Genomic DNA, 144,179 nt, shown 5'->3' with positions numbered 1-144,179 from the left:
ACCTGGCCAAGATCTTCGCTTGGAGAGACCGAGTGTGAAACTGAGCAAAGGGTATCGCCTCAAAGGCCGATACCATCAACCCTAGGGACCGCATGCAGGTCCTGAGAGACGAGGACGGCTGGTCCCTGAGGGACCTGATCTCGTCCTGTAAGGTCCGGAGCTTGTCCGCGGGCAAGAACACCCTTGCCTGAGCAGAGTCCAGAATCATTCCCAGATAGGGAAGTCGAACCGAAGGAGACAAGGTCGACTTCTTTACGTTGATGGTCCATCCGAACTCCTGGAGCGTCTGTACTGTGGTGGTCAGATTGCGCAGGAGGTTCTGGCTGGCACTCGATCTTAGGAGATCGTCCAGATATCCCAAGACCGCAATGCCCTGTGCCCTTAGCAGGCCCAGCACAGGCGCCAGCACTTTGGTAAAGACCCTTGGAGCCGAAGCGAGACCGAAAGGTAACGCCACAAACTGATAGTGGTCCTCCGCTATTGCGAACCGAAGGTATCTCTGATGACCCTCGAAAATGGGGATGTGTAGGTACACATCCTTCAGGTCTATAGAGGCCAGGAATTCCCCTGGGCTCAGGGAGGCCACCACCGAGCGGAGAGATTCCATATGGAACTTCCGAACACAAATACATTAATCTTTGGTGAATTTGATCCACCATAGCCAGCATGGCAGGTGGGGCAGAATCAGACGCAAGGTTGCGTCTAAGCACCTTAGTCCAATCCGCCACCACCTGGGCCACCAAAACGCGAAAATAGGTTTGAGCAAGGAACCCGCCACCGTGTAGGAATGGCGGGCAAGAGACTCCAACCTCCTGTCCGTGGGATCCCGGAACACCGGGGTGTCCTCAGTGGGAATCAAGGTAGCCTTGTTTAAGACGGCCACAATGTGATCCACCTGCAGAGGCACACACCAGCGCGAGTCTGTAGCTGGCGCAAAAGGATAAAGCAGTTTAAACGGATAGGGTACCGTGAAAGGACGTTTTAAATTGCGCCACAGTTCATTCACAGTGTAATGAAATTCAGCGGGGCAGGGAAAAACCTGCACCGACTTGCGGGTCCTGTGTGTACCAAATGAAGACACAATGCCCAGAGGAGTGGGCTCATCCTACAAATGTAGTGTTTCTTTCACAGAAGACATCAACTCATCCATAGTCGCGCGTTCTTCAGGCGACCCCGGGGGTAGAATCATCAACCCCCTCAACCTCAGACCCCAGTGGGTCCAGCAATGAGCGAGACCCTGAAAAGGGCATGCCCGCCACATCACCATCTGAATCAGAGGAGATAGATAATCTAGGTAGTTTCCTAGCAGCTCGTTCAGCCATCAGCACCTCCATTTTGGACACTAAAGACGCCAGTACGGCAGCCAAATCAGGTATAACAGGGGGTACAGTAGGACTGGGGTCCCCCACCAGGGCTGTAGGGAATTTGCAGTCCTGAGACTCCATTGCCCAAGTTATATAAAAAAAAATGCAATAAAAAAGGTACTTGCCCTTTAAGATCGCTGCGGAGTGAGCAGCCCACCGCTATATGTACAGTGAACACAGACCCCCACAAGGAGACAAACTGAGCCAGGAAAGACAAAACAGAGAGTTATGGAAGAGACAGTCTGCAGAGCCCCCACAGAGTGTTACCACACCGATCGCTGCTTCAGAGGAAAAGGAAGTGAGGTCATCAGAGGCTGAATAAGCTGCAAGACCCAGGGAAAATGGCTGCCCATAGAACTGAATGGGAGGCTTCAGCAAGATGGCCGCCGAACATGTGCTCGGAATGATCGTTCTGCCACACACAAGATGGCGCCAGATGGCGCCAAAACAGCATGCAGTTAAGCCCACAGTGAAGCCAGACATGATTGCCCATACTTAAAAATGGCGGACCGTGCGTTTTTTTCCCACTGCGGCCGCCGCACAACACAGTCTGTACCCCCAAAACACCGCAGTGACACAGGGGGAAGGGGCCCCAAACCCACACAGCACTGCAGCACATGTAAAAGGAGACCCCCACAGTGATCGCATCAGGGAGCCCCACACAGGCACAGACATGGGGAACACACAGCACACAGGACTGCCACCCCAGACAGAGGCCCCACACAGAAAGTAATTACCTGTACCGGACAGCGTGGGGTGCCTCCATGAATGGAAAGCCGCTGTCCTTATCTGACAGGGAATGCCGTTAGCCAAGGACAGGACACTGCAGCACCGCAGATGTGTCCAGTGAGGTAGCCACCTCACAGGCTGCATCCCTGCTGCGAGCAGGGATGGGTCGTTCATAAAGCCAGGACAAACACATGGCTGAACGCTCGATGGCGGGCTGGGGGTCCCTCTGATCCTCTGCCCTGGAGAACCAGGGCGGTCAGTCCGATTCCCGGCTCCGCAAGAATCCATCTTCATCCGAAGATCCGACTAAAAACTAAAGCTGACAAAATAAAAAGCTAGTAAATCAAAGAAAAAACTGACATTTTTCAAAGAAAATCAAAGGAAAAAAGATTAGAAAGGCTGAGACCGTAGCCCCAGCACAGGGAAGCCTAACTACTCCTGACGCTAGGCAGAAACAAACGGAGTTGGGCGGGATCACTGCAGGGGGGTATTGACCAGCAGGACAGCTCCCTGGGTGTGTCTATGCTAAATGCTTTTGTTCTTTTGACTAAGTCTTATGCCTAGCTACTCCTGCGGAGCGGAAGTCAATACCCAATAGTGATGACTTAGAGGAGGCGGCGACTGTCGGAGGACGCAAGAGAAACTGGATTTTTGACTTACCATAAAATCCTTTTCTCTGAAGTTCTTGGACAGACGCCGCTCCATATTCTTCTTAACCATTGGGTTAGCTGCTCCCTACAGGAGTAGGACACTAGGCAGAAAAAATCTTTACCACGCCTATGGGCCAGTCCCTGGGGGTATACACCCTCTCACTCTGCTATAGGGATTCAGTTTTGTTGCAAGCAGTGTCAGAAGAAAATAACCCCAATCCACCTCATATATAGCAGGGGCAGGTGCTGCGTCTGCCAATGAACTTCAGAGAAAAGGACTTTACGGTAATCATTCATTGACAGACAGCTCCATATTCTTCTTAAACATTGGGACATCCCAAGCAGTATTAACATGAGGAGTAGGAAAACAACGCAGAAAAGAACATAATTCCCAAAGGCTAAACTTAGCCAACCAGGTAACATGGAGCTCAACCAGGAACCACTGGAGCTCACTTAGAAACAATATACACCCTCAAAGAGAATAAATTCTCTTTTAACCAGCAGCCTGCAAAACCTTAAGGCCAAAAGAAGCATTCGAAGATGCCAACACATCTGCTTTGTAGTATTTTGTGAATGTGTGCACAGACGACCAAGTTGCCACCTTGCAAACTTGTATCACTGACCTCTGATGGTGAAAAGCCCAAGAGGCACTCAGCGCCCTAGTAGAATGCGCCTTCACAGGTAAAAGGTGGAACCTAACCCTTAATTGAATAAGCCTGTACCACTGCCTGCCTGATCCATCTGGATATGGTCGCAGCAGATGCAGCCAATCCTTTCCGAGGTCCGTCCGTGAGGAAAAAAGCGAGTCTGATTTTACGAAGGGCTCAATAGCCGCCAGGTAAACCCCGATTACCCTAACCACATCCAAGGAATGCAAGGGAAATTCTTTAGGATGCTTGGGCTTAGAACATAATGAAGGCAGCACAATGTCTTCATTTAAATGGAAATCCAAGACCGCCTTAGGAAGAACTGACTGATTAGGGCGAAGTACCACCTTGTCTCTATGAACCATCAGATAAGGTGAGCGGCAGGATAGCGCCGTCAATCCCAACATTCTGCGCACAGAGGTAATAGCCACTAAAAAGGATACCTTCTGTAACAGTGTAAGCAGAGGAATCTCCCTAATGTTTTCAAAAGGAAGTTTCTGAAGCACTGACAGTACCAGGTTAAGATCCCACAGAGGTAATGGGGACCGTATCGGGGGAGGCATGTGGTGAACACCCTGAATAAAAGTGTGAATCAAAGAATACGTAGCTAAAGAGCGTTGAAAAAACACCACTAGAGCAGACACCTGGCCTTTGATAGTATTCAAGCCCAAGTGCTGCTCAACCCCTCTTTGGAGGAAAGTCAATATCCGAGCCACTGAAATAAGCGCTGGTGCACCTTAATGAATTCACACCATGCAATGTAAAATTTCCATGTATGATAATAAATCTTCAAGAGGTAGATTTTCTGGCCTTTCTGGCCTTCAATCACAGAGCCAGAAAGACCCTTTTGGCGATGTTCACTGTCACTGGGAGTGAAAGACAGATAATTAATGAATTGCTTTAGATGGGACGGTAATATTTGTCAGCAATATCTTCTTATAGAATAACCCCCTATCCTTCAATACCTGGCTTTCAACAGCCACGCCGTTAAGGCCAGCGACTAAAGCAGCGTGGAAGATTGGCCCTTGAGGCAGCAGATCTTCCCTGAGAGTAAAGGCCCGTACACACGTACCGATCGTCGGCATACAAACGTCGGCGGACGAAAGATCTGCCGATTGTACGCGTGTTAGTATGGTGCCTCCGACAGATGTCTGCGCACAATCCGCGGACAAAAGTCTTTCTTGCAAACATGAAAATTTTTGTCTGCGGACACCAGAACGGACGATTGTTCGCCTGTCAGTACAGAATTCGGCCGACAGACCGCAGATTTGCAAGACTGGGCATGCTCAGAAAATTAAAAACACAGGGAAAGTTAACCATTACATGACATCACTTCTGCAGTCAGCTGAAGTCTGCAGACAAAATTCTTGTGCTGTCCTTGTGCTGTCTTTGCACTTTTCAACAGACACCAACATCCCGGGGAGAAAAGACGAACATTTGTATGACGACGATCTGCGTGTGTGTATGGGGCTTAAGTCTCCAAGGAGAAGATCACTAGATCAGCGTAACAAGACCGGCGAGGCCAGTCTATAGCCACCTCTATTCTGCGCAGAAGCCTCAGCTTTAGTGGGGGAAATGAATAGATCAGCCGATACAGTCCCCAAGGAGCCAATAGTACATCTGTGGTATCAGCCAGAGGATCCCAAGAACGAGCTACAAACCTCTTGGCGCAACAGGAAGGTAAACAGATCCACATCGGGAGTCCCCAAAGCAGACACACAGCTAGTGAAACACCTTCGGATGAAGGAACCATTACCCCTGATCCAACAACTGACGACTCAGGTAATCCACCTGCCAATTCTCCACTCCGGGGATATGCACGGCAGATAGGGCTGGAACAAAGTTTTCTGCCCATATTAGGATCTCGGCCACTTCTCTTGAGTTCCATATATTGATCAGTTGTCTGGACTCCTTTAGAGTCCAGGTCCCCTGGACATACATCTTTACATCTTTCCAGGTATTTCCCCCCTGCCCCCAACCGGACAAGCTGGCATCTGTGGTAACCACAGTCCAATACAGGGGAAGGAATGACTTGCCCTGCCTTAGAGCCATTAAGCGGAGCCACCACAGCAGAACTCTTCTTGTGTTTTTGGCTCAGCAGGGTCAGATAGTCCAAAGATTTTGGATCCTTGTTTCACTTGACAAGAAATTCTATTTGCAGAGGTCTCGTGTGGAACTGTGCAAACTGAACCGCCTCGAAGGTAGACAAAATCAGGTCCAGCCCTCGCATGCAAGTCCGTAGAAAGGACAGTTTGCCGGATAACAGCAGATGAATCGCCCTCTGCTTTTTTGCAGTTTGTCCAGAGAAAGAAACATTCTCGCTAAAGAGGAGTTCATAGTCAGTCCTAGATAATCTAGTTTGGAGGATGGGACTGGAGATTTCTGGAAATTGATGTTCTAACCGAACTCTTGCAGAGTCCGTACAGTGATGGTTAAGTTAGCGAGCAGGGCTGAATGGGAGTCTGCTACTAAGAGGAGATCATCCAGGTACCCCAGTACCACAATCCCCCACTATCGCAGTAATGTCAATACCAGAGCCAACACTTTGGTGAAGACCCTGGGAGCGGAGGTGAGACCAAAGGGTAACGCCACAAATTGATGATGCTCTTTGCCGACAGCAAAGGGAAGGAAGCGCTAGTGTCCAGCATAAATAGGGATGTGAAGGTAGGCATCCTTGATAACGATAGAGGCCAAAAAGGTCTCCTTGGTGTAGGGACACCACTGCAAATGGACTCCATTCAAAACTTCTGTACCTGCACAAAGCGGTACAGAGCCTTGAGGTCCAAGATAGGACACACTTGCCTTCTTTCCTGGGCACAGTGAACCGATTTAAGTAAAACCCTTGAAAGCGTTCCCGAGAGGAAACTGGTCCCAATCACCTCTGCAACAGCAAATCTTGTACAGCTTCTCGTAGACTTCTTAACCGGTCTGGAGATAGGCGCAGATTGGGTGTGAAGAATGTGTCCAACGGTAGAGACCTGAATCAGTTTGTGGACCCATTTGTCTTGAACCAAGAAGGTCCATGATTCCGGAAAGAAACAAAGATGTCCCTCCACCCCATTTACGGGTGAGGGCGCACCTCCGTGCATAAGAGGGCTTAATTGCAGAACTAGAGGGGCCTGCTCTCGGAGGCATGAAAGGGCTGCTTTTATGCTGAAAAAGAGGGACCCCGTCGTGACGAGGTGCCTTGCGCAGATTGATGAAGAAAAACTGAATTTTTGTAAAATCTTACCTGTAAAATTCCTTTCTCTGAGTCCTCCGACAGTCGCCGCCCACTTCATATTCATCACCAATGGGGTTATGTCCTCTATTCCGTAGGAGTAGCTAGGCAATAGAATATGTTAGTACAAAGACTTTTAACATATCCCACCCCCAGGGGGTGGTCCCCTCAGTACATAACCCTCCACTTCCTGTATCCAACTCAGTTTCAGTGGAATAGCAGTAGAGAGTACATCAAAACCCCAAAAGAGGGGCGGGGGCGGCGACTGTCGGAGGACTCAGAGAAAGGAATTTTACAGGTAAGATTTTACAAAAATTCCGTTTTCTCTTACGTCCTCCGACAGTCGCCGCCCACTTCATATTCATCACCAATGGGGATGTCCCAAAGCAGTGTAAACATGAGGGGTGGGAAGAACGCAGCCGCGCCCAAGGCAACGCCGTCTCCCCATCAGAGAAAGGAACCTTACCAAAGGAAGGAAACCAGTTGGGCATAAGAACAAAACACTCGCTCAACAGGAGCAAGAAAACCCAGGGAAAAAACAAATATCCCAAAAAGCCAAAGAACCCGTAACAAGGGCTCTAGGGAACTGCCGCACTAAGAACCTTGCGGCCAAAGGAAGCATCAGCCGATGCCTGAACATCTACTCTGTAGAATATCGTGAAAGTGTGTACGGTCGACCAAGTCGCCGCCTTACACACCTGGGCCACAGAGGCCCCATGACGACAGGCCCAAGACGTACTCAGAGATCTGGTAGAGTGCGCCTTCACAGGTACAGGGGGAACTTTCCCCATCAAAGCATAGGCCTGATCAATGGTCTGTCTGATCCATTTGGCGATTGTAGAAGCCGACGCCGCCATGCCCTTCCGAGGACCTTCCGGAAGGACAAACAAGGCATCCGACTTGCGAAAAGACTCAGTCGATTTGAGATAGACTCTAATCGCCCGGACAACATCCAAGGAGTGAAGCAACACCTCCGTCGGATGCTTCGGCTTCGCGCAAAGCGAAGGTAGGACAAAGTCCTCATTGAGATGAAAGTCCGAAACCCTTTTTGGAAGAAAAGAAGGGTTAGGTCGCAAGACCACCTTGTCCAAATGCACAACCAGATACGGAGACTTGCAGGACAAGGCTGCCAGCCCCGACACTCGACGAGCCGAGGTGATAGCCACCAAAAAGGCGACCTTCTTGGATAACAAAGACAGCGAGATCTCCCTGATCCTTTCAAAAGGAGCACGCTGCAATACTGATAGAACTAGATTCAAGTCCCAAGGGGGAAGAGGGTCCCTCCTAGGAGGGATCAGATGACGTACCCCCTGCACAAAAGTGCCAACCAAAGAATCAGATGCCACAGGCCGTTGAAAAAGAACGGCCAAAGCAGACACCTGACCCATGATCGTGGCCAGCGCCAGACGCTGGTCAACACCCGTCTGAAGGAAGGGCAACACCCTAGACACCGAATAAGTGTCAGGAGAGAAACCCCTGGATTCGCACCAGGCAAAATACGCCTTCCAAGCACGGTAAGAAACCTTCCCCGAGGAAGACTTCCTCGCATTTATTAAGGTGTGAATGACCTCAGGGGAAAGACCCCTGTTCTTCAGGACCTCAGTTTCAACAGCCAGGCCGTCAAAGCCAGCGACTAAAGCAGGATGGAAGATCGGTCCTTGCGACAGAAGATCTTCTCGAAGAGGCAGACGCCACGGGGCGTCGATTGCCAGATTTACGAGGTCTGCGTACCAGGACCGGCGAGACCAGTCCGGTGCCACAAGAATCACCGTGGTCGGTTCCGCGAAGGAACCTGGACAGCAATTGAATCGGTGGGAACGCATACATCAGTTGGTACTGATGCCACGGGGCAACCAACGCGTCCGACGCGTCTGCCCGAGGATCGCGCGTCCTTGCCACGAACCGTGGTACTTTGTTGTTCAGACGAGACGCGAACAGGTCTACCTCCGGAAGACCCCACCTCGCGCACAACATCTGGAAGACAGCCGGGTGAAGGGACCATTCCCCCTGGTCCAGGGTCTGGCGGCTCAGATAATCCGCCTGCCAAATTTCCACCCCCGGAATGTGAACTGCCGATATTGCCGGGACATGCGTCTCGGCCCAAGACAGAATCGCGGCCACTGCTCGAGCCGCCCGGACACTCCTGGTGCCCCCTTGGTGATTGATGTAAGCCACCGCCGTGGCATTGTCCGTCTGCACCCGAACCGGGTAGCCGTGAAGATTGTCCGTCCAACGACGAAGACAGAGGAGTATCGCTCGCAGTTCCAGAACGTTGATCGGAAGGGAGGATTCCTCCGTCGACCAAACACCCTGGGCGGACAGAACGCCCAGAACACCACCCCAGCCCGACAGGCTGGCGTCCGTGGTGATCACCGTCCACGAAAGGGGACGAAAAGACTTGCCCCCCGATACTGAGGGGGATTGAAGCCACCACAGAAGATCCCTTCTGGTCTGAGAACTCAATGACATCTGGAGATCCAGAGACTGCGGACGCCCGTCCCACTTGGACAATATCTCCGCTTGGAGATCCCGTGTGTGAAACTGGGCGAAGGGAATCACCTCGAAAGCCGAGACCATCAATCCCAGACACCGCATGCACGTCCGAATGGACGAAGATGGAACGTCCCTGAGGGACCTGACTGCCTCCTGAAGAGCTGCGAGTTTTTCTTCCGGCAGGAAGACCTTCGCCTGGACAGAGTCCCGAATCATACCCAGGTAAGAAATCCGAACCGATGGGCACAATGTCGACTTTGGAAAATTGATCGTCCAACCAAACTCCTGCAGAGTCTGCAACGTGACGGACAGATCCTTCTCCAGACTCTGGCTGGTCGCAGACCGAACCAGAATATCGTCCAGATACCCCAGAACCGAAATGCCCTGGGCCCTCAACAAAGCCAGAACCGGTGCCAGCACTTTGGTGAACACCCTCGGAGCCGAGGCGAGACCAAAAGGCAACGCCACAAATTGGTAATGATCTTCCGCTATGGCGAATCGAAGGTACCTCTGGTGACCCTCGAAAATCGGGATGTGAAGATACGCATCCTTCAAGTCGATGGAAGCCATGAACTCCCCCGGAGCCAGGGCAGCCACCACCGACCGCAGGGATTCCATGCGGAACTTGCGCACCCGGACAAAGCGGTTCAGCGCCTCCAAGTCCAGAATCGGACGCACCTTGCCCTCCTTCCTGGGCACGGTGAGCAGATTGGAATAGAACCCTCGAAATCTGTCCCGATGAGGCACCGGGACCACCACTCCCTGAGCCCTCAGGTCTTGCACCGCTAGATGCAGGTCCCGCAAACGCTCCGGGGATAACAGAAGACTTGAGGGAAAAAATCTGCTCTCCGGCCGGGAGAGAAACTCGATCTAGTAGCCAGATCGAACGATTTCCTGTGAATTGGGTGAGGGCGCCCCTTCAGGCCGCACTGTTGTGGGCCGCAGAACCGGATTGGCCGGACTTTGCTTACCTGCCCACGGCTTCTTGCGGGAGCCTTGATCCTTGGACGGCTTGCCCCAAAGTGTGACCGAAAGGCACGAAGGACCCCTGAGGGGGCCGAAAGAAAGCATTCTGTTTTCCAGGAGCCGTCTTAGTCTTGTGGGATTGAGGTAAGAGCGTGCTCTTACCCCCCGTGACCCCTTTAATTAGGGCATCCAGGGATTCGCCAAAAAGGCGAGAACCATCAAAAGGCAGATTGGCCAAGGTCTTACGTGAAGATTGATCCACAGACCAACACTTCAACCAAACCAGGCGGCGAGATAACACCGCCACACTGTGTACACGTGCAGCCAACGGAACCATATCCAGGTCCGCATCACACAAATACATGACACCCTGGTGGATTTGATCCACCATATCCAAAGTCGCCTGGGGGGCAGAATCAGCCACCAGGACACGCCTAAGCACCTGCGTCCAGCTCGCGACCGCCTGGGCCGCCATAAGTGAAGCAAATAAAGCTTTCAACATAGAACCCATAATAGAATAGGTACGACGGGCAAGGGACTCCATCCTCTTGTCCGTGGCATCCCGGAACACCGGGGTGTCTTCAGCAGGAATCGCAGTGGACTTGTTCAAAACTGCTAACGCATGGTCCACCGGAGGTGGGACACACCAACGCCCATCAGTAGCGGGCGTAAAAGGATAGCGCAGCTTAAACCTACTTGGTACAGCAAAAGGTTTGCGTATATTACGCCATCGTTCTTTCACAGCGCGCTGAAAATCATCAGTGCATGGAAACATCTGCGATGATTTGCGCCTTTTCTGCGTCCCATAAGCCTCCAAGGCAGCTGGAGGACATGTTTCCTCCTCCAAACGCAGAGTTTGCTTGATAGAAGCAACCAATTCATCCATGAGTGCAAGCTCTTCAGACGAGCCAGGGGGAGAATTATCAACCCCCTCTACCTCAGCCTCCATTTCTGACCCTATAAGGTCCAGGGAGGAACGAGACCCCGATAAGGAGATCTCTGCCACAGCAGCCCCAGTACCATCACCCTCTGAATCAGAGGAAATTGAAACTCTGGGCCTTTTAGAGGATTGAGCAGCCACCAGCATTTGCACCTGAGTCGCAAGGCTAGCCACAATCGCAGCCAAATCCCCCCCGGGGGGGAAACCGCAGTCCCCTGGCTTCCCACTAAATTGGCAGGAAACTAGCATTCCTGAGAATCCATGCCCCTGTAGTAGCAAAAATAAATGGGTGACCGCCCCTTTAAGAGAGCGCTGCGATCGTAGCCCACTCACACTAAGCACCCCACACAAGGGACCCCCACAGGGACAAGTATACCAAGGCAGGATACAGGGAATAGAGAGAAATGAACCTGGAGAGATCGGTGCTGCTGCTGCTGCCTGCGGCGCTCCTCAAGGAAAGGAAGTGCTGGCATACAGGGCGCTCTATTAAAGCCTATGGAGGCTACAAGAAAATGGCCGCCATGCATGTAAAACATGCGGCCGGAGCGATCGCAGCCAAAATGGCGCCGTTTTGGCGCCGAAACCGCCGCTCCCACACCCCATGAGGGTGAAGTAAAACACACCATCTGCCCAAAAAAGGAACATGGTAAACCGCCGCAGCGGCGCTGCAATGTGCCCCAAGCATGAGAAACTCAAGCCCCACAGCACACAGCCGTTCACACAGACAGAAAACTGACACAGAGTGCAGCCAGCCCCCCCTCCTGCAGCCCACAGCATGCAATGTGAGAGATAGGGAAAACGTAATAGTGTGAACACAGGGAAAGGTACACAGTCCCAGACTGACACCCCCCAGACAGACAGGTCCCCACATAAATGCACTTACCTCTTACATGGCGTGGGGGACCCGCACAGGCGAACAAACCGCTGCACATGAGGCAGGGAGAGTCGCATCCAGGACGCATCAGAAGGTGGGTTGAGAAACCGCACAGCGTCCGGTGAGGTAGCCACCTCACCTAGCATCCCTGCACGGAACAGGGATGGGTCGTTCAGATAACTCAGGAGCGATACCTGACTGAACGCTCGATGGCGGGCTGAGAAAACCACTGACCCACAGCCTGCTACCAGGGGGGTCAGCCCGAGACGCAGCCCGCATGATCCTCTTCTTCCGAAGAACTAACTAACGCTGGTAAAATAACAGCTAACAAGAAAGAGAGGAAAAACTCAAATAAAATCCAAAGAAAGGAAAGAGAGCTGAGACAAGGTGCCCCAGCACAGAAACTTCCAGCTACTCCTGACAGCTAGACAAATGAAACTGAGTTGGATACAGGAAGTGGAGGGTTATGTACTGAGGGGACCACCCCCTGAGGGTGGGATATGTTAAAAGTCTTTGTACTAACATATTCTATTGCCTAGCTACTCCTACGGAATAGAGGACATAACCCCATTGGTGATGAATATGAAGTGGGCGGCGACTGTCGGAGGACGTAAGAGAAAGTACTCTTCCCACAAGTAAGACCCTTAATAAGTTTATCCAAAGAAGAACCATGTAAGCAATCCTCTAAAGGGCAGGTCTGACAGAGCCTTTTTGTAAGCCTGGTCTGCAGACCAGCTTTTTAGCCACACCATGTATCTAATGGTTACCCCTACCGCAGATACTCTAGTTGCAAGGGGGCCGCATCTAAAGATGCATCACATATAAATTTTATATCTTGGACCATTTCGTCCGCCAGTTCTGCAAACTCAGATGGAAGCTGTCTTGCTTCCAAATCACTCTTCAAGTGCTTTGCCCATTCTGTAATGGTCTGGGACACTAGAGCAATCATGAAGACCGGTCTAAGTATTGAGCCCACTATTACATGTAAGTGGCAGGACAGAGTTTCATCCTTCTATCAACAGGGTTTTTAAAGACCGGAGGCTCCTCCACCAGAATCACAGTGAATTAGTTCAGTCTAGAGACTGGATGGTCCACCTTCGGTAGAACGGTCCATTTTTTGATCACAGCGTCCGCAAAGGGATAGCGTCTCCTGGAACCGGCACCACTAACGTGTTTAAGGCGCCCCCACTGTTCAGGGACAAGTTTCTCAAAAAGTTCCAGAGAAGGGAAAACCTTGACCGACTCTGGGTTTTGCAGGTGCCTAAAGACACCTGCGTCCCTGACACTGGATCCTCCTCCACGGCTCTGAAGTAAACAGACAGGAGGAGGAGCCAGGGAGGAGGGACATTAACTGCAAGAGCTGCACTGATTATCTGAGGTATGTACATAGTTTATGGATAGGGGAGGGGGACAGATGACAAGGATGCACATATGGAGAAGTGATGGGGGGTAGGAGGACATGTACTAGGGGGGGGGGGGTGGTGTGGGGGGGCATTCAAATCCGACCCCCCCCCATACACTAGCAGAAGTCCTCTCCCCTCCAAATGCACCCCCCAGCACGTGTCTTCCTACCCCCCCCACATTCTCCTTAAATCAAGTAGATGTAGATTGCCACTCATCCCAGGGCCCCCTCTCTCCTCATTCTAGAGCCCCCCCTCCCTGCTGTCATTCCAGGGCCCCTTCTCCGCCCTCATCCCAGGACCCCCTCTCTGCCCTCATCCCAGGATCCCCTCCCTGCTGGCATTCCAGGAACCCCTCTCTGCCCTCATCCCAGGACCCCCTTCTCTGGCCTCTCTCCAAGGCCCCCTCTCGGCTTTCATCCCAGGGCCCCTTCTCTGCTCTCATCTCAGGGCCCCCTCTCTGCTCTCATCCCAGGGGCCACACTCTGTCTTTATCTCAGAAGTCCCTCTCTTTCCTCATCCAAGAGGTCCCCTAAACACCACCTGTGATAGGGGGCTCAGGACTAGAGGGCTGCATTGGGTTAGGGCTCCCGCAGGACCCATTGCAAATCTTGCGGGAGCGGGCGGTTTTACCTCTGCTGCGGGCGGGAGTGGGTGGTCACAAAATTTTGCCGGATACCCGCAGGCAACGGTGCGATTTGGTGCACTGTATTTTCCGGCGTATAAGATGACTTCTTATAATAAAAAAGATACCCTTGGCGTCTTATACGCCAGGTTCTGTAGATTCAGCTTGTTACAGAACGTCCTTATTAAATATTTTAGCCCACTGGATGTGTATACAGTACCTTCGGCAACTTACAGAACATCCCTGTGCTGTAATACTCTAGGTACCATGCTGAGCAAATCACAGCAAGCGGTGTATTCTATTAATGCATACAAAGCCTGCTCGGATTGGCTGAGGCAGGCTGTTACAACCTTTGCCAATCTGAGAAAGCTTTGTATGCATTAATAGAATACACGACTTGCCATGATTGGCTCAGCGCGGTACATAGAGTATTACAGCACAGGGACGTTCTGTAAGTAGCTGAAGCTTACTGTATACACATCCGGCGGGCTAAAATATTAATATAGAAGTTCTGTATGTAGCAGAAGCTACAGTACATACTAGGGCACATTCAGCAAGCTAAAATATTTAATAGGGACGTGATGGAGTTGTGATAAATGTACAAAAGTGTGCGGGTGTGGGGGCGGGAGTGGAACACAAACATTGCGGGTGCGGGCGGGAGTGGAACACAAACAGTACGGGTGCGGGCGGGAGTGGAACACAAACATTGCGGGTGCGGGCGGGAGTGGAACACAAACATTGCGGGTACGGGCGGGAGTGGAACACAAACATTGCGGGTGCGGGCGGGAGTGGAACACAAACATTGCGGGTGCGGGCGGGAGTGGAACACAAACATTGCGGGTGCGGGCGGGAGTGGAACACAAACATTGCGGGTGCGGGCGGTTCTGGTCATACATTTAGCGGGTGCGGGTTTAATTAGACAGTCCCGCGCAGGGCTCTACTGAGGACAGCAGCGGCTTGTTTACATTCACAGTTTGGGGACAGTAAAACCTCATAATTGAGCCCTGTTTCTACTCACCCCCAACTACACCCCCTTTAACTGCAGTGGCCAGGAGTGTACACATGTTGCAGAAATTATATGCCCTGTCACGCTTGGCAGGTGTAGCCCATTCAAGTGAATAGGGCTGCTCTGCAAAGGCTGTGCAACCTTGTGCAGTACAGCGAAAAAAAGGGTTAAAAGTAGGCAATGAGGAGGCGTTGTATTGCCTCCTCGTCACCTGCTTCAACTCCTTGGATCACACACTAGCATGCTGCAACTGTGTGCATTGCATATGGTTGCAGGCTGTTTGCAGAGTGGGCCCCATTCACTTGAATGGGTCACGATCACTCACTGAAAGCAACAGGGGGGTTTAATTCCTGCCGCAGCATGTGTACATCCTCAGCTACTGCCACTGCAGCTAAAGGGGGTAGGGACAGATGTATGTAATGTGGGCAGTGCAATAAGTAGGTGGTGTTTTGTGTGGGTGTGGCTTGAATGTGGACAGGGACACAGGGGGGCCCCATGATCTCATATTGCCCGGGGGCCCCATGGGTTTTCAGTCCGCCCCTGGGCAGCCATCTCAACCTCAGAATGCGAGGATACAGATGAGGCAACTGAAGGCAGTGGGTGCTTTTTTTTCTAGTCTTTATTTTTTTTTTTTTAGGACCATAACTTTTGACACCAGGGTCAAAAAAAAAAAAAAAAAAAAACACGTCTAAGGCAGACCAGGGTTGCGACCTGGACCGGAGGTCCCCGCAACACCAAAGAGGGGGGATCAGTAGGTGATACTTGCTGCTGGGACTCCATGTTAACCCGGGGACAGCGTGGTGTAACTAAGAATACTGCAAAAAAAACGGCCCCACACTGCTGCAACCAGCGGTACAATTCCCAGCACACTAAGCTGCAATATAGCAGTGAGGGAGCGACCTATAGGGACCCCAATGGACTCACCACCGCCCAAAATTAGGGAGAGCAGAGCCTGTTCGAAGTGTTTAAAAAAGATCCTCACAGGAAGAGGAAGTACCTTGGTCAGCAGCAGAGGGAAAGCCTTGCCACTCACTGCTGTACAGCATTCTCGGACTCTGAGAAAATGGCCACCCAATGCATTTCAATGGGGAGACCACAACAAAATGGCCGCCCAATGCATTCCCATGGGAAACTACTAAAAAAATGGCTGCAGAGCCTAATACAGCTTATCTACAAGAAAATGGCAGCGTCCATGGCACGCCATACGGTCTACAGGATCCCTTGAGGGGTCCAGCGAACAATCAGGCATAGGGGGGCCCTGGAAGGGACCCGCACCAGGATTAACCTCCACCCAGCGGATCGCACGATCAGCGGCATTGGCACGCCGCCCCCAGAGGGCCCCCATCGCCTGCTACAGCCCCTGCACTGTGCCTGACTAAGGTAGGGACCCCCCTATCAAATAGTGGGCAGGATGGCCTGTGGGGGGGGGGGGGGAAGCCTTGGATGGTCGTTGGGGAATGGTTCCCTAGGTACCCCACATAGGGGGGGACATTGGGGATGGGGGTAACCCGAGGGTCCGACCGTCCCAGGGAGGGGGGTCCACATCCACCCCGAGAACACAAGAGATATGGCGGGACACCACTCACACCAACGATATTCGGGTGAGCGCCACTCCGGACAGAACACCTCTCCACCCACGGTGGGGGTGCGAACAGCCAAGGGATACGCGGCGGCTCAAGCAAAATCAGGTCGTGTGCATCCCGGCGAGGTGTTTTACTCGCGGGCCAGCCCCCGTCCAATGGGGCTATGTTGTGGCGAGGCCTAAAGCGGAGCTGTGACCTGCACACCCTCACTGGCCAGATTGGCGGACTATAAGGATCTAGAATATCCAGTCCGACACCCAGTCCGGCTGTTGATTGTAGTTCTCTCTGGAACATAACAAGCTAAAAAAAAATTACAATTTTTGACAAAAGGTTCCCTTTTTACATATTAAGAAACTGTTTTTTTCAAGTTAATATAATAGTTCTCATTGATGCAAGAAATAGATAATTCAAAATAAAGCTTAGATACAATGAATTGTAAACAAAAAATTGTATTTGCATGACTGTATTTATAAATCTAACAAGTCTTATGTATCTCTAGATTGCTAAGATTGATTCTCTAAATACATCTTTGCTGGACCCTGAGGAAGTGCATAATGCGAAACGCATAGCTCCAGCATTATCCATATATTTTGTAAATGTTGTACAATATATCGATGCTTCTATTCTAATCTATGTAGATAGAATGATGTACTTACTGTTTTTATCGTATGTATAAAGATTTATTATTTTTTTCAAATACATGTGCGTTGTTGACGACTTGTATAAACATATGCATATTTTGGTGACTCAGAGGCACATTTAAACCCCCCCCCCCCCTCTCTAGGACATAGCTTGACGTACTTGTTGGGTCGGTCTGTGCCCTTTCTTCGTTCTTTCCATATTGCATATGGGGGAAGGTGCCATTATATTCTCTATTTAAATAGGCCCTAATCTCTCCTTCTACATAAATTTTTCTTTGATGTGAAGGAAATCACTACATATATTGATGGCATTTTCAAAATACCTGAAACAGATAAACTACCTTTACATGCAAAGATCGGGCCAATTGTTTAGAACACAGGTTCACCCACATGAGTTCATCACACAGACAAATCCCAAACCATGTGGGAAAAAAAAAAAAAAAAAATACCATAGCATACATAAAAAAAAAGCTAATATTGCCATCTAAGTTTAAAATGTCCTTTTCTGTTAAGGATAAGTTTAGATTTAAAAAAACAAAAAAAAAAAAAAAAAAAACTATTAAATGCACTTTTTTTTGCAGGTAAAAAAAAAAAAATTTGGATTTTTGTCTTACCGTAAAATCCTTTTCTCTAAAAATAATTGACGGACGCAGTCTGTTTTTCTTAACAGTAGGGTTATACTGCCCCTTACAGGAGTAGTGTCAGAGAAAACAATACCAACCCAACTCAAAATGAAGGGGCAGCTACTGCGTCCCTTAATGAATTTCAGAGAAAAGGATTTTACGGTAAGACAAAAATCAAATTTTCTCTATCGTTCATTGACAGACCGTCTCTGTTCTTAACAGTAGGGTTGTCCCAAAGCAGTGCCATAAAACATGAGGGGTGGAAACAGCAGAAAAAAATTCCCGAAGGCTTAACCATAGCCAACCAGGCAACATAGAGCTCATCAGAACATCAAGATAAGACCCACCTGAAAAAAAAAAAAAAAAAAAAAAAACCATTAAACACTCTCAAGGGAGACTAAAAACACCCTTAAATCGCAGTTTACAAAACTTTGAGGCCAAAGGAGGCATCTGCCGATGCCAGCACAGCCACCTTATAAAACTTTGTGAAGGTATGAACAGACGACCAGGTAGCCGCCTTGCAAAACTGAACCACAGATGCCTGATGGCGAAAGGTCCAGGAAGCACTAAGCGCCTGATTAGAATGCTCCCTAACAGGGAAAGGTGGAATCTGACCCTTAATTGAACAAGCCTGCACAACTGTCTGTCTGATCCAACTGGAAATAGTCGGAGCAGACACAGGCAGCCCTTTCTTTGGTCCATCCGTGAGTAGAAAGAGCGAATCTGACTTTCGAAAAAAGACTCAGTCGCCAAGTACACCCTGATTGCCAGAGCCACATCCAAAGTAAGCAGTGCAAATTCATTGGGATGTTTAGGCTTGGGACACAAGGAGAGTAGCACAATGTCCTCATTTAAGTGGAAACTGGAAACCACCTTGGGAAGGAAGGACGGATCCGGACGAAGCACCACTTTATCCCTGTGAACCACCAGATAGGGAGAATGACAGGACAACACTGCCAGTTCCAAAACCCTGCGCACAGAAGTAATAGCCACTAAGAAGGCCACCTTATGGGATAAGGTAAGCAGGGGAATCCCCCAAATTTTTTCAAAGGGAGGTTTCTGGAAAACCGACAGCACCAAATTAAGATCCCAAGGTGGAAACGAAGGTCGCACCAGAGGTGCCAAGTGTCGCACCCCCTGGATAAAGTTACGCACCAGGGAATGGGTGGCTAGTGGCTTTTGGAAGAAAACTGCCATGGCAAAACCTGACCCTTGATAGTACTCAAGGCCAATTTTTGATCAACTCCCCGTTGAAGGAAGGCCAAGATCCAAGCCACCGAGGGGGAACCCCAAGAGACTCACACCACGCAATATATGACTTCCACGTACGATGATAGAGCTTTCTAGCAGTCTTATAAAATGTGAAAAGGTGCGCTGTTTTGGTGGTACACCAAAAAAAAAAAACTAAAAAAACGAAAAGCAGCTGCCACCAATTCAAGTCCTCGTGCTTGTATAATATTATATATATATATTGATAATCAAAGTATAAAATGGTATATAAATAAAAATATATGGATATGCTGTGCAAATTTAGCCAATAATGTGCAAACGGTGAACATATATATATATATATATATATATATATATATAAAATCAATTGATCTCTAAATTGGTTCTTTCTTCAATAAAATTCAATCAGTGATAAAATCCTATCTCAACCTTGTGCAAAATAGCAACTCTTGTGCAAATGAGAGGAAAAATACATTAAATCCAGAATAAAATATCAGTTCATATAAAGAAGTCCTTAAATAGTACCATTCCATCAAAAAACTATATAGTCAGAAAATAGTGTAGAACCCACCCTGAGGAAGTCATATGTCTGATGTAAAGCTAAATTTGCACAGCATATCCACATTTATATTAATGTATATACCATTTATACTTCCTAGAATTCGCTTTTCTCGCTTTAAGCAGAGTGGGAATCACTGCAGCAGACAATCCCCTGTCCTTCAGCACCTGGCTTTCAACAGTCAAGAGGAAAAGCATACATCAGCTGATACTGACTCCACAGAGCCACCATCGCATCTGTGGCGTCTGCAAGAGGGTCCTGAGAACGGGCCACAAACCTCTGCACTTTCCTGTTGTAGAAAAAAAAAAAATTTTTGCCAGGACCAGAGACTCCAGCAAGGAACTAGGTCCTTACTCCTAACTAGGCAGAAAAAAAACTGACATCCTATAGCAGAGAGGGAGAGTATACCTCCTGTGAATGCTCCTAAGCGTAGCCAGAACTTTGTTTCTGCCTAGTGTCCTCCTCCTGTAGGGGGCAGTATGTCCTCCTGTAGGGAGCAGTATAACCATACTCTTAACAAAAGACTGCATCTGTCAATGAACGATAGAGAAAATAGTGCATTTTTTTTCCTGGAGCCTGCAGCGTCCATTGCACCTGCGATTAGCAGATCGCGGGTGCAATCTCAGTTTCTTGCAGGCTCTCAGCATAGCTGGCTGCCAGTTCTATGGACAGGCAGTTACCTGAGAGCAGAAAGAATCATAATGGACTACCATAGCACTCACCAGCCACCTGGTAGCTCATTGAGAACTACAGGCTGTCAGCTGCAATAGCTGATGGAACTTGTAGGCATTAATTTACAGGAAACTGAATGAATGATGCAGCCGTGTGGGTGGAGCCCTGCACAGACACGCTCTTCAAATTGTGACAGTGGGCACGAGGAGAAGAACCACCAATCGCTGTCACAGGGGTGTTGTTCCAGCTCCTGCAGCTCTCATGTTTTGAAATTGAACTTATCCTTTAAATTTGCATCTAGACAGCTTAGTTGGTGCCCAAATGCCAGAACCTGGAAATAAACATAGTTACTGAAGGTTTATAGAACCATTGTAATTTAACGGAGCTATAAAAAACAAAAAGTAAACCAGAAAAAAATGCATTACAAAGGAGTGTTTTCGAACGGTTTTATCATTTATGTAGAAAAGGTCAGTAAGAAATGAAGATGTTTCACAAAATAGCAATTGTGCAAAAAACAAAGAAAATTAAAAAAGGCAACAATCTCAACATATAGGTTATAAATAAAAGCAAAAGGCAATGAAAACAAATACTTTCCACAATGAAAATGACATTTGGCAACATGCCTGTATCATTATGAGAAATAAAATACTGAATCCAAGCATTGGCTTCTAAAAATAATCTCATTTGCGGGAAACAGGCAGAATGTACATGGAGCACAATATAAGAACACAGACTATACAAGTGTTGATCCAAGAGTGAAAGAACCCCCCCCCCCCACCTGAAAAAAAAAAAAAACAAAAAAAAAAAAAACCCCACTGTAAACATATTTACAAATGAAAGGTAGGCTATGATCACACAGGCATCTTATCTGTTCTTTCGTCACGCTAGATGATCATAAAGCAAAATAAAACCGATAATGAACTACGGCTTTCTGTGTAAGGCTGGGCCCTGTAGGGCAGTGGCCCTCAGAGCCCACCAACAGGCCAGGTTTGCAAGATAACTGAAATACATCCCAGGTGATATAATTTGCTGCTCAGTGATTGCAGTACTCTAGTCTGCATCTCCCCAAGGTAATACTTAAAATCTGGCCTGTTAGTGGGCCCTGAAGACCGGAGTTGAGGACCACTGCTGTAGGGCATACAACTGAACTGGACGTAAAATCATTGTAATGTGGGGCATGAATCATTCTCTACCTCCCACATACACACAACCAGTCTTGGCCAGGAAAGATTGTGTTCAAGTGGAGACAATTTTCCTCAATCCCCAAAGGGTTCCTATGTATTCCTAGATATTTCATTATAGGCAGCAACATGGATGCAGTAAAAGCATGCTGTAGCATATCGTGCAACCAGTAATGTATGGGGAATGCACTTTAGAGGAAAACATGGAGAGCCCCAGCATTCAACGTGGTCCAAGGATTAGATGACAATAGTAAACACCTAGTGGACTGAAATAAACCTCACACTTAATGTAAAATGTAAAAGAGAAATAAAATTTGGGTAGAATTCTGCTTTTCATTAAACTTTCCTGCACTGCTCTTGAAACCAGAAATGGCATGAACACATGAAATGGCTTTTCTACCTTGATATTTGTATACTGAACTGAGGAAAGTTACAAACATCAAAAGTATATGGCTACCTGCATCACAACCATTTTAATCAATCATTTGCTATTAATGAAGTGTTGACTATCAGAACCTTGAGCGGCAATACAGTGTATACCAGAACTACATATATTGTGAGTGTGGATAAAAGGCAGAAGCATTAGGTGTTCCTTTAAAAGGGTTTCTATGCTTTTGGGATTTCAGGACATAGATCTGTTGGAATGCAGGTATCCACAGTGGATTACCGAGACCATTGCAGGCTTCTAGTTGGGACTGACATCGCCTATACGTGAACTATGCAAGAGCGCGCACCTCATGCATTTGTTATGTGCAGAGTGCTGGTCTAAGGTAGTCAAAAAAGCAGAATTATCCTTGCAGTCAAATTAAATTTTATCGTTAAGCCCTTTATTTTTTTGGCGCTCACTGAGGGACACCGGCAGGCTTTCACCTTGAGCATATACTGTTACCTACAGAAGGAATGGACATTGGCAAACCAAAAAAAAAAAAAACCTGTAGACCAGCCAAGCATAACTACAAGCATGCCTTTGTTTTTTTAGTGAAACAGTACAGAGAGCATGATCATAAACACAGATGGGTTGAGGATTGTCCCTCAATGGGTTTTAAGAAAAGGATTTTATGGTGAACACAACACATTTTCTTTCTCATCTATAGGGGCACACAAAAGTATTTCACGTTTGGGACATCCAAAAGCGGTCTAAATGGAGGGATGGGCAACACAGCAAATGCTAATCAGGCCCAAGAAACAGAGAAAACTGGACACTTCCTGCAGCTTAAAAAGCCTCCTTAAGAACCTTATGTCCAAAGCTGGCATCTGATGAATATACAAACAGCAAAGCGAATCAGTCTCTTTCTAAAAAAAAAAAAAAAAAAAAAGCAGTGGCTTTTTTTTATACTTGCAGCCTGAGCCACATCTAGACAAGTGAGGGAAATGTACTTTTGGTAAACTACAGCCAGAGAGAGAAAAGTAAGAAGAATGTCCTCGTTGAGGCGAAAGGCATAAACTACCTTGCTGGATAAGGCCACCAATTCAGACACTTGCAACAGCCATGCCGTTAAAGCCAGTGAATGTGAGAGTAAGATTGTAACTTGGTCTTTAAGACTGAAGATCTGAATGATCTTGTAAAGCACATGGAGCTTTTGTTCGAGAGCTGAACAGGATGGGGTAAAACCGCTGAAAATGCTCTTCTACAGGAACTGGGGCAATGACACCTTGATCCAGAAGACCCAATGGTGATCTGCTAATATGTGCAGTGACAAGGAAGTTTACAGGCAAGAAGCGGACAGGGAGTGAAATACCAGCTTGTAGCCTTTGGAGACCACCTCCAGCACCTGGGTGTCTGAGGTGCAAACTGTGTGAAGTGTCTGCAAAGATAAACAAATGTCTCCCACTATGGAAAGTGGGGGGGGGGCACACCATGCTGAGCAAGGTTTGTCTGAGGATGCTACAGATTTTACGCCCCAGAACTTGTAGACTAGGAATCGATTTTCAGAGTCTGAATGTGGGTGGCATGGGAAGGGAGAAACTTTAACCAATAGTGAGGGTGAGGATTTTGCAATAGTTTTCTTATGTTGAGGAAGATTGGTGTTCTTACTGCCAGTAAGATTCTTGATAATGGCATTCAGGAGTAGATCAGAAGGGACATCCTTTGAAGATCACGTGACTTGGACGGTTCCTAGATGCCCGTTCCGCAGTCCAGCACTTTTAACTAAAAAGTCTCCTTCGCATGTGTGATAGGAGACCTATGCGTGAGGTGAGATAGAGAACCTCACAGCAGCCCATCACAGCTGTAGTCAAGACTATAGCCATTTGCTCTAAATGTTCTACAACAAGGGGATCTACAACAGCATTAGAAACATTTTCTTTTCTTTTTTCAAGGACCAGTTAGTTATGGTTTGGCAAAGAAAGATTACAGCCAGATGGAAGGGGGAGCAGGGCCTGTCAGGAAGAAAAGTGTTTTAAAAAAAAGTTTTAAACAGTTTACTGGTTGGGTCCCTATAGACAGGTCCATCCTCCACTGGAATAGTGGTCCCTTTGCGAAGGACGGACAGTGCAGCACACCACTTTTTTTACAGGAACAAAGCCTATAAGCTATAAGTGTAAACATTCAATCAGGATATATCCAATCTTTTTAGAGGAGGATTTGGAACAGCAGACACACTAGGAAAGTCTCTACAGTCCCCTAGCAGCTTATGGCTCAGAGGTCACAAGCAAATTAATTTTCAGAACTTGCAGAGGAAGGAGCAGGAGCACACTTGTCGCCTCTGGTCAGTGTAAGCAAATAACTGGGCGACTTGGACTATAAAACCTTTCATGTCTGCAGAAAAAAAAAAAAAAAAACATTAACTGGAGAGGGCAGATAAGCCAACCACAGCAAACAGAGCAAGGAAAACTCCACTGACGGGATACAAAACACTAGGAGCAGGGGGCAACAGCATTCCATAATACAGACATTGGCCTCATCAGTAGGAGTGCACCAGAACTGTTAAGAGTGTAAACTGGGGGTACCTGATACAGCAGGACAGGCCCTCTTCCCATCTAGAATCAGACATGTTATGACCAGGAGACAGTCAATGTAAAAGCTTAGGGTACGAGGGAAGAGGCATTCCCGAAACCATCCGAAGCAGGTGAAGTTCGGATAGCTGGAAGTGTCCAAAGTGACTGAAGGCATGCAGCAAAACAGATCAAAAGTATCTTGTGGTACAGGCTCGCGACACTCTATCCAATTAATGGAGTGCATGCTCAGTCCTACAGCAGTGATCCCTACCACAGTTGAAACTGTCATTAAAACTTGACGTAACTTCTGGCCCTTGGCACAACTGACCCACTCACAAAGGGTGATAGGGCAAACACAGAGGCAATACCAGCGGCATTGGACCTGGAAAGTGCTTTGTGACTAACTTCACCAGAATGGAGTCTTGAAAGCAGCGGATGTGGAACTCACTGCCTGAAGGTCACTTCCAAGCTCACCCTGCAACGATGAGTCCAGTGGAGTTTGAACCTCTCCAAAGGCCAGGCTGAGGACAGTCATGCTAGACAACTGCAATTGGAGAGGCCCGCTCTAAGAACAGCAGTGAAAAGAGCCTTGTTGAAAAAAAAAAAAAAAAAAATATGTATAAAATGTAAGGAAAAGATAGGGCTCTTCTGAGACTAGCAAAAAAAAATGAGGCATGCTGGTAGTAGGAAGGATTATCCTGGGCTGGCCTATATTTATTTTTTGCCAGCGTGCATAATTAATCCACTTGTAGGCAGCAGTAGAACCTGAAGAGAACACACCTCCTGAAGTCTGATGGTAACTTCCTGTCTCTTTTTTGCTCTATGGTGCATTTTTCATTTTCTCCAAGATACATGTGTGAACAAACCCTACAAGGAAAGTACATACAACTTTTCAGTAGAAATAGACCATATTTCCTTGGTGGCTTCAGAAACAAAAAAAAAAAAAAAAACAGAACAGCCAACACAAAAACAAATACAACTTCTTGAACAATGTATACTTACAGTGTTTTATAGTTAAAGGACATGAACATTACAGCAAATTGTGAAAATAAATAAATGTCTGCCATCTATATACAGTGGTGGCTTGGATTTTGCTTTATAATCAGCACTATAAGAAAAGAGTCTATCGATTCTACAAGAGCGATAGACATGTCTAGAGTAAGACAAAAAAAAAAAAAATTAAAATTTAACAAGAAATGAATAAGCCAATTTCTTGAAAAGGCAAGATGTCAAGGCTAATTTCATAAGACAATGTTAAAATGTCTTAAGTCCTAGCAACCAGTCAGGTTATCAACTTGTTCACACTGTAGTGGAACACCTGTGGCAGGTGTACTGTATAGCAAAAATCCATGAAGGTAAAGTCATCTACACACCAGATCCATGTTTAAATCATATTTGTTTTGATTGCATTATATTCACATACTTTTATTTTTAAAAGCAAGTATGATTTAAACTGTATTCTGATGTACAGAAGACACATCTTCACAGCTTATCATTTTGCTCTGTCGGCCGTAATTTGAGGAAAAGTATAAATTTGATGGCCTGGTGGTAAACACAGCACACTAGTACGCTTTTCCCTGCCCTTTTAAATCAAAGGCTAGGAGCAAACTGCTATTTTCTCAGCTAAATCAAACACTAAAGGGGAATCTGACACATGGTAAGACAGACCTCCGATGGAAATAGATTTTCTCTGGTTCCAAGGCTTGCTTGCATGCTAATTGTAGGATAGTGATATTCACAATAAATACTTCAGTTCAACTGAACTGCTCGAGGCCTGGAATGTGGACCAGGAGTCCAAAAAAATGTAGCTTCATCTGAAGCTTCTCACACAGTTATTTTCCCCATTTAACAAAGATAATGAAACTTGCTGTGCCCACATTCTATAAGCGATGGCTATGTCATGAAAGCTTCCACAAGATATACATTCTTGTCAATGAAACATGTAAAAAAAAAAAAAAAAATGGGGTTTCAGGAGTGGGAAGAAGGGAGTCTGGTTTGTATCCATCCTTCACCTCTGCAATCGTTTTAAATCCCAGCCTGGGCACCTCCAGGACAAAAGAAAATAGACTAGGCATCAGAGATTTTCTTTGAAGATACCTTTGAAAAACACAGGGTGTCTAATAAAATAATAATAATAATTTGAAGTGAACATCTAGCATCAACTCACTTGCATTTGAGTGCATTTTGAGTCACTGGTAAGTCCGACTGTACACCCAACTCCTATCCTTAACATGAAGGCACTTCGCTTACTTCAATGCCATCTTTTCTTCCAAAACCAGTCTTTCTACAGCTACTTCAAGCTATATTTAAAGAGTTAGCTCCCATTCAGCATAGAGTGATGGTGCCTCCGGATTTCTCCCTCCCAGTGAGGTATTCCCACAGAATGCATATTCCCTTGTCACCTCCCAACTGCAGAGGTGCACACTGGGTAAACCCCGGTGTCCGAGCATACCTAGGTGGATATGGTCATGGCCGCCTCCACATGACAGTGTTCCAGCCTAGGGACTGGCCACTCAGGAACCAGGGGCTCCAACAGAATGCGGGTGGGAATTTGTAAGTATACCTTGCTGAGGGATGGAAGAAGCCAGCAGGAAGCCCTGTCACTATACCCTGAAAAGACAACATGGCAGTGCCTTGAAGCAGACCATGGAGGCTTCTAGATATATGGAAGTCTTTGGCATTTCTGACACTCTGGCAGAAGTGGCTGGAGGAAGATCGGGTATAATATGCACAGTACAGAGTCACAGAGATGAATGACATTTAAACACCACACCTACTTTTTCACCAACCTCTGAAACCCCTTCAGTAAGTGTTACCTTTAAAATTTTACGCATTCCTTGAATACATGTACTATTGATTATGATGGTCCATGAAAAAGACAGGAAAAATGAGAATTTATGAACCCAAAAGGTTTAGAAATACTGTCCAATGACTTCTGTTTAGAACTCTTCAAACTATATCTTACATATTTATACATATATATTGCACCTACACTACAGACCTCAGAAAAACTAGTGGAAAGGAATTAAGTGGTTGTTAAGTATAGCAACCAGGTGCTTCACTTTCTAACTTGCATGAGAAAAATCACAGATGGGAACTGATTGGCTGCTACAGGCTATGACTTTTCTTTGCTGCTCTTCAGTTTTTATATCTGAGACCTAAGTGAATCTTCTGTACATTTAATAAATTCAGGGTTACAATGAAGTGGGGGAGGGGAGGGGCTCCTGCATACAACTAAACAAAATAAGAAACATTTCCCCCATAGAATGGCATTAATATTGTATATTAATTTACATTCCTAAGCACCTTTTTTGACGCCCAATTTTTTACAGTGTATTAAATTAGAATACAATACTACAAAAAAGATCTATGAAATTTATACAATCATTGGCGCTTCATTTTTTTTCCTGCCGTTTCTCCTGAGGTGTGCCGTCCTCTAGTCCTTTGTGTTGGTGGGCTGGCTTCTCTCCTCCTCTTTGCTCCATTTGCTTGCGGTGTCGGCTGTGGGCTTGACCTGAACAGAGATCAATAATTACAAGACTAGGAAACCTAATATTTATATGATCACCGTTATAGAATGTGTGAATTCTAAAGTTCTTTTTGTCATGTAAGTACATGGAGAGCGTACCCAAAATACCCAAATATTTAAAGCTTTATTAATTGAACATCATTCCTTTTCTGTATTCTGCAAATCTGTCCATGTACCCATTGCAGTGGAGGATTTTGCAGAGCAGCCGTTGCCAGCTAGTGCAAATGCCCAGTTTTCAATGTGCCTCTATGCTGAGAATTTCCTCCTTGATTACATCTGAGCAGCCCATGTGACTATAGAGTCACTAACAGTACATACAGTTTTTTGGTGCAAAGCACCCGTGACCTGCGCTCGGAGTGGTGTGAACTTTAGTCCACCTTATTAAGGTATAAAGAGTATTTCTGTAGCTGTGGACACGTCAACCCAGGAAAAATGCTACGGCCTTGCTGCCCCTTACACGACCAGGGAAGTCTAGAAACACGGTAACAAACAAACACAAGGGCGCACCAGCCTAGTGCATTATCATTTAGATGATTTATTTAAAAAATAGGAGCCTACTAGGCTCTGAGGAAGAGGCTAGGCCTCAAACGCGTTAGCCTTCGAGAATCTAGGGGCCTACTCATCCTCGGATACCTCTACTGAGGACTTCGTTCCTTTTGTGACATGCTTTTAACAAGAACTCGTTTGTGAGTATTTTTAATCCTATTTTTTAAATAAACCATCTAAATGATAATGCACTAGGCCGGTGCGCCCTTGTGTTTGTTTGTTGTTAGACTATAGAGTCACACTGTACAATGGAAAATGACAGCCCACCCCCTTCCTTCTCCATGCCCACTAACCAGCTATACACAAAAGGGGGTGGGATATTACATGTTGAATGATGGAGTCTTAACCTCCCGCTTATTCAAAGCACATACAATAGACACAGGCTGGAGGGCTGTGACACAGCCTGTCATTCACAGAAATCCACTTGCATCAAGTTATTGCCCAAAAAAAAAAAAAAAAAAAAAAGAGGATTTGAAATATATGTTTGTATATTTAAAACAGGATAGAGATAAAGATGATAGCTATATATAATTTATTTACATTTACTCTGTTATTCCAAGGGCTGTTTTTTTTTTTTTATAACATGTGACCAGCGGCAGAGGATTAGAAACTCCTCCTGCTACTGTTTCCCTGCAGACAGGCTGGGTCATGTGACTGCAGTAGATCGCTTAAGGAAGAAGGTAAATAGATTTTTTTATTAGATTAATTACAGGATCACCATCCATTTACAGAAATAAAAGTGATCACAAACTAACCACTTGAAGACCACCCCATAGCAGACATACTGCTGGAGGATGGTCCTCCTGTGCAGAATCACATATACAGCGCCTTGAAATTTTCCACACTTTGTGATGTTGCAACCAAAAACAAAATGTATTTTATTAGGATTTTGTGTGATAGAACAACACAAAATGGCACATAATTGTGAAGTGGAAGGAAAATGATTTTTAGAATATTTTACAAATAAATATCTGAAAAAAGTGAGGCGTGCATTGTATTCAGCCCCCCTGAGCCAATACTTTGTAGAACCACTTTTTGCTGCAATTACAGCTGCAAGTCTTTTGGGCGTGTCTCTACCAGCTTTCCCCTTCTGAAGTGTGAAAGTTTTGCCCATTCTTTTTTGGAAAAAAGCTCAAGCTCTGTCAGATTGGATGAGAGCATCTGTGAACAGCAATTTTCAAGTCTTGCCACCGATTTTCAATGCGTTTTGGGCATCCTAGAACCTCCAGAACACATTGACCATTTATTGAATGCAAACAATTACAATTGTACAGAAAATAAATGGTTTACCTGGTAATCTCCTCCTCAAAACCTTAAAGTGATTGTAAAAGTTAAAAGAAAAATAAATAATAAAATATCAAACGTGTTATACTTACCTCCTCTGTGTAGTTGGGTTTGCACAGGGCCGCCAGGATCCGCCTCTTCTCGGGTCCCCCTTTGCCGCTACTGGCCTCTCCTGCCTGTTGAGTAGCCCCACAGCAAGCATCTTGATATTGGGGCACCCAAGCTGAGCTGCAGCTCTGGATTAACTGGCTTTCATGGACAGCAGCGGGAGCCAATAGCGCTGCGGCTGTGTCTCAGACAATCAGGAGAGAGAGTCCCGGACAGCCGAGGGACTCATGGACATCGCTGGACAGAGATGGGCTCAGGTAAGTTTTAGGGGGTGCTGGGGAGGCTGCTGCACACAGGCTTTTTTTTATCTTATTGCATTAAGATAAAAAAAACTCCTGACTTTACAACTCCTTTAACCACTTCCAGCCCAAGGACGTCATATGACATCCTGGACCTTGAGTGGATATATCCAAATGATGCCTGCAACTCGTTCTAATGGCCAGTCCAGTGCATCTACTGGCTCATCCATGCAATCGGAGAGCTGGAGAAGGAATACACTGAAGGCAGAAGTTCACCATAGAGAATACAGAGGACCAGATGGTCCCCGGAAGTCTCTAGGACTCGGAGGCCTGGGGTTATAATGTCATGTCCAGTCTGGCAGCTGTAAATACTGCCGTGAACTCAGCTGGAAAGGCTGAGATTGTTTTTTTTCTGTTTTTTTTTTTTTTTAAGCTCAGTCTTTCCAGCCTAAAGGAGAGATGTGGGATCTTATAGACCCCACATCTCTGCATAAAGAGGACCTGTCATGCCCTATTTTTATTACAAGGGATGTTTACATTCCATGTAATAGGAATAAAAGCGATCAAAAAATAAAAAAATAAACTAGAAGGGAAAGTGTAAAAATAGAATACATTTCTTTTAAAGTGCCCCCTGTTCCCGCACACAGAATTGAATGCATACGTTCGTTGCGCCCACATATGTAAGCAGCGTTCAAACCACACGTGAGGTATCGCAGTGAACATTCGAGCAAGAGCAATAATTCTAGCCCAAGACCTCCTCTAACTCTAAAACAGATAACCTGTAAGAAAATATTAAAGCGTCACCTATGGAGATTTAAGCACCAAAGTTTGGCTCTGATGACTGACATGACTGCGCAATTTTAAAGCGTGACATGTTAGGTATCTATTTACTCGGAATAACATCATCTTTCACATTATGCAAAAAAAAATTGAGCTACCTTTAATGTTTTGTTTTTTTATATTCATGAATCAGTTTTTTTTTTATAAATACTGTGTGACATAAAAAGTTGCAACAACCGCCATTGCTAAAAAAAAAAAACACTTTTGGGGGTTCTGATTAATTTTCTAGCAAAAAAAATGATGATTTTTACATGTAGGAGAGGAGTGCCAGAATAGGCCTGGTGTGGAAGTGGTTAATTGATGCGGATGAGTCATTGTGCTGATTAAAAGAACAGGTTTCTTTCATCACAGACTTTAAGGCTCCATTCACACCTGGGCGTTTTTCAGCACCAAAAACGCTAAAAAAAAACGTTCCAAAACGTACGACAAGTAAAACCCCATTCATTTAAATGGCCCCTGTTCCCATCTGAGCGTTTTGCAAAAGGCCTGTAGCTGAAAAAAGTACATGAGCTTCTTTTTGGGCTGATTACCAGCGTTTTTGATAGATGTCAATGCCGGTCTCCAAAAATGCCTAAAAATCGCGGGGAAAAAAAAAAAAAAAAAAAAAAAAAAAAAAAATCGCAGTAAAAATTGCGGTAAAAACGCTACGCCCAAGTGTGAATGCAGCCTAAATCATAAAAAAAAGGCACGTAAAGTGCCACCTGCTGGCTCAAAAGCAGAAAACTGTAAACCTGGTATAATTCATATTTAGCTGCCAAAAAGGAAACATTTTTAAAAAGGCAACATGAAACCCTCACATTTTCAAAAACTAGGTAAGAGATTGTCTCTTCTACTGAAGGTAAAAAAAAAATAAAAAACTCACCGCTTTGCTGTTTTTCCAGTCTTTGACTCAGGAGACTTAATTTTACGCCGTCTACCAGCTAACGAAGATGGTTCAGGGCTGTTTAATTTTGCAGCTGCTCGGGTTGTTGGCTTGTGTGGCAGTTTACTAAAAGTGACACAGATATTACAATCAGTTACAGATACTATACATAGTAGGCAGATGGATGTTTATTAGTCCCAACCATCTAAACTACCCAAATGTAGCATCACATGTCCTGAATGATAAATACACAAATTTAATGACACACCGGGCAATGCAGGTAGAAAGCTGAACCATATGTGAACAAGCTTTGTTCATACTTGTTTTATTTTGCGTGGACTTGGAATTAAAAGTGAACAATATGGTCCATGAAGATACGTTTTTTAAAAAAAACACTCAAAGATGCAATGCTAGCAAACAAATAGAGCTACATTTCAAAGGCTTTTCCAGCTAATTTTCGTTTGGTTTTGGATTGAGTCAGAAGGGTCGGCACCTCTGCCATTTTTTACTGCTCTGTGTGGGGCATTGAGTTGCTCACCTGACTGCCCTAATTGCTAAATCATTATTGGCTACCAGCATCATTTTAGGAGTTGCCAGGCACCTGGTTGTTTTGGCTAAAGGCGCTATACAGTGGGGATCAAAAGTTTGGGCACCCCAGGTAAAAAATTTTATTAATGTGCATAAAGAAGCCAAGGAAAGATGGAAAAATATCCAAAAGGCATCAAATTACAGATTAGACATTCTTATAATAGGTCAACAAAAGTTCGATTTTATTTCCATCACTGACACTTTCAAAATTACAAAAAAATGGCGTCTGCACCCTGCAGGATTTATAGCATCCACTGCCTCCTTTGCAAGGCTGAGACCTGCCAGTGTCATGGATTGTTCTCAATCATCGTCTGGGAAGACCAGGTGATGTCAATCTCAAAGGTTTTAAATGCCCAGACTCATCTGACCTTGCCCCAACAATCAGCACCATGGGATCTTCTAAGCAGTGGTCTAGAAAACTGAAACTGAAAATAGTTGACGCTCACAAAGCTGGAGAAGGCTATAAGAAGATAGCAAAGCGTTTTAAGATGTCAATATCCTCTGTTTGGAATGCAATTAATAAATGGCAGTCATCAGGAACAGTGCAAGTTAAAGCAAGATCTGGAAGACCAAGAAAAATATCAGACAGAACAGCTTGCAGGATTGTGAGAAAAACAATTCAAAACCCAAGTTTGACTGCAGGATCCCTCCAGAAAGATCTGGCAGACACTGAAGTTGTGGTACACTTTTCCACTATAAAGAGACACTTGTACAAATATGGTCTTCATGGAAGAGTCATCAGAAGAAAACCTCTTCTACGCCCTCACCACAAAAAGCAGCGTTTGAACTTTGCAAATGAACATATAGACAAGCCTGATGCATTTTGGAAACAAGTTTTGTGGACCGATGAGGTTAAAATTGAACTTTTTGGCCGGAATGAGCAAAGGTACGTTTGGAGAAGAAAGGGCACAGAATTTAATGAAAAGAACCTCTGTCCAACTGTTAAGCATGGGGGTGGATCAATCATGCTTTGGGGTTGTATTGCAGCCCGTGGCACAGGGAACGTCTCACGAGTAGAAGGAAAAATGGATTCAATAAAATTTCAGCAAATTTTGGATGGTAACTTGATGCCATCTGTGAAAAAGCTGAAGTTAAAGAGAGAATGGCTTCTACAAATGGATAATGATCCTAAACACACCTCAAAATCCACGGGGGATTACATCAAGAGGCGTAATCTGAAAGTTTTGCCATGGCCTTCACAATCTCCTGACCTCAACATAATTGAAAATCTATGGATAGACCTTAAAAGAGCAGTGCGTGACAGACAGCCCAGAAATCTCAAAGAACTGGAAAACTTTTGTAAGGAAGAATGGGCAAAGATACCTCAAACAAGAATTGAAAGACTCTTGGCTGGCTACAAAAAGCGTTTACAAGCTGTGATACTTGCCAAAGGGGGCAGTACAAGATATTAACTCTGCAGGGTGCCCAAACTTTTGCAGACGCCATTTTGTGTTTTCTGTTATTTTGAAAGTGTAAATGATGGAAATAAAATCTAACTTTTGTTGACATATTATAAGAATGTCTAATCTGTAATTTGATGCCTTTTGGAGATTTCTCCATCTTTCCTTGGCTTCTTTATGCACATTAATACACATTTTTACCTGGGGTGCCCAAACTTTCGATCCCCACTGTAGGTTGTATAAGGCAAAACTAACTTATACAGCAAATTCTTTAACAAATAGGGGTACAAATTAATAGGGTATGATAAATAAAATTGTTCAGATGGTTTTATGTGAAATTAGAGGTCAAATGTAAAATCACCCTAGAAATTTTCAGCGAGCACAGTAAATACATAAAGAAAATGTTGTATTACTTAGTTATATGTTAAGCCAGAAAGTCAGCTGCTCTGCCAACAATTATCAACGTACCACATATTAAAACCTTTGTTCATATGCTAGTCAGTCATTCTGCCAATAAACACATCCTGCTAGATATTCTGGCACTAAACCAATACACAAACTATTTGCGGCATCCCTCAATGTATAGAAGCCGGTCATTGTGCCATGACTGTTAATGCTCAAATTTTAGTCATTATAATGACGCACCCGACACTGTGCCAAGGCTGCTCTTACATTTTTATATGCTTGTAGTCCGACCATTTCTTCCCCACTGAAACCAACTTGCTAAAGCCACCACCATATAAGCTGTATGGCCCAGAGCTGAACACTTGGCAGAGAGGAAGGATGACCAGTTTCACACATTAGGCGGTCGATGCTGTACACATGAAAGCATATCTAATCTAAAGACATGAAATCTGCACCTGCTGAATCATAGCAAATGTTACATGCATAGCCATCATGGTTAACCTCTGACAAGTTTGCGGATAAAGACTATTTTGATTTTGCTGTACACTTGTGCCTGGTCAGCGACTCACTGAATTGAAGGGTCAGTATAACCAAGCTATTTTCAGAAGGAGGTCCCCAATGGCAATTTATCTGAGGTTTGGTTTATTTTAAGTGAAGTGGTATGGGAAACGAAAAGGACAAAACTCTACAGAAAAATGCTCTATGCCATCTTCCACTTGTTCTGTACCTCTGGGCTTCCAGGCGGGAGGCAGCTCTTGTTGTTGCCCCTCTAGGCGTTTCTTCTTCTTCGCTATCACTATTTTCCTGATCTTCATCCTCTTCCTCCTCATCCTCTTCAGTACTTTCTGTCTTCTTGCGCTTTTTTTCTGGCTCTGAGCCTTCTGTCATGGCAAATCAGACAAAGGTATATTATATATATTGCTCTGTGTGAGAAGTTAAACAGTAACGCTGAGTGACTCAACTAATAAGTCAGGTCAAATGACATGCTGCAATTTTTTTTTTTTTGCAGCCTGATTTGGAGGAGAATTTTACAATTTGTGAATCATAAGGAATCCTTCACATGGCTTTTTAGCAATCCAGTGGACCCAGCTAAACGGCGGTGTGAAATAGGCCTAATACCCTGGATTCCAGAGTGGTGTGATTTTTTGCAGATCAGATAAGAGCGTTATGAAAATATTTCATGCCCCTATGTGCAAGTGTACATGCAGCACACCTGGCATACAGCACTGACCATCCTTTTGGGTTCTACTATAAAGAAAATTACAAGAGGCTGATGCCAAATCAAATTCAGCTTTTATTTTTGGTGAGAATTACAACAGCAGAGTCTTGACGCGTTTTTCTGGAGTGGTTTCCAGAAAACGCACTTCATATATGAATGAATAAGGCAGCGTGTAAAGTGTACCATTTATGCATTTACAGTTGTGCTCATAAATTTACATACCCTGGCAGATTTTATGGTTTCTTGGCCATTTTTCCGAGAATACGAATGATAAAACACAAAAACTTTTCTTTCACTCATGGTTAGTGTTTGGCTGAAGCCATTTATTATCAATCAATTGCGTTTACCCTGTTTAAATCAGAAAGACAACAGAAACTACCCAAATGACCCTGATCAAAAGTTTACATACCCTGGTGATTTTGGCCCGATGACATGCACACAAGTTGACACAAAGGGGTTTGAATGGCTAAAAAAGGTAACCATCCTCACCTGTGATCTGTTTTCTTGTAATTAGTGTGTGTGTGCGCGTGTATAAAAGGTCAATGAGTTTCTGGACTCCTGACAGGCCCTTGCATCTTTCATCCAGTGTTGCACTAACGTTTCTGGATTCTGAGTCATGGGGAAAGCAAAAGCATTGTCAAAGGATCTGCGGGAAAAGGTGAAAAGGTAGTTGAACTGTATAAAACAGGAAAGGGATATATAAAGATATCCAAGGAATTGGGAATGCCAATCTGCAGTTCAAAATTTAATCAAGAAGTGGAAAATGAGGGGTTCTGTTTAAACCAAACCACAGTCAGGTAGACCAACAAAAATTTCAGCCACAACTGCCAGGAAAATTGTTCGGGATGCAAAGAAAAACCCACAAATAACTTCAGGTGAAATACAGGACTCTGAAAACATGTGTTGTGGCTGTTTCAAGATGTACAAGAAGGAGGCACTTGAAGAAAGATGGGCTGCATGGTCGAGTCGCTAAAAGAAAGCCATTACTACGCAAATGCCCCAAAGTATCCCTCTTACAATACACCAAACAGCACAGAGACAAGCCTCAAACCTTCTGGCACAAAGTAATTTGGAGTGATGAGACCAAAATTGAGCTTTTTGGCCACAACCATAAACGCTACATTTGGAGAGGAATCAACAAGGCCTATGATGAAAGGTACACCATTCATACTGTGAAACACGGAGGTGGATCGCTGATGTTATGGGGATGTGTGAGCTACAAAGGCACAGGAAATTTGGTCAGAATTGATGGCAAGATGAATGCAGTATGTTACCAAAAAATACTGGAGGAAAATTTGCATTTATCAGCTGCGCATGGGACGTACTTGAACATTTCAACATGACAATGATCCTACACACAGGACCAAGTCGACCTGTCATTGGCTACAGCAGAATAAAGTGAAGGTTCTGGAGTGGCCATCTGTCTCCTGACCTCAATATCATTGAGCCACTCTGGTGAGATCTCAAACATGCAGTTCATGCAAGACATCCCAAGAATTTACAGGAACTGGAGGCTTTTTGCCAGGAAGAATGGACAGCTTTACCATCTGAGAAGATAGAGAGCTTCATCCACAAATACCACAAAATACTTCAAGCTGTCAGTGACGTTAAGGGGGGCAATACACAGTATTAAGAACTGGGGTATGTAAACTTTTGATCAGAGTAAGCACAGTTGATTGATAATAAATGGCTTCAGCCAAACACTAACCATGAGTAAAAGAAAAAAGTTTGTGTTGTCATTCATATTCTCTGAAAAATGGTCAGGAAATCATAAATTCTGCCAGGGTATGTAAACTTAGGGGTACAACTGTATGTGCATCTTGATGTCCAGAGGATATGAAAATGAATTCTCCCTGAAAAAAAAAAAAATTATTAGAATGCATGTTGGGAAATGCACCAAAAACAAACTTCAGTGGATTATAAATTTTAAAATGGTTTTATAAAAATACATATGGTTTTAAGAGCAGACTTTGGAAACGGCCCATTTGCCATAAAGCAAAAATTGCCAGTGTGTAAAGCCCCAAATAGAAGCATTTTCTATTTCTCGGGCTATATAGTGGTTTTAGAGGACTAATACAAAAAAACATTTGGCTTTATTGACAGAACATTGTTCCAGAGCTAGTATCCAAGAGTCAAAAATACCTCTTCCATCTGAGGTATCTCAGGCAGGTGTTTTGCTTAAAAATTTAGCAGTGGAGAGTGCTTGTGTTTAAATATTAGGTAATGAATACCATTCTCATTCTCAGAAGAACTTTGCGAACGTCTCTTTTTTCTTCCTCTTCGTGGTACAGTTCCAGGACTTCTTTCTGACTCTGTAACCTAGAAAATGTCAAGACGGTTTCATTGTTTGACTGTCTCCAAAACTTGGTTTTTAGAACAATTTTTTTACTAAACAATTTTTCTAAACTGGACCCCTGAATCAGTCCTCACCATTTAGCAAAAATCTTTTGTGGTGAGATGTTCTGCAGCATAACCATTCTTACTGTAAAGAGACCCTTCTATATAATGGTAAAATCTAATACCCTTCTTACAGGACTACACCCAAAGCCGTATTTTCACACCCCAGATACATCCAAAAATAAAATTACTACATATCCCAAGATTGTACCTGCTTTTGCATCTATCATTTTGCAGTGGTGCTGCCAACATACTGTTAAAGAGTACTTCAAACTTACTTTAATTAAGGAAACACAGAGACATCTAGGACATTGCAAGTGTAGCCTTAAAAGCTATATACAGTATATCCAACAGCTGAGGTAGCTCATATCTGCAATAAGTAACCATTAAAAAAAAAAATGGTTTGGAAATCTTTAAATTGCTGTGAATATTGTACACAAGCCAGACTGACCAAACAACTAAACAATACAAAATGCACAGTGGTATCTTGGTCAGCAGCCACCAAATGTTCTATAAGCAATATATAATGAAGTATTAAAGTTCTTCTACAGGTTTTTTCCCCCAGCAGTATTCTATTTAATGTACAGGAGCAATTCCATATGTGTTTAATCTTACACACCTACCAGTGTTGAATGTTTTCAGTCATTTAAAGCTGAACTCCAAAGATGTGACAAAAACAACCCTTGTATTTGGGCTATCTGCACTGCAAGAGTTAAATGCTCATAGTCAAAGGGTAAACGGATGAGAGAAATACTTCTTTTACTTCTGGCTTCAGCAGAATCCCTCAATGGAGCTGCAATCACGTGCGTACACCCAACACCAACAATGCAGGGTTTACGAGCCCCGCATTCCACATGGCGGGGCAGAGCACCAGAGCATGGAGCCAGGTTAGTAGTAGTTAAGACCAGGGATTCCCAAACTACGGCCCTCCAGTTGTTCAGGAACTACAATTCTCATCATCAAAGAAAATGGCCTCTGCCCCCACCTATTACTGGCCTTCATAGCAAAGAACACATGGAAGGGCAACGCACATGAAACAAACAAAAGTAAAATTCCCAGTTCAATTTGCTAGCCAGTCTGCTTACCAACCAAATTAACCTGTCTAACAGTTCACGTCAAAACAGGGGTTTAGTTAGCACACATTTGCAAACGCATGTGAAAGCTGCAGGGCCACTCCACGGCTCCCTGTGTTACCTGCAGTCCTAACTCTAATGAATTTATAAGAGTCTTCACAGTGGAAGCACATGCAAGCTGATGGATAGATAGGGGGCAGGTGAGCCTGGAGGTGGCCCATCCCTCCTCTGAAAGGTAATTGGGGGCATAATGGAAGCCCAGCTGATGGTATTACAGCAAAGGCATCCAGTATGTCCACTCACCAATTCTCATCATGCCTAGTCATGTATGTGAATGTCAGAGTTTTACAATGCCTCATGGGATGTGTAATTCTGCAACAGCTGCAGGACCGTAGTTTGGGAATCCCTGATTTAGACTATAAAAGCATTTAAACCTTGCAGGACAGGGGCCCCATTGTCACATTGCCAGAGGCAATGATCACTACCCAGGTCATCGCTTGAAGATCCTTCTGAAATAATAATCACTACTTTAAGTTTTAATAAAAATGCAATAAAATAAATCAGTGTAATCAGTAAAAATGATCATACAGTCTATTCCAGCCACCATTACATTAATAAAAACAAAAAAAATCTGACCCAATACTGATCATTGCGGAGCACCACCATTTATTAGACTCTCTCAAGTTGACTGCTGGCGATTACATGGATACAGTTTCTGTAAAACCATCTAATATTGGGTCTAATGTCATTGTATTCAAACTATCCCACTGGTTTTCTTTGTATGATACAAAAGTGGTTTACCATTATCTTCTTTTGAGAAATTTTAGGGAATATCTTTTCCATTGTCACTTTTTTGATCATCCACCATTGACAATGTCCTATAATGCTACTGCTCAACAAAGACAAAAAGATTTTAGTCTGCCAACTCTACTCAAACTGGTCTGCCTTGGGTTACCCTAACAAGGATTTCAAATTCCAGATAGCATAGGTTTTAGCTTCCCTTTGCGCCTCAGGCATTTTTTTTTTGAATGAGTACAAGGCTTTCTGTGATAGGTTCTTGTTCAAAAGCTGCTTCTAAAAACAGGTTGTGAGAGGGGGGTCAAAACAAAATGTTCATTATACCATGTACAGGGTATTACCCCCTATTACACAATATACAATTTGTATAAGGGACCTACCTCAGATTTTTTGGATTCACCATCTTTCTTATCTTGATCAGAAGCACCTGTGGATATAAAGTGAAATGTTAATTCACCACTGTAGAATTTGATACAGATATATTTGTATACTGGTTCTTATTTAAACACAATGCAAAGCTAAAAGATGAATGCAAATATCAAAAAGTATTGCAGAAACATAACTTTTAATAAACAAAACCATATTTTTGTACTACACAGAAGGAAATAAATCCATATGTGCAATAGTCAATGAACATCAGAGATAAGGATTTTACGGCAAGACGAAAATCCAGTTTTTGCTTTCTTTCATTGACAGACACAGCTCCATATCTTCTTTGACCCTTGGGACATCCCAAAGCAGTGTCAACGTGAGGGGTGGGAAAAAACACAGCAATAAACCTATTTCCCAAAGGGGCTAACTTAGTCAACCAGGAGCTCAACAGGAACAACTGGAGCTCACCTACCAGGAAAAAAAATACACCCTCAAGAGGCAGGAGCCTCTGCAACAGCAGCCTGCAAAACTTTGCGGCCAAACGCAGAATCCGCAGATACTAGTACATCCACTTTGTAAAACTTTGTGAATGTATGCACAGAGGATCACCAAGATGGTGCGGTGGACTGCCCGGAGTGGTGCCCGCTGGTTCCAAGGTGCAGTTGAGTAGTGTCCCCTCGCTCTCCTCCATCCACCCCCGATAATTTCCCAGAGGAGAGAGGGGGGACACTACTCACCGCACCATGGAACTGAGCGGGCGGGCACCACTCCAGGTAGTCCACAGCAACATCGGGCACCACTCCGGGCAGTCCACAGCATCTTGGAATGGGGGTGCTGCAAGCCAGAGGTACGCTGGGACTCAGGTCATGACCAGGGCTTTGCATCCTCGCGAGACATTTAACTCGCCGGCCAGCCCCTGTTCAGTGGGGCTACGTCGTGGCCAACCTAGCACAGAGCTAAAGTTGGATTGTGCTCGCTGGCCAGACTGGCAAGACTGGAAGGATCTAGAATATCCAGTGCGTCGTCCAGTCCGGCTGTTCATTGTAGTTCTCTCAGGAACAGACAAGAAAAGAAAAAAATTCAGCTTAAGTCCCCATGCACACAGGGCTTTAGAAAAAACGAGCTGCAGAGCCACTTCTAACGCCAGGAAAAAGTAGCTGTAAAAACGTGCTTTCAGTAGCTTATTCTATTGGCGTTATTTCACGTTTGGCCACGTTGGCTTTTTGCAACGTTTTTCTGCCTCCATTCAAAATCAATGGTTGCCTAGGAGCCATCTTTCATACGGCTTTCAGCCCTTTGATTTGAATGGAAGTCACATCACAGTCGAATCAGGATGATCAGACTTGTGGTGCGACTTGCGCTCTGAGGATCTTGAGGGAACTCCACGCCAAAAATGGGGAAAAAAAAAAACAAAAGACAGCGTGGGCGCCCCCCCCCCCCCCCAAAATCCATACCAGAGTCTTATCCAAGCATGCAGCCCGGCAGGTCTGGAAAGGGGGACAAACGAGTGCCCCCCCACCGGACCATACCAGGCCACACGCCCTCAACATGGAACAACATGGCTCTGCACCCCCCACCCCAAAGCACCTTGTCCCCATGCTGAGGCGGTGGTTGTGGGGGGTCTGAGGGCAGGGGGCTTGTCGGAATATAGACGCCCCCTGTAACAAGGGGGCCCCCCAGATGGCGGATCCCATCCCTATGTGAATGTAGTGGCAGTGTATGTAAGTAATGACAGGAGACGTTTTGAGAAGTCCTTTATTAAAAACCTTATGCCCCATACACACGTGCAGATTATCTGCAGACTTTTGTCTGCAGACTTACCAAAACCATATAATATGAGGTCAAACCTAAACACTTTCAATTTGTATGCAATCCAGCAGGCCCTTGCACTACATAGAAAAGGTAAGTCTGCAGACAAAAGTCTGCAGATAATCTGCACGTGTGTACGGGGCATTACTCTGGTCTTCTCCACGATGTCTCCGGTCTATGCAGCTTGTTATATAGCCATTAGGGGCATGGCCTCCCAGTGACATTACCACGGAGACCCTGTCCCGTTATGTCATCACAGATGACAAAGGGACGGGGTCTCCGGGTGATGCCACACCCCTAATGGCTATATAACAAGCTGCATAGACCGGGGCCGGCAAAATCACCGGAGAAATCGTCGGAGGAGGGCCGGAGGAAGGAGACGACCAGAGGAAGATTTTTAATAAAGGACTTCTCAAACCGTCTGTCATTATTTACATACACTGCCTTTTATGGGGTGAATGGGTAGGGGTACAATGTACCCCATACCCATTCACATAGGTAGGGAGTCCGGGATCTTGGGGGCCCCCTTGTTACAGGGGCGTCCAGATTCCGATAAGCCCCCTGCCCGCAGACCCCCACAACCACCGCCCAGGGTTGTCGGGAAGAGGCCCTGTCCTCAAAATGGGGACAAGGTGCTTTGGGGTGGGGGTAGTGCAGAGCTCACTCGTCCCCTCCCCTTTCCAGACCTGCCGGGCTGCATGCTTGGATAAGGGTCTGGTATGAATTTTGGGGGGGGACCCCACGCTTTTTTTTTTTCGGCGAGTGGCTCCCCTCAAAATCCATACCAGACCCGAAGGGCCTGGTTTGGAACCTGGGGGGGACCCCCATGCTGTTTTTTCGTATTTTGGGGTGAAGTTCCCCCTCAAGATCCTCAGAGCGCAAGTTGCACTACAAGTCGGATCATCCTGATCTGACTTGTGACGCGACTTCCATTCAAATCAATAGGCTCCCATAGGGAACCATTGATTTTCACATTACAAGAAAAAAAACAAAAAAAAAAAAAAACATACAACATGGCTTAATGCTGTATAAGCAATGTTAATCAGCCTTTAGCAGCGTCAGATGTTTTTACAGCTCTGATGCTGGTCATCAGAACGCACAGGCCCTGGGTTTTTTTTTCAGCTTAAAAACGCCTATGCCACTTGGAGCTCGTAAAAGCCTGTGTGAGCATGAGGCCATAGAATAACATGGAGCTGCGACCCCAAAAAAAAAAAAAAGCCTGACACTCCTAAAAGCAGCTGCAAAAAAAGCCCTATGTGCATGGGGCCTAAAAAGGAAAAAATGCCAGGACCAGAGATCCAAGCAAGGAACCAGGTTACTCCTGACTAGGCAGAAAAAAACTGAAGTCCTATAGCAGGAAGTGGGAGTATATCCCTGGGACTGCCCTATAGGCGTAGTCTATTCCTTTATTACCTAGTCCTACTCCTATGGAGAGCAGCCATTCCGTCAATGAAGGAAAGAGAAATCCAGCTTTTTTTAATCATACATCAAGGAACACAGAGCCACCATATTATTGTTTTCTTATAGGGATGTCCTAGAGCGCTGCTAATAAGTAGAGAGAGACACAGTCACCACAGACAGGCCAAAAAAGAACTACACAGCAACCTGTAACAAACTGCAACCAAAGGATGCCTCCTCAGCAGCTCTTCCATCCATCTGAAAATCTTGTACAAGGTGTAAAACAAAGACCAGGTTGTGGCCTTGCAAACCTGAGCCACCGAAGGCTGGTGATTGACAGCCCAGGAGGCCCCAACACTCCTGGTAGAATCTAGAGTCATCACCTGATATGGCGGAGCCTTTCCTTTGAAATCATAGGCTTGATAAATAAGCTGACAGATGCACCAGAAATTGTCGACTTGGTAGCTGCCTGACCCTTCTTCGGCCACAATGCCAAAATGCCATGTTCTCCTTGGCCAAGCTGATGCGAGCAGAATCACTAGTGTCGCCAAGTTGGAAATATAGACCTACAGTGGGTATGGAAAAGAATCACTCCCCTTTAAAATAATCACATTTTGTTGCTTGACTGACAAATCTTGTGTTATTCATTTTTAAGGGGGGGGGTGATCCTTTTTCAAACTCATTGATTCAGTTTTTGTTTTTTTTCCTGACATGTTCGTGTTCTATCTTTCACTTGGATGTTATAAATTGCACTGAGTAAATGCAGCTGGATAAAAAAGGTTTTGGTGGTTTTCCTAAACATGTTCACTGTTTTCAACACACACAGGGTTAATTTGCCTCATCATGGATCTCCAAATCTCAAATCTTTACATTTAGGTGTAAAAATTCTAGCGGGCATAAACCAGATGTGGTGTTGTCTCCCTTCACCAGGGAGATTTTCTGGCTTCTGTGGATATAAACGATGCAAACTTTCATACAGTGGGTATAGAAAAGAATGACCCCCCCCCCCCTTTCAAATCACATTTTATTGCTTTGCAGCCTGAAATGAAGATCGTTTGTTTTACAACACCGATTGGTGCTATGACATTTTGATTTAAAAAGGCATGAGAGGGCCTGACTGCCAATTTTTTAATGGATGCATGTAAAAGCCAGGCCAAAATTGTTAGAATATGTTTTATGGCTATGGGATTAGCAGCCATAATTCCTGTTAATACCAAATATATGCAAACTAGTACTTGTAGGGTTCTAAATAAAAAAACTCACTGTATTTGTTAAGCATGGCCTATAACAATGCATGGATATTTCTTTACATACCTTCACTAAAACTGGCTTCATTCTCAGCTTGTCTTTTTTGCTGGATTTAGAAAACAAAAATAAAATAATAAAACATGGTCTAAAAAAAGATACCACTAAAAAAATGTTAATCAAGCAAATGACTAATCAAACTATACATTTTAAAGATTACCAAAAATTAGCACTCAGTAATTTTACGTAGAATATCTGAATTCAAGAAATCTAAGATTTTAGACGGTTTTCCTAAAATACTTACACAGACAGCATGTTCTTCTTCAGAACTTCCTTTTTTCACTTCTACAAGAAAGAAATTAAATGCATTAATGAATGAATGCGGTCTTTTGGCTTAAGAATACAATAATGTTTATAATGTGATCAGCTTAAAAGGCACACCTACTCTACTTTCTGCATGTAGCTCACCCTTCCAGGCATGCAGGGCCGGGACAAGGTCAGCAGAAGGGACGGCTGCCCTTGGCGCAGCGTGTATTGTAGGGAAGGGGCAAAATCCTTCTACTAAGGCTGACAGGAGTAGTGACAGTAGCATCACTTCTGTCAGCCTAGCGCTGGAAGTGGCAGGGAGAGGAATAGAGATGGGAGGAAGTGTGGGCTGTGCTATCACCTGTACTCTTCCGGCGATATTTGGCATCTTTGCCCTGAACACTGGATGATCTTGTCCCAGTACTGCAACCATGTACACTTAACCAGCCATACTCCCTTGCCACCTTCGAACTGAAGCATCCCCACACTTCTAAGCTCTATTATGGATTGGTGCTGAAGCTTAGACATGGAAATTATTAAACCTTGAAAATAATTTAACCTGTGTACTCTTAGAAAATAAACTATAGTTTTTTTTTTTTTTTCCCCACACACCATTGTAAACATGTAAGAGTTTTCATGTAAAATTCAAGAACCTTACCAGCATCTGTGTTTGTAGATAAAGACAGGGTACGGTTCTTTGGAGGTCGTCCTCGTTTTCTCTTAGGCGGTTCCTAAAAACAGGAAAAGCGTAAGTGACTAAGCGTGAACACAGCTGTTGGCCTTTGGATATTAAAAAAACATACAAACTAAACAATATTCAGAATAATGCTGAAGAGTAGTCATGGCACTAATAAGATTTCTGAAAGTAAAATTTGAAATCTTCCAAAATGGTTCTGGTTTGCCCATTGTGCTCATCGATCCAGGGCACACTATCCCCCCTTAACTACCTCAAGACAGGACACTTTCACCCCCTTCCTTCCTAGGCCAGTTTTCAGTGCTCACACTTTAAATGACAAATTATTCAGGCATGCAACTCTGTACCCAAATAAATGTCTATCATTTTTTTCCCAGACAGATAGAGCTTTCTTTTAGTGCTATTTATTCACAAGGTTTTTTTTATTTTTTGCCACTTTGCCACAAAAATGAAAAGATAACTGAACATTTTGAAAAAAAAAAAAAAAAAAAAAAAAAAAAAAAACCACAAAAACGTTATTCTAAGTTTTGGTTATAAAATGTTGTCAACCTTTCATTAATTTAAGCAAAATGTATTCGGATACATTTCCTCGGTAAAAATAAATAAATATGGTAAAAAAAAAACCCCGCAAATAAACGTATATTGAGAGCCGGTTCACACTACCAAGACCAGAAAGTCGCCCTGTGACTTGGAGACTTGGAAGAGACTTGGAAGAGACTTGTGCACTACTTTGAAGAGACAGGCGACTTTGTCTGTGGGGAATGCCTGGCTAATCTCTTTCTTCTTCCTGGAAAGTCTGATAACAAGTCGCTTCAATTAAGATAAGGAGGCGACTCCCATTGAAGTATATGGGACAGTCGGATCAGAGGTCGCCTCAAAGTAGTACAGGTCCCTTTTCTGAAGTCGGAGCGACTTCAGTAGTGCCAATTAAGACAGCACTGATTGATTAACATTGCTTTTGTTATGTCAAGTGACCTGGGGCTACACAAGTCGCCTCACAAGTCGTGCTAGTGTGAATGGGCTCTTAGTCTGTAGGAAAGTTAGAGTTTACAAACTATGGTATACAGTATACACAGCAAGTCCTCTACTTAAAAATATAAGCTCCTGGAATGGAACCTCTTCTTAAAGTGATGGTAAAGTCTAGTTATACTTACCTTCTCTGTGCAGTTTGTTTGGCACAGGGCAGCCTGAATCCTCCTCTTTTCGAGTCCCTTGTTGCTGCTCTTGGTCCCTCCCGCCTATCAAGTACCTCCACAGAAAGCAGCTTGCTACGGGTGTCGAGCTGCAGCTCCGTGTATCCATTCAGACATGGAGCTGTGGTTCAGCCATGCCCCTCTCCTCTCTCTCTCCCAATGGGCCACCGCGGGTGCCAATGGCGCCGTGGCTCTGTCTCAGCCAATTAGGAGGGAGAGTCCCGGATGGCCAAGGGACTCGTGGATATCGCTGGGCAGAGATGGGTTCAGGTACGCATTAGGGGGTGCTGAGGAGGCTGCTGCACACAGTCATTTTATCCTAATGTATAGAAAGCATTACGATAAAAAACCTTCTGCCTTTACAACTCTTAAGTTCAGAAAAGATCAGCGCTTGCAGATAAAGGCTGCGAGTGCTGAGCAGTGTGTTCTGGCAGGGGGAGCTCCCTGTCAGAACACAAAGACACTGCATGGAAGAACTTTGCATCAACATTGCTTGTGTTGGTGCAGCGATCTGTCAGGTCCCCCCCCCCCCCTTTTTAATTATTAAAAAAAGGACAGACTGAGCTTAGGGTTCCACTGAATTTTCATCAGACGCACAATAATGGCATAAAGTGCTTAGTTTTAGCAACTGAAGCGATCCCCAGGGGCTCACTTACTGATGATAGATTTTCCCTCCATTGCCTCCATTGCAGGAGGGAAACTTTTTGGATCTATAGGTTTGGATTGCTTTTGTCCAACAAATAAGAAATGCATAGCATAATTTAACCTTATGCTCCTAGAGTGGATTCTTTATACAACAATAATATATATGTATGGGTCCTGTTTATTTAATCCTTTCATTTACAAATTCCATCATATTGTCATCAGTGTTATTATATTATATTATATATATATATATATATATATTTTTTTTTTTTTTCTCTTTTTGTTCCCTTTGCATTTATTTAGACTCCCCATGCACGATATTAGTGTTTTTTTTTTTTTTTTTTTTTTAATTATCTAACCATATTATTTAGTATTTTTTTTACATACCCTAACTTCCCCAGTCACTATAAATTTATAAGTATTACTTATCGTTAGTGTTTTTTTGGATTTTAAATAGGATTTAGGCTTGTTTTCACAAAGTATTACCATATGGGCAGTGAGGGGTTAATAAGCATTCTCAGGCTCCCAAATAGCTCTGCCCACTCCCTGCTCCCCGATCTGTAAGCCGTCTACCCATGACTTTGACAAAAGACAAAAAACGCTTAGTCACTGCTACAGATGAGCCTGCATTCCACGCTGGTACACGGGCTTCCATCATTTCTCCACACATCCCGTTTGGCACTGCACATCACCATGGTGTGCCCATCAATAAGCTTGGCTCCCCTGGTCTCTGCGTTTGCTCCCAGGTTGTCTCTTTCCCACCAATCACACAGCCTCAGGCAGTGACACTGGATCTCTCGGTTGGGCTTTCCGGTTTGCCACATGCCACCCTGCATTTTACGGCAGTGCAACCCTCCGACCAGCCTTTGCCCTCGACTCCAGACATCAGATGGTACCCTCCTGGACCAGGTTTCCACCTCCCTAGCATGGTTACTGGCACACCTCCATGCTCTACCAGCTGGCCCTTCGGATGGTGTTAATCCCCTCAATGCCCTGATGTTTCACAGTGGTATCACTGGCTCTTTTTACATTTTTTTATCTTCGTGTTATTGCTCAGTTATGACTGTGTTCATTGATGGAATAAAACATTGCTTTTTCTCATGGATTATTTACTTTTTCACCAGCTTGATATCCAGCCCTAGGAGTGCTGTCTAATCGCTCTTGTTCATGCTACATTCTTCCAAATGTTTTTTGTCAGCTGCACTGGCTCTGGAAAAATCCTTATTGTTTTTGGTTGCCACACATCACTGCATGACCCACAGTTTTCAGCGCTTAAGGAACTATGCTTTTACTACTCCCCAAACAACCCCTTTTTGGTAAGTGAACAGTCCAAAGCATTTAGTAAGAGGCATGGTGAGTTTTGTAATCGTTTTGTCCCCATTTATTTGAAAATAAAGAAATTAAATAAAAAATGTGTTTTTTCTTCACATTTGTCATTTACCAAGTTATTTCTGACACACAGCATAGGCATACTTAGAATTAAACCTCAAAACACATTCTACTACTCCTACCGAGTATGGTGATTCTACATGTGTGAGACTTTTTCACAGCCTAGATGCATGGAGGGACACAAAATCCAAGGAGCACCTTTGAGCTTTCAAGGCACATAAATTACACAAATTACGCATCTAGTTTTCAGACTTCCCATCATGTTTTTGGAGAACCTTGAGCACTTGGACAGTACCCACAAAACGAGCACAAGTGTTTTCTAAAAGGTATAGTGAGTTGTTTGAAAATGTTTTTTTTCCCCCTAAAAGTTTTTAGAAAATGCAGGAAAGAAAATAATTTTAACACACCACAAGGTTAATTTAGAAGATATTTCCAACACGCATCACAGGCATACTTATAGATCACTTTACTGAGTCTAGATACTAAGACCTTAGCCAGAATCTTAACGTCCGTATTCAGTAATGAAATTGGGCAGTAAGACTTTGGATGCAATACATCTTTTCCTGGCTTGGGAATCACTATAATACATGCATCCCTCATTGACTCTGGAAGTTCCATTGAATACAGAGCTTGATTGAAAACTTTCAAAAGTTCTGGAAGCAATATACCTCCATATTGTTTATAGATTTCCACTGGTAAGCCATCCAAATTGAGTGTCTTACCCCCCGGGAAGTGTGCAACTGGCCCTTTTAGCTCAACCAAAGTCAAAGGGGCGTTTAGTTAGCTCACATCTTGCAGCATCAGAAACAGAAGGGAGCCTCAATGTTCCCAAAAAGGTTCTAAGACTGTCCATAGGATAATCTACCTTACTCCTATATAAATCATCATAAAAGGTCTGAAAGGTCTCTATAATGTCCTGTTGATTATCAGAACAAACTCCCTCTGCCGTATTAATAGCTGTAATAAAATTTGACTGGGTTTGAGCGTTTGCAATAACCACCAACATTCGCCCTGTTTTCTCACCTTCCTTCAAGCTCCTACATGTATTGAGAAATCCTGAATGCTTAGCCCTATCCAGGATAATCCTCCTATAGAGTTGCTGAATGTCCCTCCAAGCGGACCTATTAGAAGAGGTGGGATTATTATTGTATAGGGCTTCTTTTTTTTGGACTTCCTCTATCAGAGTGTTTTAGCTTTCACTGGCAAATTTGTTATAATTACTAATGGTTTTAAGTAGCACCCCTCTGAGGAAAGCTTTCATTGTGTCCCACACAATGTGCGGGGAGGTAGACTCAGTATTATGCTGGAAAAATTCTGTCAAGGATGTATTGATTATATCATCCCCAGCTATAGCCTCCAACCAAAAAGCCTGAACCCTCCCAGGTGGGCATAATATGTGGCTTGATCTTATCAAGAGTAATTAAAACAGGAGAATGGTCTGAGAGCCCCCTAGTCAGATATTGAACTTCCGAGACCTATGATAACGTCCTATCTGTACCCAAAATCATATCTATCCTGGATAGAGTGTGAAAGGTACTACAGCAACATGAATATACATGTGCTGTCGGATTATGTAGATGCCAAATATCATGCATTCCCAACTCTCTATCGTGTCTATAAAACGGGGTTTCCATTTGTGTAACACCAGGGTGTCTGTCCATACTAGGGTTACTGACATTAAAGTCCCCAATCAGTAGCAGGGGATAGTCTGAATATTCTGCTTTTAAAGTATCTTCTATTCGTAGCACCTCACCTGTATATGGAGGAGGGATATATATAGATCCTAGAATACATCGCGTGGACAAAACCTCACATACCAACAACATATCTCCCCTGGGGATCTATAGATGCATTTCTGCAGGAGAATTGTAATTTGAAAGATAGCAATATGCTTGTACCCCTGGCATATGCCGAGTACACCAAATGATATGGACTTAAAAATAGCTTATGTTTCAAGATGGATGTAGTGTCCTTAGTCAAATGTGTCTCCTGCAGACATACTATTGACAGATCATACTGGGACAAAACCTTAAACATAGCACGCCTCAGTGTAGGATCTTTAATTCCCCAAGGTATTTTTAAGAGGTACAGCGAGTCTTTTGAAGACTTTATGCCACAAGTTTTTGGAAAATACTAAAATTAAAATATTTTTTTTTAACACAAAGTTGTCAATTTAATAAGATATTTCTCACAGATAGCATTGGCACACTTAGAATTACACCTCAAAACACATTCTGCTACTCCTCCAAAGCATGGCGATGCCACATGCGTGAGACTTTTTCACTTTTTGGACTGATTATATATCTGACATTATATCTGAAATTGTATCTTGCGTTTTAGACAAATCAGCCAATTGTTTCAAAACCATGTAATGGCTGCCTCTGAAACGAGTGGTTAGGTAATATGGCTTAGTGTAGCATCACCTATAGCTGTCCCAGTTCCTACAAGTCAAGAAAGCCTAGCCTACTGGTAGGTCATGTTCACAGGCCAAAAGATTTTCTGTGGTTCTAGGAGTGCAGTTGTCCGCAGGAGATGGCTAGAACTGGGGTCACACAGGCGCATAGTTATCAGAATGTGCATATGGGTCAGTTCAGACGCAGGCAGACGCATAGTCGTCAAACAGGCAAAGGATCAGCCCAGGAAGCAGGCAGAAAAATGGTCAACAGGCCAGGTTAGTACAGGTGGCAGGAAGAGGCAATACTTTACTGGTGTGGCGCTGATCAGGAACACTATTGCTGGCTGCACTGCTCTGGTGACAAGGAAACTTGTGTTGCAAAGATTAGGAACACTGTTGCTAGCTTACACTGGTCTGGTGACACTGGTAACTAAAGGGACAGCAATCAGGAATAGTGCTGCTGACTTAGGTGTCTGATGATACTGGGGCTGGTGTGGCAATAATCAGACACGGTTGTTTACACTGGTGTGACAGTGATAAGGAACACTGTTGCTGGCATACATCGATATGAGGACACTGGGACAGGGGTGACAATTTAGGGACCCTGGAACTGGTGCGGCAGTGATCTGGGACACTGCAATTGGTGTGGTGGTAGCATTTAGAAAAACTGACTGAGATGCAGCAATTAGGCGTACTGACCGTCAGCACTGGTCTTGTGACATTGTACTGCTGTGGCGGTAATCAGAGACAATGCTGGCACCACTGACATACAGTGATATCAGAGTAGCCGGCCACTGAACATGATCACCACCATAGCAACACAATGTCACTATAGGGACACTACACTTGCTCTGGTGACCACATGTAAAAAAAAAAATAAAAAATTAAATTTTAATAAATTTACATAATGTCAAAAGAGTGGAGGGTGGGGTGATAATATGGGGATTCCCAGATGACAGGTAAATGTAAACAAAGAAATATTTGTAATATTGGGGAAATGCCGAGACCTTAGTGAAGCACATTTTTTTTTATACATACTCTTCAGCCATATGCTTACTTTTTTTTTAAAAAAGGTGTGTGTGGTTTCACATATTTAATACAAGCAACTTACCTCTTCAGACCTTGTAGCAGGCTGGGATTCTATTTTTTTCTCCTCTTCCTTTACACTTTTCTCCTCTTCCTTTACACTTTTCTCCTCTTCCTTCACACTTTTCTCCTCTTCCTTCACACTTTTCTCCTCTTCCTTCACACTTTTCTCCTCTTCCTTCACACTTTTCTCCTCTTCCTTCACACTTTTCTCCTCTTCCTTCACACTTCTCTCCTCTTCCATATGTTGTTTAGACCCTTTACAAAAAGAAAAAAAATTCAAATCACAACCTTATTAGCGCAAACAGACATTACACATTTCCATTGCAGAGAAAATTCTGTAAAAATGCAAACAATGCTTACTGAATATTGTGTGTAAAAAAAAAATAAAAAAATAGCTGGACCTTAATTTTATTTCCTGGTAGACATAATTTAACTACTTGGTTTTCAGGAGCCATTTTAAAACTCAATTCAAGTCCAAAGACCCCTTGTGTTTATATGTTTGGTCTGTTGGCCTGAGCAATAAGGGTGACAATACCATGCTTGTTTAGATTTGTAGATTAGTATTAGCCCGAATGTTATTAGGTCTTGGGATTCTTTCAATTTAAATGGGGAATGAAAGAGGGGATGATAAATTTGCTGCAGAAAAAAAGAATATAAATTACATTGACCTAGTGAATTTAAAGTATGAACAATGAAACTGCTCTGGATAGAAGGAGCACACCTATATACAGTATTGAATACATTTCAGTTAGCGTGTTTAATACCTTTTCCCTGTGTGATTCAATTTTATTACATATAACAATTTCTGAATGCATTTGTTATGTTTTTTGGTTGTATGTATAGATTGCATGGGTTGTTACCAACGTGGTGAAAATTTCATGTCAATAGCACCTTTAGAAATATATATACCTAGAAAAATAGTGATGCATTTAATACTTATTTTACCTGCCGTAAATAATAATCATTTTTTGTAATCAAGATGCCTACCTCTTCCTTCTCTTATCTGCTTCACTGAACACTTTGTTCCTAAAGTTCTAGGAAAGAATTGGGACCAGAATAGCATCCCATTCGATACGGACAAAGATGTCAAAATTATTGAGACCTATATTGTTTTTGCTAACCTTATATATCTGTTTTTTTTTATAAAGAGATTGGAGAAAATTGCATTTATGCAATTCCAAGGTATCACAAATATATAATGGGGGTCCATATCGTACGAGAAGCAGACTTGCTTTCTGATTACCATCAGCATACTCATTAAGATGTACTGCTGGCATACAGATAATAAAGTTGAAAACGACATCTCTCCAATTTAAATATCTTTAGCAAAACACCAAAATGCCGGTTACATGATGGATGCCTGGACCAGGAGGATCAGTGTACAGTCACTGATTTGCTGCCACTATCAGAATTTAGGTGAAACAAGCTTGTTTGGTCAATCACAGTGCAGAGGAAGAAAAGAGTGGATGTTACAGGGTTGTTTTTTGTGTAAATGGTGTATGGGCAATGTCACCAAAATTATGGAAGGGGTGGGATTCTCCTGTGGATAGAAAATGTACACAACTTTACAATTCTTCTAGGATGTACATTTGTCTATCAGAAGAGAAGGCAGCATGGTTTACGTCGACAAAAAAAAAAAAAAGGAAACAGGACTGGCTGCATATCCATGCAACAGAACACCACACAGCGAGATGCAAAGTAGTCAGCAGGAATACGTTTTTCACAGCACTTTCTTTTTCTACCCGCTGTTTTATCATCATTTTGCATCTCTGTGAGCAGTGTTGTATAACTGTTGCTGGTTTATTGGAGTGCTTCGATGGAGACGATCCAAGCCAGCACCCGAGATCAAAATATAGACTGAGTGCAATATCACCTGGAGCAGCATGTTAAGTGTTTAGCAGTTTATCACTGCATATCCAGTTTCATTATGGGAAAGTGATATACTTGCTTTTGTACCAACCTTCATGTTCCTCAAGATTTTCACTCTTGTTTGGCCTTTCCACCTCACTGTTTTCTGCATCTTCCAAAACCTGTACCTGAGCATTCATAATAAACTACAATTAAAAAATGTAATGCAAGTGGATCAACTGAAAAATTATAAAATCAAATAAGTCCTTTTAATTAAAATCATTGGCTTTAAAGTGGTTCTAAAGGCTCAAGGTTTTTAGCACAGAATGCATGAAAAGTTAAAAACCTTCCCTGTGCAGTAGTACCCTCCAGCCCCCCTAAAAACTTACCTGAGCCCCATCCCGATCCAGCGATGTGTACAAGAACCTAGGCTCTCCGGGGACTCGCCCTCCTCACTGGCTAAGACAGCAGTGGGAGCCACAGAGCCAAAAAAAAAAAAAAAAAAAAATGGGGCATTGTGTGTGAAAAGACAGGCATGCACTTGAATGTAATAAAGCAACATATGCATACAATCCACAGTAACGGATTGGAAATCCTATTTCAACTCTCTAAAAAAACATCTTAAAATGGAATTCGCTATAGTAATCCTCATGAACAAACCATACAACTAATAGCAACTTGTATAACACATCACTTCATTAAAAATTCTTGAAAAGTAAAGTCCAAGTCAAGTATAGGCAAAACTTTACCCCCCCCCCCCCACATTTTGGTTAGAGCAAGGGAGGGTGTAAACCCCCGTCATTTGTTTTTTCTCTGTGTCCCATTGCAGAAATTTTGCTTCATTTTTCCCACAGCCAAACAGGAAGTGAGACGATATTCCTGCAAAGGGAATTTCTTGAGAACCTCCAGGTTACAGGAAATAGCGTCCCCATTAGAAGATTTCCCCTCTAACTTTTCAGGAGACAACCCAAAATTTGGGATTTACTTTTACTTCATAGTAAAAAAGGACAACTAGAGGATGAATAAAACGGTGCTCAGATGGCAATACAAATTGACAGGTGTTCCAATCTAAAAATACACTCTATCCAGAACTAAAAGTTTTGCCTTGAACCATACTTTAACTGACAGCTACACAGTATTTCAAATAGAGACAAAAAGTATTAAAGCAATCACGAGACAAAGCTAATTTTTCCTATTGGTTTTGTGTTAGGGCTTCCAATTCTTTTGGTCTAAAGCAGCTTGAGTTTTATCATGCAACAGAAAGACTTGCTGTCTTGGAACTAAAACACACACACATATATACATACACACACACATATATATATATATATATATATATATATATATATATATATATATACATACACACACATACATACATATATACACATACATATATATTACATACATACTTTTCCAATGCTACAAATGTGCAGATAGTGAAATCAAAATGACAAATTTCTATGTCATTTTGATTTCACTATCTGCACATTTGTAGCATTTCATTTGTGAAAGCATATTGATTGGAAATGTGCATAATAATATATACAGTGGGGAAAAAAATATATAAATTTGATCCCCTGCAGATTTTGTAAAATTGCACACTTACACAAGAAGTGAAGGGTCTATTATTTTTATTACAGGTGTATTTTAAATGATAGAGACAGAATATCAACCAAACATTGTGAAAAAAACCACATAATTCAAATTTTATTAACTGCGTTGCAGTTCAGTGAGTGAAATAACTATTTGATCCTCTTCCAACCAACAATATTTCTGGCTCCCACAGACGGACTACAGTATGTGCTCATGTGGTACACAGACAAGTCCTGTCAATTTAAAAAAGGTGCTCCTAATGACAATTCGTTCTGTGTATAAAAGACACACAGAATCTTTCTTCCATTCAAACCCACCATCATGGGCGAGGCCAAAGCGCTGTCAAAGGACATCAGGGACAAGATTGTAGACCTGCACAAGGCTAAGGTGGCCTACAAGACCATCAGCAAGAAGCTTGGTGAGAAGGAGACAACTGTTGGGAGAATTTTGGCAAATGGAAGAAATACAAAATAACCAACAATCACCCTCGGACTGGAGCTCCATACAAGATTTCATCTCATGGGGGTAAGGATGATCATGAAAAAAGTAGGAGATCAGCCCAGAGCTACATGGGAGGAGCTTGTGAATGATCTCAAGGCAGTTGGGACCACAGTCACCAAACAAACCATTGGTAACACAATACGTCACCATGGATTGAAATCCTGCAGTGCCCACAAGGTCCCCCTCAAGAAGGCACATGTACAGGCCGGTCTGAAGTTTGCCAATGAACATCTAATTGATTCAGAGAAGGACTGGGAGAAAGTGCTGTGGTCAGATGAGACAAAAATTAAGCTGTTTGGCATTACCGCAGCTTGCGGTGTTTGAAGGAAGAAAAATACTGACTATGACCCTAAGAACACCATCCCTACAGTCAAGCACGGAGGTGGAAACATTAGGCTTTGGGGCTGCTTTTCTTTTAAAAAAGGTACAGACCGAGTTTGTCACATTGAGGGGGGTCAATGGATGTGTTCCTCAAAATCTTGGATGAAAACCTTCTTCTCTCAGCCAGAACACTGAAAATGAGTCGTGGATGGGTCTCCCAGCATGGCAATGACCCAAAATAAACCGCCAAGGCAACAAAGGAGTGGCTTAAGAAGAAGTACATTAAGGTCATGAAGTGGATTTGCCAGTCTCCAGACCTTAATCCTATAGAAAATTTATGGGAGGAAGCTGAAACTTTGAGTTGCCAAATAAAAGCCAAGAAACCTTAAGGATTTAGGGAAGGTCTGTAAAGAAGAATAGACCAAAATCCCTCCTGAGATGTGTGCAAACCTGGTAACCAACTACAATAAACGTCTTACCTCTGTGCTTGCCAACAAGGGTTTCTCCACCAAGTACTAAGTCATATTTTGCATGGGGATCAAATACTTATTTTACTCACTGAACTGCAAATCAAGTTATAACATTTGTATTGTGTTTTCTTACTGGATTTTGGGTTGATATTCTGACTATCATTTAAAATACACCTATAAATTAAAAACTTTTAGACCCTTAATTTCTTTGTCAGTGGGCAAACCTACAAAATCTGCAGGGGATCAAATAATTTTTCCCCACTGTATATAACAGAATTTTTGTAAAATCTTACCTGTAAAATTCCTTTCTCTGAGTCCTCCGACAGTCGCCGCCCACTTCATATTCATCACCAATGGGGTTATGTCCTCTATTCCGTAGGAGTAGCTAGGCAATAGAATATGTTAGTACAAAGACTTTTAACATATCCCACCCCCAGGGGGTGGTCCCCTCAGTACATAACCCTCCACTTCCTGTATCCAACTCAGTTTCAGTGGAATAGCAGTAGAGAGTACATCAAAACCCCAAAAGAGGGGCGGGGGCGGCGACTGTCGGAGGACTCAGAGAAAGGAATTTTACAGGTAAGATTTTACAAAAATTCCGTTTTCTCTTACGTCCTCCGACAGTCGCCGCCCACTTCATATTCATCACCAATGGGGATGTCCCAAAGCAGTGTAAACATGAGGGGTGGGAAGAACGCAGCCGCGCCCAAGGCAACGCCGTCTCCCCAGCAGAGAAAGGAACCTTACCAAAGGAAGGAAACCAGTTGGGCATAAGAACAAAACACTCGCTCAACAGGAGCAAGAAAACCCAGGGAAAAAACAAATATCGCAAAAAGCCAAAGAACCCGTAACAAGGGCTCTAGGGAACTGCCGCACTAAGAACCTTGCGGCCAAAGGAAGCATCAGCCGATGCCTGAACATCTACTCTGTAGAATATCGTGAAAGTGTGTACGGTCGACCAAGTCGCCGCCTTACACACCTGGGCCACAGAGGCCCCATGACGACAGGCCCAAGACGTACTCAGAGATCTGGTAGAGTGCGCCTTCACAGGTACAGGGGGAACTTTCCCCTCCAAAGCATAGGCCTGATCAATGGTCTGCCTGATCCATTTGGCGATTGTAGAAGCCGACGCCGCCATGCCCTTCCGAAGACCTTCCGGAAGGACAAACAAGGCATCCGACTTGCGAAAAGACTCAGTCGATTTGAGATAGACTCTAACCGCCCGGACAACATCCAAGGAGTGAAGCAACACCTCTGTCGGATGCTTCGGCTTCGCGCAAAGCGAAGGTAGGACAACGTCCTCATTGAGATGAAAGTCCGAAACCCTTTTTTGGAAGAAAAGAAGGGTTAGGTCGCAAGACCACCTTGTCCAAATGCACAACCAGATACGGAGACTTGCAGGACAAGGCTGCCAGCCCCGACACTCGACGAGCCGAGGTGATAGCCACCAAAAAGGCGACCTTCTTGGATAACAAAGACAGCGAGATCTCCCTGATCCTTTCAAAAGGAGCACGCTGCAATACTGATAGAACCAGATTCAAGTCCCAAGGGGGAAGAGGGTCCCTCCTAGGAGGGATCAGATGACGTACCCCCTGCACAAAAGTGCTAACCAAAGAATCAGATGCCACAGGCCGTTGAAAAAGAACGGCCAAAGCAGACACCTGACCCTTGATCGTGGCCAGCGCCAGACGCTGGTCAACACCCGTCTGAAGGAAGGGCAACACCCTAGACACCGAATAAGTGTCAGGAGAGAAACCCCTGGATTCGCACCAGGCAAAATACGCCTTCCAAGTACGGTAATAAACCTTCCCCGAGGAAGACTTCCTCGCATTTATTAAGGTGTGAATGACCTCAGGGGAAAGACCCCTGTTCTTCAGGACCTCGGTTTCAACAGCCAGGCCGTCAAAGCCAGCGACTGTAAGGCAGGATGGAAGATCGGTCCTTGCGACAGAAGATCTTCTCGAAGAGGCAGACGCCACGGGGCGTCGATTGCCAGATTTACGAGGTCTGCGTACCAGGACCGGCGAGGCCAGTCCGGTGCCACAAGAATCACCGTGGTCGGTTCCGCGAAGGAACCTGGACAGCAATTGAATCGGTGGGAATGCATACATCAGTTGGTACTGATGCCACGGGGCAACCAACGCGTCCGACGCGTCTGCCCAAGGATCGCGCGTCCTTGCCACGAACCTTGGTACTTTGTTGTTCAGACGAGACGCGAACAGGTCTACCTCCGGAAGACCCCAGCTCGCGCACAACATCTGGAAGACAGCCGGGTGAAGGGACCATTCCCCCTGGTCCAGGGTCTGGCGGCTCAGATAATCCGCCTGCCAAATTTCCACCCCCGGAATGTGAACTGCCGATATTGCCGGGACATGCGTCTCGGCCCAAGACAGAATCGCGGCCACTTCTCGAGCCGCCCGGGCACTCCTGGTGCCCCCTTGGTGATTGATGTAAGCCACCGCCGTGGCATTGTCCGTCTGCACCCGAACCGGGTAGCCGTGAAGATTGTCCATCCAACGACGAAGACAGAGGAGTATCGCTCGCAGTTCCAGAACGTTGATCGGAAGGGAGGATTCCTCCGTCGACCAAACACCCTGGGCGGACAGAACGCCCAGAACACCACCCCAGCCCGACAGGCTGGCGTCCGTGGTGATCACCGTCCACGAAAGGGGACGAAAAGACTTGCCCCCCCATACTGAGGGGGATTGAAGCCACCACAGAAGATCCCTTCTGGTCTGAGAACTCAACGACATCTGGAGATCCAGAGACTGCGGACGCCCGTCCCACTTGGACAATATCTCCGCTTGGAGATCCCGTGTGTGAAACTGGGCGAAGGGAATCGCCTCGAAAGCCGAGACCATCAATCCCAGACACCGCATGCACGTCCGAATGGACGAAGATGGAACGTCCCTGAGGGACCTGACTGCCTCCTGAAGAGCTGCGAGTTTTTCTTCCGGCAGGAAGACCTTCGCCTGGACAGAGTCCAGAATCATACCCAGGTAAGAAATCCGAACCGATGGGCACAATGTCGACTTTGGAAAATTGATCGTCCAACCAAACTCCTGCAGAGTCTGCAACGTGACGGACAGATCCTTCTCCAGACTCTGGCTGGTCGCAGACCGAACCAGAATATCGTCCAGATACCCCAGAACCGAAATGCCCTGGGCCCTCAACAAAGCCAGAACCGGTGCCAGCACTTTGGTGAACACCCTCGGAGCCGAGGCGAGACCAAAAGGCAATGCCACAAATTGGTAATGATCTTCCGCTATGGCGAATCGAAGGTACCTCTGGTGACCCTCGAAAATCGGGATGTGAAGATACGCATCCTTCAAGTCGATGGAAGCCATGAACTTCCCCGGAACCAGGGCAGCCACCACCGACCGCAGGGATTCCATGCGGAACTTGCGCACCCGCACAAAGCGGTTCAGCGCCTTCAAGTCCAGAATCGGACGCACCTTGCCCTCCTTCCTGGGCACGGTGAGCAGATTGGAATAGAACCCTCGAAATCTGTCCCGATGAGGCACCGGGACCACCACTCCCTGAGCCCTCAGGTCCTGCACCGCTAGATGCAGGTCCCGCAAACGCTCCGGGGATAACAGAAGACTTGAGGGAAAAAATCTGCTCTCCGGCCGAGAGAGAAACTCGATCTAGTAGCCAGATCGAACGATTTCCTGTGAATTGGGTGAGGGCGCCCCTTCAGGCCGCACTGTTGTGGGCCGCAGAACCGGATTGGCCGGACTTTTGCTTACCTGCCCACGGCTTCTTGCGGGAGCCTTGACCCTTGGACGGCTTGCCCCAAAGTGTGACCGAAAGGCACGAAAGGACCCCTGAGGGGGCCGAAAGAAAGCATTCTTTTTTCCAGGAGCCGTCTTAGTCTTGTGGGATTGAGGTAAGAGCGTGCTCTTACCCCCCGTGACCCCTTTAATTAGGGCATCCAGGGATTCGCCAAAAAGGCGAGAACCATCAAAAGGCAGATTGGCCAAGGTCTCACGTGAAGATTGATCCACAGACCAACACTTCAACCAAACCAGGCGGCGAGATAACACCGCCACACTGTGTACACGTGCAGCCAACGGAACCATATCCAGGTCCGCATCACACAAATACATGACACCCTGGTGGATTTGATCCACCATATCCAAAGTCGCCTGGGGGGCAGAATCAGCCACCAGGACACGCCTAAGCACCTGCGTCCAGCTCGCGACCGCCTGGGCCGCCATAAGTGAAGCAAATAAAGCTTTCAACATAGAATCCATAATAGAATAGGTACGACGGGCAAGGGACTCCATCCTCTTGTCCGTGGCATCCCGGAACACCGGGGTGTCTTCAGCAGGAATCGCAGTGGACTTGTTCAAAACTGCTAACGCATGGTCCGCCGGAGGTGGGACACACCAACGCCCATCAGTAGCGGGCGTAAAAGGATAGCGCAGCTTAAACCTACTTGGTACAGCAAAAGGTTTGCGTATCTTACGCCATCGTTCTTTCACAGCGCGCTGAAAATCATCAGTGCATGGAAACATCTGCGATGATTTGCGCCTTTTCTGCGTCCCATAAGCCGCCAAGGCAGCTGGAGGACATGTTTCCTCCTCCAAACGCAGAGTTTGCTTGATAGAAGCAACCAATTCATCCATGAGTGCAAGCTCTTCAGACGAGCCAGGGGGAGAATTATCAACCCCCTCTACCTCAGCCTCCATTTCTGACCCTATAAGGTCCAGGGAGGAACGAGACCCCGATAAGGAGATCTCTGCCACAGCAGCCCCAGTACCATCACCCTCTGAATCAGAGGAAATTGAAACTCTGGGCCTTTTAGAGGATTGAGCAGCCACCAGCATTTGCACCTGAGTCGCAAGGCTAGCCACAATCGCAGCCAAATCCCCCCCGGGGGGGGAAACCGCAGTCCCCTGGCTTCCCACTAAATTGGCAGGAAATTAGCATTCCTGAGAATCCATGCCCCTGTAGTAGCAAAAATAAATGGGTGACCGCCCCTTTAAGAGAGCGCTGCGATCGTAGCCCACTCACACTAAGCACCCCACACAAGGGACCCCCACAGGGACAAGTATACCAAGGCAGGATACAGGGAATAGAGAGAAATGGACCTGGAGAGATCGGTGCTGCTGCTGCTGCCTGCGGTGCTCCTGAAGGAAAGGAAGTGCTGGCATACAGGGCGCTCTATTAAAGCCTATGGAGGCTACAAGAAAATGGCCGCCATGCATGTAAAACATGCGGCCGGAGCGATCGCAGCCAAAATGGTGCCGTTTTGGCGCCGAAACCGCCGCTCCCACACCCCATGAGGGTGAAGTAAAACACACCATCTGCCCAAAAAAGGAACATGGTAAACCGCCGCATGTAATGTGCCCCAAGCATGAGAAACTCAAGCCCCACAGCACACAGCCGTTCACACAGACAGAAAACTGACACAGAGTGCAGCCAGCCCCCCCTCCTGCAGCCCACAGCATGCAATGTGAGAGATAGGGAAAACGTAATAGTGTGAACACAGGGCAAGGTACACAGTCCCAGACTGACACCCCCCAGACAGACAGGTCCCCACATAAATGCACTTACCTCTTACATGGCGTGGGGGACCCGCACAGGCGAACAAACCGCTGCACATGAGGCAGGGAGAGTCGCATCCAGGACGCATCAGAAGGTGGGTTGAGAAACCGCACAGCGTACGGTGAGGTAGCCACCTCACCTAGCATCCCTGCACGGAACAGGGATGGGTCGTTCAGATAACTCAGGAGCGATACCTGACTGAACGCTCGATGGCGGGCTGAGAAACCACTGACCCACAGCCTGCTACCAGGGGGGTCAGCCCGAGACGCAGCCCGCATGATCCTCTTCTTCCGAAGAACTAACTAACGCTGGTAAAATAACAGCTAACAAGAAAGAGAGAAAAAACTCAAATAAAATCCAAAGAAAGGAAAGAGCTGAGACAAGGTGCCCCAGCACAGAAACTTCCAGCTACTCCTGACAGCTAGACAAATGAAACTGAGTTGGATACAGGAAGTGGAGGGTTATGTACTGAGGGGACCACCCCCTGGGGGTGGGATATGTTAAAAGTCTTTGTACTAACATATTCTATTGCCTAGCTACTCCTACGGAATAGAGGACATAACCCCATTGGTGATGAATATGAAGTGGGCGGCGACTGTCGGAGGACGTAAGAGAAATATAGTTTTATTTTTAATGCTTTTATAGAAGGTTATATAGGGCGCTGCGCCGAGCGAATTCTAATTTTTGCTATGTGCTTATTTTGTAGTCTAGAGGTTAAATTATTAATATCACTTGGAAAAGCTTCTTTACAGTAAGAGCTGTAAAAATGTGGTGTGGGCTCCCTGAAGAACTAGTTCTGGCCAACTCAGTACGTTGCTTAAAAAATAATCTGGATTCTTTCCTAAACACACATAATATAACTGGATGTTAATGTTTACAGGTATTAACACCAGGGGTAGTTGATCCATGAAATATCCAATTGCCTCCTGGAGAATCCGGGAGGAATTTTTTCCCCTGCTGGAGTAAATTAGAATTAGATCATGCTTTACTGTTTTTTATTTTTCTCTCGTCTTCCTCATGATCAATTGTGGGTATAGGATTTTGTATATGGAGGGGGTGTGTGGGTGTGTTTTTACTGTTGGTTTAAATAGATGGACTGACACAACCAGACTAAATTATGTAACCTGAAGGCAGCGGTATATAATCCATTATCTCCTCACTACAAGTCCCGCATCTTGTACTGTACAATTAAAATAAAGATTTTGCTAAACTCACAAAAGCACCTAAATATGCCTCAAATCTGCAGGTACAGCAGGAAATAACAGTTCTTCAACCTCTTGTTTAAGTGAATGAATTTCCAGGAGCTCAGGACTCTGCTTTCAATGTACTAAAAATAGGAAAAACAAAGAATGGACTGGGTACCCAACCCCTATTACAGTATGTAGTACACATGGAAAATCTCACTGGTCCAACCGGGAAAAAAAGGGTCACTGATATTTTGCTTCATAGGCGACATATCTAGGTGTCATTTTTTTTTTTTTTTGGCCAAATCTTTTTACAGTTTTCAGAATCAGTTTAGGATCATTTTATTTCCAAAACAAAATCAGGGCCATGTCACACTGATGCACTTTTGATGCCTTTCCACTGACTGACCACAGAAGATGCCTTTTTTGGTGCACTTTTAAAAAAATGCACCAAAGATGCGACATGCACGACTTTTCACAGTGCAGCGCACCTGCAATGGGAACAGTTACATAAGATTTAATGGGGGAATAGAATTAAAAAAAAGTGTGGCAAAAGCACATCAGTGAGAAAGAAGCCTAAAAATTAATAAATATGAGCTATGACCAGTAAGTAATATAAAAAAAAAAAAAAAAAAGCCTTACATGAGCCTCGATTTCTGGCTGAGATTGTTCCCCCTGCAGGGCACATTCTGAAATAAAAAAAAAAATATTATGCATTAAAAAAGCACCCAACCTTGGGTTTAAACATAATATAAAATTTTACAGTAAGTCTCGGTTCACACTGCTGAAATGCTAATTCCATCTGTTTTTGAGTGGGATTTTGGTTCGATTTCCGTTTGTCAGGTGAGATTTCAATGTAAACTTTAAGAAATAGCAACTGCGCCCAAATTGGTTGTTAAGGGTCTGGTATGGATTTTGGGGGGACGCTACGCTTTTTTTTTCCTGAATTTTTAATTGCCAGTATTCTTATTTACATTTCAGCTGTCAGCAGGGAATCCCTCTGACAGCAGATGAGTCATCTGTTATTAACCACTTAAGCCCCGGAAGATTTTACCCCTTCCTGACCAGGGTCTATTCTGCGATTCGGCACTGCGTGATTTTAACGGACAATTGCGCGGTTGTGCGACGCTGTACCTAAACGAATTTGACGTCCTTTTTTTCCCACAAACAGAGCTTTCTTTTGGTGGTATTTGATCACCTGTGCGATTTTTTTGATCGTGCGCTATAAACAAAAAGAGCGTCAATTTTGTAAAAATAATATTTTTCACATTTTTTTATATGAAATTCCCCAAAAAAAAAAAAAAAAAAAAAAAAAAAAAAGCGTATTTTGATTGGTTTGCGCAAAGGTTATCGTGTTTACTAACAAAGGGAAAGATTTGTCATTTTTGTTTTTTTTTTTTTAACGCGTAATGGCGGCGATCTGCGATTTTTTTTGCGGGACTGCGACATTGGGGCGGACAGATCGGACCCTTGACTGACATTTGACACTTTTGGGGTTACCAGTGACATTTCTACAGTAATCAGTGCTATACATATGCATTGTTACTGTAAAATGACACTGGTAGTGAAGGGGTTAACTTTTTTTTTGAGAAGGAGGGGCTGTGTGTGTCCCTAGGGGCGTGATTCTAACTGTGATTGGCTGTGGCTTGAGGTGTAGGAACAATGATCAACGGTCCTACATAGTAGAACCGTATGATCACTGTTCCTACACAGGGGAGAATGACAGGCAGCTTGTTTACACTAGCCGCCTGCCTTTCTCCCGCTGTCACGGACGATCGTGAGTGAGCGGCGGACATCGGGTCCGTGACCACGCAGCGCTTGCTCGCTCCCCAGAGCCTCACAGGCTAGTTACGTACCGGTACATCACTTTGCTTGTGAGGGGCTGACCGCCGCAGTATATGTACTTGCAGCGGTCGGCAAGTGGTTAAGGATGCAGCAGCCCTGCTTCTTAACCTGCTTTTGACAGGGGAGGAGGAGGGAAATAGAAAAAAAATTGTTGGATTCGCATTGATAGGAACACAAAACTGCGATTTCAATCTAGTCCCATTGAAGTCTTTGGAGCTGAAATTCGCCCAGCACTAAACTCACATAGGCTATTTTCTCACCACATACACATATATGAACAGTCTTCATTGAAAACAATGCTTTTTTAGATGATGTGCGAATCTATGCTTTTCGAATCGCATCTGAGCCACATAGAATTTGCATCAGTGTGAACCGAAACTAAAAGTTTACAAAGTGCAGAAGAGTGACTAACCTTTATCTGAGTTAGGGATGCCATCTTCAAGGGCATTAGATGAGGTAGTATTTTGTGTTTCTTCTGCTTGTGTAAAAATCACATCTGAGCTTGTAGATTTACCTACAGGATCATTATTATCAACACTTGATTTATCACAAACATCTGAAGTTCTTTCGGATTTAGATTCTGAAGGAATGTTATTACCAACATTATCTTTATCCAATATGCAAGCTGTGTCTTCTGCTGTAAGAGGGGTGTCAGTGTGGTCTTTTGAAGGGGTTTGTGCTTTGCTGTGCTCTAAATGGTCTTCTGGTGGAGTGCTGTTCTCGTGCAAGACATCAACTGACTGCGACAAGCTTTCTACACATAACTGATCTGCCACAGCAGAATGTGAAGTTCCACTATTTAAATCCGAGTCAAGCTCGGCTTCATTGCTCTGCACTGGACAATCTTGAGACCCCTCAGAAATATCCAAACTTGAAAATTCTTCAGTTTCTGGTTTGTTTTCCTTCTCCAAATCAGAATTTTGGATTGTAACCGATAAACCATGTTCGGACACCAAAATATTTTTGCCTGAAGGAGATGGTGTGCTTTCTTCTTCTCTCACTTTAGAAAGGTTATCCTCTGGAGGTTCTGGTGTTGTGGTGAAGCTTGTAACACACTCAAGAATTTCTGAGTTTAGTTCCTCCATTTCCCCAGCGGTTTCTTCATCGGCATTTGCAATGCTTTCTTTAGGTTTTTCGGCAGAATCTACCAAAGTAGAGGAGCTGTGTTCCACAGTGTTTGAAAATGAAGAATCCTCACCTGGTGTCCCAGAACTTGTAACAAATCCTTCACCCTCTTCCTCGTCCTCTTTAGCACCAGTGCTTGTAATGGCACTTTCATCATCTTCTGTAATGGTTCTAGGGCCAAGGTTTTCAGGTATGTTCATACTCCCACTTTCATTTGTCTCTGTCTCTTCAGAACAAGCCACTTCATCTTGTCCTTGTAAAACTTTATCACCATAGCTTTCTTCAGTTATACCTGTACTGGTAACAGCCCCTTCCCCTTCTTCCGTTATTGACTGACTAGTCTGTGCAACTTCATTTTCTGTACCTACATTTGCAATCATTTCATTTTCGACAGATACATCTTCAGATTCTTCAGCCATTTTATTGTCTGCAGATGCTTCAGACACTTGATCATCATTGAAATCTTGATCACTTGCATGGGAAACAGAAGCTTCCTCAACAGCAATGTTAGCTTCCACATTGCAGACATCAACATTAATGACTTCTTTATCTGCAAAGGTGACATGATTAGAGGCTTCAGAATTTTCTCTATTTACAGATGACTCTCGTGCATCTGTGCCAGCACTGGTGACAGTACTATCAGTTTCTCCATCCCCAAGCGGTCTTGTGGCCTGTCTGGATGAATTGCCAACAAATCTTTGTTCTTCAGAGCTGGCACTACTCACTGTGTCCTCTTTTTCATCATTGTTTTCATAACTTGCTGAATTTGTTCCATCAGTTGCATTAGTTTCAACATGTCCATCATCATCATCCTCATCTGCCCGTAACGGAGCAACAGCTTCTTGTAATGTGCCAGAAATAGCAATATTACTATGGTTCGCAACAAAACTTGACTCTGCAGCCATCTCTATAGATCTACAACTGCTTTCAATACTATGACTTTCCTGAATGCCACTAATAACTAGCGCATTTTGCCTTTCAATGCTGGAAGAGGTTGTGGCATCATCGACCACTGGTCTGTTAATGGATGCATCAGTGACAATATCTTGGACCCTGCCATCGCAAAAACTTGAGGAACTGGCAGCTTCAATATTCTTTGACAGGCTTAAAGCCTGTCCCACACCTTCCACACTGCTATCCATGGCATAATCTGATGAGGTTGCATTGTCGTCACCATCGTCCAGTGGTGACCCCACTGTATTGCTTGAACTGGCTGCTGCGGCTTCACTATTAACATCACACCCATCATCCATATCTTTATCCGTATCCAAATCAATGTTTGTGCCCGTGGATGTTGTGGCATATGGGTTATTGTTGGAAAGAGCATCACATGCTTTATCATCTTCCATACTGCTGTCCATCAAATTGCTGGATGTAGCCGCTTGTTCATTAACTTTATCAGCAAAAACAATACCTTCAACATTTTCTTCAGTCCTGTCAACTTCCGTTATGCTTGAGGAGGCAGGTCCTCTTTCTTTTGTAATGTGTTCCAGACAAGCACTGTCCATAATGTTAGAGGAAGTTGCAGTATTTGTTCTGCTACACAAATGTGCAACACCCATGTTCAGATCTTCCCCGGTACTGCTGTCCATTGAAACACTTGAGGATGCAGTGGGTTGTGTGTTGTGATTTACATCTGTAAAAGTTTCACTAATAATTGAACTGCTAGATGAAGTTGCTGTAGTATCAGAGCTGTTTCCTGGAGAAATTCTAAAATACTGATCGCTACTGCTATTGGTAGCAAAGCTTGATGATGCTGTGGCTTCTGTGTTGTCAGAGTTTATTGTGCTTCTAATAAGTCTGTGCTGAGTGTCACTACTTGTAAAAGAGCTTGAAGAGGACGCTGCTTCATCACCTGCAGTCTGTGTTTGAGTTAAAGATCCACTACTGGAAGAAGCTGCATTGTCTTTCTCCTTTGTCTGTTCCAAATATTTATCATTCCCAGGGCTTTGATCTCCCCTACTGCTGGAACATCCCGAGGCTCTACCAGAATAAAACTCACTTCTGACTGAAATCGATGCTTCGGTGCTGCTATCCATGGCAAGATCAGATGAATTTCCTGGATATTCTTTTATTGTGCCTGAGGAGATTATGTCCATACCTGCTTCATTTACACCATCCTGCTGGGTGCTTGAGGTGGCTCTAGTATTCTTACTATCTTCTACATTACCAAAGATAGGTTTGCTTCTGCAAGTACTTGGAAGGTTGCTGGAAGAACTTGCTGCATCTTCACGCTCTCTTTCTGAAGCATCTTTAAGCCATTCACTGGAATCATCGCCCATACTGCTATCCATTACATTGCTGGATGATGCTGCTAGGTTTTCATTATCTATTTCAGAGGAAACCAAAGAGCCATCAAAGTTTAGCTCTCTACTACTATTAATCATACTGCTTGATGAGGTGGCTGTATGTCTTTCTGAAATTCCAAGGCCATAGTGAGTACCTGCTGAAGAGCTTGATGAGGTAGCTGACTGAGCTGCAATATTTCCAGAAGGATCCACTCTTCCATCACTTTCTGAAGAAGTTGCTACATGGCTAACAATTTCAGCTCTACGAGAGCTAGCACTTTCTGCATTTGCATCAGAAGAAGTAGCCGTTTCACTGACATTGTTTAAAATTTCTAACTCAAGATTACTTCTTTCTGTATTGTCCGAAGATGATGCAGCATTTTCTTGGGTGTTTTGTGAAAGTGCTCTATGGGTGCTTGAAGAAGTAGCAGCTTTAAAGGTAACATTACCAATTTTTTCTGACACCAAATCTGTTGTACTCTGAGAGCAAGTGGCAGTACTTTCTCTCCTTTTGTCTGACAGTAAGGGCTCCAAAAAGCTATCCTCATTGTAATGTTTCCTATCAGAGCTTGATGAGGTAGCAGTGTCTTCAAAACTATTCTCTGATAGCATTGCAATGTCTCCATCATCTTCAACAAAATTACCATCTGCAGAAGCTGAAGAGGTGTATTCCCTGCTGTTATCCAGATTTGCCCCTTCCATTTCCATGCAAGTCTCATCTGTACTGTTATCAACTGGTGTACTGGAAGATGATGCAGTATCCTCAACACCTTGCCTCAACTCATTTTCTATTACATAACTGGAAGAGGTAGCAGTAGCATCATGCTCAGCTTCCTTTCTACTCTGATTGCCCTCTCTAGGAGTAACACCATTAATCACTTCGTTATTGGTTTCCATAATGCTGCTACCAATATTTCTTTCTGTGCCAGTCACATTAGCAGAACTACTTTGTTCTTCTACTTCAGCTGAAACCATTTCATTTCTTTCTGACAAAAAATCTTTTTCCTTAACACAAACATCTCCTTCAACCTCGTTTCCTGTAACACTATCATCAATCTCCAAAATATCCAATTGAACTGGAATATTGGCACTTTCCGTATTATTTTCTTCCAAGCATTTTCCAGTGCTTTCTGCTAAGTCACTTGTAGAAATCTCCCCATCATTTGAGTCTGCTACATCAGGATATACTTCCCTGGGAGACAGACTGGAATAGTCAATACTATGTGGGGTGGGAGCGAATTCCCTTTGCTCCTGAGAAGAACCGTTTGTTGTGCTAGATCCAGCAAGATCATCTCTCTCCCTATGTGAATTTCTGACTCTTTTAGAAGGCATTCCTTGATCAGACTCTTCTGTAACATCAGCACCATCTTTTGAACTGAAGACATTCTTTTCATTTTCATCTATGCTCTCAGAAGCTGAAGTATCCGAGTCTTTGATGAAACCAAGATCATGTCCTAATAAAGCTGTAGAAGTGTTTTCATTGAGACCACTAGATTTATTGTCCTTCAAGTCACCGCTTCCATGCTTTGACTTGAATTTTAGCGGCGTGGACTTTTTGGAAGAAGGGATTTCAGAAACGGATTGAGATTTGCTGTTGGAATTTATTTTTGTGGGATCTGTAACCTTTGCCTCTGCAGATGCCTTCTCATTTACACCCGTTAGACTTCCAAGTTTTTTATTCTCTCTGGGATCTTTATTCTCACTGCATCCTGATTCAGTTGAGAGGACATCACTTTCACTTTCGGACTTGGAGCCTTTCTTTATGCCCGTTTCCTTAGAGCTTTCATTTTTGGACTCTGAGGCAGTTTTTTTACCAAGCTTTCTATCTGAGCTACTACTTCTTTCCTGAATTCTTTTTTCATCTGGATTCTTTGCAGATCTTTCTTCTGCTTTTCTTCCATCTTCTTTCCGTTTTGAATCTTTGTGACTATGCTTTAAGTTTGAACTCTTGGAGCTTTCCCCAAATGATTTCTTGTCCAACTTAGAAGATCCATGTTCCTTGCTATCAAGACGAGGCCTTTCCTTTGATTTATCACCGGTATGCTTGGACTTGTGGCTTGATTCTTTTGCTGCACTGCTTGAGGCCTGAGAATTATTGTCCCTTCTTTCTCCGCCATCTTTATCTTCAGATTTCGATTTTCTGTACTTTTCACTAGAACTGTCTACTGTAACCCTCTCTTTTTCATTTTTATGGTCAGCCTCTTCTTGGTCATTTGGTTTTGACAACTTATTACTACTACTACTGCTTTTAAATTTGGCTTTGGCATGGAGCCTTTCATCCGATGAACTATGTAGTTTTTTCTTTTCTTTGTTTTCCTCTTGTCTGGAGTGATCAGAATTGGCAGAGTCAGCCTCATTTTTATCATCTGAAGAATTCTTTGACTTCTTCTGAGATGAACCATGTGCCCTCGATATACTTTGAGATTCTCTGTGGTCCCTGGAGTCACTTGCTGATCGTTTATAACGGTGTTCAGATCTGGACTTTTCAGACGATTGATGTCTGTCTTTTTTACTACTATCGTGGCGAGCGCTGTCCTCTTTTTTGCTAGCATGTTCAGATGTTCTTTCATCTTTATTGGATGAAGATGGCTTTACATCACTTTTTTGCTTTCCTTTCCGATCAGACCGCTCTTCTGAACTGGATTTACTGCGTTTCTGTGAATGGTTGTCAACAGTAGATGTCCTTTTGGATTTCTGAGAGTCCGATTCATCACTTCCTTGTTTATGTCCATTATCTGTCTTGTGCTTATGCTTAAGAGATGAACGCTCATCTTGCTTGTAGGAAGAACGCTCCTCCTGCCTGGAGGATGCCCGTTCTTCCTGCTTAGAGGATGCCCGTTCTTCCTGCTTAGAGGATACCCGCTCCTCCTGTTTAGAAGATGAACGCTCTTCAGGCTTTGAGGATGTCCGCTCTTCTTGCCTGGAGGATGTCCGCTCTTCTAATCTGCTGGACAAACGATCCTCCGAGAAAGTTCGTTCACGTTCATTCCTATGAGATTTAGACTGTTTTCTTGGAGTACCCTTTGGATTCAGTGTATCACTGTCAATACTTTCTTTTTTTAAATGTTTGTCAGGTTTGTCTGGTTTGCTGGGTGTTCTGGTCTTCTGATGTTCTTCAGAGTTTGAGTCAATTCTCTCTAGTTGCTTTCTAGTATCCTGTGGCCCTGCATCTTGTTGAATTTTTTCTAAAAACGAAGAGGGTTTCTTTTTAATCTCTTTTTCGGTTCTGGGGTCACTTTTATTCTCTTCCACTTGCTCAAGTATTTTTTTTGAGGATTTGCTATCAGACTTTCCAGATTTAGTGTCTTTTGTGGAAGAGAATATTCTATCCTGTGACTAGTAAAGAAGTAAAAAAAAAAAAAAAAGAAAGAAGAAAAAAAAAATATATTTTATTGATTCAGGCAATTCAAAGCAACAGATGTAGCATATGCATACACTAAAATACCTTAAGTGGTGTACACCCTGAGAAAATAGGTAGAAAAACGTGTACTAGGAACGATCGTTCAATTTTCGCATAGTGTGTACACAACTTTCGCCATTCAATTCAGACTTTCCAAACAAAAATTTCCAAAGGGACAAACCCCAAAATTTATCTTGTACGTGAACAGAACGATTCTCATTTATTGTGTATTGTTTTCGTATGAGAAAAATCAGATAGGAAAGACTGCGCATGATTAGAAACAAATCAAAAAAAAAAAAGCCATTTGTCGTTCGAGAATTTTGTACAATTAGTACCATCCTCAGGTTGGAATTTCCTCGAAACAGAGGAAAACTGAACGATCATTCATGTCTTTTTTACCTTTTTTAGATGTAAAACACTCCACTGTGCCCATCACTAACCACTTGGTTACTAGACTAACCTACAGGATGAACCCTGCTCACCTGTGAATTCTCTTGTCTAATTAGAGAAATTAGGTGTCCATTATGTTAAAACAGTTATAAACTGGAGTAGTGCAAACTATGAAGAAAAGCTGCCCAAGCGGCAATAAGTTGATCCATGGAGACTGGGAGCTAAAATAATATGCAAGTCTTGAACTTTAAAAAAAAAAAAAAAATAAACTTCACTAACCAAAAGGGAAGGTTCAGCAGTTGAAGAGGTGGGTCCAAGTTCAACCATTGAATGAAAATTCCACATTTGCGTATGACTTCATCTGACTATATACAGTATCTCACAAAATTGAGTACACCCCTCACATTTTTGTAAATAATTTCATATTTTCATGTGACAACACTGAAGAAATTACACTTTGCTACAAAATGTCTAAACCGCTGGCAACAAAAATGAGTCAATATTTTGTGTGGTCACCATTATTTTCCAGCACTGCCTAAGCCCTCTTTGTTATGGAAATCACTAGAGCTTCACAGGTTGCCACTGGAGTCCTCTTCCACTCCTCCATGACGACATCACGGAGCTGGTGGATGTTAGAGACCTTTCGCTCCTCCACCGCTCCTCCATCTTCCTTTTGAGGATGCCCCACAGATGCTCAATAGGGTTTAAGTCTGGAGACATGCTTGGCCAGTCCATCTTTACTCTCAGCTTCTTTAGCAAGGCAGTGGTAATCTTGGAGGTGTGTTTGGGGTCATTATGTTGGAATACTGACCTGTGGCCCAGTCTCCGAAGGGAGGGGATCATGCTCTGCTTCAGTATGTCAGAGTACATGTTGGCATTCATGGTTCCCTCAATGAACTGTAGCTCCCCAATGCCGGCACCACTCATGCAGCCCCAGACCATGATACTGCCACCATTATGCTTGACTGTAGGCAAGACACACTTGTCTTTGTACTCCCCACCTGGTTGCCGCTACACAGGCTTGACACCATCTGAATCCAAAAGAATGTATCTTGGTCTCATCAGACCACAGGACATGGTTACAGTAATCCATGTCCTTAGTCTGCTTGTCTTCAGCAAACTGTTTGCAGACTTTCTTGTGCATTATCTTTAAAAGAGGCTACCTTCTGGGACAACAGCCATGCAGACAAGTTTTATGCAGCGTGCGGCGTATTGTCTGAGTACTGAGGCTGACCCCCCCCCACCCCTTCAACCCCTGCAGCAATGCTGGCAGCACTCATACGTCTGTTTCCCAAAGACTACCTTTAGATATGACGTTGAGCACGTGCACTCAACTTCTTTCGGCGATCATGGCGAGGCCTGTTCCGAGTGGAACCTGTCCTTTTAAACCGCTGTATGGTCTTTGCCACTACACTGCAGCTCAGTTTCAGGGTCTTGGCAATCTTATAGCCTAGGCCATCTTTATGTAGAGCAACAATTCTTTTTTTCAGATCCTTTGCCATAAGGTGCCATGTTGAACTTCCAATGACCAGTATGAGAGAGTGAGAGCGATAACACCAAATTAAACACACCTGCTCCCCATTCACACCTGCGACCTTGTAACACTAAAGAGTCACATGACACCTGGGAGGGAAAATGGCTATTTGGGCCCAATTTGGATATTTTCACCTAGGGGTGTACTCACTTTTGTTGTCAGCGGTTTAGACATTAATGGCTGTGTTGAATTATTTTGAGAGGACAGCAAATTTACACTGTTATACAAACTGTACACTCACTACTTTACATTGTAGCAAAGTGTCATTTCTTCAGTGTTGTCACATGAAAAAATCTAATAAAATATTTACAAAAATGTGAGGGGTGTACTCACTTTTGTGAGATACTGTATTAGGATGTACTGATCATTCCCAAATGCAGCTTTCACTGATAGTACATTCATAACGGTACTTCCAATGAGCAGAGTTTGAATTACTCTTGTGGATCACTCACCTCATTGGACTTTTGGGTATCTCTAGAGTCTTCATCAACTACATCAGTTTTTATCTTTAAAGAACTAGACATTAAAAAGAAGAAAAGATCGATTTTAAATAATGGATACATTAAAAGTTCAACTTAACAAAAAATGAATGCACATAAAAAAAAAAAAAATGTGCATTTATTATTTTTTGGTTTCTGGAACCTCTAAAAAGCATTTGACCAGCGACCAGTAGACTGCTGGACCATGTAGTTTTCCATTCACAGAACACTGAATAAGTGATATGGCCATCGGAGCCTCAATCAGCAATGCTTTTTTTAAATCCAGTTAGCGCTCAGTTTAGGAAGCCGGGGAGGGGGGGGACATTCAGGACAGGGGTCAGACCATTTGTAACACGTTACATCCTGAATATAGGTGTAATATGTAACCTAAGGTGAACTTTTTTTTTTTTTTTTTTTTAAACACCACAGTTGAAGACGACCTTATTATACGGGAACATTTTTGAAATCTGGTATATAATAGTTCTAAATATCCACAGTTAAAACAATGGTTTTTGATTCCTATCTGCCACAGTGCATTTTACATTTTTTTGAATGTTTCAAAGAACTGGATTTTTTAATTCATCATAAAATCCTTTTCTCTGAAGTCTATTTGACAGACCCAGCTCCATGTTCTTCTTGACCATTGGGTTAGACTGCCCCTTACAGGAGTAGAACACTAGGTAGGAAAAAAAAAAAAAAAAAACTTTACCACGCCTATGGGGCAAGCTCCTGCAGGCATACACCCACTCACTCTGCTATAGGATTCAATTTTGTTGCAAGCGGCATTTAGTTGGAAAAAAAAAAAAAAAGAAACAAACACATTCCACTCATAATTAAGAGGGGCGGGTGCTGCGTCTGTCAATGGACTTCAGGGAAAAGGATTTTACGGTAATTCCAAAATAGAGTGTTTCCTATCGTTAATTGACAGATGTAGCTCCATATTCTTCTTGGCCACTGGGACATCCCAAAGCAGTATTTGCATGAGAGGAGGGAAAAACAACACAGAAAAGAACGTATTTACCCAAAGGCTAAACTTAGCCAACCAGGTAACCCGGACCTTAACCAGGAACAACTGGAGCTCACCTTAAAAAACAACATACACCCTCAAAGAGACAAACTGCTCTTTTAAAACAGCAGCCTGCAAAACCTTGCGGCCAAAAGAAGCATCCGAGAATGCCAACACATCTACTTTGTAGAAGTTTGTGAACATGTGTAGAAGTTTGTGAACATGTGCACAGACGACCAAGTTGCCGCCTTGCAAAACTTGCATTACTGACGCCTGATGGCGAAAAGCCCAAGAGGCGCTCAGCGACCTATTAGAATGCTCCTTCATAGGGAAAGGAGGAACCTGACCCTTCAGTGAATAAGCCTGTACCACCTTCTGTCTGATCCATCTGGATATGGTCTCAGCAGACACAGGCAATCCCTTCCGAGGTCCTTTGGTGAGGACAAAGTCTGATTTCCTGAAAGATTCAGTAGCCGTCAGGTAAACTCCAATTGCCAGAACAACATCCACAGAATGCAAAGCAATTTCCTTAGGATTCTAGGGCTTAGGACAGAGTGAAGGCAGCACAATGTCTTCATTCAGATGGAAATTAGAAACCACCTTAGGAAGAAAATGACTGATTAGGTCGAAGTACCACTTTATCTCTGTGGACCACCAGATAAGGTGAACGGCAGGACAGCACCGCCAATTCAGATACTCTGCAGGCAGAAGTAACAGCCACCAAAAAGGCAACCTTCTGAGACAGTGTAAGCAGAGAAATCTCCCTAATGTTCTCAAAAAGGAGGTTTTTGAAGAACAGACAATACCAAAATTAAGATCCCACGGAGGTAGCGGGGATCGCCTTGGGAGGAGCCATACGACAAACCCCTTGAATAAAAGTACGAATCAAGGCATGCATAGCTACAGGTCGTTGGAAAAACACAGCCAAAGCCGACACTTGGCTTTTGATAGTGCCCAAAGCCAACCGCTGTTCAATCCCTTTTTGAAGAAAGGTAAAAATCCTAGCCACCGAAAAAAGGCGAGGATGCACTTTCACCGATTCACACCATGAGATGTACGGTTTCCAAGTACGATGATAGATCTTCCTAGAAGTAGACTTTCTGGCCTTCAACAGTGTAGGAATTACTGAATTAGAAAGACCTCTATCTTTTAATACCGGCCGTTCAACAACCAGCAACCGTAAAGCAGGATGGAAGATCGAACCTTTAGACCGCAGATCTTCCCTGAGAGGAAGTCTCCAAGGAGCATCGGCGACCAACCTTACTAGATCTGCGTACCAAGACCAAGGAGGCCAGTCTGGGGCCAGCAGAATGACCGTAATCCCTTCCACCTCTATCCTGTGTGTCTGTGGCGTCGACCAGAGGATTCCGAGACTTGGTAACAAACCTCTTGTTGAGTCGAGAAGATAACAGGTTGACGTAGGGTGCCCCCCCCCCCCCCCGGACACACAGGAGGTGAAAAACCTCCGGGTGCAGAGACCATCCCCACTGATCCAACACCAGATGACTCAGGTAATCCGCCTGCCAGTTTTCCACACCTGGGATGTGCACTGCAGTAATGGGCTTGAACAAAATTTTCCCGCCCATTTCAAGATCTCGGCCACCTCCCGGGCCGCCAAGACACTCTTGGTGCCCCTTGATGATTGATGTAAGCCACGGCCGTGACATTGTCTGATTGAAGCTGGACTGAAAAACCCTGTAAACAATTTGTCCAGTGACTCAGACAAAGCTTTAAATCGCTCCAAGTTCCAGAATATGGATCAGAAAAGTCTGGACTCTTCTACTGTCCAGGACAACTGGACACAGTTTCCCCAGCACTCCTCCACTGTGGTTACCACAGTCCAATACAATGGGAGGAAGGACTTGCCCTGGCGTAGAGCTAACGAGTGAAGCCACCATAGAAGAGCCGTCTTTGTGTTGTAACTCAACCGAATCAGTGTCCAAGGACTTTAGGTCTTTGTTCCATTTGACAAGAATTTCCCTTTGTAAGGGTCTCATGTGGAATGCAGCATACTGAACTGCCTCGAAGGTCAACACCATCAGACCTAAGGGTCGCATGCAAGTCCGAAGAGGACAGATTGCTGGATAACAACAAACAAATCGCCCCCTGTAACTTTTGCAGCTTGTCCGGGGGAGGAAAAAACCTCACTGAAACAGAGTCCAGAGTCAGGCCCAGATAATCCAGTTTTAAAGGATGGTACCAGGGCAGATTTTTTGAAATTGAGGTTCCAACTGAACTCTTGCAGAGTACAGCGATTGTCAAGCTGCCCAACAGGGCCAAATGGGAGCCTGCTCTTAAGAGGGGATCGTCCAGGTACCCCCAGTACCGCAATCCCCAGCTATCGCAGTAATGCCAATACCGGAGCCAACACTTTGGTGAAGACCCTGGGGGCGGAGGCAAGACCAAAGGGTAATGCCACAAATTGATAATGCTCCTCTACTACAGAGAAGTGAAGAAAACGCTTGTGTCCAGCGTAAAAAGAGATGTGTAGATATACTTTCTTGATAAGTCTCCTTGTCTACCGTGCGAATGGACTCCATTCGAAACTTCTGTACCCGCACAAAGCGGTTAAGAGCCTTGATGTCCAGGATTGGACGTACTTTTCCTTCTTTTCTGGGCACAGTGAACAGGTTTGAATAGAACCCCTGAAAGCGTTCCTGAGAAGGAACCGGCGCAATCACCCCTTGTGACAGCAGATCTTGGACTGCCTCTCGTAGATCCCTTAACTGGTCTGGAGATAGATGTAGGTGTAGATTGGACGGAAAGAACCTGTCTGACGGTCGAGACCGGAATTCGATCTTGTAACCCGATCGGATCAGTTTGTGGACACATTTGTCCTGAATCAAGGAAGTCCATGGTTCCGGAAAGAAGCAAAGACGTCCCCACACCACAGATATGGGGGAGGGAGTCCCTTCACGCAAATAGGGATTTGTCTGCCGGTCTGGATTGGCCTGTTCTCGGTTTACCCAACCATGCCTTCTTGGAACCCCCAGAAGACCTAAATGGCTTAGATCCTTTATCCTGCGTGCCGGAAGCACGAAAGGGCCGCCTGTGGGCTGTGAAATAAGACCCAGTCTATTACGCGGTGACTTGCCCTTGGCGGATTGAGAAAGAAGAGTACTCTTCATGCCTGTGAGTCCTTTGAATAACTCATCCAATAAAGGAAACCAAACAAATGGTCTACCGAAAAAGGGCGATCTGATCGAGCCTTTTTTGAGGCCTGATCTCCAGACCAGCTTTTTAGCCACACCATGCGTCTGATAGCTACCCCCACCGCGGACATAGTAGGGCCTGGACCATTTGGTCTGTTAGCTCTGTCAGGCCCGGAGAGATCTGTTCCATTTCAAAGTCACTTTTTAGTAAATTTGCCCATTCCGTTATGGTCTGGGACACCAGAGTAATCACAAAGAACGGTTTAAGTATTGAGCCCGCTATCAAGTGTTAACGGGGCAGAGATTCAATCCATCTATCCACAGGGTCTGTGAAGACTGGGGACTCCTCGACCGGGACCACAGTAGATTTGTTAAGTTTGGAAACTGGATGAGCCATCTTCAGTGGTACAGTCCATCTTGCGGACAACCCCGCTTTGGCACCACAAACAGATTGTTTGATGCACCCCCACTGTTCGTTGACAATTTTGTTAAAAAGTTCCAGACAAGGGAAAACCTTGCCCGACTTCTGCGATTTGCGGGTGCCAAAATAAACCTGTGTCCCTGACGCTGCAGAATCATCCACCATTTTTTGCCACTAGTGACACTATAAGTGCCTCCACCAGCGCGCTTTCCCGCGCAACTGCAGACGAGGATATAGCACCCTCGCCATCCGAGTGCGATGACGCTGATCCCTCAGGATGGCATACGTCCGCAGCGGCCATATCTACCTCAGAATCTGAGGATACAGGGGAGGGCATAGGGTGCTTTTTACAAATTGTATTTTTGATAATCACATCCACTTTTGAGACCAGATTTTCCAAAACTGCCGTTAAGGCAGACAGGGGTTGATACCCGGAGGTTCCCGCAACCGCAAGGAGGGGGATCACTAGGTGAAATTTGTTCCTAGGAACTCCATTATGAACCCTGGAATAACGCAGTGTCACTTTAAGAAAACTGCAAAAAAATGAACCGCACCGCTGCACCAGCAGTACTACAAGTCCCAGCCACTAGCACTGCCAATAGCAGGGCGAGCGAGAAAGACCTACAGGGATCCCAATATACATACCCCCAATCGATATGGAGGAGAACAGGATCGTTCTGCTATGTAGAAAAACGATTTGAACAGAAAGAGGAAATACCTGGGTCAGTCACTAGAGTAAAGGCCTAGCTGCTCCCTGCTGTCCAGCAATCATGGACTCCAAGAAAATGGCCGCCCAATGCAGATGGACAATGACCCAAAGCATACTGCGAAAGCAGCCTAGGTTTTTTAAGGGAAAGAAGTGGAATGTTATGCAATGGCCAAGTCAATCAACTGACCTGAATCCAATTGAGCATGAATTTCACTTGCTGAAGACAAAACTGAAGGGGAAATGCACCAAGAACAAGCAGGAACTGAAGACAGTTGCGGTAGAGGCCTGGCAGAGCATCACCAGGGATGAAACCCAGCGTCTGGTGATGTCTATGCATTCCAGACTTCAGGCTGTAATTGACTGCAAAGGATTTGCAACCAAGTATTAAATAGTGAAAGTTTGATTTATAATTGTTAATCTGTCCCATTACTTTTGGTCCCTTAAAAAGGCACATATACAAACTGTTGTAATTCCTAAACCTGTCACCTGATTTGGATGTAAATAGCCTCAAATTAAAGCTGAAAGTCTGCAGTTAAAGCACATCTTGTTTTTTTTTTTTTCATTTAAAATACATTGTGGTGGTGTATAGAGCCAAAAATATTAGAATTGTGTTGATGCCCCAATCTTTATGGACCTGACTGTATATCATATATACACACACACACACACACACACACACACACACATATGTGTATATCGTACATACACAAAGGCGTTTTTTTTTTTTTTTTTTCTCAAAACAATGATGTGATTTGGTAAGGTTCACATGTCCTACGGGTTCATGTAAAGTGCTCTGTTTTATCCAGACAGAAATAGAAAGGAATTTTCAAACACTCTTAAAACTTGTGAGATTCTAAGACTTGTTTAATAATTAAACATGGTTTTATGTAACTTGTAAAAGAAAAGGGTTACTTCCATTAATTGTAAAGTTTGCTGCATCATATGCTCAATGAAAACCAATAAAATAGCGAGAAATCCAAAACATACCCACTACTATCCTTCTTCCTCTTCTTACTCATTGCAACTTTCTTTTCTAAAAATATTTGTTCTTTGAGAACCTCTTTCATACTGGCAGATTTTGACTTCTGATCCTTTGGAGATTTATGTACAGAGTTTGATGTACCTATATTTTGCAATAAAAAAGTTAAAAAATTAATAAAAACATAATATTTTAAATCGTGGGGCTTATTTATGAAAACAAGAACTAAAAGGCCAAAAACTACAGGGGTTGGACAAAAATGTGGAAACACTACACGATTTGTAGGTGTGAAAGGGACGACATGTTTCATGTTGAAAGCATAAGTGATGTAATATTCTTTTTCTTCTGCTGTTTGTTGAGACACTTAGCAGGTGGGAAGCCTTACCTTTGTCATTCACTGGTAGTAATACGGAGTCATGTCACAGTTTACGGAGCTTTAAAGAGGGTAAATTGTTGGTGCCCGCTTAGCTGGTGCCTCGGTTGCCAATTTATATGTGGTGTCGCGAGGAACAGAATCAAAGGTTATAGCAGCTTATTTCGTTTCTGGGAAAAGGTTGTTTGACAAGCATAAGCGCCGTCGACATGGTCAACTGACCGCAAGAGACAAAAAGGGCATTGTGCAGGATTGTGACCCGGAATAAGGCAACAACTGCTGCAAAAGTGACTGCAGAGCTCAATCTCAGTCTCCCAAAGCCTGTATCCACCAACATAGTGCGAAGGGAACTCCATAAGTAAAACATTTACAGACGAGCTGCAATTGCCAAACCACTAGTGACCAATATTAAAAAGCTCAGAAGAGGAGAGGAGTGATGCAACACCCATAAATCGTGGACTATCGATCAATAGAAGACTAATATGGTCCGATGAATCAAGCTTTACTCTGTTCCCAACTACCGCACGTGTTTACCAGTGGCAAACAATCCCAAGCCTATAACCAGCGCTGTCCTGTGTCTCAACAGTAAAGCATGATGGCGGCGCATCATGGTTTGAGCAGCCATATCTTGTCACGGTCCGTGATTATGAGCAAAATTTGTTTAACCATGTGCACCACATGATACAAAGTTTCCAAAGACAGTGCCATTTATCGAGACAAAAATGCTCCAATTCACACAGCTGGTGTTGTCAAATCGTGGTTTGAAGAGCATGCAAAGTCTTGCACCTTCCCTGGACGCTGCAGTTGCCGGACCTCAATATTACAGAGCCCCTATAGTCAATTTTGGAGTACAAGGTTTGGGTCAGTTTTCTGCCCCTGACATCTCCGCAAGAGCTGGACTGATTTTTTTCATTAGGAGTGGTATCAGATTCCATTATCCATCATCAAAGACTTATGTTGGTCAATTCCCAGGAGAATTCAGGCCGTCTTGGATGCCAAAAGGCAGGCTAACACCATATTTGGTAACAATTTTGTTTTACCTAGCGTTTCCATATTTTTGTCCAACCCCTGTATCTAGACAGAACCGTTTAACAAACCCGTTTTATCCATACACCCTACCTTGATTCTTCATTTTCAAAGCCTTTGCTTTCTCAGCTGCTTTTTGTTTGCGCTTTTCTTCCAATCGTTCTCGTTTCACTTGCCGCCTTAATAGTCTTTCCTCTTTTTCTTTGGCCTGCAAGCAGTTAGGAAATTCAAGATAAAGCCAATCCAACTTGTCATAAATGTAGCATACAAGTAGGACAAAAAAAAAAAAAAAAAAAAAAACGTACAGCCCAAAGTTCTCCTTTGTCCATAATGCCCTTCTAGTACTCCAAGTACGGCTGAGTTGTATTCTATAAAGATGGGATTACATCATACAGACCAAAAGCCATTGCCAAATCCTGGGGCGTTCTTATACACCACACTACTGATACCTGTGTGTGCCCACAGATGTTTACTCAACTGCAAGATATTTTTTCTTTTTTTCATTAAAGCGGTTGTAAAACTTTGGGCCTGGGCAGTTTAGGTCATAATGTGCTAGTATGCATTGCATACTAGCACATTATGACAGACTTGTCTAAAAACAAAGCCCTCCAGAGGCGTGCTTTCACAGCTGAAAGTGCTTCCATCTTTCACCTGGTTTTCTTTCTGGGTTTGAGGGCTTCCGCAATACGAATGGCCAAGCTGGCAACGACATCACTGTCACAGATGCGTGTGCGAGATGCGGTTTATGGCACGGAACTGAAGGAACGGCATGGGTATGCGCATGCGCCTGTGACATCACCAGCTGCATCTAAAGTAAATGTCTCCTAAACGGTGCATGTTTAGGAGGTATTTACTGTACCTAAAAGTAAAACTTTATTATAGGCTTATCTACAGGTAAAAATCATACATGGGAGTTTACTTCTTTAAATATGCGGTTTTAACATATTCCTGCTCCCTCGTTTTGTTGTCTTTAAAACCCCCCTTGTCAACGACCAAACAAAACTACTGGAAAAATGAAGAAATCGCAGAAATTCAGGTATGCAATGCGCCTGGAAAGTTAGTAGTAGCAAACCTATACTTAAAGTAGTAGTAAACTCCGTTCTAACACTTGAACCTACAGGCAAGCCTATAGTAAAGCTTTCCTGTAGGTACTGTTACTATAGCTGGTGAGGTTACCAGCGCATGCGCTCTGAAGGTCTGACATACAGTGCCAGACCTTCAGAGCCCGTGCCGTAAAACGGCGGCATGAGCGGGAGTGATGTTATCACGTCCCCAGCCACCCGGCTGCTGGAGGATGCAAACCCATAAAGAAGACTGGGGGGAAAGAGATAAGCCCTCTCAGTGGTGAGGGCGTGTCGTTGGAGGGCTTCATTCTTAAGGCAAGTCTCTGATAATGTGATAGTATGCAGTGCATACTAGCACATCATGACATTGCCTTGCAGAGAGGTTTTTTTCCCTATTTTCAACAACTGCAGTTTACTACCGCTTTAAGGTCTGATATAAAGATTAAGCTTCCACTGGCATCGGTACTAAAGTAATAAATACAGAGCAAGAGCCGATATGTAGGTCGTGGGGGGGGGGGAGACTTCCTGCATGTGCAAACGCAGCCTAATGATTACGATATATCCACATTATGGCTTCTACAGAGCAGAGCTCAATTCACAGATATGAAAAAAGTTCTACGAGTTAATAAAAAATGCTTTGGTATAATTTCCATTAACAAAGCTTGGCCTGAAATGCCTGTAGTTCCGTAGTTAGGCAGTGATCTAAAAGACTGATGCCCCCCTGCCCAGTGCTGCTCACTATAGTGAACGTTTTTGAAAGAAAAGGCATAATCGTGATATGAGGTTATATATAGTTATAGTTTTTTTAGGCCCTGTTCACATCTGAGCAATGCAGAATTCTGCCTGCGATTCGAAATCGCACAAAATTTGCTTCAACATGCGCAAGGTGTTTACAGCACCTCATGCAGTTATTCATGCTTTTTGCCACACGTTTTTGTCATATTACAAATGTGCTACAAATGTGCCTTTGAAAAAAAACACACGATGCTCCATGTCCAAAAAGGTTCAATTTGGCATTTTATCGATTTTTGTCATGTGCATTTTTTTTTTTTAAATGTGCCTATTGGTGCTTTTTTTCCCCAACACACATTTTAACACATTTTTATGTGCATCTTGTTGCTTTTTTAACATGCATTTTGGAGCTTTTTTTTTTTTTTTTTAACACCCTATTTACTTCTGTGCATTGTAGGAATCTGCAGAAACATGCATTAACATAAAGGTTAATGCACCTCCAACGCAGCTAGCAGATGCACGTTCTGCCAAAATGCAAAGCGCCAAGTGTGTTAAAGCATCAAAATACTTGATTAAATAAAATTCTCCGTTAAAAAAAAAAAACCCGTGCCAAGATGCGCTTTAAAAAAAGTGCCAAAAATGCACATGAAAAAGAAGCTCACAGAAGTACAAATTATACATGTTAAAAATAAAAGGCCACAATACACATTTAAAGAATGCGCTACAATGTGCATAAAAAGACTGCTCCAAAAAGCATTAAAAAAAATGCTAACACCGAGTACACTGCAACTTGAAAGAAGTGCTGAATCCTCGACTGAAAGTCCAGAAGATCCAGGACTGTGAAACTGTAGAACTCCTGACACTGTTATGCTGTACAATTCACTGAATACTGTCCCCCGCTTTGGCCAGCTTGAGGTAGTATGAAGTAGAACATTGCAAATCTGTACTTGCAACTGACACACACTATATAATTTAGGGCCCAGATGCAGATGCCCCCTTGACTGTAACTCTTCAGGGTCCACTGACTATGTACCCCCTTTGCAGCTAGCAGACACTGGATCCTAGAACCTCTTCTGGAGTGGTCCCCTCTTACTCTAAGCAGACCCCAAAGGGGCAATACTCAGTACTCACGACCTGTGTAGGCTTTCCTGGGACTGGACCCCTCTCTCTCTCTCTCTCCGCAGGCTCCCGGCACACCGGATGCCCTCAGCTCAACTCAGCACTCCCTGGACACTCAGGCGACACCCCGAGATATCCTCTTCCTCAGACAGGAGGAGAGACAGCTGCACTCTCCTTCCTGGGACTCTGCTCCCGCCAAAGACACGATGCCACGCACTTCCTCCCAAACTTATACCCCCTCCCAGAATCCTTTGCAGCCTAATCTGCCTTCTGGAGTAGTTACAAGCTGGGATGTGTCCCCTGATTGGGCTTCCCACACTGCCCTATGAGAATCCTGTCACAGGAACCAATGGGTATACTTCTCCCCTCAGCAGGCACATCTGGAAGCCCCCCTGACACCCTAGCTAAATAAATCACAGCCCTGCTGTTAGGCAGACAAGGCCCACTATACATTTACCTAGCACCTACCTGTAGGGTGCTACACTTGTAAATGCCTACGTCTGCATGGACACAAAGGCTAACATTGAGGGGCGTTTAGATGCAGAAAAAAAAAATTATAGTGGAAAAAAAAAAAAAAAAGAAGGTTAGTTAAGTGTGCATGAGGCCTTGCTTTAATTCACTTTTAGGATCTGCAGACGCAACTCCCCTTTCATATATCTTTCCATTACATTTACCAAAACTGACATTCCCTTACTGGTATGGGAAAATAGATTCCTGACATCCTGTGTGTTACAAGTAGCATAACCTTACCACAGACTGTCTGCGCTGCTCCACAGTGAGCTCATCATCAGAGTCACTGTAGTACTTGGAATACAGGTATGGTTTGTGCACATAGGAGTGCCGAGTGCCCTTTGCCTTTGTTTCGCCCGCTTCACCAGCTTTATTTTGAGTAGCTGCTTTCTCTTCATCTGAAGTAAAACAAAAGGATTAATACAGATATCACCAAACATGGTCACAACATGAGAGAAAACTCACTTTTTTCTATTTATTAATTCAATAAACCATTAAATTTGCAAAAGTAAGCCATAAGGAACTAGAAATACAGAAATGCTCCAATTTTCCCCCTATATTCATATTCCAATAGAATCACATGCTGTAGTGAAAAGAAAGCATGTAAAGCAAAAGCTCCACTTTACACTAAAAATGGAAAAACAGAATTAGGCTGCAGTTCTTATTTTATCAGAAATGAGAATCAGCTGTGAACCTACCATCAGAAGAAATTTCACCCTCTTCTGTACTGTCTGACACAGCCTCATCTTCATCGTCACTCTCTTCTTCAAATGAGGACAAATCACTGGTGTGGACTGAACTAACTGTCACATCCGACAGAGCATCCAGGTCTGAATCAATAGATGGGCATTCTACAAAAAAAGAAAAACCCACAAGATGGGAAAAACATTAATTGGCCTGACTGGTGACATTCTTTATACAAAAACTTCACACTCTTTATACATACTACACTTTTAAGGTCCATTCACATCATCTGTATTGATCTACACCGGAAGCTTTGCCCAACACAGTCCCAATGCACAGACTAGCCAATTTGCCTAGTTTTCCATTAAGTCTTTTTTTTAGTGCAGTGTGTTAAATTCAGAATAGCCAAAGTGCTGGTTTCTGAGAGACAAACTTTATTACCAAGCAGACATATTCCCACCTCTGTCAAGTACCAACAGTTCTGAAAAATCTGAAAGAATTTTGTGTAATTACAAATTTTGTGGATTTGTAGATCAACATTGAGATTCGTTTAAAATGTGCTATTTTTTTTAAATTCATTTGCTTAGTCTTTTATTATTCTGCATTGCTGCTGCCCTTTGGTCTGTTTCATTTACTATTATGCGTCTTCCTAATTCTGATCCCAGAGCCCTGACCTCACCCAAACAATAGGAGATCTCCAATTGTGTCATTTTAAAAGCATCCAAACTGCACCAGACTGGGCATGTCCTAGTTTTTGGTTTAAAACACCGCCTACTCCTACTATGGGGAGGGGGGGGGGGGGTTAATTGGAAAACAAATGCAGCTACCATATCTAAATGATTGTTAAGCTGCAATATATTATATTTTATGGTAAGGTCTCAAAGTTTATCTTAATGCATTTTATGCATTAAGGTAAAACACATTGTTGCAGCACCCCCCATACCCCCCCTTTTCTTACCTGAGCCCATTTGTTCCAGCGCCATGCACGAGCCCAGCGGCTCCTGCCGCTGGCTCTCATCTCATTGGACAGATTGATAGCAGGAGGAGCCATTGGCTCCCGCTGTTGTCAATCAAGTCCAGTGACACAGGAGCGGGGCCGAGTCCCAGCAGCAGAAACGCAGCAGCAGGACTCAGGAACGCGTCCGTACGGGTGCCCTATGGAAAGCAACTTTCTGTGGGGGCACCCAATGAAAAGGAGGCAACAGGAGTGCCGCTGGAGCACCCCAGGAGAGGAGGATCAGGGCTGCTCTGTGTAAAACCCTTGCACAGGGCAGATAAGTAGAACATGTTTTTTTTTTTTTAATAAAAATAACAAACTCCTTTACAACACCTTTAATACCACTTTGAATCGATTTCCTGACTTACTGGGGAACAAAAGAGTCAATGGCATCCTAAAAGGATGTTCAGGGTTTAACAAGTAACAAATCCACTGGCCCTCGCGCTTCTCCAATGTCACAGGCAGCGAGGATCTCCCCCTGCTCTCTGTGACAATCTGCAAAGAACATGGCCATGCAAAAGTCCGCCAATGTCACTCAATTACAGAGTTCTGTGAATTGCAAACTACAAGCTCTGGCAGCCTTTGCCGCTGTCCGCTTTTTGTTCTCAATGTTGAGCACTGTGGTAGTTCATTGATGCTTCCTGTTAACGTGTAACTGCTTGGCTGTATGATGTATGGCCAAACAGCTTACACACAGAGCATGCAAGAGCCCTGCGCAGCACACATAATCTACCGATTGTGGGGGCAATGCTTTTGAGGCTCCCAATAAAAATAAAATGCACCTGCAAAAAGATGTGAATTTGTTTATTTTTTTTTTTTTTTTAAAAAGGTGAACTTATCCTTTAACCACATCAATACTGGGAACTTTCACCTCATTGCTGTCCAGGTCAATTTTCAGCTTTGAGCTCTGTCACACTTTGAATGACAGTAGCGTGGTCATGCAACACTGTAACCAAATGAAATATTTTATCAGATAGAGCTTGCTTTTGGTGGTATTTAAATCACCACTGGGTTTTTTTTTTTTAATAAAAAGTTTTTCTTAGTTTCGGTTATAATTTTGTAAAGTATTTTTCTCCTATACTGATGTGCGCTGATGAGGCTGCACTGATGGGCACCGAAGAGGAGGCACCAACATGCAGCAATGATGGGCACTGATAGGCATCACTGGTGGGCACTGGCAGGCATTAGTGAAATGGTAGATCGCCCCTGTGAGGAAAGCCACTTATCGGCTCTCCCCTCCTGACGAGCTGTCAGTGTGAGAGGAAAATTAATAACCGGCAATTCCTATTTACACTGTGATCAGACACAGCTTAATTCACATGGTAAAGAGCCTAGGTCTCTTTACCGAGATCAGTAATGCAGTGTGTCCGAGGGAACGCCAGGGTCGCGCAGGAGCGGCCTGTTGAGGACGTCATATGATGTCCAGTCAGAACCGGTGTTCCGTGAAAAATCCATACCCGTGAGAAAACCATACCGTCGTCACTTCCGGTTCCGCTACGGAGGGTATGGATTTCTCACGGTAGTTAAACTTGCGGCGCTTACATTAAAACTTCTTATCTGCAACATAAATCATCTCCGCTCTTCGCCTTGTCACTGCCCTCATCTCCGGTAATAAATATAAAAGCGGATCACGGAGCCGCGATCGCCGTCACATTTACATCTCATACACCCGCCGCCGCTTTTATATTTATTACCGGAGATGAGGGCAGTGACAGGGCGAAGAGCGGAGATGATTTACGTTTCAGAGGAGCTGTTTTAATGTAAGCGCCGCAAGTTTTACATTAGACACAGTGCCGTGAGAATTTCATGCCCACCGAGCATGCGCACTTGTCTAATTCTTTAATGTTCAATCACGTATCCGGGGCTCTGAGCATGCGCACTGCTGCGCTGCTCAGCTGTTTCAGCCCGGAAGTGACGAGGGTATGGTTTCTCCACGGGGTATGGTTTTTTAACGTTACACCGGAAAGCCCCTTCCTGGCCATCATTCTTCTATAGGCCAGGCGGGAAGGTTTAAAAGAGGATGCCCTATAAAGCTGAGGTAGTTTCCTTTTTTTTTTTCTCTTTCTTTTTTTTCAAAAACACACCACAATCCTGCATGGAGAACAGTTTGGTGGATTTATTGTGCATCTATAGTCAGAATATAAATTCTAAATATTCAATTGTGTATTGAATTTCAATTATTTATAGACTAATCGTAATGTATTGAATGGTCATCAAGTCTGTAAACTTACTTTGTGAAGATCCACACATTTACTTCTTTGACAAATTCAGTGAAAATGTATGTAGGCACTGCGGTCAAACATTTCACAGAGCCTGCCTACAGAACTACAGATATACTGAGAGGAGTCATTTCAGGAGGCAAAGTCAGTACAGGAATCACCAAGGATCACTCACACCAGATACGCTGAGGTGTGTTTCTGAGTGCATTTCTAATGCATGGAAACTAAAGAAAAATGGTTCCTTATGAATGCAGTTCACACCAGTGCATTGCTTTGCTTTTACCCAAGGCTGAAAAGATTAAAGCATGCACAACTGTTTTTGAGCAAAGTGCAATGCAATGTGTTAAAATGCATGCAAACATGCACCAACACATACATGCAACTCAATGCAAGGCAGAAAAAAACAAAACAAACGCACTTCATGCAAAAATGCACACAATTCATTACAAAAAGTAACATGCATGTGTTAATGCATGCATTGGTGTAAATGAACCCCGGAATGCAGGCAGCAAGGTACCTTGATGCCTGTAGATGTTAGAAATTGAAGTAAACAGCAGAGGAGACGCTTCAAAGCATGCAAGGATTCCAGGAAATTATGGAAAGCGATGGCCAGCATTCACCGAGTTCTTACAAGTAGGCACATATTGGATTGTCAGATGTAACTTTTGCTTGTATTGCTATTACAATACTGATTTTATAAAATGTATACCAACCATTAATTTCTTTGAAAAAACACTTTAGAACATTGATACATCTAGCCCACAGACTACTAACTGGGTGGTTTTTGAACATAATCGTTTTTCTCTCTTAGAAAAGCCATCTTCCCAATAAACTACATGCACATACCTTCTTTCACAGGCTCAATAGGCTTCTGCTTACTGCTGCTCTTTTCAAGGATGTATTTTACGGATTCTGCATCGCCCTCTTTTTCCTTCACCGATTTTTCCTCCTTCTGCCTTGTGGCCTCATCAGTCTTTCTTACATGTTCATTCTTCTTCTCCATCTTGGTTTCTTTCTTGTCGTCCTTCTTTTCAACTTTTTCAATGACCTCATTTTTTTTCTCAGCTTTCTCAGCTGCTTTAGGTCGTTGCTCGTCAATATCATTCACAATGTCTTTGCTTTGAGAAGAGCCAATGATTTCACTGGCTACATTTTTATTTTCTTCCACAGGTGGTAAAATGTCAGTTGTATCTTCCTGCTTCACCACCTGTTCAACACTTTCACTGGGGATTTCAGGGGCAGGTTTGTCATTATCCTGGATCTCTTCTGGAGGATGGTCTTTCTCCAATGATGCATCTACATTTTGCTGTAGAAGTCTTCTGGACACCTTTTCAGTGTTTTTATGGTTTGCATTTTCTGTTAAGGCCCGGGCAGCTGTGGCTTCTTGATTTAGGGAACTTATGGCCTCCAAAATAGACATGGCATCATTAGCTACACTTGTGCTAGGTCCAACTGCAGAGATGGAACCTTTCGGGAAATGAGGACAGAGAAGAAACATATCTGTCAGAATACCTCCATGGATATAACAATTGAAACTATAAACTGTATATGCATTTAAAATTATTCTTATAGCTTTAACACCTTCTAGTCTACAACTTGTAAATGTTTCCCAGCACAATGCAGTGAGTTGGGAGAACATTTACAAACAACCCCCCATGACAGGCAGCAGCTGACACTTTGCATGGCTGGAGGATATCAATCCTGAATGTCACTTATGGATTGTAGCAATTTAAAAATCAAGAACCAGATTAGTGCCAATCATGTGATCACTAGGTCAGCTTTGACCTAGGTTAAAGCCTTTACATAAAATAAAACCCTTCAGCCAGCATATTATTTATATATGAAACTAAAAATCAAGAAAAATAAAAAGTAGTAGGGGGTTAATGCTGTATTACAAGTATGCAAATTAGAATTACCGGATGCATGATGACACCGCTTAATTTGCCCTGAGCATCTAGGCATCAATAGCCTTGGATCAAGAAAGGGTTAAAGAAGCGGTAAAACCCCCTAAACGTGCACCCTGTTATGACAGATGGACAATAGTGCCCTGCACAGAGCTCCAAAGATCAGCTACTTTCTATCTACTAGAGCAGTTAAAAATGCAAGCGTTTTAACTAAAACACCTCTTGTAGATCTAGACCATCCTTCTAAACACTATAAATGCTAGTAGCAGAGTTAAAGAGGAAGTAAAGTCTTTTGATTTTTTTTTTTTGTTTTGTTTTTTCTTACCTGGAAAGTAAAAGACATAATGTGCTAGTATGCATCACATACTTGCACATTACCTGACACTTCCCTCCAAACGAAGCCCTCGTCGTCCCTGCATTCATTTCGCCCGACTTCCTTCCGGGTCTGTGGACTCCGGCTGTGCTACTGGCCGGGCTGTGTGACGTCACTCCCGGGCATGCACACGGGAGTCGCTGAAGTAACAGCATGGGCAGCCAATGACTTCATCAGCTGCATGCAATGTAAAAATCTCCTTGATATTCCCATAGTCTATACTTTCGCTCCTTAAAATCCCATTTAGAGGGAACGTCCTTGTTTTTGATGTTCTAATTTAGGGATGTGGGCATTTTTCCACCAGATGGCCTAATATATCATGCAAATATGTTCTAAACAGTGCAAATTTCGGAGATATTTACAGTACCTATTAAGTAAGCCTTGTTATGGGCTTACCTATAGGTACAAACATTACAGGGGGGTTTACAACCACTTTAATATACTTGGCATATATAAAAAAGTGGTACACTAACCAACAAAAGGTTGATTTACTGTAGAAAAATACCACCTTTTTTGGACCACGTTTGTAATCAGCAATATGAGCGTATACCTCATCCCCAAATCTCACACCGCCACCCTTACCTGAACTGCACGCACCACCGCATCTGCCAATGACAGGGATTGCTGAATCCTAAGTCCCATCTGACACCGTGACAGAGGCAGGGATGTTCAATTACCATCGGCCGACACACAGAACATGCAATCAGGGAAGCCAGACAAGTCGTTTTCTTTTTACATTTGACCCTGCTGCTGCTTGCCAACAGTCGGCTCTCTTGTAAAAGCAATCTGTGCATCTAATCGCTGAATCACTTTTACAAGCAGTGGGTGGGGATGACCCCCTCCTCCTGCCGCCTTTCACAGGCTGTCCCGTTCCACTTGGGTATTCAACCAGCCGGTGCTTCCGCCGGCTGATCATAGAGAAGGACAAAAACTGGAACTGCTCTGTCCACCTCTAGGATATAGAAAACAGGAAGCAATGAACATACATCACTTCCGGTTTCCCAGGGGCTATTTTTAAAAATGGAAAGCACTTCATCACAAAGATCTTGGTGTGATTAAATGCTTTTATAAGGGCATTTTGTTTTTAAATCACCCGTCTCCCCGTGCACAAAGGCGAACACACGAGTTGGTCGTACACATCCCACACGCAAGATATCCCTGCGAACATCAGATCATGGCCAGTAATTATAGTACCAAACCCCTGTGTAAATCTAAAGTAGTGACCTGTAAAGGCTTTTAAAGCATCGCCTACGGAAAGTACAATTTATGTCGTTTGTTGCCGTTGCATAGGTATGCTCAGATTTTAAAGTGTGACAAGTTTGGTATCCATTTACTCAGCATAACGTCATTCATTATACACTGCTCAAAAAAAAAAAAAAAAAAAATTAAAGGAACACTTTTTAAATCAGAGCATAGTATAAAGTCAATTAAACTCCTGGGATATTGAACTGGTCAGTTAAGAAGCAGAGGGGGTTGTTAATCAGTTTCAGTTGCTTTGGGGTTTATGAAATAAACAGGTGCACTAGATGGGCAACAATGAGACAACCTCCAAAACAGGAATGGTTTTACAGCTGGAGGCCACTGACATTGTTTTCCCTACTCAGCTTTTCTGACAGTTTTTCACTAGTTTTTGCATTTGGCTAGGGTCGGTATCACTACTGGCAGCATAGGGCGACCCTACAGAGGTTGTACAGGCAGTCCCAACTCCTCCAGGATGGCACATCAATACGTGCCATTGCCAGAAGGTTTGCTGTGTCTCCCAGCACAGTCTAAAGAGCATGAAGGAGATTCCAGGAGACAGGCAGTTACTCTAGGAGAGCTGGACAGGGCTGTAGAACGTCCTTAAACCATCAGCAAGATCGGTATCTGCTCCTTTGTGCCAGGAGGAACAGGTTGAGCACTGCCAGAGCCCTAGAAGACGACCTCCAGCAGGCCACTGGTGTAAAGGTCTCTGACCAAACAATCAGAAAGACTTCATGAGGGGGGCTTGACACACTCTAGTGGGCCCTATGCTCACTGCCTGGCACTGTGGACCTCGATTGGCATTTGCTATTGAACACCAGAATTGGCAGGTCTGCCACTGGCGCCCTGTGCTTTTCCCAGATGAGAGCAGGTTCACCCTGAGCACATGTGAAAGACATGAAAGGGTCTGGAGAAGGTTATACTGCCTGTAACGTCATTTAGCATGAGCGGTTTGGTGGTGGATCAGCAATTGTCGGGGAGGCATATCAATGGAGGGATGCACAGACCTCTACAGGATAGACAATGGCACCCTGACTGCCATTAGGTATCGGGATAAAATCCTTGGACCCATTGTCAGACCCTACACTGGTGCAGTGGGTCCTGGGTTCCTCCTGGTGCATGACAATGCCCGGCCTCATGTGACAAAGACATGCAGCCAGTTCCTGGAGGATGAAGGAATTGATACCATTGAATGGCCCCCACGCTCGCCTGATCGAAATCCAATAGAACACCTCTGGGACATTATGTTTTGTCAGAATGTCAGGAATGCATACAAGCACTTGGGGGCCATACAAACTACTGAGCACCATTTTAAAGTTGCTGCAATGAAATTTCAGCAAAATGGAATAGCCTGCTGCATCTTTTTCCATTCTGATTTTCGGGGTGTCTTGGAATTCAGCCCTCTGTAGTAGGTTGATAAATTTTGTTTCCAAACAATGTGGCATCATTTCGTTCCTAACACATTTCCCAGTCATAATCAGTATAGAAATTCAGCATGATAGTTTTACCCTTTGAGATCTGATGCGTTATTGAAGAGTTCCTTTAATTTTTTTTGAGCAGTGCATTTTACCATTTTGGGTACTGTATTTTTTGCATTATTTTAAAAACTGCTGTGCAAATAATGTGTGACATAAAAACTTGCAACACCTACCAATTTATTCTCCAGGCCTCGGCTTTAAAAAAATATATACAACGCTTGGAAGTTCTAAGAAATTTTCTACCAAAAAATAAAAAAGTATTAAAAGTTTAAATCATCATAAAACCCCTTTCATTTTTAAAGGCCCCAGACGTTCCTGAAAGTACCTCTGCCTAATAAAAACAGACTTTAAAAAATTGTTTTTATCAGGACAAGTAGACTGCCATAAGGGACATGATTGGGAGCCCGATTTAGTCCCTTGGACAAGCAGCTTTAAAAAAAAAAAAAAATTCCACATCACTGAGAGGGGCTCAGCAGAGCGGCCTGGCAGCATGGCTGTAATGTCAATGTACTTGAAGTCCATTGTTTATTACCCCAGCCTCTGTAAGGGACCTGCAGCTGGAATTAATCAATGCAGAAGCCTGTGCATTGCAACCATGGTGCACTGATCACACTTAAAAATGCTCTGATTTGCATTCAAAAGGAGTCCGCCAATGAAAAAGGCCCCTTTTTAACTGGCGGACTCCTCCAGGAGATCCACCCACTTAGCAGGGGATCTCTACTTGAATCCCCACTGAGCAGGCTGACACGGACACGGTGTGCTGTTTTTATGGGCTGTTGAATGGAAACGGACCACCTGTCCGTTTCCAACCGACTGTTATCCGATCCATTCCACCAGACAGATGGAGAACAGATCCCCATCCGTATGTTTTTAACAGATAGGATCGTATGTCAGCGGTATAGAGAGCAATGGATGCTCCGGTCAGTGTGAAAGGGGCCTAATAAATGCTCATTTTTTATTAATTCATTGTTGGTGCATTGGTTTGTTTAGGTGGGCTATGCCTATAATCAAAATGAAAATAAAAAGTACCAGTATTTGAAACCGATGATTCAAACTTCTCTTCAGTCTGCTCATGATTTGCATTGGCATCCTCCTTGTTATGTAGTGTAGCTAGAAAATCTTGTACAACTTTTTCCACTTGAGGTCTGAATGTGTGGTTTATCTTTGGATCCACCACCTGGGATATAATGCGGTCAATACCTGCTTCAAGCATTCCAGACCTGAAGAAAAAAAAAAAAAAAAAAGATACGCATATACTCAGTATGTTGCAGTAACAATGGTAAAATGCCACAAAACAGGGTTTACAGATGATTAACATAACAATAGGCAGAGCGCTGATACCAGTTAGTTGAACACAGCAGAGAGGAGAAAGTACATAGCAGCGGCTGCAGGTGTGCAGAAACTCTATCCCAAGCTACAATACAAGTGAGAGCGATCCCTGCGTTGTATGGATTTAACCAGAAGCTAATCGAATCTAATTTTTAATAAATATTTGCGGTTTTAAATGGATATTTTATTTTTGTTTTGATCCATTGTCTGGGATTTTCTTTGGTTGATCATTTGGTGGAATAAGGCGGAATCTTCAAATAGAGCTCGTCCCAGCTTTAAGGGGGGATTCTGGCATTTTATCATTTAAAAAAAATTGAAGGAAGGCAGAGAGGAAAAAAAAAATAATGCAGGGAATAAACCAACAAACTTCAAGGAGTTCTGACTGCAGACTAGAATGATATTTAAATAGCTTTACAACCATTTACAATAGTAAACTCCTTCTTTAAACTGATGGGGTGGTCATTTGTCCACTTTATACAAACCAATATGTCACTTTCAGGTCAGAAAACCCATCTAGCATGCCCCAATGCACTCAGCCTGGATTATTTGCAGCTGCATGCGTTCCACCTTCGTTCTGCTGCCTCTACAAAGTCACAGCAGCACAGTGTCAGCTGTCTTTAGAAAGGATAATGCTACCTCCACAGTGCGGTTCCCTCAATTTGTCACCCACATACGCTTTCTGGCCTTCCCAAACAAGATGACCTTGTTCGTCAATAGTGAGGGGAGTCTCTCCTTCTGGTAAGGGTGCAATAACTGTAAGCTCTTCAATTCCTTGGGCAGCAAGATCACCTACTAATCAGGAGACATGTTTTTTCTGGCCAAATCTGTTTTCAGATTTAAATGGGAAAAACTGAATTTTTGTAAAATCTTACCGTAAAATTCCTTTCTCTGAGTCCTCCGACAGTCGCCGCCCACTCACAAGTCTTCACCAATGGGTATTGACCTTTGCTCCTATGGAGCAAAGGTCAATACCCATTGGTGAAGACTTGTGAGTGGGCGGCGACTGTCGGAGGACGTAAGAGAAAATGGCTTTTTCCACAGGCATGCTGCATTACAACTTATTAAAATATCATTCAGCAATCAGCGAATATGTATACCTATAATGTACACTGAAAACGAAAAACAATTATAGTAAATGAGCTGCAAGATGAAAAAAAAACAGGCAGAATAGTTCATTTTCTGTACAAGATGTGACTCACTTAAGCACTTGCTGCCTGATATTATTCCTCAGCTGATTCTTGTTCAAATGGGGGCTCCAGGTGTGATTTGCCAAGTGGTTAGATACAAAGTTGTCAACTCGTTGTCTCAAATTTTGGTATGCAGGCTACAGGACATAAAAAGCAAGAAGAGAAAGGATATTAAACCGTTGTAATTATAAAATGAGGCAAAACACTACTACATCCATTGCATTTAGTTGTCAGCTGCAAGGCAAGACAATTGGTTTAAAAGAACTGCAGCATATTTAAAAATGTGATGGCTTATAAGGGTTAAAGTCCAATGCCCTACTGGCTTTTTAGTGCACTGGAAGGGACAGGTTGTGGCTGCCCATGAGGTTCACCTCCTGCACCTCTGTAGCTGTGTGTGTGTCCACTCAATGTCCCTCCAATCATCTGTCCTCTCTTTGCGGCAGCTCTCTAGAATCCATTTCTAACAGAGTGTCCCGAGACCTCACAAACTGGAGAGCTCATAGATGTAACCCACTCCTGTGATGGCTGCCCTGACAAAGCAATAGAGACATAGGAGCTGGTCACCGATTCCATATTTGGGGCCCCTCATAAGAAAAGGCATCAGATTTACAGGTTTCAGGATGTGCCTGCTATGCCGAGTTGCAGTTTAAGGCCCCTTTCACACTAGCGGACCGTTCAGATCCACCTGTCAGTTTTTCAGGCAGATCTGAACGGATGCCCCATGCATCCCTATGGGGCATCGGATGTCAGCGGGGACATGTCTGCTGACATCCGATCCGTCAAATCCGGATGGATAGAAATTCCATTTGTCCAGCGGATCGGATGAGAGTGGACGATGGTCCGTTCTCATCCGATTCCCCCAAAGAGAACAGTGGGAACCACACCGCTGTGTCTCCGCACACAGCGTGGAGACGGAGCTGCCATCCGCCTGCTCAGCGGGGGATCAGCAGATCGATCTCCCGCTGAGAAAAATTGAGTCCACTGGCGGACTCCCATCTGTGAAAGGGGCCAAATGACGCATTTCTGACAAAATATTGAAATTAAATACCATTTTAATAAATCGGCACTGTCACCACTTTCCTGCCCAGGCAAATGTTCAGCTTTCAGGGCTGAAAAATGTGCTGTCACGCAACACTGTACCCATATGAAATTGTTGATTTTTCACACATATCAAGCTTTATTTTGGTGGCATTTAATCACCACCTGTTTTTTTTTTTTTTTTGCTAAAAAAAAAAAAAAAACTGAAAATTTTGAAAAAAAAAAAAAACAAAAAAAACGACAAAACATGTTTTTCTGTGTTTTGGCTATAAAATATTGCAAATCTTTCTTCAGAAATTTAGGCCCAATTGTATTGTGCTTTTTTTGTGAAAATAACCCAAATCAGCATTATTTAGTCTGTAGGAAAGTTATAGAGTCCACAAACTATGGTAAATATGTGAAAATTGATCAACCCTGATGTACTGATGGCCTATCATTTCTTTAGGTCCAAAAATGCCAGAACAGTACAAATATCCCCTAAATGTTTGGAAATTAGACATTCCAAGGTATTTAGCAAGAGGCATGGTGAGTTTTTTGAAGTTGTAAAGTTTTTTTTCAAAAATGTTTGTTCTATTACATACCGTCACCAGTGCAGTACAGCATTAGAATATAACTGGCGTGGTGGTGATCAGGGACACTGACTGGTAACAGTGTGTTTAAAAAAAAAAAAAAAAAAATTCTATTTTTTTTGTATCACATTTTTTATTTTTTTTTATCATAATGTGACCAGAGTAATACAGTGTTACCATAGTAACACTATTACTCTGGGAAAACGATCACTTTTTTTTTTTCCTATCACTGTTTACACTAGTGAATTTCACTGGGATAAGCAACCATTTTTACTGAGTAAAACAGATTTAGTGTGTTTTGTTGTGAATAACTGAATGGCCACAGCTGATTACATGGTAGAGATGGGCTGTGATTGGCCCTGAATGTACCATGTGATCACTGTGACCAATCACAGCTAGCAACACAATTGTATAACATCAATGGCATTAAAGGAAGCCATCAATTGTTTACAACTGTCATGTGATCTGCTGGGATTACTCACAGTGATCACATGGTACTGGAGTGGGCCGGTGTTCCGTGAGAATTACCTACCCGTGAGAAAAACCTACCCCTCGTCACTTCCGGTTCACGGCACTGTATGGAATGCAGCGGTTACATTAAAACAGCTGTTCTGAAATACGAGTCATCTCCGCTCCTGTCACTGTCACTTCCCTGATCTCGGCAAGTAAATATTAAAGCAGAGTTCCACCCAAAAGTGGAACTTCCGCTTTAGGGAGTCCTGACCCCCTGACATTCCACATTTGGCATGTCATTTTTTTTGGGGGGGGGGGGGGGGAGCGGGTATCTAGTTTTGACAGGTACCCGCTCCCACTTCCGCTCGGAGCGCCGCGGCGCCCTGAACGGAAGTTCTCCTCTCCCCCTCCCTCCCTGCAATCTTCTGGGACACGTCAGAGGTCCCAGAAGATTGCCAGCCAATCACGGCGCGCAGCGCGACTCGCGCATGCGCAGTGGGTACCCGGCTGTGAAGCCACAAACTGTAACAGCCGGGTGCCCACAGCAGTAATGCCGGCGCCGAGGGAGAGGATCGAGGCTTCGGGCGGCCACATCGCTGGACCGTTGGACAGGTGAGTGAATGGCTGGAACTCCGCTTTAAAGCGGCGGCGGGTGTATGAAAACATAAATCACGGAGCCGCCAGACGCTTTTATATTTACTTGCCGAGAGCAGGGAAGGGACAGGGACAGGAGAGGAGATGATTCGTATTGCAGCCCAGCTGCTTTATTTAACCGCCGCGTCGTTAGGTTTTTTCCACGGTACACCGTGCTATTTCCATACTAGTGCGCATGCGCACTAGTCTGCTCCTCAGTTGTCCCTTTAGGTATCCGGGGCTGTGAGCATGCGCACTGCTGCGCTGCTCAGCTCTTCCTGGCCGGAAGTGACGAGGGTAGGTTTTTCTCACGGGGTAGGTAATTCTCACGTTACACCGGTACATTATTCAGTCATCGGCTGGGTCTGATCATGCTGCAGCGCGGCCCCACACAAGGTGCGATCAAGGAGGACATTATATGACATTCACCCGGACTGACCCAAGTCCCACTTGGCCGTCATCTTGCTCTTGGCCGAGCAGGAACTAGTTAATGTTACTAGCTGTCCTCAAACCTGGACTAGCCACTGTGCCCACTAGGCTGGAAGCCTCAGGATTGGATGCCTAAGAATAAACAACATGCATTCATTTAGCCTGGAAGAACTTTCCCCATGTTTTCTGTAATAGATTAGTTCCTATAATCGTCAGCTCCATCTAATGCCCAAAATGTGGTAAAGTTGTCTGAACTTCCTCAATGAGAAAATACAGTATACAGCATTCCGGTCCCTAGATGAAGCAGATTTAAAACTGAGCTATACTTCCCTTCAATTTATTGATGTGCCTTCCCGGAGCTCCCAGCCAGCCGCTGACATCTTAAGGTGGCCAGCTTCCAGGTACCAACTGCTGGCCACTTTCATTGGCTGAGCCCAGATGGCGTCACTCACACATGTTTAGGAGTTCCTCCATCTTGACATTGCCGAAATTGTACAATGGAGTGCAGTGCAGTGTACAGGGCGGATATAAAAGGAACTTTGATTGTAGAAGAGACATAGGAGGTTTATTCTGCATTATAAACTCTGCCTGTTTACCAACTTTATTATTTGTTTTATAGTAGAATTCCACTCCAATACCAACTAATCCTATAATGTTCCCTTTCCCCTACTGCTACCTACGTCACCTACCCTGTGTAAAAACTAAAGTGCATACATACTTATTGTTAGTCTGTTCTGGTCACATGATCCCCCCTACAATGAAAAGCACACACCTCCCCCTATAAAGGAACATGCAGTATGGGGGGGGGGGCTTAGCTCTTATCCCAAGCTGAATGTTATCAAACTCATCACTTCTGTGTGCAAAATGACAATATGGACTGGGAGCCCAGGCAGGAAACTATACCACAAGATGTACAGGGACCCCCACCACCCTGCACAACACTCACAGGGACCCCCCGCACAACACTTACAGGGACCCCCCGCCACCCCGCACAACACTCACAGGGACCCCCACCACCCTGCACAACACTCACAGGGACTCCCCGCACAACACTTACAGGGACCCCCCGCCACCCCGCACAACACTCACAGGGACCCCCACCACCCCGCACAACACTCACAGGGACCCCCGCCACCCCCGCACAACACAACACTCACAGGGACCCCCGCACAACACAACACTCACAGGGACCCCCGCCACCCCCGCACAACACAACACTCACAGGGACCCCCGCCACCCCTGCACAACACAACACTCACAGGGACCCCCGCACAACACAACACTCACAGGGACCCCCACCACCCTGCACAACACTCACAGGGACCCCCCGCACAACACTTACAGGGACCCCCCGCCACCCCGCACAACACTCACAGGGACCCCCACCACCCCGCACAACACTCACAGGGACCCCCGCCATCCAACATGTGAGGAGCTGCGCCCACACAGAGGCGACCCCAAGCAAATGGGCCACCCCACACATACGGGACACCCCATATGTGGGAAGCTGCGCCCACCATATATGCAAGGGCCACCCCATATGGGGGAAGCGGCGCGCACACAGCGGTCACACACACACACACACACACACACACACACACACGAGACCCAGGGACCCCCTACATGCTGGGCCCCTGTGCTGCCTGCTATGAGCAGGTAATATGAGGCTGCAGTGTAATAAGAAGTGATGAAGTGTTGTACACAGAGCAGACACTGGGGGGTGGAGATGTGTGTACCCCTCCCCCATACAGAGGGGAGCACACACACTGGTAGGGGGGAGGGGCTCTCTGAGAAATATTCCCCACAAATCCAAACCCCCACCTGTAAGGTGTGCGGAGCCCCCCAGCCCGGATCAGTGACAGCTCCTTCTGCTCTCAGCCCTCACCTTGGTGTCCACATCAGCCAGGCAGTCCCGGCGGAACTGGTCAAACAGGCCTTGGCTCTTCAGGTGATTGACGATCAGAGATACCAGCTTGGGATCCCCGGGCGGCAGATTGGCCATAATAAGCAGCGAGGTGTCCCCGGGCTCATCACCCAAAACAAACGCAGCCGCGACACCCGACACCTGACCCGGAAACACCGAGGGATTGTGGGAGAGATCGGCTCTCAGACAAGAGCGGCCGGGAGATGTGAAGGGAGGCAGAGTGTCTGCGAGGAGCTCCCTCTGCAGGCACAGCTTGTAATACCATGCTTTTACCATAAACTCCATTTGTTCGGCTTTAACCCCTTTTATTGTCATTATTCAAGCTTTGTAACCATGCACATTTTGTGGCTTGAAAACTACTGAAAGTTAAAGGTCAAATCTTTTATTTTAGTTTTTTTGATATTTTGGAGAAGGATTAGAACACCTTTCAGGTCTTTATTGCTAAAAAACAACTTTGTACCCAGCACTGCACTTGATGTCAACTATAGAGAATTGTATTCAAATACAAGGCTGCTAATCATAAAGCTGCCAGATGTGCATATGAAAAAAAAAACATATAAACACATAGACAATACATTTTAAGAAACATCCCAGAGGTGTAAGCTTGGGAATATTAAAAAATTGTCTGTGACTAATGCCCCATACACACACGCAGATTATCTGCAGACTTTTGTCTGCAGACTTACCTTTTCTATGTAGTGCAAGGGCCTGCCGGATTGCATACAAATTGAAAGTGTTTAGGTTTGACCTCATATTATATGGTTTTGGTAAGTCTGCAGACAAAAGTCTGCAGATAATCTGCACGTGTGTATGGGGCATAACACTGTTGGGAATATCTAGGCTGCCCCTCAGAGCGGGCTGGGAACCCGGTGTTGTGCCGATATCGGTTTCCCCTAAGAAATGAGTTTCCCCCTGCTTTCGGCAGTGATCGGAACTCCGCCCTAGCAATCCAGCCCTCCCAGCAGCCGATCATTACTCCGCCCTGCTCCGCCCATTGTCTCTCCGGGCAATGTATTTAGAAAACATTACCTCCTGATCCCGCCCCCGTGCGCGCCCCCGATGCAGCCATTCAGTTTGTGATTAACAGTAATACATGAAACGATGCAGCCATTCAGTTTGGGGATAACAGTAATACATGGAACACATGTATATGAGAGGATATAATTGCACACATACATGTTACATGTATGTGAAGATGTGAGGCTCTATTCAATGCAGACAATGATCAGACATACATGAAGGGTATACAAAGTGTTGTCACCCTCCCTGCACTCTCTCAGTAACTCTGCTGCTGTCACATTTGGTTTCTCCAGCTTTTCAAGGGTTAACCCCTTCATGTCCTTGTCTGACATTTGCTGCTGGAAATAAAACATCTGTATTTTTGGCTAGAGAATTACTTAGAACCCCAAACATTACATATATATTTTTTAGCCTAGAGAATAAAATGGCGGTCGTTGCAATATTATATGTCGCACAATATTTGCATAGCGGTCTTTCAAACGCAATTTTTTTTGGAATAAATACACTTTCATGAATTAGAAAAAAACTAAACTGTAAAGTTAGTCCAATTTTTTGTATAATGTGAAAGATGATTTTACACCGAGTAACTAGATACCTAAAATGTCACGCTTTAAAACGGCACACATTAGTGAAATGGCGACAAAGTACGGTGCTTAAAAATCTCCATAGGCGACGCTTTAAAAAATTGTAATGGTTACCAGTTCAGAGTTAGGGCTCTTTCACACAGTCCGCCTCCGTAGGCGGATCCTTGCTGCTCAGCGGGGATCGATCCACGATCCCCGCTGAGCTGGCGGATGATAGCTCCGTCTCCGCTTGCAGTGCAGAGAGGGAGGTGTCACATCCCCCGCTGCTCTCTATAGGGGATCGGATGAGAGCGGACCGCCTGTCCGCTCTTATCCGATCCCATCCGATCCAATCCCCTGGACGGATGGAAAATAGGGTTTCCATCCGTCCGGATTTCACGGACAGGATCGGATGTAAATGGCAGCGGGTGTCAGAGGACATGTGTCCGCTGACATCCGCTGCTCCATAGGGCTGAATGGGGCATCCGATCACATCCACCTAAAAAACTGACAGGCGGATCTGATCGGACCGCCCGTGTGAAATAGCCCTTACAGAGGAGGTCTGGCACTAGAATTATTGCTCTCACTCTAATGATCGCAGACAATACCTATGTGTGGTTTGAACACCGTTTACATATGCCGGTGCTTCTACGTCAACGTGCTTCTATGTTAGCTATCTGGCCCCCCCCCCCCCCCACAGTTAGAATCGCTCCCTAGGTGCACATTTAAACCTTTGATCACCCCTGGTGTTAACACCTTCACTGCCAGTGCCATTATAACTGTAACAGTGCACCCCCCAAAAGTGTCAAAAATATGTGTTTTAAACAGCAGATAAGCCATGGTCTCTTACATACACATTGAGATGCGTTAGAGTTGAGGAAGTGTGTCATAAGGCCCGGGAACACCATAGAGGGCATTTGTGTCATCAGCAGACTGGGTAAAAAAAATAAAAAATTTAGTTAGGGTTTCCGACCTGTCCGCCGCAATGTCACAGTCCCGCTAAAAATCACAAATCGCCGCCGTTTTATAGTAAAGAAATAAAAAAATAAAAAGGACAAATCTTTCCCCTAGTTTGTCGACACGATAACTTTTGCGCAAGCCAATCAAAATACACTTTGGGGATTTTTTTTACCAAAAATATGTGGCAGAATACTAATTTGCCAAAAATGATGAAAAAATTTGATTGTTAATTTTTTTTTTTTTATTGTGAATGTTATATAGCAGAAAGTGAAAAATACTTTTTTTTTTCAAAATTGTCGCTCATTTTTTCTTTATAGCACATGATCAAAAAATCGCACAGGTGATCAAATACCACCAAAAGAAAGCTCTGTTTGTGGGACAAATAGGACATAAATTGTATTTGGGTACAGCATGCCACGACCGCGCAGTTGTCAGTTAAAGTAACGCACTGTGGAATCACAAAAAGTGGCCTGGTCATTTAAGGGGGCAAATCCTTCTGGTCCAGAAGTGGTTATATATGCATTCTCTTCTGTGCACAAACACGGAGGGACGAGGCACTTATCATTTTTTTTCTCTTTACACGGTCCCTTTTAAAAAAAAAAAAATGTTTTGATCATCTTTATTGCTGTCACAAGGAATGAAAACATCCCCTGTAACAGTAATAGACAGTGACGGGTACTCTTTGTGGAGGGATCTGGGGCCTAAAAGACCCCACCCCCTCCTCTGCACTTAAAAGTATTCAAAACACCAATTTTGGCAGTTTTGAATGCTGTAACATTTTTTTTTTTTTAATCTGGGGACATGAAGTCTCAAGTAACCGAAAGTGATGTCATGACATCGCGTCTCGGTTTCTACATGGGAGACCCGATCAGAGCCCAATCTGGCATTGTTTGGCTCTTTGGCCAGCCTGTGGACATGCCAGCTGGTAGCTCGCTTCCCCCGGTGGGACTGGAGAGCCGGGCAAGCTGTGGAAGGCCGTGGGGGGGGGGGGTTGTCCACGGCCATTCTCTTTAATAACAATCAAGCGGCTACTCAGCCACATTGGTTATTATTGCAGGAAAGCTAACCGCCGGCTCCAAACAACGGTACCGTGGGGGAACCCTGTAGCTGCATGCATAACCCCGGTACAACCCCTTGAAACCAAGGCTTCATATTTGCAATCCCTCGGCGTGAAGGGGTTAAACCAATTCGGACCCCCTCCCCTTACCTGAGTGGCCATCACTTGTGCCACCCCTACTAAAGTATGCTCACCCTTTTTCCCCTTCCCAGGACTCATTCTAGGGAAGGAAAGCAGGGAAACTCAGAGAACCATTTCTGATATCAGATCTGGTTCCCACCCCCCCCAACAATAGATTTTCCATGGCACTAGATTGCTGAAAAATACTTGTATATGGTTTTCCTGACTGCTCCATACTCCATATATACCATCCTGACTCTTCCTTCTTTCATTTGTTCCTTTCTATCCAGTGGAAACCGATTCTGATAACAAGCTGCCTATTGCTATCAGATCTGGTCTCCCCCCCCCCCCCGCCCCCACCAATAGAGTTTCCATGGCATTTAATGAGTGAAAAACACTTGTATATAGTTTCCCTGACTGCTCCATACTCCGTATAGATCATCCTCACTCTTCACTCTTTCCCCGGTCCTTTTTGTCCAGGGAAACAGACTCTGATAGCAAGCTGCCTACTGCTATCAGATCTGCCCCCCCCCCCCCCCATATAGCTTCCATGGCATTTCAAGGGTTAAAGTCACTTCTATATGATTTCCCTGACTGCTCCATACTTTGTAAAGCCAATTCACACTCTTCCTTCTTTAATTTGCCCCTTTCTATCCAGGGACTGATGACAAGCTGCTTATTGCTATCAGATCTGTTCCCCCCCCCCCCCCATATAACATCCACAGCACTTCAAACGTTAAAATCACTTCTGTGAGGACTTCCAGTTCCGGCGCCGCATGGTGAAGGTGTGATTTACAGCGACTCCGGCAGGAACTGCTTATAAAGCCATCCATCCCTGCTCGCTGACACACGCTCTCTACACAGACGCCGCGGTTGAGTCGCACCTATCTCCCCTGCTCCTATGGACCGCCATCTTGTCCACGGAGCCGGCAGGGTCCCTCAGCAGCAGCATCCGGACACAGCTGACCAGGCCTCTCCACAGCACGCTGGTAATATGCCTGATGGCGCTGTCCCTGGCCTCCTCTCAGGTGCACCGTGCAGGGCTCCAGCTTGGTGGCTCTAGTTTTATCCTATAGTCTACTCTCAACAGTCCACATACATATGATTTCTCCTATGACCCCCATCCCAGCGCCACTCCAACTCTTGATTTCTCTCCAGACTCCCCCTCAGAGACTCACTGCAGGCAATATAAAAGACAAGAGATAGTCATAGGCTGCAGACATGGTACAAGAGATGGTCAGAGACAGCAGACATGATAAAAGAGATGGCCAGAGATTGCAGACATTTTAAAACACAATATTGTTATGGGATGCCCCTCCCACTTCTCACTATCCATACCCGCGAGGGGTCTTGAAAGCAAACACCCAGGGTACGCCAGGCGTATCCTCATGACTCTCTCCCCCCCCTCCCTCCTCCCACTTTTCTCTCCCTCCCCCCTCCTTCCCCCTCTCCACCCTATCCCCTCCCGCTTCCTCAATGTTAATTTTGTAGACAATCCAATGGATGTACTTACGATCCAAAATTTGTTGCATATTGTACATCTGCGTTAGTTCCACGTAAGCACATCTACTTCGTTATTTTGTTACCTGTCAATTTTTTTATTTGGAAAACACAATAAAATTTCTTAAAAAAAAATCACTTCTGTATGGTTTCCGTGACTGCTTTACTCTTTGGATAAATTATTCTCACTCTTCCATCTTTCCCTGAAACCTTTCTGTCCAGGGGAAACAGACTCTATTGGGTCTGATAGCAATAGGCAGCTTGTTATCAGAATCGGTTTCCCCTGGATAGAAAGGGACAAATGAAAGAAGGAAGAGTGAGGATGGTCTATACGGAGTATGGAGCAGTCAGGGAAACTATATACAAGTGTTTTCCACCCATCAAGTGCCATGGAAACTCTATTGGTGGGGGGGAACCAGATCTGATAGCAATAGGCAGCTTGTTATCGGAATCGGTTTCCCCTGGACAGAAAGGGTCCAGGGAAAGAAGGAAGAGTGAGGATGGTCTATATGGAGTATGGAGCAGTAAGGAAAACCATATAAAAGTTTTTTTCACCCATCAAGTGCCATGGAAGCTCTATTGGTGGGGGGGAAACCAGATCTGATAGCAATAGGCAGCTTGTTATCGGAATCGGTTTCCCCTGGACAGAAAGGGTCCAGGGAAAGAAGGAAGAGTGAGGATGGTCTATATGGAGTATGGAGCAGTAAGGAAAACCATATAAAAGTTTTTTTCACCCATCAAGTGCCATGGAAGCTCTATTGGTGGGGGGGAAACCAGATCTGATAGCAATAGGCAGCTTGTTATCGGAATCGGTTTCCCCTGGACAGAAAGGGTCCAGGGAAAGAAGGAAGAGTGAGGATGGTCTATATGGAGTATGGAGCAGTCAGGGAAACTATATACAAGTGTTTTCCACCCATCAAGTGCCATGGAAACTCTATTGGTGGGGGGGAAACCAGATCTGATAGCAATAGGCAGCTTGTTATCGGAATCGGTTTCCCCTGGACAGAAAGGGTCCAGGGAAAGAAGGAAGAGTGAGGATGGTCTATATGGAGTATGGAGCAGTAAGGAAAACCATATAAAAGTTTTTTTCACCCATCAAGTGCCATGGAAGCTCTATTGGTGGGGGGGAAACCAGATCTGATAGCAATAGGCAGCTTGTTATCGGAATCGGTTTCCCCTGGACAGAAAGGGTCCAGGGAAAGAAGGAAGAGTGAGGATGGTCTATATGGAGTATGGAGCAGTAAGGAAAACCATATAAAAGTTTTTTTCACCCATCAAGTGCCATGGAAGCTCTATTGGTGGGGGGGAAACCAGATCTGATAGCAATAGGCAGCTTGTTATCGGAATAGGTTTCCCCTGGACAGAAAGGGTCCAGGGAAAGAAGGAAGAGTGAGGATGGTCTATATGGAGTATGGAGCAGTCAGGGAAGCTATATACAAGTGTTTTCCACCCATCAAGTGCCATGGAAACTCTATTGGTGGGGGGGAACCAGATCTGATAGCAATAGGCAGCTTGTTATCGGAATCGGTTTCCCCTGGACAGAAAGGGTCCAGGGAAAGAAGGAAGAGTGAGGATGGTCTATATGGAGTATGGAGCAGTAAGGAAAACCATATAAAAGTTTTTTTCACCCATCAAGTGCCATGGAAGCTCTATTGGTGGGGGGGAAACCAGATCTGATAGCAATAGGCAGCTTGTTATCGGAATCGGTTTCCCCTGGACAGAAAGGGTCCAGGGAAAGAAGGAAGAGTGAGGATGGTCTATATGGAGTATGGAGCAGTAAGGAAAACCATATAAAAGTTTTTTTCACCCATCAAGTGCCATGGAAGCTCTATTGGTGGGGGGGAAACCAGATCTGATAGCAATAGGCAGTTTGTTATCGGAATCGGTTTCCCCTGGACAGAAAGGGTCCAGGGAAAGAAGGAAGAGTGAGGATGGTCTATATGGAGTATGGAGCAGTAAGGGAAACCATATACAAGTGTTTTCACCCATCAAGTGCCATGGAAGCTCTATTGGTGGGGGGGGAAACCAGATCTGATAGCAATAGGCAGCTTGTTATCGGAATCGGTTTCCCCTGGACAGAAAGGGTCCAGGGAAAGAAGGAAGAGTGAGGATGGTCTATATGGAGTGTGGAACAGTCAGGGAAACCATATACAAGTGTTTTCACCCATCAAGTGCCATGGAAACTCTATTGGTGGGGGGGAAACCATATCTGATAGCAATAGGCAGCAGCCTGTTATCGGAATCCGTTTCCCCTGGACAGAAAGGGTCCAGGGAAAGAAGGAAGAGTGAGGATGGTCTATATGGAGTATGGAGCAGTCAGGGAAACCATATACAATTGTTTTTCACTCATCAAATGCCATGGAAACTCTATTGGTGGGGGGAAACCAGATCTGATAGCAATAGGCAGCTTGTTATCGGAATCGGTTTCCCCTGGATAGAAAGGGACAAATGAAAGAAGGAAGAGTGAGGATGGTCTATATGGAGTATGGAGCAGTCAGGGAAACCATATACAAGTGTTTTTCACCCATCAAGTGCCATGGAAGCTCTATTGGTGGGGGGGAAACCAGATCTGATAGCAATAGGCAGCTTGTTATCGGAATCGGTTTCCCCTGGACAGAAAGGGTCCAGGGAAAGAAGGAAGAGTGAGGATGGTCTATATGGAGTATGGAGCAGTAAGGGAAACCATATACAAGTGTTTTCACCCATCAAGTGCCATGGAAGCTCTATTGGTGGGGGGGAAACCAGATCTGATAGCAATAGGCAGCTTGTTATCGGAATCGGTTTCCCCTGGACAGAAAGGGTCCAGGGAAAGAAGGAAGAGTGAGGATGGTCTATATGGAGTATGGAGCAGTCAGGGAAACCATATACAAGTGTTTTCACCCATCAAGTGCCATGGAAACTCTATTGGTGGGGGGGAAACCATATCTGATAGCAATAGGCAGCCTGTTATCGGAATCGGTTTCCCCTGGACAGAAAGGGTCCAGGGAAAGAAGGAAGAGTGAGGATGGTCTATATGGAGTATGGAGCAGTAAGGAAAACCATATAAAAGTTTTTTTCACCCATCAAGTGCCATGGAAGCTCTATTGGTGGGGGGGAAACCAGATCTGATAGCAATAGGCAGCTTGTTATCGGAATCGGTTTCCCCTGGACAGAAAGGGTCCAGGGAAAGAAGGAAGAGTGAGGATGGTCTATATGGAGTATGGAGCAGTCAGGGAAACTATATACAAGTGTTTTCCACCCATCAAGTGCCATGGAAACTCTATTGGTGGGGGGGAAACCAGATCTGATAGCAATAGGCAGCTTGTTATCGGAATCGGTTTCCCCTGGACAGAAAGGGTCCAGGGAAAGAAGGAAGAGTGAGGATGGTCTATATGGAGTATGGAGCAGTAAGGAAAACCATATAAAAGTTTTTTTCACCCATCAAGTGCCATGGAAGCTCTATTGGTGGGGGGGAAACCAGATCTGATAGCAATAGGCAGCTTGTTATCGGAATCGGTTTCCCCTGGACAGAAAGGGTCCAGGGAAAGAAGGAAGAGTGAGGATGGTCTATATGGAGTATGGAGCAGTAAGGAAAACCATATAAAAGTTTTTTTCACCCATCAAGTGCCATGGAAGCTCTATTGGTGGGGGGGAAACCAGATCTGATAGCAATAGGCAGCTTGTTATCGGAATAGGTTTCCCCTGGACAGAAAGGGTCCAGGGAAAGAAGGAAGAGTGAGGATGGTCTATATGGAGTATGGAGCAGTCAGGGAAGCTATATACAAGTGTTTTCCACCCATCAAGTGCCATGGAAACTCTATTGGTGGGGGGGAACCAGATCTGATAGCAATAGGCAGCTTGTTATCGGAATCGGTTTCCCCTGGACAGAAAGGGTCCAGGGAAAGAAGGAAGAGTGAGGATGGTCTATATGGAGTATGGAGCAGTAAGGAAAACCATATAAAAGTTTTTTTCACCCATCAAGTGCCATGGAAGCTCTATTGGTGGGGGGGAAACCAGATCTGATAGCAATAGGCAGCTTGTTATCGGAATCGGTTTCCCCTGGACAGAAAGGGTCCAGGGAAAGAAGGAAGAGTGAGGATGGTCTATATGGAGTATGGAGCAGTAAGGAAAACCATATAAAAGTTTTTTTCACCCATCAAGTGCCATGGAAGCTCTATTGGTGGGGGGGAAACCAGATCTGATAGCAATAGGCAGTTTGTTATCGGAATCGGTTTCCCCTGGACAGAAAGGGTCCAGGGAAAGAAGGAAGAGTGAGGATGGTCTATATGGAGTATGGAGCAGTAAGGGAAACCATATACAAGTGTTTTCACCCATCAAGTGCCATGGAAGCTCTATTGGTGGGGGGGGAAACCAGATCTGATAGCAATAGGCAGCTTGTTATCGGAATCGGTTTCCCCTGGACAGAAAGGGTCCAGGGAAAGAAGGAAGAGTGAGGATGGTCTATATGGAGTGTGGAACAGTCAGGGAAACCATATACAAGTGTTTTCACCCATCAAGTGCCATGGAAACTCTATTGGTGGGGGGGAAACCATATCTGATAGCAATAGGCAGCAGCCTGTTATCGGAATCCGTTTCCCCTGGACAGAAAGGGTCCAGGGAAAGAAGGAAGAGTGAGGATGGTCTATATGGAGTATGGAGCAGTCAGGGAAACCATATACAATTGTTTTTCACTCATCAAATGCCATGGAAACTCTATTGGTGGGGGGAAACCAGATCTGATAGCAATAGGCAGCTTGTTATCGGAATCGGTTTCCCCTGGATAGAAAGGGACAAATGAAAGAAGGAAGAGTGAGGATGGTCTATATGGAGTATGGAGCAGTCAGGGAAACCATATACAAGTGTTTTTCACCCATCAAGTGCCATGGAAGCTCTATTGGTGGGGGGGAAACCAGATCTGATAGCAATAGGCAGCTTGTTATCGGAATCGGTTTCCCCTGGACAGAAAGGGTCCAGGGAAAGAAGGAAGAGTGAGGATGGTCTATATGGAGTATGGAGCAGTAAGGGAAACCATATACAAGTGTTTTCACCCATCAAGTGCCATGGAAGCTCTATTGGTGGGGGGGAAACCAGATCTGATAGCAATAGGCAGCTTGTTATCGGAATCGGTTTCCCCTGGACAGAAAGGGTCCAGGGAAAGAAGGAAGAGTGAGGATGGTCTATATGGAGTATGGAGCAGTCAGGGAAACCATATACAAGTGTTTTCACCCATCAAGTGCCATGGAAACTCTATTGGTGGGGGGGAAACCATATCTGATAGCAATAGGCAGCCTGTTATCGGAATCGGTTTCCCCTGGACAGAAAGGGTCCAGGGAAAGAAGGAAGAGTGAGGATGGTCTATATGGAGTATGGAGCAGTCAGGGAAACCATATACAAGTGTTTTTCACCCATCAAGTGCCATGGAAGCTCTATTGGTGGGGGGGAAACCAGATCTGATAGCAATAGGCAGCTTGTTATCGGAATCGGTTTCCCCTGGACAGAAAGGGTCCAGGGAAAGAAGGAAGAGTGAGGATGGTCTATATGGAGTATGGAGCAGTAAGGAAAACCATATAAAAGTTTTTTTCACCCATCAAGTGCCATGGAAGCTCTATTGGTGGGGGGGAAACCAGATCTGATAGCAATAGGCAGCTTGTTATCGGTATCGGTTTCCCCTGGACAGAAAGGGTCCAGGGAAAGAAGGAAGAGTGAGGATGGTCTATATGGAGTATGGAGCAGTAAGGAAAACCATATAAAAGTTTTTTTTACCCATCAAGTGCCATGGAAGCTCTATTGGTGGGGGGCAAACCAGATCTGATAGCAATAGACAGCTTGTTATCGGAATCGGTTTCCCCTGGACGGAAAGGGTCCAGGGAAAGAAGGAAGAGTGAGGATGGTCTATATGGAGTATGGAGCAGTCAGGGAAACCATATACAAGTGTTTTTCACCCATCAGGTGCCATGGAAGCTCTATTGGTGGGGGGGAAACTAGATCTGATAGCAATAGGCAGCTTGTTATCGGAATCGGTTTCCCCTGGACAGAAAGGGTCCAGGGAAAGAAGGAAGAGTGAGGATGGTCTATATGGAGTATGGAGCAGTAAGGGAAACCATATACAAGTGTTTTCACCCATCAAGTGCCATGGAAGCTCTATTGGTGGGGGGGAAACCAGATCTGATAGCAATAGGCAGCTTGTTATCGGAATCGGTTTCCCCTGGACAGAAAGGGTCCAGGGAAAGAAGGAAGAGTGAGGATGGTCTATATGGAGTATGGAGCAGTCAGGGAAACCATATACAAGTGTTTTCACCCATCAAGTGCCATGGAAACTCTATTGGTGGGGGGGAAACCATATCTGATAGCAATAGGCAGCCTGTTATCGGAATCGGTTTCCCCTGGACAGAAAGGGTCCAGGGAAAGAAGGAAGAGTGAGGATGGTCTATATGGAGTATGGAGCAGTCAGGGAAACCATATACAAGTGTTTTTCAACCATCAAGTGCCATGGAAGCTCTATTGGTGGGGGGGAAACCAGATCTGATAGCAATAGGCAGCTTGTTATCGGAATCGGTTTCCCCTGGACAGAAAGGGTCCAGGGAAAGAAGGAAGAGTGAGGATGGTCTATATGGAGTATGGAGCAGTAAGGAAAACCATATAAAAGTTTTTTTCACCCATCAAGTGCCATGGAAGCTCTATTGGTGGGGGGGAAACCAGATCTGATAGCAATAGGCAGCTTGTTATCGGAATCGGTTTCCCCTGGACAGAAAGGGTCCAGGGAAAGAAGGAAGAGTGAGGATGGTCTATATGGAGTATGGAGCAGTAAGGAAAACCATATAAAAGTTTTTTTTACCCATCAAGTGCCATGGAAGCTCTATTGGTGGGGGGCAAACCAGATCTGATAGCAATAGACAGCTTGTTATCGGAATCGGTTTCCCCTGGACGGAAAGGGTCCAGGGAAAGAAGGAAGAGTGAGGATGGTCTATATGGAGAATGGAGCAGTAAGGTAAACCATATAAAAGTGTTTTTCACCCATCAAGTGCCATGAAAACTCTATTGGTGGGGGGGAAACCAGATCTGATAGCAATAGGCAGCTTGTTATCGGAATCGGTTTCCCCTGGACAGAAAGGGTCCAGGGAAAGAAGGAAGAGTGAGGATGGTCTATATGGAGTATGGAGCAGTAAGGAAAACCATATAAAAGTTTTTTTCACCCATCAAGTGCCATGGAAGCTCTATTGGTGGGGGGGAAACCAGATCTGATAGCAATAGGCAGCTTGTTATCGGAATCGGTTTCCCCTGGACAGAAAGGGTCCAGGGAAAGAAGGAAGAGTGAGGATGGTCTATATGGAGAATGGAGCAGTAAGGTAAACCATATAAAAGTGTTTTTCACCCATCAAGTGCCATGAAAACTCTATTGGTGGGGGGAAACCAGATCTGATAGCAATAGGCAGCTTGTTATCGGAATCGGTTTCCCCTGGATAGAAAGGGACAAATGAAAGAAGGAAGAGTGAGGATGGTCTATATGGAGTATGGAGCAGTCAGGGAAACCATATACAAGTGTTTTTCACCCATCAAGTGCCATGGAAGCTCTATTGGTGGGGGGGGAACCAGATCTGATAGCAATAGGCAGCTTGTTATCGGAATCGGTTTCCCCTGGATAGAAAGGGACAAATTAAAGAAGGAAGAGTGAGGATGGTCTATATGGAGTATGGAGCAGTCAGGGAAACCATATACAAGTGTTTTTCACCCATCAAGTGCCATGGAAGCTCTATTGGTGGGGGGGAAACCAGATCTGATAGCAATAGGCAGCTTGTTATCGGAATCGGTTTCCCCTGGACAGAAAGGGTCCAGGGAAAGAAGGAAGAGTGAGGATGGTCTATATGGAGTATGGAGCAGTAAGGGAAACCATATACAAGTGTTTTCACCCATCAAGTGCCATGGAAGCTCTATTGGTGGGGGGGGAAACCAGATCTGATAGCAATAGGCAGCTTGTTATCGGAATCGGTTTCCCCTGGACAGAAAGGGTCCAGGGAAAGAAGGAAGAGTGAGGATGGTCTATATGGAGTGTGGAGCAGTCAGGGAAACCATATACAAGTGTTTTTACCCATCAAGTGCCATGGAAACTCTATTGGTGGGGGGGAAACCATATCTGATAGCAATAGGCAGCCTGTTATCGGAATCGGTTTCCCCTGGACAGAAAGGGTCCAGGGAAAGAAGGAAGAGTGAGGATGGTCTATATGGAGTATGGAGCAGTCAGGGAAACCATATACAATTGTTTTTCACTCATCAAATGCCATGGAAACTCTATTGGTGGGGGGAAACCAGATCTGATAGCAATAGGCAGCTTGTTATCGGAATCGGTTTCCCCTGGACAGAAAGGGTCCAGGGAAAGAAGGAAGAGTGAGGATGGTCTATACGGAGTATGGAACAGTCAGGGAAACTATATACAAGTGTTTTTCACCCATCAAGTGCCATGGAAGCTCTATTGGTGGGGGGGAAACCAGATCTGATAGCAATAGGCAGCTTGTTATCGGAATCGGTTTCCCCTGGATAGAAAGGGACAAATTAAAGAAGGAAGAGTGAGGATGGTCTATATGGAGTATGGAGCAGTCAGGGAAACCATATACAAGTGTTTTTCACCCATCAAGTGCCATGGAAGCTCTATTGGTGGGGGGGAAACCAGATCTGATAGCAATAGGCAGCTTGTTATCGGAATCGGTTTCCCCTGGACAGAAAGGGTCCAGGGAAAGAAGGAAGAGTGAGGATGGTCTATATGGAGTATGGAGCAGTAAGGGAAACCATATACAAGTGTTTTCACCCATCAAGTGCCATGGAAGCTCTATTGGTGGGGGGGGAAACCAGATCTGATAGCAATAGGCAGCTTGTTATCGGAATCGGTTTCCCCTGGACAGAAAGGGTCCAGGGAAAGAAGGAAGAGTGAGGATGGTCTATATGGAGTGTGGAGCAGTCAGGGAAACCATATACAAGTGTTTTTACCCATCAAGTGCCATGGAAACTCTATTGGTGGGGGGGAAACCATATCTGATAGCAATAGGCAGCCTGTTATCGGAATCGGTTTCCCCTGGACAGAAAGGGTCCAGGGAAAGAAGGAAGAGTGAGGATGGTCTATATGGAGTATGGAGCAGTCAGGGAAACCATATACAATTGTTTTTCACTCATCAAATGCCATGGAAACTCTATTGGTGGGGGGAAACCAGATCTGATAGCAATAGGCAGCTTGTTATCGGAATCGGTTTCCCCTGGACAGAAAGGGTCCAGGGAAAGAAGGAAGAGTGAGGATGGTCTATACGGAGTATGGAACAGTCAGGGAAACTATATACAAGTGTTTTCCACCCATCAAGTGCCATGGGAGCTCGATTGGGGGGGGGGAACCAGATCTGATATCAGAAATGGTTCTGTGAGTTTCCCGGCTTTACTTCCCCAGAATGAGTCCTGGGAAGGGGAAAAAGGGTGAGCATACTTTAGTAGGGGTGGCACAAGTGATGGCCACTCAGGTAAGGGGAGGGGGTCCGAATTGGTTTAACCCCTTCACGCCGAAGGATTGCAAATATGAAGCCTTGGTTTCAAGGGGTTTTAACGGGGTTATGCCTGCAGCTACAGGGATCACCCCGGTACCGTTGTTTGGAAGCAGCGGTTAGCTTTCCTTCAATAATAACCGATGTGGCTGAGTAGCCGCTTGGTTGTTATTAATAAAGGGAATGGGGGGGGACAATCCTCCCACGCCCTTTCACAGCTTGCCCGGCTCTCCAGTCCCACCGGGGGAAGCGAGCTACCAGCTGGCATGTCCACTGGCTGGCCAAAGGAGCCAAACAAAGCCAGATTAGGGCTCTGATCGGGTCTCCCATGTAGAAACCGAGGTGCGATGTCATGACATGACTTTCGGTTATTGGAGCCTTAAAGTCCTCAGATTTAAAAAAAAGTTACAGCATTCAAAACTGCCAAACTTTGTGTTTTGAATACTTTTAAGTGCAGAGGAGGGGTTTGGGGTCTTTTAGGCCCCAGATCCCTCCGTAAAGAGTACCCGTCACTGTCTATTACTGTCACAAGGGATGTTTTCATTCCTTCTGACAGCAATAAAAGTGATCCAAACATTTTTTTTACAAAGGGACCATGTAAAAAAAAAAATATATATATATAAAGTGCCTCGTACGCGAATGCATATATAACCACTTCTGGACCAGAAGGATTTGGACCCTTAATGACCAGGCTACTTTTTGTGATTCCGCGCTGCGTTACTTACTTAACTGACAATTGCGCGGTCGTGGGACGCTGTACCCATATAAAATTGATGTCCTTTTTGTCCCACAAACAGAGCTTTCTTTTGGTGGTATTTGATCACCTGTGCGATTTTTTGATCATGTGCTATAAAGAAGAAATGAGCGACAATTTTGAAAAAAAAAAAAAAATGTATTTTTCACTTTCTGCTATATAACATTCACAATAAAAAAAATAATTAGCAATCACATTTTTTCATCATTTTTGGCAAATTAGTATTCTGCCACATATTTTTGGTAAAAAAAATCCCCAAAGTGTATTTTGATTGGCTTGCGCAAAAGTTATCGTGTCTACAAACTAGGGGAAAGATTTGTCCTTTTTATTTTTTTACTTTAAAACAGCGGTGATTTGTGATTTTTAGCGGGACTGTGACATTGCGGCGGACAGGTCGGAAACCTAACTAACATTTTTGACACGTTTGGGGGGTGCACTGTTACAGTAATAATGGCACTGGCAGTGAAGGTGTTAACACCAGGAGTGATCAAAGGGTTAAATGTGCACTTAGGGAGTGATTCTAACTGTGTGGGGGATGGGGAGCAGATAGTTAACATAGAAGCGGGGGAGGAGAATGGGCGTGGGATTGCGCCGCTGGTGATACACGTGCCCAGTACCGCTCCCGCGAGCCGCGGTAATACTACGGCAGTACGCGTGGGAGAGCCAGCCTGCTGCAGTAAAATGTGGCGGCTGGTCTGGAAGCAGTTAATTTGCACCGGCATATGTAAACGGTGTTCAAACCACACATGGGTATTGTCTGCGATCATTAGAGTGAGAGCAATAATTCTAGTGCCAGACCTCCTCTGTAAGGGCTATTTCACACGGGCGGTCCGATCAGATCCGCCTGTCAGTTTTTTAGGTGGATGTGATCGGATGCCCCATTTAGCCCTATGGAGCAGCGGATGTCAGCGGACACATGTCCTCTGACACCCGCTGCCATTTACATCCGATCCTGTCCGTGAAATCCGGACGGATGGAAACCCTATTTTCCATCCGTCCAGGGGATTGGATCGGATGGGATCGGATAAGAGCGGACAGGCGGTCCGCTCTCATCCGATCCCCCATAGAGAGCAGCGGGGGATGTGACACCTCCCTCTCTGCACTGCAAGCGGAGACGGAGCTGTCATCCGCCAGCTCAGCGGGGATCGTGGATCGATCCCCGCTGAGCAGCAAGGATCCGCCTACGAAAGCGGACTGTGTGAAAGAGCCCTAACTCTGAACTGGTAACCATTACAATTTTTTAAAGCGTCGCCTATGGAGATTTTTAAGCACCGTAGTTTGTCGCCATTTCACTAATGTGTGCCGTTTTAAAGCGTGACATTTTAGGTATCTAGTTACTCGGTGTAAAATCATCTTTCACATTATACAAATGTAGCGGGGTTAAACATGCCTAAAGACACTGTTTGATATGTGGGAAGGAACTAGGCTCCCTCTAGTGGTAGTTGCATGGAATTTCCCGGGCTGTGACTTCCTTTTCACAAGATGAAGAAACTACATCTCCCAGGCTGCTTTGCAAGATCCAGGGTGCACGGCTGCACCGCACGGCACTATGGGGGAAGTTATTTAAAGGAATAGAGAAGCACGCGAGGGGGGCGCCTTTCTGCGCTGGACTCTGAGGAACCAGCGAGCGAAAGTGAAGGACTGACACTGGATATTGGGCCAGAGCCTCTTAGCCTGGAGGGACGACGTGGAACCGTCCCATCTTAAGCACGAGGCACATTCCTGGAGGTCATACTGCTGTTTGCAGAGACGGGAGGTCATCCGCCAGAAGGACCTCGCGCGGCTGGCATATAGCCACAGGACTGAGACCGCAGTGGAAGCGCGCGAAGGAGAAAACTTCTGTTGGTGAGAGGGCACATGCCCAATAACTGACTTTATCTGCCGAAGAGATAGTTTTATCTACAGATAGCGGTAGCGCAACAGGAGGTGATAAAACCCCGGGGTTTATTAGCATACTTTCTCAGGAGACTCATAGACAAACAGTAAGGTCTGTAAAGGAGTCGCCAGAGGTTTATCTCTCTCGCAGAAGTTATTGCTCAGTTACGCAGACACCCTGCGGTGACAACTAACAGCTCGTTGTTTCTTTCTCTCTTGATCTTTATTCCTAATTTGGATTACAAATGAGCTCTATTCAATAACCTTGCTAGCGAAGATCAACAAGAAAGAAGAGAACTCTGGGGGGGGGGGGGACTCAGATAGGCCTACCTACCTGGTACTGTGTCTAGCCTTAATGCAGGAGGAGTGTGGGGGTATTCTTTTACCTTTTTAAAGCTGTTTTAAATAACCTTTTATGGACTTGTATTGTATTGTATTGTATCTCCCCTATTCAATTTGATATATAGTAAACTAAGTTTGGTTAATTACAATCCTGTGCGTTGTTCCATTGTGTCACCCAGAAGGACTACCATTCAAGAAGGTAACAAGGTATTGTTGCATAGTGAAGTATTGTATTCCAATCTGTGTATCCATTTGATAGTCCAGTCCTATTCTGGGTCAGTTGTGCCTGAGGAGGGATCGAGCCAATTTGATTGGGTTGTTAGGCAGGGTGTAGACCCAATAATATAATCAGCAGCTCCTGCGGGGGTGGTGCTACACGTGGGGGCTCGTCCGGGATTTCTACAGTCCTGTAACACAACCCTCTCAGCTCCAGAATCCCCTCCCACGCAGAAATGGATCCTGTCGCTGCTGCTGAGTGGTGCAAGGAAGAGAATGTCATAGTGGAAAATGGCCTGGTGGTTGAAATCAAGGGAGAAGCCTGGACTGAAGAAAAGCTCCTCCCTGTTTTAAGGGCACTATCCACAGACAGGAAATTCTGGGTGATTGACATAAAAACTGACACCACTGCCCCACACACGTATGCACTGTGTGAGTGGAGGAAAGGGGTCCCTGATTATTTCAATGGAAACAGTGTAAAAACTATTGACCAAACAGAACTTTTCCTGATACATCCAGGAGTTCCTACTGCGGGTCCCTCATCCACCACCCCTGGGGTATCCAGCCAAGAAAAAGGTGTCCAAGAAGGGCATCCTGAGTCATCACCTTTGTCGACTTTTAGCTCAGAACTGTGTGCTGTTCTTGGGGAGATTGTGGCAAAATGTAGCAGGGACTCCTCGAGCTATCTGATGACTGGATATAGGAAGCTCCGGACATTCTCTGGGAAACAGCCTGTGCCTTCAGCAGAAGATGGGTTCGAAGAGTGGCTAGATACCGCCACTCAGGCTTTGGAGGAATGGGAGGTACCAGAACAGCACAAGAAGCAGAGGATCACAGAGAGTTTAAGGGGACCTGCATTAGAGGCTGTACGTAATCTAAAGCTTAGCAAGAAGAACTGCACTGCACAGGATTATTTGGACATTCTGCAAGATGTGTTTGGTCGGACGGAGAACGCGGCTGAACTTCTCTACCAGTTGGACCACTGTTATCAAGAAGAGGGGGAGAAGTTGTCCGAATTCATTAAACGTCTGGATAGGATTATCCACCAGATTCTGTTAAAGAAAGGAATAGACCCCCGGAAAATAGATGAGACTCGTGCACGACAGGTTCTGAAAGGGGCTCAACCTTTAGATCCCATTGCCATACTGTTACGAACTCGTCGAGATGGCGGCATTCTAGAGTACCCCGACCTGATTCGAATGGTCAGAGAGGAAGAGGTCATGTTGGACAACAAGAAGAAAAGTCGGCAGTTTGACTCAACTGCCCGGGTTGGAGTGATAAGTGTGGAAGAGGGTGACTCTCAAGTTGAACTCCTAAAGACCCAAGTGTCTCAGTTGATAGAAATGGTGTCCATCCTGACTGGTCAGGTATCCACTCTACCCAAGGGGAGTATATCGGAGAGGCCAGATGAACCTGTTAGTCTCAGCACAGATCCAGAGCCACGGCCTGCAAGATTGTTAACTTGTTTCAACTGCGGGGGAGTTGGGCATGTTAGAAGGGTATGTCCCAGCTCAGGAAAGGTTGCCACGAAACCTCGCGAGCCAGCGGGAAACTTCAGAGGACACCGGTGAAGGAGTCAACCGGGTGTCCGCCAGTCTTAAGGGACTCCAGAAGTGGTGCAGGATCAGGGAAACTGAGTCAGGGGGTCAGACCCAAATATAACACCCCCAGTTCTAGACTCCGGGTTACTGAGGGAAGGAAAGTCAATGCACACCGGGTTCAGCGGGGGCCCAGATCAAGGAAGAAAAAGGAGAAGAGGGCCAGGGTACAGAGAACTGAATCAGACAACAAGGCTACATCAAGAGAATTCCCAACTAACTTGGTCGGGCCCTCCCCAGTGGTCTCGGTTCAGGGGGAAGGAATTTACACAAGAGCCCTCCTTGATACAGGGGCCCAGGTGACTCTTTTGTATAGAGACTTCTATGATAAATACCTTACCCATCTACCTTTGCAGAAGTTGGAAGATCTGGAGATATGGGGTATCGGGACCCAAAGTTTTCCCTATGATGGGTATCTGCCAATCAAGTTGACCTTTGATCCATCAGTGGCTGGTGAAGCGGAAACCTTCGACACCTTAGCGGTGGTCTGTCCTCGTCCACCAGGGGCCAACAAAAGCTCTCTCATCGTAGGAACAAACACTGACCTGGTAAGGCGCCTTCTGATACAACTGGTCCAGGGACAAGATGCTCAGGCGCCAAGGATCCATCCCATGCTACGGCAGGCCTACCAACGATTAGTGTTGGAGCAAGAGACCCCCGCAGAAGGAGTTGGACGACTCTGGAAGCTGGATAGAGCAGAAAAGGTCTTACAGCCAGGAGAGGTGGCCTGTTTTAAGGCTTCTGTTAAACTCACATGGCAACAGCCGGGTCCCTTCATTATCTTTGAATCAGGTCAAAAGGAGAGACAGAGAGGGATAGAAGTGATCCCTGAGGTGATCCCTTTGAAGGTGTTACAGGAAAACCGTGGAAGGGTTTTAGTGAGTGTCAGAAACACCTCTATTACACCGGTGAAGGTACCGGCCAGAGTGCTCCTGGGCCAAGTCAACCCGGCTACCCCAGTTGCCCCCATTGATTTCAAAGAAAAGGAACAGGGTGAAGCGGTTATAGAGGAGCTCTGCTCTGGAAACGCTGCCCTCCCACCGGAATGGGTGAAGAGGGCCAAGGCACAACTTGCTCGATGGAGGGAAATATTCTCTAAGGACGAGTTTGACGTGGGATGTGCCAGGAGTGCCACTCATAAGATCCGCCTGAGTGAGGACAAGCCTTTCAGGGAGAGAGTCCGGCGAGTCCCCTTAGGTGACTTAGAAGATCTACGTCAACAGCTGGCAGAGCTCAAAAAGATCGGGATTATCCGAGAATCCAGGAGCCCGTATGCTTCCCCGATAGTGGTGGTCCGGAAGAAAAATGGATCTCTGAGGCTTTGTATCGACTACCGAACGCTGAACAGAAGAACCATCCCAGACCAGTATACCACTCCTCGAATCGAAGATGCCCTACAGAGTCTGTCAGGGGCGAAGTGGTTCAGTGTGATGGACTTAAAGAGTGGGTATTATCAGATCCCCATGCACCCTGAAGATCGGGAGAAAACAGCCTTCATCACCCCTGTGGGGTTCTTTGAGTTCAATCGCATGCCTCAGGGGTTGTCCGGGGCCCCTGCTACCTTCCAAAGGCTGATGGAGAGGACCGTTGGAGATATGAATTTGATAGAGGTATTGGTATACTTGGATGATGTTATCGTGTTTGGCAGAACTTTGGAAGAACATGAGGAGAGGTTGGAAAAGGTCTTGAAGAGGCTACATGAAGAAGGTCTGAAACTTTCTCCTGAGAAGTGCCAATTCTATCAGTCCTCGGTCCATTACCTGGGCCATATCGTGTCTGAAGAAGGGGTGGCCACTGACCCGGACAAGCTGGATGCTGTTGCTTCCTGGCCGAGACCCACAAATGTGACCGAACTCCGGTCATTCTTGGGCTTTTGCTCCTATTACAGGAGGTTTGTGGAGGGGTTCGCCCAGATTGCCCGACCCCTAAATGAGCTCCTGAAGAATGAAGAAGATGATGTCCCTGAGTTGGTAAAGCCGGCGAAGTCCACCATGGGCCCCCGGAAGGCTAAGGAATCCATCCAGGATCAGTGGACCCCGGAATGCGAAGGGGCCTTTGTCCAGCTGAAGGAAACCCTAACCACTGCCCCTGTGTTGGCCTATGCGGACCCCACAAAACCATATGAACTGCATGTTGATGCCAGCCGAGATGGGCTGGGGGGGGTACTTTATCAGGAGCATGAGGGTCATCTGCGACCTGTTGCCTATGTGAGCAGAAGCCTACTGCCTGCTGAAAGGAATTATCCTACCCACAAACTTGAATTCTTGGCCTTGAAGTGGGCAGTGGTTGACAAATTGAAAGACTACCTGTACGGAGCTGAATTCATTGTCAAGACAGATAATAATCCCCTCACCTATCTGTTGACTACGGCCAAGCTGGATGCAACAGGACACCGATGGTTGGCTGCCCTCTCTAGCTTCAATTTTAGCCTGAAGTATCGGCCAGGAATCGGAAATAGGGATGCAGATGCCCTGTCCAGAAGGTTGCATGCTCCACAGGAACCTGCGGAAGAATGGACTCATTTGGCTCCAGAAGGGGTGCGTGCCTTATATCAGGGAACTGAATTTCGATCCCGAGGAGGGTCAAGAGCAGAAGAGATTGGGGTTTCGGCTATCGGAGTGCCCAAATGCTACTGCCAGGTGACCCAGGTTGAAGGGGAGGGTTTGCCCCGGCTGTCCAAAGGGGACTTGCGGAAGGAGCAGTTGGAAGACCCTTTGGGAAAACTTCTCTTGGAAGCCTTGGAGATCCAGAGCCCTGAGTTGCTTCTTACTGACTCCCCTCAGGGGGCCCGTCTGTTACATAGAGAGTGGACCCGGTTACAGATCAGAGAAGGAGTGGTCTACCGGAGAGGTCCATCTGAAGATCTGGAGGAGAAGTGGCAACTGTTCTTACCAGCTAAATACAGAGAGGGAGTTCTGGCCGCTCTTCATGATAATCATGGCCATCTGGGGCCCGAAAGAACCTTTCAGCTTGTCAGGGACAGGTTCTACTGGCCTTGTATGAGGGCCGAAGTTGAAGGATACTGTCATTCTTGTGTCCGGTGTATACAGAGGAAGACTCTGGCACGTCAAGCAGCCCCAATGGGCCATCTGCAAAGTCAGGGACCCATGGAGCTGGTGTGCATTGATTTCCTTTGCTTAGAGCCTGATCTGAGTGGCCAGGGGAATGTCCTTGTGGTAACAGACCATTTTACCAGATATGCTCAAGCATTCCCAACAAGGGATCAGAAGGCCTCAACGGTAGCCAAAGTTCTTGTAGAGAAGTTCTTTGTACATTATGGGTTACCACAACGCCTCCATTCTGATCAGGGAAGGGACTTTGAAAGCAGACTGATCAAGAGACTGTTAGATATGTTAGGCATTCAAAAGACTAGAACCACTCCCTACCATCCACAGGGGGATGCCCAGCCTGAACGATTTAACAGGACTCTTTTGGATATGTTGGGGACTTTGAGCTCAGAGAAGAAACAGCATTGGGGCAAGCACGTAGCTGCCATTGTGCATGCCTACAACAGCACTGTCAGTGATGCTACTGGATATTCCCCTTATCGGCTGATGTTTGGAAGGGAGGCTCGGTTGCCAGTGGATTTGGCCTTTGGCATTTCGCCTGATCATACCTCTTCAGCATCGCATAGAGGATATGTGGACCGACTGCGGAAGAGTCTGAAAGCGGCCTATGACAAGGCTCAGGCCACATCTGATCAACGTGGACTGCGGAATAAAAAAAATTTCGACCTAAAAGTTCGGATCCATGACCTGCAACCAGGGGACAGGGTTTTGTTGAGAAACTTGGGTGTCCCGGGAAAACACAAGTTGGCAGACCGCTGGAAGTCCCAACCTTATGTTATCTGCAAGCAACTGCCAAACCTTCCTGTGTACCAAATTCGGCCTGAAGGAAGTGTGGGTCCATTGAAGGCTTGGCATCGGAACCATTTGCTGCCTCTCTCTGAAGCGGTTCGTATGCCCCCTGTGGAAGACTTGTCAGAGGCCCCTTCGACTTCTCGCCGGTCCAGATCAGTTACCAGATCTCAGACGACGCTCCCAGATGAGGGAGAGGGAAGTTCTCCATCTGAAGATTTGGAAGATGAAGAGGAGGTACCCGACTGGTTGTGGTCATCTCAGTTGCCAGAACCCACACCTGCCTCCCTGTCTTCATCTGACTTGGCTGATAGAGGAGCCCTTCGGGCAGAAGCCCCTGAATTCATACCCTTTTATATGGTTCCAGAAGAAGCAGCTGAGGATGAAGATCCTGAGGAGGAGGTTGCACCCTTCTCTGAAGAAGAACTGACCTCTCTTGAACCATCAGGTTCCTCTGTGTTGGAACATGAGGAGGTGGACATTGAAGAATCCTCAGAAGTGCCTGATCCTAGCACCTCTGAGAGCATGCCTCCACGGGAACAGAGGGAAAGGAGAGTCATTCACCCACCTAAGAGACTGACCTATGATCAATTGGGTGAATGTTCGGAAGAAGCTGTTTTTACTTCCAAAAGATCTCCTGACCAGCCTAGTTCCTCCACTGTAGATTTGGTGGGGGACAACCCTAGCTCACCCCCAGGCACAACTGTACAAGCCACCCAAGTTTTGGGGGGTCTGTGAGAGATCATGAGAACAAAGTATTGAAGTAGAAAACGTTTGCATTTAAGTTTGTACATAAGGATATTGGGTTTGGCCATTATATATAAGCACAGTTTTTGATGTTCACAATTTGGTTTACTTTGTGAGTTAATGTTTGCGCACATTTTGTTGCTCTGACCTCACTATGTTTTTTCTCTTTCTCACCTTTTGATGTTTTTTTTTCAACACAAACTTTAAGATGTAAGTGTTTAAGAAATTGCAAATGCACATGTGCTGTTTAAAGGAGCACTATATAAAAAAGCACTAGAAATCAGCACTATATTAACACTGTAGAAATCACTTATTTGCTTATTAATTGCACTTTATCGTTTACTGTTGCACTGCTATCAGAATACAAAATTGGATATATTCAGATTGACTTATTTCAGTAAAATGTTAATGTTTTTGTTGTATAATGCCAACCTATGCACTAGGGTACATACTGTTGACCTCTTTGGGGACCAAAGTTTCTCAAGTGGGGGGAGTGTGTAGCGGGGTTAAACATGCCTAAAGACACTGTTTGATATGTGGGAAGGAACTAGGCTCCCTCTAGTGGTAGTTGCATGGAATTTCCCGGGCTGTGACTTCCTTTTCACAAGATGAAGAAACTACATCTCCCAGGCTGCTTTGCAAGATCCAGGGTGCACGGCTGCACCGCACGGCACTATGGGGGAAGTTATTTAAAGGAATAGAGAAGCACGCGAGGGGGGCGCCTTTCTGCGCTGGACTCTGAGGAACCAGCGAGCGAGAGTGAAGGACTGACACTGGATATTGGGCCAGAGCCTCTTAGCCTGGAGGGACGACGTGGAACCGTCCCATCTTAAGCACGAGGCACATTCCTGGAGGTCATACTGCTGTTTGCAGAGACGGGAGGTCATCCGCCAGAAGGACCTCGCGCGGCTGGCATATAGCCACAGGACTGAGACCGCAGTGGAAGCGCGCGAAGGAGAAAACTTCTGTTGGTGAGAGGGCACATGCCCAATAACTGACTTTATCTGCCGAAGAGATAGTTTTATCTACAGATAGCGGTAGCGCAACAGGAGGTGATAAAACCCCGGGGTTTATTAGCATACTTTCTCAGGAGACTCATAGACAAACAGTAAGGTCTGTAAAGGAGTCGCCAGAGGTTTATCTCTCTCGCAGAAGTTATTGCTCAGTTACGCAGACACCCTGCGGTGACAACTAACAGCTCGTTGTTTCTTTCTCTCTTGATCTTTATTCCTAATTTGGATTACAAATGAGCTCTATTCAATAACCTTGCTAGCGAAGATCAACAAGAAAGAAGAGAACTCTGGGGGGGGGGGGACTCAGATAGGCCTACCTACCTGGTACTGTGTCTAGCCTTAATGCAGGAGGAGTGTGGGGGTATTCTTTTACCTTTTTAAAGCTGTTTTAAATAACCTTTTATGGACTTGTATTGTATTGTATTGTATCTCCCCTATTCAATTTGATATATAGTAAACTAAGTTTGGTTAATTACAATCCTGTGCAATGTTCCATTGTGTCACCCAGAAGGACTACCATTCAAGAAGGTAACAAGGTATTGTTGCATAGTGAAGTATTGTATTCCAATCTGTGTATCCATTTGATAGTCCAGTCCTATTCTGGGTCAGTTGTGCCTGAGGAGGGATCGAGCCAATTTGATTGGGTTGTTAGGCAGGGTGTAGACCCAATAATATAATCAGCAGCTCCTGCGGGGGTGGTGCTACACAAAAAATTGGACTAACTTTACAGTTTAGTTTTTTTCTAATTCATGAAAGTGTATTTATTCCAAAAAAAATTGCGTTTGAAAGACCGCTATGCAAATATTGTGCGACATATAATATTGCAACGACCGCCATTTTATTCTCTAGGCTAAAAAATATATATGTAATGTTTGGGGTTCTAAGTAATTCTCTAGCCAAAAATACAGATGTTTTATTTCCAGCAGCAAATGTCAGACAAGGACATGAAGGGGTTAACCCTTGAAAAGCTGGAGAAACCAAATGTGACAGCAGCAGAGTTACTGAGAGAGTGCAGGGAGGGTGACAACACTTTGTATACCCTTCATGTATGTCTGATCATTGTCTGCATTGAATAGAGCCTCACATCTTCACATACATGTAACATGTATGTGTGCAATTATATCCTCTCATATACATGTGTTCCATGTATTACTGTTATCCCCAAACTGAATGGCTGCATCGTTTCATGTATTACTGTTAATCACAAACTGAATGGCTGCATCGGGGGCGCGCAGGGGGGCGGGATCAGGAGGTAATGTTTTCTAAATACATTGCCCGGAGAGACAATGGGCGGAGCAGGGCAGAGTAATGATCGGCTGCTGGGAGGGCTGGATTGCTAGGGCGGAGTTCCGATCACTGCCGAAAGCAGGGGGAAACTCATTTCTTAGGGGAAACCGATATCGGCACAACACCGGCTCAGGAAGGACACTGGATGTCAGATCGGACTATACAGAGTTTGTTACCTCTCCTCCCAGCAAACAATGTGGAAAGGGGGCGGGTAACAAACTCTGTATGATCCGATCTGACATTCAGTGTCCTTCCTGAGCCGCAATCTTCTTCCCCTTCTGCAGCCGCATCTCTCCCGAGCTGTCCGTGCAAAGGTTTAGGAATCGGCTTCTCTTAGGCTCCTCCTCCGCTCTGACATATGAATAGGAGGAGGAGCCTCAGAAGAGGAGAATCAGGATAGATGTGCCGCGCTGTATCTGAGGTCTGCCTGCTGGTGCTGGAGGGAGAACTGCACTGGGGGCACAAATCTTATCATGTCACCTCCCAAATTCCACCCATAACAGCACAACCCCCCCCTCATCATCTTCTCCCCACCACTCCTAGTACAAATTCTCTTATTCCCCCCCCCCCCCCCCCCCCAGGACAATCCCCCAAAAAGTATTTGTACTGGGAGGGGTGGGGAGAAGATGATTACTTCTAGGTGGGATCGATATTGGGGGGGGGGGGGATGTGCTGGGATGGGGAATTTGAGAGGTGACAGGATAAGATTTCTTCTAGCAGGGGAATTGGGGGGAGGGTGCTAGGAGGGGTGATTCGTGCTGGGGGGAGGGGGGAGGATTTGTGCCAGGAGGGGGGATGTGGGGATTGTCCTTGAAGAGATTTTTGGGATGGGGTGGGGGGATTTGTGCCAGAACAGGAAATCTTGGGGCTGGGAAAAAGGGGTATTTGGGGGGGGGGGGTTGTGCCAGTAGGAATGATGGGGGGTATTTGTGCTAGGGGGAAATTTTTGATGGGGGGGAGGATTTGACGGGTAAGATTTGTTCTAGGAGGGGAAAGTGGGGGGGGGGGTACTAGGAGGATGATTTTGGGGGTTGTGCTGAGGGGATGGGGGGAGGATTTGTGCCAGGAGGGGGGGACTTGTGCAATGGGGTTGGGGGAAGAGGATTTGTGCCAGGAGGAGGAGGGATATGTGCTGGGGAGATGGGGGAAGAGGGTTTGTGCTAGGAGGGGGGATTTGTGCTGCTAGGATGGGGGGGGAGAGGATTTGTGCCAGGAGGGGGGAATTTTGCTGTGGGGATGGAGGGAAGAGGATTTGTGCCAGGAGGGGGGAATCTGTGATGGTGGGTGGGGGGGGGGGGATTTGTGCTAGGAGGGTGGCTTTGTGAAGGGGGGGTGGGTTTGGATTAGGAGGGCATTTGGGGGGGTTGTGCTAGAAGAGGTGATGGGGGATTTGTGCCAGGATGGGGAGTTTTTGGGCTGTTAGAAATGGGGATGCTAGTAGGGATGATTGGGGGTATTTGTGCTAGAGGGGAAATTTGGGGGTAGGATTTGTGCTAGGAGGGGGAATTTGGTGGAATGTGCTAGGAGGAGGAATTTGGGGGGTTTGTGCTGGGGGGATGGGGGAAGAGGATTTGTGCTAGGAGGGGGGATTTGTGCAAGAAGGAAAAACATTTTTTTGGGGGAGAGGATTTGTGCTAGTAGGAAAATTGATGGGTATTTGTGCTAAGAGGGGATATTTGGTGGAGGAGAAGATTTGTGCTGGGAGGGGGGATTTGGAGAGGGGAGAATTTGTGCTTGGAGGGGAAATTTGAGGGGTGAGAATGTGTGCTAACGGTGCTTTTTTGAGTAGGGATAGTTGTAGTGCTAGCAGGGAACATTTGGGAAGAGAGAGGCTTTGAGTTTAGAGAGGATGGGGGGAAAGATTTGTGCTGGGAGGGAGATTTCAACAGGGAGAGATGTGTACTGGGAGGAGGGAGAATATTTGTTTGTGGAAATATTTGGCTTGGAAAGGGAATGTATGCTTAGGGCCTAAGTGTGCCAATTAGTGCTCAATTTTATTTTTTTTATATTGCTAAAACATTATGCTCCTACATCTTGTGGGGGGGGGGGCGCAGTTTGGTGTCTTCGCCCTGGGCGCTGGATGGCCTTGTCCCGGCTCTGGTTGGGGGCGGTGCCGGTGCGTGCGTCAGTCACTGTCCGACTCCGTCACCTTCCCGCCGGTTCCCGCCGCCGTCAGAGCGAAGAGAGGAGCAGCGCGCCGTGGACGTCTCGGAGTGTGGAGTGACAGGAGTCGAGCCAGCCCACTGCTCAGGAGAGCAGGTAAGTGAACAGTGAGCTGCAGTGGGTAACAATCTGGGCACAGTAAGTAGCAGTGTTGTGCCATGCCTGTACCTACTGTGCCATGCCTATACCTACTGTGCCATGCCTGTACCTACTATGCCATGCCTGTACCTACTAACTATGCCATGCCTTTAGATACTGTGCCATGCCTGTACCTACTGTGCCATGCCTGTACCTACTGTGTCATGCCTGTACCTACTGTGCCATGCCTATACCATCACCTGTGCCATGCCTATACCATCTCCTGTGCCATGCCTATACCATCACATGTGCCATGCCTGTACCATCACCTGTGCCATGCCCTTACCATGACCTGTGCCATGCCCTTACCATGACCTGTGCCATGCCTGTACCATCTCCTGTACCATGACCTGTGACATGCCTGTATCATCACCTGTGCCATGCCCTTACCATGACCTGTGCCATGCCTATACCATCATATGTGCCATGCCTGTGCCATGACCTGTGCCATGCCCTTACCATGACCTTGCCATGCCTATACCATCTCCTGTACCATGACCTGTGACATGCCTGTATCATCACCTGTGCCATGCCCTTACCATGACCTGTGCCATGCCTATACCATCATCTGTGCCATGCCCTTACCATGACCTGTGCCATGCCTATACTATCTCCTGTGCCATGACTTGTGACATGCCTGTACCATGACCTGTGACATGCCTGTACCCTGACCTGTGCCATGCCTGTACCATCACCTGTGCCATGGCCTGTGCCATGCCCTTACCATGACCTGTGTCGTTAATTAAGTGTATTCAATAATAAATTGAAAAGTAGTAAATTGATATTTTTAATTCAACATCCCCCTCCCTTTAAAATATGCAAAATTATTATTATTATTTGCATTTATATAGCGCCAATAAATTCTGTAGCGCTTTACAATATTCAATTACAAGCAAGTGGGTCCCGAAAAAAATCTGTATTCATAAGTGGGTCTCGGCCCAAAAAAGTTTGGGAAGCCCTGCCATAGTGAAAAGGTATTGTACTTAGCTATGGTCATTTTAATTAAATGAATTGTCATTTTTGTTCTTTCTTTAGTATTTTATTAAAAATATACATATTTTTTTTTTCATTAAATTAACCACTTAAGCCCCGGAGTATTTGGCATTTCGGAATTTTTTTTTTTTTTTATTACAGTATGCACATATAACTAAGACTGTATTAACACAGCCTACAGGTGCAGTTTGGGTGCAGAACTGTGTTGGCTATTATGTTCTGATACCTATGGAAGTGGAAAGCCCGACGAGCTGTGAACCCCCACACATACACATACACACACACACGGCTCTTTTTAACTTATATTTTTAAAATATTAAAAAAAAAACAAGATATTATAAAAACTTTTAAAAAACTAGTATAAAAAAAAAAAATATATTTTTTACTTGCAGTAGTCAGGAATCGAACCTGTGGCGCTCCCTATGGGAGGCCTGATCGCTAACCATTGTACCAGCGAACTACTGCACTTACACGAGCTACAAAACTTCCCTAAATCTTCACGAGCTGGACGTGATGCTGGCTATGGGGGACGGGGTGGAGTTCACGTCTGTGACATCGTTGGGGGCGGGGCGGGGTGGGGCAGGGCAAGGGGTTTGGGACGGTGTTGTGCCGATATCTGTTTCCCCTAAGAAACGAGTTTCCCCTTGGTTTCGGCTCGGATCGGAACTCCGCCCCGCACTCCAGCCCTCCCAGCTCTGCCTCTCCAGCCGATCATTACTCCGCCCTGCTCCGCCCATTGTCTCTCCGTTGAAACTATTTAGAAAACATTACCTCCTGATCCCGCCCCCGTGCGCGCCCCCGATGCAGCCATTCAGTTTGTGATTAACAGTAATACATGAAACGATGCAGCCATTCAGTTTGGGGATAACAGTGACAGGGAGACATGAAACGATGCAGCCATTCAGTTTGGGGATAACAGTAATACATGGAACACATGTATATGAGAGGATATAATTGCACACATACATGTTACATGTATGTGAAGATGTGAGGCTCTATTCAATGCAGACAATGATCAGACATACATGAAGGGTATACAAAGTGTTGTCACCCTCCCTGCACTCTCTCAGTAACTCTGCTGCTGTCACATTTGGTTTCTCCAGCTTTTCAAGGGTTAACCCCTTCATGTCCTTGTCTGACATTTGCTGCTGGAAATAAAACATCTGTATTTTTGGCTAGAGAATTACTTAGAACCCCAAACATTACATATATATTTTTTAGCCTAGAGAATAAAATGGCGGTCGTTGCAATATTATATGTCGCACAATATTTGCATAGCGGTCTTTCAAACGCAATTTTTTTGGGAATAAATACACTTTCATGAATTAGAAAAAAACTAAACTGTAAAGTTAGTCCAATTTTTTGTATAATGTGAAAGATGATTTTACACCGAGTAACTAGATACCTAAAATGTCACGCTTTAAAACGGCACACATTAGTGAAATGGCGACAAACTACGGTGCTTAAAAATCTCCATAGGCGACGCTTTAAAAAATTGTAATGGTTACCAGTTCAGAGTTAGGGCTCTTTCACACAGTCCGCCTCCGTAGGCGGATCCTTGCTGCTCAGCGGGGATCGATCCACGATCCCCGCTGAGCTGGCGGATGACAGCTCCGTCTCCGCTTGCAGTGCAGAGAGGGAGGTGTCACATCCCCCGCTGCTCTCTATGGGGGATCGGATGAGAGCGGACCGCCTGTCCGCTCTTATCCGATCCCATCCGATCCAATCCCCTGGACGGATGGAAAATAGGGTTTCCATCCGTCCGGATTTCACGGACAGGATCGGATGTAAATGGCAGCGGGTGTCAGAGGACATGTGTCCGCTGACATCCGCTGCTCCATAGGGCTGAATGGGGCATCCGATCACATCCACCTAAAAAACTGACAGGCGGATCTGATCGGACCGCCCGTGTGAAATAGCCCTTACAGAGGAGGTCTGGCACTAGAATTATTGCTCTCACTCTAATGATCGCAGACAATACCCATGTGTGGTTTGAACACCGTTTACACATGCCGGTGCTTCTACGTCAACGTGCTTCTATGTTAGCTATCTGGCCCCCCCCCCCCCCCCCCACAGTTAGAATCGCTCCCTAGGTGCACATTTAAACCTTTGATCACCCCTGGTGTTAACACCTTCACTGCCAGTGCCATTATAACTGTAACAGTGCACCCCCCAAAAGTGTCAAAAATATGTGTTTTAAACAGCAGATAAGCCATGGTCTCTTACATACACATTGAGATGCGTTAGAGTTGAGGAAGTGTGTCATAAGGCCCGGGAACACCATAGAGGGCATTTGTGTCATCAGCAGACTGGGTAAAAAAAATAAAAAATTTAGTTAGGGTTTCCGACCTGTCCGCCGCAATGTCACAGTCCCGCTAAAAATCACAAATCGCCGCCGTTTTATAGTAAAGAAATAAAAAAATAAAAAGGACAAATCTTTCCCCTAGTTTGTCGACACGATAACTTTTGCGCAAGCCAATCAAAATACACTTTGGGGATTTTTTTTACCAAAAATATGTGGCAGAATACTAATTTGCCAAAAATGATGAAAAAATTTGATTGTTAATTTTTTTTTTTTTATTGTGAATGTTATATAGCAGAAAGTGAAAAATACTTTTTTTTTTTCAAAATTGTCGCTCATTTTTTCTTTATAGCACATGATCAAAAAATCGCACAGGTGATCAAATACCACCAAAAGAAAGCTCTGTTTGTGGGACAAATAGGACATAAATTGTATTTGGGTACAGCATGCCACGACCGCGCAGTTGTCAGTTAAAGTAACGCACTGTGGAATCACAAAAAGTGGCCTGGTCATTTAAGGGGGCAAATCCTTCTGGTCCAGAAGTGGTTATATATGCATTCTCTTCTGTGCACAAACACGGAGGGACGAGGCACTTATCATTTTTTTTCTCTTTACACGGTCCCTTTTAAAAAAAAAAAAATGTTTTGATCATCTTTATTGCTGTCACAAGGAATGAAAACATCCCCTGTAACAGTAATAGACAGTGACGGGTACTCTTTGTGGAGGGATCTGGGGCCTAAAAGACCCCACCCCCTCCTCTGCACTTAAAAGTATTCAAAACACCAATTTTGGCAGTTTTGAATGCTGTAACATTTTTTTTTTTTTAATCTGGGGACATGAAGTCTCAAGTAACCGAAAGTGATGTCATGACATCGCGTCTCGGTTTCTACATGGGAGACCCGATCAGAGCCCAATCTGGCATTGTTTGGCTCTTTGGCCAGCCTGTGGACATGCCAGCTGGTAGCTCGCTTCCCCCGGTGGGACTGGAGAGCCGGGCAAGCTGTGGAAGGCCGTGGGGGGGGGGGGGGTTGTCCACAGCCATTCTCTTTAATAACAATCAAGCGGCTACTCAGCCACATTGGTTATTATTGCAGGAAAGCTAACCGCCGGCTCCAAACAACGGTACCGTGGGGGAACCCTGTAGCTGCATGCATAACCCCGGTACAACCCCTTGAAACCAAGGCTTCATATTTGCAATCCCTCGGGGTGAAGGGGTTAAACCAATTCGGACCCCCTCCCCTTACCTGAGTGGCCATCACTTGTGCCACCCCTACTAAAGTATGCTCACCCTTTTTCCCCTTCCCAGGACTCATTCTAGGGAAGGAAAGCAGGGAAACTCAGAGAACCATTTCTGATATCAGATCTGGTTCCCACCCCCCCCAACAATAGATTTTCCATGGCACTAGATTGCTGAAAAATACTTGTATATGGTTTTCCTGACTGCTCCATACTCCATATATACCATCCTGACTCTTCCTTCTTTCATTTGTTCCTTTCTATCCAGTGGAAACCGATTCTGATAACAAGCTGCCTATTGCTATCAGATCTGGTCCCCCCCCCCCGCCCCCACCAATAGAGTTTCCATGGCATTTAATGAGTGAAAAACACTTGTATATAGTTTCCCTGACTGCTCCATACTCCGTATAGATCATCCTCACTCTTCACTCTTTCCCCGGTCCTTTTTGTCCAGGGAAACAGACTCTGATAGCAAGCTGCCTACTGCTATCAGATCTGCCCCCCCCCCCCATATAGCTTCCATGGCATTTCAAGGGTTAAAGTCACTTCTATATGATTTCCCTGACTGCTCCATACTTTGTAAAGCCAATTCACACTCTTCCTTCTTTAATTTGCCCCTTTCTATCCAGGGACTGATGACAAGCTGCTTATTGCTATCAGATCTGTTCCCCCCCCCCCCCCCCATATAACATCCACAGCACTTCAAACGTTAAAATCACTTCTGTGAGGACTTCCAGTTCCGGCGCCGCATGGTGAAGGTGTGATTTACAGCGACTCCGGCAGGAACTGCTTATAAAGCCATCCATCCCTGCTCGCTGACACACGCTCTCTACACAGACGCCGCGGTTGAGTCGCACCTATCTCCCCTGCTCCTATGGACCGCCATCTTGTCCACGGAGCCGGCAGGGTCCCTCAGCAGCAGCATCCGGACACAGCTGACCAGGCCTCTCCACAGCACGCTGGTAATATGCCTGATGGCGCTGTCCCTGGCCTCCTCTCAGGTGCACCGTGCAGGGCTCCAGCTTGGTGGCTCTAGTTTTATCCTATAGTCTACTCTCAACAGTCCACATACATATGATTTCTCCTATGACCCCCATCCCAGCGCCACTCCAACTCTTGATTTCTCTCCAGACTCCCCCTCAGAGACTCACTGCAGGCAATATAAAAGACAAGAGATAGTCATAGGCTGCAGACATGGTACAAGAGATGGTCAGAGACAGCAGACATGATAAAAGAGATGGCCAGAGATTGCAGACATTTTAAAACACAATATTGTTATGGGATGCCCCTCCCACTTCTCACTATCCATACCCGCGAGGGGTCTTGAAAGCAAACACCCAGGGTACGCCAGGCGTATCCTCATGACTCTCTCCCCCCCCTCCCTCCTCCCACTTTTCTCTCCCTCCCCCCTCCTTCCCCCTCTCCACCCTATCCCCTCCCGCTTCCTCAATGTTAATTTTGTAGACAATCCAATGGATGTACTTACGATCCAAAATTTGTTGCATATTGTACATCTGCGTTAGTTCCACGTAAGCACATCTACTTCGTTATTTTGTTACCTGTCAATTTTTTTATTTGGAAAACACAATAAAATTTCTTAAAAAAAAATCACTTCTGTATGGTTTCCGTGACTGCTTTACTCTTTGGATAAATTATTCTCACTCTTCCATCTTTCCCTGAAACCTTTCTGTCCAGGGGAAACAGACTCTATTGGGTCTGATAGCAATAGGCAGCTTGTTATCAGAATCGGTTTCCCCTGGATAGAAAGGGACAAATGAAAGAAGGAAGAGTCAGGATGGTCTATACGGAGTATGGAGCAGTCAGGGAAACTATATACAAGTGTTTTCCACCCATCAAGTGCCATGGAAACTCTATTGGTGGGGGGGAACCAGATCTGATAGCAATAGGCAGCTTGTTATCGGAATCGGTTTCCCCTGGACAGAAAGGGTCCAGGGAAAGAAGGAAGAGTGAGGATGGTCTATATGGAGTATGGAGCAGTAAGGAAAACCATATAAAAGTTTTTTTCACCCATCAAGTGCCATGGAAGCTCTATTGGTGGGGGGGAAACCAGATCTGATAGCAATAGGCAGCTTGTTATCGGAATCGGTTTCCCCTGGACAGAAAGGGTCCAGGGAAAGAAGGAAGAGTGAGGATGGTCTATATGGAGTATGGAGCAGTAAGGAAAACCATATAAAAGTTTTTTTCACCCATCAAGTGCCATGGAAGCTCTATTGGTGGGGGGGAAACCAGATCTGATAGCAATAGGCAGCTTGTTATCGGAATCGGTTTCCCCTGGACAGAAAGGGTCCAGGGAAAGAAGGAAGAGTGAGGATGGTCTATATGGAGTATGGAGCAGTCAGGGAAACTATATACAAGTGTTTTCCACCCATCAAGTGCCATGGAAACTCTATTGGTGGGGGGGAAACCAGATCTGATAGCAATAGGCAGCTTGTTATCGGAATCGGTTTCCCCTGGACAGAAAGGGTCCAGGGAAAGAAGGAAGAGTGAGGATGGTCTATATGGAGTATGGAGCAGTAAGGAAAACCATATAAAAGTTTTTTTCACCCATCAAGTGCCATGGAAGCTCTATTGGTGGGGGGGGAAACCAGATCTGATAGCAATAGGCAGCTTGTTATCGGAATCGGTTTCCCCTGGACAGAAAGGGTCCAGGGAAAGAAGGAAGAGTGAGGATGGTCTATATGGAGTATGGAGCAGTAAGGAAAACCATATAAAAGTTTTTTTCACCCATCAAGTGCCATGGAAGCTCTATTGGTGGGGGGGAAACCAGATCTGATAGCAATAGGCAGCTTGTTATCGGAATCGGTTTCCCCTGGACAGAAAGGGTCCAGGGAAAGAAGGAAGAGTGAGGATGGTCTATATGGAGTATGGAGCAGTCAGGGAAGCTATATACAAGTGTTTTCCACCCATCAAGTGCCATGGAAACTCTATTGGTGGGGGGGAACCAGATCTGATAGCAATAGGCAGCTTGTTATCGGAATCGGTTTCCCCTGGACAGAAAGGGTCCAGGGAAAGAAGGAAGAGTGAGGATGGTCTATATGGAGTATGGAGCAGTAAGGAAAACCATATAAAAGTTTTTTTCACCCATCAAGTGCCATGGAAGCTCTATTGGTGGGGGGGAAACCAGATCTGATAGCAATAGGCAGTTTGTTATCGGAATCGGTTTCCCCTGGACAGAAAGGGTCCAGGGAAAGAAGGAAGAGTGAGGATGGTCTATATGGAGTATGGAGCAGTCAGGGAAACCATATACAAGTGTTTTCACCCATCAAGTGCCATGGAAACTCTATTGGTGGGGGGGAAACCATATCTGATAGCAATAGGCAGCCTGTTATCGGAATCGGTTTCCCCTGGACAGAAAGGGTCCAGGGAAAGAAGGAAGAGTGAGGATGGTCTATATGGAGTATGGAGCAGTCAGGGAAACCATATACAAGTGTTTTTCACCCATCAAGTGCCATGGAAGCTCTATTGGTGGGGGGGAAACCAGATCTGGTAGCAATAGGCAGCTTGTTATCGGAATCGGTTTCCCCTGGACAGAAAGGGTCCAGGGAAAGAAGGAAGAGTGAGGATGGTCTATATGGAGTATGGAGCAGTAAGGAAAACCATATAAAAGTTTTTTTCACCCATCAAGTGCCATGGAAGCTCTATTGGTGGGGGGGAAACCAGATCTGATAGCAATAGGCAGCTTGTTATCGGAATCGGTTTCCCCTGGACAGAAAGGGTCCAGGGAAAGAAGGAAGAGTGAGGATGGTCTATATGGAGTATGGAGCAGTAAGGAAAACCATATAAAAGTTTTTTTTTACCCATCAAGTGCCATGGAAGCTCTATTGGTGGGGGGCAAACCAGATCTGATAGCAATAGACAGCTTGTTATCGGAATCGGTTTCCCCTGGACGGAAAGGGTCCAGGGAAAGAAGGAAGAGTGAGGATGGTCTATATGGAGTATGGAGCAGTCAGGGAAACCATATACAAGTGTTTTTCACCCATCAAGTGCCATGGAAGCTCTATTGGTGGGGGGGAAACCAGATCTGATAGCAATAGGCAGCTTGTTATCGGAATCGGTTTCCCCTGGACAGAAAGGGTCCAGGGAAAGAAGGAAGAGTGAGGATGGTCTATATGGAGTATGGAGCAGTAAGGGAAACCATATACAAGTGTTTTCACCCATCAAGTGCCATGGAAGCTCTATTGGTGGGGGGGAAACCAGATCTGATAGCAATAGGCAGCTTGTTATCGGAATCGGTTTCCCCTGGACAGAAAGGGTCCAGGGAAAGAAGGAAGAGTGAGGATGGTCTATATGGAGTATGGAGCAGTCAGGGAAACCATATACAAGTGTTTTCACCCATCAAGTGCCATGGAAACTCTATTGGTGGGGGGGAAACCATATCTGATAGCAATAGGCAGCCTGTTATCGGAATCGGTTTCCCCTGGACAGAAAGGGTCCAGGGAAAGAAGGAAGAGTGAGGATGGTCTATATGGAGTATGGAGCAGTCAGGGAAACCATATACAAGTGTTTTTCAACCATCAAGTGCCATGGAAGCTCTATTGGTGGGGGGGAAACCAGATCTGATAGCAATAGGCAGCTTGTTATCGGAATCGGTTTCCCCTGGACAGAAAGGGTCCAGGGAAAGAAGGAAGAGTGAGGATGGTCTATATGGAGTATGGAGCAGTAAGGAAAACCATATAAAAGTTTTTTTCACCCATCAAGTGCCATGGAAGCTCTATTGGTGGGGGGGAAACCAGATCTGATAGCAATAGGCAGCTTGTTATCGGAATCGGTTTCCCCTGGACAGAAAGGGTCCAGGGAAAGAAGGAAGAGTGAGGATGGTCTATATGGAGTATGGAGCAGTAAGGAAAACCATATAAAAGTTTTTTTTACCCATCAAGTGCCATGGAAGCTCTATTGGTGGGGGGCAAACCAGATCTGATAGCAATAGACAGCTTGTTATCGGAATCGGTTTCCCCTGGACGGAAAGGGTCCAGGGAAAGAAGGAAGAGTGAGGATGGTCTATATGGAGAATGGAGCAGTAAGGTAAACCATATAAAAGTGTTTTTCACCCATCAAGTGCCATGAAAACTCTATTGGTGGGGGGAAACCAGATCTGATAGCAATAGGCAGCTTGTTATCGGAATCGGTTTCCCCTGGACAGAAAGGGTCCAGGGAAAGAAGGAAGAGTGAGGATGGTCTATATGGAGTATGGAGCAGTAAGGAAAACCATATAAAAGTTTTTTTCACCCATCAAGTGCCATGGAAGCTCTATTGGTGGGGGGGAAACCAGATCTGATAGCAATAGGCAGCTTGTTATCGGAATCGGTTTCCCCTGGACAGAAAGGGTCCAGGGAAAGAAGGAAGAGTGAGGATGGTCTATATGGAGAATGGAGCAGTAAGGTAAACCATATAAAAGTGTTTTTCACCCATCAAGTGCCATGAAAACTCTATTGGTGGGGGGAAACCAGATCTGATAGCAATAGGCAGCTTGTTATCGGAATCGGTTTCCCCTGGATAGAAAGGGACAAATGAAAGAAGGAAGAGTGAGGATGGTCTATATGGAGTATGGAGCAGTCAGGGAAACCATATACAAGTGTTTTTCACCCATCAAGTGCCATGGAAGCTCTATTGGTGGGGGGGAAACCAGATCTGATAGCAATAGGCAGCTTGTTATCGGAATCGGTTTCCCCTGGATAGAAAGGGACAAATTAAAGAAGGAAGAGTGAGGATGGTCTATATGGAGTATGGAGCAGTCAGGGAAACCATATACAAGTGTTTTTCACCCATCAAGTGCCATGGAAGCTCTATTGGTGGGGGGGAAACCAGATCTGATAGCAATAGGCAGCTTGTTATCGGAATCGGTTTCCCCTGGACAGAAAGGGTCCAGGGAAAGAAGGAAGAGTGAGGATGGTCTATATGGAGTATGGAGCAGTAAGGGAAACCATATACAAGTGTTTTCACCCATCAAGTGCCATGGAAGCTCTATTGGTGGGGGGGGAAACCAGATCTGATAGCAATAGGCAGCTTGTTATCGGAATCGGTTTCCCCTGGACAGAAAGGGTCCAGGGAAAGAAGGAAGAGTGAGGATGGTCTATATGGAGTGTGGAGCAGTCAGGGAAACCATATACAAGTGTTTTTACCCATCAAGTGCCATGGAAACTCTATTGGTGGGGGGGAAACCATATCTGATAGCAATAGGCAGCCTGTTATCGGAATCGGTTTCCCCTGGACAGAAAGGGTCCAGGGAAAGAAGGAAGAGTGAGGATGGTCTATATGGAGTATGGAGCAGTCAGGGAAACCATATACAATTGTTTTTCACTCATCAAATGCCATGGAAACTCTATTGGTGGGGGGAAACCAGATCTGATAGCAATAGGCAGCTTGTTATCGGAATCGGTTTCCCCTGGACAGAAAGGGTCCAGGGAAAGAAGGAAGAGTGAGGATGGTCTATACGGAGTATGGAACAGTCAGGGAAACTATATACAAGTGTTTTTCACCCATCAAGTGCCATGGAAGCTCTATTGGTGGGGGGGAAACCAGATCTGATAGCAATAGGCAGCTTGTTATCGGAATCGGTTTCCCCTGGATAGAAAGGGACAAATTAAAGAAGGAAGAGTGAGGATGGTCTATATGGAGTATGGAGCAGTCAGGGAAACCATATACAAGTGTTTTTCACCCATCAAGTGCCATGGAAGCTCTATTGGTGGGGGGGAAACCAGATCTGATAGCAATAGGCAGCTTGTTATCGGAATCGGTTTCCCCTGGACAGAAAGGGTCCAGAGAAAGAAGGAAGAGTGAGGATGGTCTATATGGAGTATGGAGCAGTAAGGGAAACCATATACAAGTGTTTTCACCCATCAAGTGCCATGGAAGCTCTATTGGTGGGGGGGGGAAACCAGATCTGATAGCAATAGGCAGCTTGTTATCGGAATCGGTTTCCCCTGGACAGAAAGGGTCCAGGGAAAGAAGGAAGAGTGAGGATGGTCTATATGGAGTGTGGAGCAGTCAGGGAAACCATATACAAGTGTTTTTACCCATCAAGTGCCATGGAAACTCTATTGGTGGGGGGGAAACCATATCTGATAGCAATAGGCAGCCTGTTATCGGAATCGGTTTCCCCTGGACAGAAAGGGTCCAGGGAAAGAAGGAAGAGTGAGGATGGTCTATATGGAGTATGGAGCAGTCAGGGAAACCATATACAATTGTTTTTCACTCATCAAATGCCATGGAAACTCTATTGGTGGGGGGAAACCAGATCTGATAGCAATAGGCAGCTTGTTATCGGAATCGGTTTCCCCTGGACAGAAAGGGTCCAGGGAAAGAAGGAAGAGTGAGGATGGTCTATACGGAGTATGGAACAGTCAGGGAAACTATATACAAGTGTTTTTCACCCATCAAGTGCCATGGAAGCTCTATTGGTGGGGGGGAAACCAGATCTGATAGCAATAGGCAGCTTGTTATCGGAATCGGTTTCCCCTGGATAGAAAGGGACAAATTAAAGAAGGAAGAGTGAGGATGGTCTATATGGAGTATGGAGCAGTCAGAGAAACCATATACAAGTGTTTTTCACCCATCAAGTGCCATGGAAGCTCTATTGGTGGGGGGGAAACCAGATCTGATAGCAATAGGCAGCTTGTTATCGGAATCGGTTTCCCCTGGACAGAAAGGGTCCAGAGAAAGAAGGAAGAGTGAGGATGGTCTATATGGAGTATGGAGCAGTAAGGGAAACCATATACAAGTGTTTTCACCCATCAAGTGCCATGGAAGCTCTATTGGTGGGGGGGGAAACCAGATCTGATAGCAATAGGCAGCTTGTTATCGGAATCGGTTTCCCCTGGACAGAAAGGGTCCAGGGAAAGAAGGAAGAGTGAGGATGGTCTATATGGAGTGTGGAGCAGTCAGGGAAACCATATACAAGTGTTTTTACCCATCAAGTGCCATGGAAACTCTATTGGTGGGGGGGAAACCATATCTGATAGCAATAGGCAGCCTGTTATCGGAATCGGTTTCCCCTGGACAGAAAGGGTCCAGGGAAAGAAGGAAGAGTGAGGATGGTCTATACGGAGTATGGAACAGTCAGGGAAACTATATACAAGTGTTTTCCACCCATCAAGTGCCATGGGAGCTCGATTGGGGGGGGGGAACCAGATCTGATATCAGAAATGGTTCTGTGAGTTTCCCGGCTTTACTTCCCCAGAATGAGTCCTGGGAAGGGGAAAAAGGGTGAGCATACTTTAGTAGGGGTGGCACAAGTGATGGCCACTCAGGTAAGGGGAGGGGGTCCGAATTGGTTTAACCCCTTCACGCCGAGGGATTGCAAATATGAAGCCTTGGTTTCAAGGGGTTTTAACGGGGTTATGCCTGCAGCTACAGGGATCACCCCGGCACCGTTGTTTGGAAGCAGCGGTTAGCTTTCCTTCAATAATAACCGATGTGGCTGAGTAGCCGCTTGGTTGTTATTAATAAAGGGAATGGGGGGGGACAATCCTCCCACGCCCTTTCACAGCTTGCCCGGCTCTCCAGTCCCACCGGGGGAAGCGAGCTACCAGCTGGCATGTCCACTGGCTGGCCAAAGGAGCCAAACAAAGCCAGATTAGGGCTCTGATCGGGTCTCCCATGTAGAAACCGAGGTGCGATGTCATGACATGACTTTCGGTTATTGGAGCCTTAAAGTCCTCAGATTTAAAAAAAAGT

General features: G+C 45.1%; 1 protein-coding gene across 1 annotated transcript; it reads right to left on the bottom strand.

Moving 5' to 3' along the window:
- Window positions 1-26,887: 26,887 nt before the first annotated feature.
- On the bottom strand, window positions 26,888-102,380 carry BOD1L1 (biorientation of chromosomes in cell division 1 like 1). Its single transcript, XM_082249846.1, has 21 exons — window positions 102,209-102,380; window positions 97,214-97,338; window positions 95,715-95,905; window positions 90,535-91,155; window positions 86,487-86,639; window positions 86,029-86,186; window positions 82,457-82,571; window positions 80,973-81,108; window positions 74,671-74,734; window positions 65,894-72,230; window positions 64,279-64,325; window positions 54,124-54,199; window positions 52,186-52,418; window positions 45,417-45,489; window positions 44,757-44,797; window positions 44,522-44,561; window positions 40,009-40,055; window positions 37,592-37,679; window positions 34,869-35,013; window positions 31,749-31,874; window positions 26,888-27,854 (listed from the first exon to the last, which is right to left on the bottom strand). The coding sequence occupies exons 1-21, from the start codon at window positions 102,323-102,325 to the stop codon at window positions 27,725-27,727; spliced, it is 9,063 nt and encodes a 3,020-aa protein (XP_082105972.1). The 5' UTR covers window positions 102,326-102,380; the 3' UTR covers window positions 26,888-27,724.
- Between the last annotated feature and the right edge of the window lie 41,799 nt (window positions 102,381-144,179).

Source organism: Pelophylax lessonae (genome assembly GCF_965119305.1).
Source record: "Pelophylax lessonae genome assembly, chromosome: 1".
Taxonomy (NCBI): Eukaryota; Metazoa; Chordata; class Amphibia; order Anura; family Ranidae; genus Pelophylax; species Pelophylax lessonae.
Note: the sequence above shows the minus strand (reverse complement) of the source record. Positions and strands in the feature narration are given on the sequence as shown.

What these genes read in the sequence shown, in the direction of transcription:
- BOD1L1 (XM_082249846.1), bottom strand. Translation starts at nt 102,325, where the DNA reads ATGGCCAATCTGCCGCCCGGGGATCCCAAGCTGGTATCTCTGATCGTC. An exon ending in GGGTGAAATTTCTTCTGATG is followed by an intron (nt 86,187 to 86,486) that starts GTAGGTTCACAG and finishes GTTTTACTTCAG; the next exon opens with ATGAAGAGAAAGCAGCTACT. An exon ending in CTGCTACAAGGTCTGAAGAG is followed by an intron (nt 45,490 to 52,185) that starts GTAAGTTGCTTG and finishes TCCTGTTTTTAG; the next exon opens with GAACCGCCTAAGAGAAAACG.